The following is a 125,809-nucleotide window of genomic DNA, read 5'->3' as shown; positions in this document are numbered from 1 at the left end:
GTCCGTTCCTTCCCAGCCTTACTATCCATGGCCATACCTTTCATTAATTGTTTTTCAGTTATTTCAATCATGGCGGTTTAGCAGTCAGTGTGGGTGTTACCTAGGGCAATCTGCATGGAAATGCAGCCTTCCTAGGTTTGTCCTATTCTCCAGACCACCCATAAAAGTACTTTGATCTTTTTTATAAATCCTCCTGCATCAGAACTGAAGGCACTTGGGAGAAATATTGAGGCATAGTGTGGTGATACTGATGCCTACACATTTTTAACCTTAATGCAAGGATTGCATTAAGGTACAAAATGTTTAGGCTTTATAACCTCACAGTTCTGTAAGATGCGAGGTTGGGCTACATTGGATCAAACTTGTTTTTCCAGCACAGCCCACAGATGCTTGATTGGACTGGAGAATTGGCGAATTTGAGAACCAAGTCAATACCTCAAACTCCTCATTTTGTTACTCAAACAACTCTTGAACAATTTTTGCAGTGTGACAGGGTGTGTTAGCCTGCTCAAAGAGGCCATTGCCATCAAAGAATACTGTTTCTGGGTGCCTAGACATAACGCATCCAGTTTAGGGCTGAAGAAAATAGAGATGCTATATGGAAGTATATGTGACTTTGAAGATATGTGAAATCTGTTGTGCAATATACCATGTAATATATTGTAACGCATTAAAAAAAAAGAAAAAAAGTAAGTATGTGTTTTGTATGCCGGAAATCCAATAAAAAAAGTATCTGATTAAAAAAAGAATACTGTTTCTATGAAGGGGTTTACTTGGTCAGCAACAATGTTTAGCTAGGTGGTAAGAGTCAAAGTAACATCCACATAAATGTCAGGACCCAGGCTTCCCAGGATAATATTGCTGAAAGAGTTGCACTTTCTCCAGTGGCTTGACTTCTCTTACTGTATCCTGGTGCCATCTCTATTCCAGGTAAGTGACGCACATGCACTTGACCATCCACTTGGCTGTTGACATGGGTCAGCATTGGCTGTGGACACAGGTCAGTATGGGCACCCTAACCATTCTGTGGCTACATAGTTCAATACATAACAACTTCAAACTTACTGATTTCAACAAATAAACTTCATGGGCAGCGTGTTTACTTGCTGCCTAATATATCCCACTAACTTTCAGATGCCATTGTAATGAGATAATCAATGTTATTTACTTTACCTGGCAGTGATCTTAATGTTATGGCTGATCAGTGAATATTGCTGATCAAGCAATGAGGTGGTAAATTAAAAAAATAGAGACTTTTCATTTAGCAGAATGACTCTTGTCTTCGAAAAGTGTGAATACCTTTTGCAAACATTAACTTGCAAACTTGTTCACTTAGTAAATAAAATGAAGCTGTGTTCAATATGAAAATCAAATTATGTGCTAAGAAAAAAAAAAAAAAAAACAGGGTTTAGCTTGCCCATGATTAGGTAAAACAAGTCCTTGAACAAAAAAATTAAAACTTCCCCTTATTCATTAACTGCTTGCTGACCGTATACTTTATATATATGGCGGCAAGGCAGCTCTGCTGTGCAGAATCATATACCTGTACATGACCCTACACTTTCAGCTCCAGGGCATGCACGCATGACAATGGCAACCCGCTCCTACTGTGATTGGACACAGTGGGAGCCAATCAGTGGGTCCAGCGGACTTGATGTCTGCTGGGACCCGCCAATCAATCGGGACAGAAGCAGAATGGCGGTCTGCCTATGTAAACAAGGCAGACCGCCATTCTGTCAGTAGGGAAGGTAGTGATCCTGTGTTTTTGCAAAGCAGGAACATGCATCTCTGCCTTCCTATAGTACAAGCACCTCCACAACAGTGAGTAGGCACAGATTTAACCCTTCGATTGCCCCTGATGTTAACCCCTTCCCTGACATATTTTTAGCACTGATCACTGTATTAGTGTCACTGGTCCCCAAAAAAGTGTCAAAAGTGTCACTTAGTGTCCGATTTGTTCGCTGCAATGTCGCAGTCCTGCTATAAATCACTGATCGCCACCATTAATATTTAAAAAAATTAAAATTCCATAAATTGATCCCATAGTTTGTGAACACTATAACTTTTGAGCAAACCAATCAATATACCCTTATTGGGATTTGTTTCATTTATATTAATGTTTGTTTGGTATTGTGGGACATTATTTTATATGAATGCATATGTATTCACTGTTTTGTTCACCAATATATATTTATTGAAAAGTTATATATTGAGATATGATATGTTTTGGTTGTTTATTGCACTTTTATTGATTTATTCATATTTAAAGGTGACGTGTAACAGGTTTTATGTATAAAAACGAATTTGTTGTTTTGCAGTCAGACATTCACTGCTTCTGTATAATGTTGTAAGATTTTATTTTGGTTATTATCTAGAGCTGATTGATATTGTTTTTTTTTACACAAATTAATATTTTGTGTTTATTATCCAGTTTCCTCCTACAAAAAAATCTAAAACATAAAAAACAAGCTTGAAAACATAAAAAACTTGTTGCAAAAGTGCACCAAAAACTCATGACAAACATGTGTACAGATTTGAACCTAGCCTTAACACATATCTATACCCAAAAAGAAACATTATATACATTGTAGCTTACCAGTCCTTATAAAATGTGACTGCTTTTGTTTTCTTTTTAGGGCCCATTCACACAGCCCTGCACACCTACCACACTTTAAACCGCAGCAGCTTAGTAACCGCCAGCTGTCCGTTCCAGCTGTTCTGTTGCTGACTTTCTGTGTGATGTTAAAGGGGTTGTAAAGGTAAAAAAAAAATCCCTAAATAGCTTCCTTTACCTTAGTGCAGTCCTCCTTCACTTACCTCATCCTTCCATTTTGCTTTTAAATGTCCTTATTTCTTCTGAGAAATCTTCACTACCTGTACTTGTCTCTGTAAGTACACACAGTAATGTGAGGCTTTCTCCCTCGTGTGGAGAAAGCCTCTTGAGGGGGCAAGCAGGAGTGTCAGGACACCCACTAATGCCCCGTACACACCATCACTTTATGTGATGAAAAAAAACGACATTTTCTGTGAAGTAAAAAATGACGTTTTTGAAACTTCAATTTTCAAAGACGAAGTTGCCTACACACCATCGTTTTTCTCACAATGTTCTAGCAAAGCGAGGTTACGTTCCACCACGTTTTTCCATTGAAGCTCGCTTCATAAGTAGCTTCTGGGCATGCGCGGGTGTAAAAACGTCTTTTTAAACAACGTTTTTTGCTACACACGGTCAATTTCTGTGAAGTAAAAAACGACGTTTTGAAAAACGACACATAAAATTGAAGCATGCTTCAATTTTTTTTGGTCGTTTTTTAGAAGACATAAAACAACGTTTTCCCCCACACACGGTCAATTAAAGTGACGTTTTTAAAAACGTAATTTTTTTTCATCACATAAAGTGATAGTGTGTACGGGGCATAACACACAGCTCCTTTCTCTATCTGCAAAGTAGAGAGTGTCCTGACTTTCCTGCTCGCCCCCTCCCCCCTCAAGAGGCTTTCTCCACACCAGGGAGAAAGCCTCGCATTACTGTTTGTAGTTACAGACAGAAGAACAGGAAGTGAGGATTTCTCAGAAGAAATAAGGACATTTAAAAGCAAAATGGAAGGATGAGGTAAGTGAAGGAGGACTAAGGTAAAGGAAGCTATTTAGGGGGGAAAAAATGACCTTTACAACCACTTCATATGATAACCACATGCTGTAACATTTTACTTACATCATTATGATTTGCCTTTTTCCTTAACCACTTAATACCCGCACGCCGTCATATGACGTCCAAAACGGGGACCTGTTATCCCGGGTGGACGTCATATGACGTCCTGGGCTTTGCGGGGGGATATCTCAATGATGCCTGCACCCAGAGGCATCATTGAGATATCATTTTTTAGCGGTGGCGATCCTGCGCACCGTAAGAACAATCATAGCGGCGTTCCGCCGCTAGATCGTTCTTACAGGCGGCGGGAGGGGACATCCCCCCCTCCCGCCGCCATCCGGTGCTTCTCCGGGCTCTCCATCGGGGGCCCGGAGAGATGATCGCCGTCCGCCGGATGTTTGCCATAGAGATGACTGGTGACCAGATGGTCACCAGTCATCTCTATGACCGTCAGAGGCCCGGGCGCGATGTGATGACGTCACGCCCGGGTCCCCGTAAGTAATCAAACCGCAATTGCGGCTAGTTTGAATGAGATCTGTGATTTTTTTTTCACGATCTCATTCTTTCCAGCCTGGAGGAGAGATGTGGGGTCTTATTGACCCCGCATCTCTCCTTAAAGAGGACCTGTCACACAGATTTCCTATTACAAGGGATGTTTAGATTCCTTGTAATAGGAATAAAAGCGATTGAAAAAAAAATGTAAAAAAAAAGTTTAAAAAATAAATAAATAAGTAAAATAAAAAATAAATAATAATAATAAACAAATTAAAATTCCCCTGTCCCCGGTAGCTTGCGCTCAGAAGCGTACGCACGCGCAAGTCCCGCCCACGTATGTAAACGTCGTTCAAACCACACATGTGAGGTGTCGCCGCATGCGTTAGAGTGTGTGCAACAATTCTAGCACTAGACCTCCTCTGTAACTCTAAACTGGTAACCTGTAAAAATGTTAAAGTGTCGCCTATGGAGATTTTTAAGTAACAAAGTTTGGCGCCATTCCATGAGTGTACGCAATTTTAAAGCATGACATGTTAGGTATCTATTTACTCGCTGTTACCTCATCTTTCATATTTTACTAAAAAATTGGCCTAACGTTACTGTTTTGTTATTTTTTAATTTATGAAACCATTTTTTTACCAAAAAAAGCCGTTTGAAAAATTATTGCGCAAATACGGTGCAAGATAAAAAGTTGCAATGACTGCCATTTTATTGCCTAGGGTGTCTGCTAAAAAAACATATATAATGTTTGGGGGTTCTGAGTAATTTTCTAGCAAAAGAATGATGATTTGTACATGTAGGAAAGAAGTGCCAGAATAGGCCCGGGAAGGAGGTGGGTTTTAAAGCCCGGTATTGAAGTGGTTAAAGAGCAGGTCCAGCCTATAAATATTTTTTTTTAAAAGTCAGCAGCTACAAATACTGTAGCTGCTGACTTTTAATAATAGGACACTTACCTGTCCAGCACCCATAGCTGATTCATCAGTTGGCTTCGGGTGCAGCAGGCGCTGGAATCTGTAGTAAGGGAAACAGGAAGTGAAGCCTGTTTCCTACTGCGTAGTTGCGTTTTCTTAATGGTCCCGCCGACGTGTGTCAGAGAAGGCAGTGGAGGAGGGGGGAAGGAGGAGGGGCCCGGAAATGTTATAGATCGCCAATCAGCTCCCCCCTCTCCCCAAATGTGGCAGTGGAGGGGGGGGGGGAGGATGCAAACAAGCAAAGCTTTCCTGTAAGCCCATGCTAGACCAGCTAATATACTTTTCTATGTCACAAACTTACAAAAAAAAAAAAAAACCCACTTGTGGTATTTCCATTTTGTGTGCATTTGTTGTTGGGTATGTGTTTGCATTAGAAAATTTGTGTGCTGAGATTTTTTTTATTTTACACTTGCCTTTGTGGAGAGTGGCTTCAGTAATATCTACAATTACGGAAGGCTTTTCAATCACAGTATAGCAGTCATGTCATTGTACATTTTTAACACTAGATGGTAGTCTTGTGCAACTAATTAACAGCTTGAAATTCACTTTTAAGGTTTACACATGCCTTGTATTGTCACTCATGTAGTCAATTCATTCTCTGGATTTATTTAAAGATGGAAGTGGTAGGGAACAACATTTATACATATAAAACAAAGACATTGTACACAGATTCCTAAAAAAAGACAGAGCTATTTTTTTCTTAGACTATTTATATAACTTACCTCAGTAAACTTTTTTGGTCTTCCAATCACATGTAAATTTTAACCACTTGCTTACTGGGTACTTAAACCTCCTTCCTGCCCAGACCAATTGTCAGCTTTCAATGCTCTCAGTCTTTGAATGACAATTGTGCGGTCATACAACACTGTACCCAAATACATTTTTTAGTATTTTTTCCCCACAAATAGAGCTTTCTTTTGGTGGTATTTGATCACCTCTGGGTTTTTTATTTTTTGTTAAAATTTGTAAAAAAATGTTGTTAAAATTTTGAAAAAAACCTAAATGGTTTTATAATTTGTTATAAAATTTTACAAACAGGTAATTTTTTCTTCTTCATTGATGTATGCTGATGAGGCTGCACTGATGGGCACTAATGGGTACCGATAAGGTGGCACTAATGAGCACTGATAAGATGGCACTGATGGGCACTGAAAAGGCGGCACTGTTAGGTGGCACTGGTGGGCACTGATATGTGGTACAGATGGGTGGCACTGATGGGCGGCACTGAAGGGCATTTATAGGTGGCACTGATAGGGGCAGTAATGGGCACTGTTAGATGACACTGATAGGCTGCACTTCTAGATGGCACTGATGAGGCACTGATTGGCACCACTGGTGGGCATTGATAGGTGTCACTCTTGGGCATTGATAGGTGGCACTGATTGGTGGTACTGATTTTCACTGGTGGGCACTGATTAATGGCACTGTGGGCACTGGCAGGCGTTACTGGTTGGCACAGATGAGGTGGACCAATGTCCCTTCAACAGAAGCCGGTGATCGATTACCGAGCTTCTGTTTACATCATTTGATCAGCTGTCATTGGCTGACAGCTGATCACGTGGTAAGGGGCCGGTGATCACAGAGTGTGCCACGCACGACCTGCAGGGGGCACGCGGGGAGTGAGCAAAGGGGATGACGTCAATTGACGGCCTCCCAGCAATGTAGGTCCCCGCTGTACCCGTCATTCGGCTATAGCGTGGGCAGGAAGAGGATAAAGAAGTAAAACATTTTTTTACATGATTGGATGTTTGAAGCTAACAGAGATTTGTTGAGTTCAGTTCAAATTATTCTTGCACAGGCTTCAACCTGAATAGAGGCATTTGTGGAGCTTTGAGCAAGCTTTTTGAAACCTTTCGGCCTCATGCACACAGAACCTTTTTACAGCTGCTTCTAGGGGTGTCTGGCATTTTTTTTTTTTTGCTAATAAAGGCCCCTCTATGTTCGCCTATGTGTTCATGCACATTAACAGTGTTAGCAGTGTTAAGTGGCAGATGCTTTTAGAGGTAGGAAACATAAAAAAAAAAAAACTCTGCAGTGTGCGTTCAGGAGCAGCAGAGTTAGGGCAGAAAAAAAAAGCTTGACGCCACTGAAAGCTGTTAGAAGTTGCTAAACGCACCTAAACACTAGTGCTTGGGCATTAATTAATTAATAATATGAATTAACGCTCAAGAGCTTGACACCTGTAAAAGCTCTTAAAAGCTTGTAAAAGCTTTAGCCACTTTTATAAGTGTCAGGCATTTTTCCTGCAAAAATGCTGCTGGCTTCTAGGAGAGTTAAAACAAACGTCCTGTGTACATGAGGCTTTATGGCCCTTTTACTTAATTTTAGTCCATTAACTCATATTTGTTGATGTGGTGCGAACACACCTTAACGTGTCCAAAATAGCAGTGCGTTGCAGTCTGTTACAAAACAGTTGTGTTGCCTTGGTGTGTTGGGGTGCTATTCAAAAAGCATGGGACAGCAACACGTTACTGCCGGTAGTGGTAATGTGCATGAAGTGTGAATCTGGCCTAAAAGTACCATTCAGCTCCAGCTTGGGCATATCAAACACAGTTCTTATTGGGAGTACTGTTACTTTAACCACTTGCCGACCGTTTCAGGCATATATATGTCGGCAGAATGGCTTGGCTGGGCAACATATGTCGCTTTGAATTTCCCGCCGCAAGCGACCGTGACTGTGCCGCGGGACCCTGCCTGTCACGGAGCTGCAGAACAGGAGGATGCCTGTGTAAACAAGGCATTTCCCTGTTCTGCCTTGTGACAGGACACTGATCTATTGCTCCCTGTCATCGGGAGCAGTGATTAATGTCATGTCACAGGTAGCCCAGCCCCCACACAGTTAGAATCACTCCCTAGGACACACTTAACCACTTCCTCTCCCCCTAATGGTCAATAGTCCTAAAATAGCTTTAAACGTTTCCGATGTGTCCGCCATAATGTTGTTGTCACAATAAAAATCGCAGATTACCACCAATACTAGTAAAAAACGAATTATTAATAAAAATGCCATAAACTATCCCCTATTTTGTAGACGCTATGGGCCAGATTCTCGTAGAATTGTGGGCGTGTAACGTAACTCGTTTTCAGTGTAAGTGCCTGATCCACAAAGCACTTACCTGTAAACTTGCGGCGGTGTATCGTAAACACGTCCGGCGCAAGCCCGCCCAATTCAAATGGGGCGGGTACCATTTAAATTAGGCACGCTCCCGCGCCGGACGTACTGCGCATGCTCAGTTTTGAAATTCCTGCCGTGCTTTGCGCGATGTGACGTCATTTTTTAGAACGGCGACGTGCGTAGCGTCCATTCGTATTCCCGGACGTCTTACGCCCCCAAAAAATTGAAATTCGACCCGGGAACGACGGCCATACTTTAACATGGCTCAACTAAAGTTAAGCCATGTTAAAGCAGGTGTAAATTTGCGACGGGAAAAAATTACTAGCGACGACATAACGACGGGAAAAAAAATTGTGGATCGCCGTAAATCCTCATTTGCATACCCGACGCTGGAATACGACGCAAACTCCCCCCAGCGGCGGCCGAAGTATTACATCCTAAGATCCGACGGTGTAAGTCAATTACACCTGTCGGATCTTAGGGCTATCTATGCGGAACTGATTCTATGAATCAGCCGCATAGATACGACAGGAGATACGACGTTGTATCAGGAGATCCGCCGTCGTATCTCCTCTGTGAATCTGGCCCTATAACTTTTGCACAAACCAATCAATATACGCTTATTGCAATTTTTTTTTACCAAACATATGTAGAAGAATACATATTGGCCTAAACTGAGAAAGACATTTTTTTTTTTTAATATATATTTTTGGGGATATTTATTATAGGAAAAAGTTCATAATTGCACAACCAAATAAATTAAAATAAATAAATCCAATATAAACAGTGTTGATTTTCAAGTCCATGCAGTGTTTCAAATAAAACAGGTGATGTTTAAACATTCAGATAAGAAAGGCCGCTTACTGGATAAGGTGGATCTCAAGTTATAGAGATCAAGCTGGCTCAGCAATGGTTTGATCAACCTATGGACACTTCTCCTGGGATCCCCCTAGATACAGCGGACTGCTGTTTTAAGCTATATTCCTCATATATAGCCATGCCAAGTCCTCCTGTGTATCTTCCGTTTGGGTAATTTAACAATTAAAGAGAAGAAGAAGCTTCATGGTGCAGTATTTCAGTTTAAAAAATGTATTAAGACTTCCGAACAAAACTGACATCCAAAAGCAATGAAACAATTCAAACAGCCACAGCTCCGGCTGGTGCATGGTGACGTCAGAGACTGGTGCTCCACCCGACACGTTTTCCCGTAGAAGGCATCAACTGGGAACGGAGGCTTGATATTTATTATAGCAAAAAGTAATAATAAAAAAAAATATTTTTAATATTGTCGCTCTTTTTTTGTTTATAGCACAAAAAATAAAAACCATGATCAAACAACACCAAAAGAAAGCTCTATTTGTGGGAAAAAAGTCGTAAATTTTGTTTGGGTAACAAGTCACATGACCACGCAATTGTCAGTTAAAGCGAATCGCAAAAAATGGCCTGGTCATTCAGCAGCCAAGTCTTTCAGGGCTGAAGTGGTTAAAAAAAGCTTGTAGCCAGTTCAGTAAGATTCAGCACTTTGTGAAGTTTGTTAAAAGCCTGATGAAGTCTCTTCTAGTAGCTTGTTTACAATAACAGTTATCACTTCCATTGTGATCTGTGTTTAAAGGCTAAGTCCACTTTTTAGACCATGTTTCATGTTAAACCAATATTTAGTGTGTAAAGGCTGGTAAACACTATAAGGAAATCGTGCGAGAATTTTCCTCCAAAGAACTTTCGTACGATTTTCATACAGTGTGTACACAACTTTCTACAGCCGATTTTGACCTTCTGAGCGAAAATTCTGTCACATGTTCAGAAAAAAAACAGCCTTTAGAATACAAAGTAAAAATAATTAATTAATATCATTAAACTGTTTTAAATTGGCTTAAAAATATATATTTGAAATCAAATCTTTATTATTTTGTGGAAATAACATTGGTGGGCGGATTTCTGTCAGTCACAGGTAGGGATGCGCCCGATGTTCGAGTCGAGCATAAGTTCGTCTCGAACATCGGGTGTTCGACTGTTCGCCCAATAGCAAACAATTTGGGGTGTTCGCGGCAAATTCGATAGCCGCGCAAAACCCTTTAAAAGTCTATGGGAGAAATCAAAAGTGCTAATTTTAAAGGTTAATATGCAAGTTATTGTCATGAAAAGTGTTTGGGGACCTGGGTCCTACCCCAGGGGACATGTATCAATGCAAAAAAAGTTTTAAAAACAGCTTTTTTTGAGAGCAGTGATTTTAATAATGCTTAAAGTGAAACAATAAAAGTGAAATATTCCTTTAAATTTCGTACCTGGGTGCTGTTTATAGTATGCCTGTAAAGTGGCGCATTTTACCCTTGTTTAGAACAATCCCTACACAAAATGACATTTCTAAAGGAAAAAAAGTAGTTTAAAACTCGCTGCTGTAATGAATGGTCAGGTCCGACAAAACAGATAAAAGTAATTGAAAAAAACGTTCCCCCCTTCCCCCCCAGTCCATTACCAGGCCCTTTAAGTCTGGTATGAATATTAAGGGGAACCCCAAACCAATTTTTTTTAAAAAAAATGGGGGTCCCCCTAAATTCCATACCAGGCCCTTCAGGATCTGGTATGGATATTAAGGGGAACCCTGCGCCAATTTAAAAAAAATGGCGTAGGGGCCCCCCTCAAAATATGTGGGTGGTGGGCTTATCGGAACCTAGAAGCCCCCTTTAACAAAGGGGACCCCCAGATCCTGGCCCCCCATGTGAATTGGTAACGGGTACATTGTACCCCTACCATTTCACAAAAAAAGTGTCAAAAATTGTAAAAAACACAAGACACTTGGGACAAGTCCTTTATTAAAAAATAAAAAAATAAAATTCCAGCGATGTAATCCATTCTCGACCTGGTATACGGAAAAACACACCACCACGTTTCGATTCCACCTCCATGGGAAGCGCCCGAATGACGCTACACCTGCCGTGACAGCTCTTAAATAGCTGAGGGCAGGACCACCTGTCACGTGCGCGGGTGGCCCCACCCCCCTCTGAGGCAACGGGGGTTTCCGGCAGTTTCCCCTCTGGCGTCACAGATGACCCACCCCCCTCTGAAGCCACGAGAAACAATTTTGGACACTATTTTGTGAAATAGTAGGGGTACAATGTACCCCGTTACCAATTCACATGGAAGGGCAGGACCTGGGGGTCCCTTTTGTTAAAGGGGGCTTCAAGATTCTGATATGCCCCCCACCCGCAGACCCCCACACCCTGCCGGGCAAGGGTTGTGGGGATGAGGCCCTTGTCCCCATCAACATGGGAACAAGGTGCTTTGGGGGTCTCAGACCGCCAAAGCATCCTCCCCATGTTGAGGGCATGTGGCCTGGTACAGTTCAGGAGGGGGCACTCTCTCTTCTCCCCCTCTTTTTCTGCAGCCTGCCAGGTTGCATGCTCGGATAAGGGTTTGGTATGCATTTTTGGGGGAACCCCACGCCATTTTTTTTTAATTTTGACACGGGTTCCCCTTAAAATCGATACTAGACCTGAAGGGACCCCTACGCCATTAAAAATTTTTTTTTTCTACATTTTGTTTCGGGGTTCCCCTTAATATTCATACCAGACCCAAAGGGCCTGGTAATGGACTGGGGGGGGGGGGGACCCATGTCGTTTTTTTCAATGACTTTTATCTGTTTGCCGGGACCCAACAATTCATTATAGCAGTTTTAAATTACTTTTTTTCCTTTAGAAATGTCATTTTGCGTAGGGAATTTTCTAAACGCGGAAAAAATGTGCCACATAGTCATAGTATAAGGCATAGTATAGACACCCCCCAGGTACGAAATGTAAAGGAATATTTCACTTTTATTGTTTCACTTTAAGCATTATTAAAATCACTGCTCCCAAAAACACTTTTTATGACAATAACTTGCATATTAACCTTTAAAATTAGCACTTTGATTTTTCATGTTCATGTCCCATAGACTTTAACGGTGTCCACGTGTTCGAACAAGTTTTTTGCCTGTTCGCATGTTCTGCTGTGAACCGGCCCATGGGGGGGGTGGGTGTTCGGCTCATCCCTAGTCACAGGTTGTGTCAGGCCCCTCAAGCCTATGTTTTAGAGTGGGAGGTGAAGCAACAATGACTCTACATGTAATAACCCAGCCCCATTGTGTTTAGCTGGTTAGTGGTTTAGTATGGAGGGGGTAGGGTGTCATTTACCACTGTGTATGTGCCCACATGTGTGACTCTATAGTCACATGGGCTGCTTACATGTGATAGGGAGGAAATGCTCAGCATAGAAACTCACTGAAAACTGAGCATGTGCAGAGCTGCCAGCACAGCTGCAAAATCCCTAGCTGAATTGAGGATATGAACAGAAGGTGGAGATATAGAGCAGCAGGATTGACTATTTCTTTTGCAGAATACAGAAAACAAAGCTCATAGCAAGTATGAACAGCATGTACTGTAATACACCATTTATTGATAGTTTTTTTATGATGTGAGATTAGTGACACTTTAACTTATACTATGAGACAAGAAATATACTAAATAGTTCACAGTGGGCTCATATTATATATATAAATAACCATATAATCAGGTGTCCCCCACAAAGATTTCAGATGCTGTCAGTGAATAGGCAGCTACTTAAATTGGTTACACATACCTCATGTCCTCCGTCGCATCCTAAAGCATTGTCCCCATATTTTGATTCCACATATGGCATTGCAGCATATGAGCAATAAGCTTGCCGCAATATACTGTATATCCCCTCATTATGCAGAGGATTAACCCCTTAGGTTGTACAATGATTATAACAAGCACAGACTGATTTTACTGTTGTGGGTTTAGTAACACTTTAAGTAACACATTTCTCAATTGTAAAGTTCCAATGTAATACATGAATAAAGACATAATATAACATACCGGTGTACTGGTACTATCCTGGGTAACATGACCACTGGACTGTTTTGCTGAAAGTTGCATGATGAGGTGTAAGTTACATACGTCTTACCACTGTATGCTGGACTGTTATGTCTTTTAAAATCCTAGAAATGTCCCTGTTATGATGAAGCTTATTTGAAATGTTCATTTTTGGAGTCACATGTGCATGATCACAATCCCGTGATTAATCCTTAACTGTTGGCATGATTTAGCTATCTCCATTTTTACTATAGTGAAAGCCTTTTTTTTGTTGTTATAAAACAGCGCTAAATAGAAATTGGGGAACTAAGTTGGGACTACACTGCAGAGAAAATTACTGTTAAAATAAACATGCCAATATGTAGGGCTAAATGCACAGTAGATTATATGTTATCTCATTTCGTTTTTGAATATTTTATCATCTAAAACTGCAAAAGTGTAATAAATATAATCATTTCCAATTTTCTTTTTATTATCGTAAAATGTACTGGCTTCTGGTGATATGCAATGTTATACGACCACCACTAGATGCTACTATCATTTCACTATTAGTTTACCATTTTCCTACATTTTAAAGAAATGATATCAGGTTGAGATGGAAAGTTAGCAATTTAACAGAATATTTTGTGATTGTGGTGTCTGTTTAATAAATCACACTATTGGGGTTTATCTTTTCTGTTGTGTTGGTGTTTCATTGCTGCCCTGAGCTGTTAAATAAACAATGAAGCTCTGTGCAGAGCTGTGATAAGCAGCGGAGAGACATCACCACAATAGACAGAAAGAAATGCAGGGAAAGTTTCACCAGCTGCACAGGGGTCTTCCTTGTTGGAAAACCCATCATCCATCTTATGGGTCAGTTCACATTGGAAAATCCCTGTTTCATGTGCGTTTCCCCCACTGGGTTCAAAATGCACTGTAGTTGCAATCTGCAGCGGCTATCAATATTTTGTTAATGACATCCGAAATGCAGGTCACAAATGTGATGCGGTTTACAAAAGTAGTGCATGCACTACTTTCAATGTGTTGCGATTAGTGCTCATTCAAAATGAATAGGCTGAAATCCCTCTACACAAAAATGCATGTGAGTCGCACAGGAATGCAATTTCGCATGTGAACAAGCCCTGAAGAATCATAGGTTATTCCTCTGAATAAAGTACAGATGAATAAAATAAAAGTTAAGATTAAAAAAAGTCACGTAAAAGCACTTACACAACTTTATTTATATAACCCAGTATACTGTATATGTATATAAAAGTAATTAAAAGGTAATGAGTTGGGGCGCTCGCTAATTAAGAATAATAATTAGTAAATAAATAATCTAAAATCCCAAAATGAAAAATCCCATGCAATTTCCGTGCACTAAGTGCATGACAAAATACAACATCAAAAATGTGCAGCAATAAGGTGCATGATAGGTAATAAGTGATAATCAGGTGCATCCATACATTGAAAATAAATTCAAGCAAACGGCACTGGATGTGCAAAATAAGTCCAATGTAAACAATAAAAATAAATATCTTAATGCAATTGTGCAAAAACGCATTAAAAGTGCAAAATTCCAAAATTCCGGATCAAAATGCAAACATGCAAAAAAATGTAAAAAGTAAAGTCCACAACGTTTTCCAAGTGTGCAGTGCTCAGAATTAGCTCAGAAAGTGCTTCACTCCCCACGTACCCAGTCTCACCAGCCTCTTACCTCTAAGAGGCTTAAAGTAGACATCAGACATCAAACACAGTAATTTCTCCACTCCTGGCTGAGAGCGGAGACAACGTCACCAACAGCTCCCTTTCCTCACGCCTATCGTGGCTGTGCACTACCCTATGATTAAGTGGCATGCACAGCCACGATACGCGTGAGGAAAGTGAGCTGTTGGTGATGTTGTCTCTGCTCTCGGCCAGGAGTGGAGAAATTACTGTGTTTGATGTCTGATGTTTAAGATCCCTAACTGAAATGTGAGTGTTTACCATGTTTATATTAAAATTATGCTGACGTTTTTACACTATTGTGAGCGTTATTCCTTCCATATGTGCCTTATGGGGAGTCATTGATTTAAATGAAGAGGGGCTTGTACACTGGCTAAGCTCTGCCTTTTGTGGAGTGAAGGTGATCTGAAACGCTGCTGCTGGAAAGAGGAGCTGCCATTTGGGATTTCACATAAGGCCTACTTTAAGCCTTTTAGAGGTAAGAGGCTGGTGAGACTGGGCACGTGGGGAGTGAAGCACTTTCTGAGCTAGTTCTGAGCACTACACTACACACTTGGAAAACGTTGTGGACTTTACTTTTTACATTTTTTTGCATGTTTGAATTTTGATCCGGAATTTTGGAATTTTGCACTTTTAATGCGTTTTTGCACAATTGCATGAAGATATTTATTTTTATTGTTTACATTGGACTTATTTTGCACATCCAGTGCCGTTTGCTTGAATTTATTTTCAATGTATGGATGCACCTGATTATCACTTATTACCTATCATGCACCTTTTTGCTGCACATTTTTGATGTTGTATTTTGTCATGCACTTAGTGCACGGAAATTGCATGGGATTTTTCATTTTGGGATTTTAGATTATTTATTTACTAATTATTATTCTTAATTAGTGAGCGCCCCAACACATTACCTTTTAATTACTGTTATAAGTGTGTGAACACCCAATCGTTGTGGCTGCTGCTGTAGTCCATCCGTTATTTAGTATCCAATAGTGTGGTTTGCTCATCTAGTTACCCCCCATTTCATTTGTATATGTATATAAAAATGTTTTTTTTCTATTTTTATTAACATTCCCTGCCATACTTCATCCTAAAGGATCATTGGTTAATCCTCAGAACTGAGTTAAAATAGAATAAACAAAGAAAAACATGTGTAAGTCATACAAATATTCATATGAAAAATCTCAGTACATTTGATGATTAATGTCAAAAGTGTTATTATTATATTATTGTTATACACGATTTATATAGCGCCGACAGTTTACGCAGCGCTTTACATTGTATAGGGGGGACAGCACAATTACAGTACAGTTCAATACAGAAAGTACAGGAGGGCCCTGCTCGTAGAGCTTACATTCTATAGGGAGGGGTGATGGTCCAAAAGGTAATAGCTGCAAAGAATGATTTGATGGGGGGTGGCTCTGGGACTGTTGTTAGGTGGCTGTGGGATAGGCTTCCCTGAATAAATGAGTTAATTTTGTTTGCTTAGGCTGCTTCACATCCCATGCAGTCCAGTATGTTTTTAATCAGCATCAAAAATTCACAGTAGTCAACATGGATTCCAATGGCATAGGCCACACCAATGCAGTGCATTCCAGTGCAGTCAACAAAAGTAGAACACGTTGCATTTTTTCTGCATGGAACTGCACTGGAATGTGTGTTTTTTTTTATAAAATTTTTATTTATGACAACAAAAGAAAGACAGAATATTAACCAATGTTTCAAACATGCTGTAAGGAAGGATACAGATACAAAATCTATTTAAACAGTAATCAGTCATGAACGTCCCATTGCTATACTGACTGTCCCCTAGGCTTGTTACAGTATGGGTAGGCAAGTACATATTGCTTCCCGAAAACGGGTAATCATTCAAGCTTTCTGGGTCCACGAAAAAGCCCACTTCTGCACGTCCCCCGTGGAGAGGGTTGTTCAAAGGACCTCCATCTGACCCTCTCAGGCTGGAATCCAGGCTGGGGGCAAGAAAGAGAAAGACAACACACCATTATGCGGCCTGTCTTCCCTATGGCAAGGAGAGGAGGCAGCATGCACCATAGAAAGTGAACCCAATCTCAGTACTGTGCCTAATATCCACTAGGAAACATGGTCCAAGCACCCTCATGTGAATCCAAAACATAACAAAAACCAGATAGCGAAAATGTAAAAAGAATAGTGTGGGTAAGAGGAATAGGGGAGGTAAGGAAGGGGGGACTCTATCCCCATGGCACGCACCCATGCTCTTACTTAGAGAATATCCGTGATTGCTCCCAACCGATGATCTGCCGCTTAACCAGGACAAAGACGTCTTGGGAGTGGCGGACCTGTCAGCACTGAGGTCTCCTAGGGGATTGAACTGTGCTGACCCATGCATCCCCTAAGGGAGGGTTCAGCGAGCTCCAACAAGGCAATACACTCCACATCGGATGTGTGTTGTATCCAAGGTGCCCAAATAGTGTCAAAACGCTCCTTAGTGCCCTTGCAGGTTGCTACCCAATCTTCTGCTTCCCTGATCTCCTTCACCTTCCGGGTCCTATCCTCCCTATTGGGTACATGCGTCTGCTTCCAATAAATAGGGAGCAGGTGCTTAGCTGCATTCAAGAAGTATGGCAAGGCACTCTTCCTATATTGGCTGACCGGCATGGAAGGAATATGGAAATGGAGGTGCAAAGGATAGAAAGAAATGTCGATACCCAGTATATCTTGTATCTGGTAGACTCGGGAGAGGGCCGCTGGCACCCTGTACCAGTGTGTCAGTAGCTTGCAATGGGTTTCTTGCATTCTGGACTCTATAGAGCTAGAGGGTATTAGCTGGTACAGGTGAGAGAGCTGCGTCTCAGAGAATTCCTTCCCTAGGTCTAGTTCCTATTCTCTGATATAGACTGGCTTAGTCTCTAAGGCGGCCAATCCCAGTAGCCGGTATAATTCGGAAATCATACATGGAGTGGGCTCCTCCACAACAAAGAGAAGCTTGTATGGTGTAAGCTGAGAGGTAGTTCTGATGGGTTGACCTTGCATGACAAGGAAGTGACTGAGTTGTTTATGTCGACAGAAGTCCATGGGGAAGCTACGATGGTGGGCCCTAAGGGTCTCAAGAGTGAGTGATCTACCATTCTTAATGAATTTGCCACAACAGGCATTAGAGTCATCCAGCCACTTCTTAAAGAACGCTATTTGTTCTCCCGGCAGAAACCCCCAAGCGGGGCCAGCGGGGACACGGGGGGGGGGGCAGAAAATGTGCCGCTGATTATGTCCCAGACCCTAAGAGTCTGGGTCGTTAAGGGAGAGGTGGTATCTGATAGCCCCCTGTGCTCCGTAGCTAGCCACGGGGCATAAGCTAGTTCTCTTCCTGCCAGGCATTTTTCCAAGAAAACCTAGATCCTGGATCAGGTGTGGAAACGCCAATTAAGAATTGGCTGGAGTACGATAGCCCTTTAATACCTCCTAATATCTTATATGCCGAAACCTCTGGCCCTCTTTGAGCGCTTCAGCACTCTTAATGCTATGTGGGGTCTCTTTCCATTCCACACAAATTCAGAGAACATGTTAGTTATTGCTGAAAAACTGAGCTGGGCAAAGGCACAGGTACCATCTGCAAATAGAAAAGCACCCTTGGGAGAACATTCATTTTAAGGACATTCACTGGCCCATGTCAAGTAAAAGCAGTGTTAGTCCAATGTTTGAGGTCTCTTTTGACCGCTGCCATTAGAGCGGGGTAGTTACTTTGATAAGGAGTCTCAAGGCGGTCAGTTAGTTGAATAACCAGGTACTTTATTGGGGATTTAGCACATGTAAAGGGAAACAACGCCTGTAAGCTGTCTGTAAGGGCAAGGGAAAGCACTATCGGTAAGATCTCTGACTTACAATAATACATTTTTAAATTAGAGAGAGCCCCACCCTGATCTCATAGCTCCTTTATGAGATTTGGCAGCGAGATCAGGGGTTCCGTTACGTGGAACAGAACATCATCGGCGTAAGCCGATAGTTTGTTCTCCATATTGCGACCGTCAGCCCCCTAATGTCTGGGTTAGCCAGTATTTTGCGTAGCAGTGGTTGCAACGTGAGGGGTGAAAGGGGGCACTTCTGTCTCGTGCCATTCCTGATCGGGAATCTATATGAGAGTAGACCATTCACCTTGACCTGGGCACTGGGGTACAGTAAAAGGCCATAATCCATGTAAGCATAGAGGGTACAAGTCCCACAGTCTCCAAGACCACTCTCAGGAAAGACCAGTCAACCCGGTCAAAGGCCTTTTCTGCGTCTGTTGACAGGACAAGGTATGGTCCCTGTGCTGAGTTGGTGCGTTACCCAATGGACAAGGTAATTAGCTCTAAGGGAATTCTACAGAGCCTCACAGCCTGCAACAAAGTCTGTTTGATCCAGGTGCATGATGTGGGGAACAAGGTGTTTCAGGCGATTAGCTAGTATTTTCGCTAGGATTTTTATGTCCACGTTCAATAGCGATATTGGACAGTAACTCTAAACTAGAGTGGGATCCTTGCCATCCTTAGGGAACAGTGTGATGTGAGCTAACAAGCCTCAGAGGGGATCGGTTTACCTGTGGCTATTGAGTTAAAGTATCTGCACATTGGGCCTATCAATAGAGGAAGGAACGTACTGTAGTATGCCTTTTTGTAACCGTCGGGGCCCGGGCTCCTTAAATTGGGCAGTAACTTCACTATGGAATCAATTTCCGAGGGCACGGCAGGGAACTCCAAAGCAGTCCTTTGCTCCTCTGACAAGGAGGGAAGCCCAGATGCCACTAGGTAATCCTGAATGTCAGAATGTTTAGAGGTCGTGGTCGCAGATGACCTACCGGAAGCCAACGAATAGAGGTCTGCATATTAGTTACGGAACAGGGAGGCTTCTTAGAGAAGTGGGAGACTGCCCCACCAGAGGTGGATTGGAGTTTGTGGACATGGGTTTGAGCCCTATGTTTCCAAAGGGCTCTAGCCAGCATCCTGCTGCACTTGTTACCATGCTCATAGTATTTATGAGAAAGAAAACGAAGCTGCCGACATACTTTGCGGTCCAATAGGCAGGAGAAAAGCTCCCATAGCTCTAAAAACTTCTTTAAAGTGTCCGGGTCCCCGTCACTCTTATGGCAGAGTTCCGCCCATTGAAGTGCTGCCAGAACTTTCTTACACCTGGCCCCCTGTGAAATTAGCTTGCCCCATTTTACTGCCTTGTGTCCCTCTCAAATCATCTCTTCACTCACATCTTCTGTGGTATTCTCTTTAAAGTAATGTGTTATGGTATCAGAGACCCCCGCCACCACCGCAGAGTCATCCAAGAGGTTCTCGTTTAGCTGCCATGACCATATGCACTAGGTGCCATGTGAAACGGTAAAAGTGGTGGTCACCAGCGCGTGTTCCGAGATGGTAATGTTCTCTATAGATGCCGTCTGCAGTAGCTCGAGGGTATGCTGGTCCACAAAGAGGATATCTATATGGGTGGGTGTACACGTTGTGGACTTTTGAATAATAGCTGTAGTCCCGAGCCAAAGGGAATAGTACCCTCCAGCTATGGAACAGAAGGTGGGATTGGAGAGTTTTTTGGAACCTCTTGAGAAAAGTGTCCGAGTGAGTTGAACGCTTACGGGATCTGTCAAGGACGGGGTCTGGGCTGATATTAAAGTCTCCCCCCAAGATCAGATGTCCCTCTCTAAACCCAGCCAGCCATTCCAGAAAAGTATCTAGAAAGGTAAGCTGGCCAGAATTAGGGGCATATACGTTTTCAAAGGTTCATATTGTCTCTGCCAATTTTTCCTTCAGGAGGACATACTTACCCAAGGGTTCAGAGAAGTGTTCTATTGGGTGGAAGGGGCATGACTTGTGGATAGCTATGGCTGTCCCTTTAGCCTAAGGAACTGTGTGGAATGTGTTTTTTGTCCGCCATTTCTGATGGTTGTTAGGAACCGGCACCTGCTGGAGTCCTAACAACCAGAGACTCATCCATGAGCGATTTGTTGTTAAGAAGCAAGTATCCACCAGCTTCCTAGCAATGATGAGTGATCCCTGCTGTCGATGGTGATTACCTGCTGACTGGAGAATGTAAACAAAATAGTAGGCATTAAAAAATCCTTTTGGGTCTGGTATGGATTTTGAAGGGGACCCCATACCACATTTTCTCAGCAAAGCATCTTGTCCCCATGTTGATGAGGACAAGGTCCATTTCCCCCACAACCCTGGCTTAGTGGTTGTGGGGGTGGGGGGGGTAGCTTATCAGCATGTGTCATCACCAGATGGGACCGAGCCACCCAGTGATGTCACTGAGTGACCCCGCCCCCTCTGACATCATGGGGCAGGGCCCCAAGTGCTGTCATGGGGATGGGGTCATCCGGTGATATCACTAGGTAAGCCTGCCACAATAGGTGCATCCAGTAGGACTGACGCGTTTCGTGTATATAAAATTACACTCTTCAGGGGCAGGTGCACATGGGTCTACAACAAAACATAAATAAATATGTACCATGGTTGAAACCGAGAGAAGTATATACATATAGGGAGAGAAGTGTAAACTCATCCCTATGGATACTTAGAAGCCTGTAGAGTCTGAGTCTCTGCATCCAAACAGGGAGGGCTGCCAGAGATATCATTTCCGGGAGCTAAGGTCGGAACCCGGCATTGAAAAGACTGGGCACATACCATGATTCCAACAAAGATAAAAAGTACATAGCCAAATGGTGGTAGGCATGGGTTAAAATTCTAGAAATTAATTACAATAGGTGCATTGTAAATACATGTTATAGTGTACCACTAATGAAATATAATATAATAGAAACCCAACACGACAAATCCATATAAAGGATATGAGTGTGATATAATGAATGGGCTAGAGCAGTGGTTCTCAACCATTCTAGTGCCGTGACCCCTTGATAAAATTTCCCAAGTTGTGGGGACCCCTAACAGTAAAATTATTTGTGGGTTGTCAGCACCCAAAGCAAGATAAGTAATTTGCGACCCTAACCCACAGACATTTAGCGCTTCCCGAGTCCCTTCCACTTGTACAGTATTAAAACCCTTATGGTACATTTTAGGATGTACTACTCTTTCTCTTTGTTCTCCTTGCTTTCCCTTTTATCCCTCTTTTTGCAAATTCCTTGTTTTTTTTCCCCATCCATCTCTCTAGCCCACTTTTTTTATTATTTCTCTCCCTTTTTCTTTGGTCCTCCCCCTCTTTTCCTCACCATTGCATGTATTCTCAATTTTTTACTCCTTGGTGAGGAGGGGAATGGGTTTGAGTGGCAGTGCTGGCAGGAAGTTGGAATCAGTGGCAATGCTGGGGGGGAGTTCTGATCAGCCAACTTAGGTGCTCTTGATCAAGGTCATCTGCTGATCTAAAAAATGTAGTGGAGACTTTTAATGGTAACTATAATTACAGGTAGTGTTACTCACTGTGTCTCTGGCTTCACTGTCTCCGACTTTGTGGTGTCTCGTAGCAGTGACACCTATGCCAAAATCAGGAGATAGGGTTTCCTCTAGCCCCTCCCACTTCACATTCCTCACCAGTCAGCAGACCTCTAGTCTCTTCCCCCAGCCATGCCGTGAACCAAATGGGTGGCTGCAAGAGGCTAAGTGGGTGGCTGCAGGCTCCAGGGACAGCCTTTCTGGGCAGCTGCGAAAAGACTGGGAAAGAAGTGCAGGCTTCAGGAACAGCCCAGGATTTGGTGACCCCTGGCAAATTGTCATCCGACCCCCAGGTTGAGAACCACTGAGCTAAAGGGACTTTAGCTTCAGTAAGAAAGCATGTGGGTTAAAAAAACATCATGAAAGGAAATGGGGAAAAAAGAAAAGTGTGAAAAATACTAAATACTAAATGGGGCATAGGTAGCAAAAGGGTGAGCAGATAATTACCTGATGTAGCCCTGTGTCTTATCTTGGTACTGTTGGTTTGTTCGGATCTGCCTTTAGGATTTGTCTCCATCTTGTGGACATCCAAGGGCATTACTTGGTTTTATGATCCGACCTGCAGCATCAACGTCTGGATGTGCACTGCTAGGTGGTGCTGTCAAATGTGGAACATAATGCAGTATGCAGAGGGACACGCACCAGCAGCCATTTAAAGCCAAGGGCTGACACATGGCAGCAGACAGCTTTTTGATTTAGGCCGGGTTCACACTTGTATCACAAACGCTCCGACATTGGGAGCTCATGTCGCATGACGTGTGAAAATCAATGTTTCCCTATGAGAGCCGTCTTAACTGGTCCGACACAAGTCGGTCTGACTTTGAAAATGCTCCCTGTACTACTTTGGTCCGGCTTTGATCCTACTTTAGCCCATTGAATATCATTGAAGTTAGACCAAAGTAGGAGCCTTGTCCTTACCATCCGACTTTTGACATCCGACATGTGATTACAGCAGCAGTAAAAGGAATTTATCTCACTCTGGGATTGTTTTGATTGGTCAAAGAACAAGTCAGACTATCACAAAGTCGGATCAAAGTAGTATCCTGTTCATGAAAGTAGGTTGGATGTAGGACCAATGTAGGACAGGACAGATGTCGCAGAGCAAAGTAGGATGAAAGTCGTACTGCTGTCATGTAGTATAGTGTGAACCCAGCCTGAGATTCTAAATTTTTTGGATGAGGCAATTTATAATTCTTGTAATACTACTTTAATCTGACTTTGTGATAGTCTGGCTTGTTCTTTGACCAATCAAAACAATCCCAGAGTGAGATAAATTCCTTTTACTGCTGCTGTAATCATAAAGTCGGATGTCAAAAGTCGGATGGTAAGGACAAGGGTCCTACTTTGATCCGACTTCAATGATATTCAATGGGCTGAAGTAGGATCAAAGTCGGACCAAAGTAGTACAGGGGGCATTTTCAAAGTCGGACCGACATGTGTCAGACCAGTTAAGACGGCTCCCATAGGGAAACATTGATTTTCACACGTCATGCGTCATGAGCTCTCAATGTCGGAGCGTTTGTCAGACCAGTGTGAACCCAGCCTGAAGGTGCTTTGCGCCTTCACCAATTATAATCGCTGCTGTAACTTGGCACAGACAAGGTTGTGGTCAGATCCATGGTGGGGGTCCTTGCATTGCTTGTACATCTTTGAGTGACATAAGGAATTAGGAGCTGATCAGGATGTATTTCGGGAAGGCTGAATATTTGATAATGGGCTATGCCATGTAAGCTGGTGTTCAAGAGGGTACTTAAAGTGAATGGGCCAGATTCAGGTAGCTCGGCGTATCGTTGAGCGGGCGTAGTGCATCTCATAAGCGCTACGCCGACGTAACTCTAAAAGGGGCAAGAGCAGTATTCACAAAGCACTTGCTCCATAAGTTACGGCGGCGTAGCATTAATGGGCCGGCGTAAGCCCGCCTAATTCAAATTTGGAAGGTAGTGGGCATGTTGTATTAAAAATAAACGTAACCCCATGTAAATGAATGGCAGAACGAATGGCGCATGTGCGCGCATGCTCAGGATCACGTCGCATATACTCCCTAAGAAACGACGGCTCAATGCGTACGACGTGAACGTAACCTATGCCCAGCCCTATTCATGTACGACTTACGCAAACGACGTAAAATCCGACGGCTGTTCCGACGTCCATACCCTAACATGACTTACCCCTGCTTTATGAGGGATATCTATACTCCGGACTTACGCCTTACGTAAACGGTGTAGCTTACTGCGACGGGCGCAAGTACGTTTGTGAATCGGCATATCTAGGTCATTTACATATTCAACGCGTAAATCAATGGAAGCGCCCCTAGCGGCCAGCGTAAATATGCACCCAAGATACGACGGCGTAGGAGACTTACGTTGGTCAGATGGAGCCAGAATTCAGGCGTATCTGGTTTCAAGAATAAGGCACAGAGATACGACGGCCCATCCGTGGACTTACGTGGCGTATAAGAAGATACGTCGGCGTAAGTCCTACCTGAATCTGGCCCATAGTTTCCCACTACCAGGTTGTTTGTTGCAAAAAAAAAAAAGCAACAACAGAAGGAGTCTGTTGTGATTGATCTTTTCATGGGAGACACTGCCCAATGTTTCTTCCCATCAAGTCCTGTCTGCACCTATGTGAGCACTTTTCCACCAGAATGATCAGCTCTGTATGCTGGATTGAATCCAGTGTGTGCTGTTGTTGGTTGTCAAAGTCATCTTTGGTTGAATCTTGGTTGGTCTCGGCTGGAGCGTATGTCTTGGCCGCCCATTAATGGTGAGAACTTGTTAGACGATCCAATATTGTTTGGAAGGCAAGTAAAACTTCTGGCTATGCATCTGTCCACCATAAAGCTGATGTTTGTTTCTTTTTTTCAACACCAGAGGAGAGAAACGCGTCATTACTTCTTTGATCCTTGGCTGTTTGATGGTCAGAATCCCAGTTCTAGTGAGATGTACTATTGATAATGTAACAATTGATATTGCTCTGAACGCATGCCACACCCACCGATAGTGACGCCCGTGATGTCGGATCGACCTCCATCCATCCAGGACTCTCGGACCAGCCCCAGGGAGTGTCGCTGTCTACCCACACTGCAGAGGATGCCCTCCGGTCTCCCTGACGAGGAACACTGGGCACCCGGCTGTTCACAGTGGGGATTTATTCACTTGATGCGCATACCTACTAAATTTGGTACATTCACTATTGTGCCCATTAAAGTCCTTACTGCTACTCTTAGATTGTGCTGCTTTTCTTCTTGTCTCTACAGTGGATAGACTATGAGTCTTGACTGTCAATTAATAGTGAGAGCTTGCTAGACTATCCAATATTGTTTGGAAGGCAAATAAAACTTCTGGCTATCCATCTGTAAACCATAAAGCTGATGTTTGTTTATTTATTTTTTTAACACCAGAGTGGAAAAGCATCATTACTTGATCCTTGGCTGTTTGATGGTCAGAATCTTAGTTCTAGTGAGATGTACTATTGATACTGCAACAATTTGAACATTTCCATGACAATGATTTTGTTTTGCCAAATTCATAAGTTTAATTCTTTGGCCAGTAGTCCATGACTCCCCAGCACTCTGGTACCCTAATACTGGCACTATGCTCTGCATACGGTAGTGTAAGCAAGTGAGTTGGTTTGAGTGTCCACATGGCTTCTTGCCTGGTTTCTCTGGTTTCCCAAGTCTATTCAACATGACCAGAGTGCCTAGCCCTCTTGGTTTTGCAGCCAGGATTGGAAGTGTCCTAGAAAAAACCCATCAATACTGCACTTGTGTATGTAAAAACAATCAAATCCTAAAGTGAAACAAAAAGCTGCAACATTGAAATGTGAGATATAACACAACAAACCATTAGACAAAAAAAAAGTTGCGCTATTTGAATATAAACAGTCCAATGTGATATAAATGATCCAAAATCGATCAGCAATGGGTGATAAAATTCATAATAGATAGTATCCCGGGGACTGTCCTTGTTGAAGTTATGTTTAATATTAAAGCGGGGGTTCACCCAAAAAATTTTTTTTAACATTACATTCAGGCGAGTTGTCATAATGACATTAGGCTGTTTTTTTTTTTTTAAATCCTTGCCGTACATACCGTTTTATGTACATTTTCACCGCGGCTTCCGGGTATGTAATCTGCGGGACTGGGCGTTCCTAATTGATTGACATGCTTCCGACCGGCACATACAGCGCGTCACGAGTTGCCGAAAGAAGCCGAACGTCGGTGCGCAGACGCCGTATAGAGCCGACTCGCAGTCCGGCTTCTTTCGGCAACTCGTGACGCGCATCTATGAAACCTTAATGGAATATATATTGTGATCTAAAGGGGAGCAAGCATTACTGATGCCAAATATTTTCCAACTGACAAATGGTCAGAAATGAAGCCACAAGGGATTCAGAGGTTTGATATAATGTACGATACTGTGCAAAAGCTTTAGGCAGATGTGAAGAAATGCTGCAAAGTAAGAATGGTTTCAAATATATATATATATTTTAATTGTTTAATTTGATCAATTTACAAAATGCAAAGTGAGCAAACAGAAGAAAAATCTAAATTAATTCAATATTTGGTGTGACTACTCTTTGGCTCCAAACCAGCATCAATTCTTACACTTGCACACTTTGTACATTTGCACAAAGTCAGGGATTTTGTAGTATTAGGCCGCGTACACACGATAGGATCGCCAGAGGAGAACGGTCTGAAGGACCGTTTTTATCAGTCCAAACCGATGTAGGCCCCATAGGTTATTTAACCTTCGGTCAAAAAAATGAGAATTTGCTTTAAAATTTAAACGGATGGATGCCTAACCGATAGATCAAAACAGATCATTAGTATGCAAAAGCATCGGTTAAAAACCTGCGCATGCTCAGAAACAAGTCGACGCATGCTTCGAAGCATTGAACTTCGTTTTTTTCAGCACGCCTTTGTGTTTTACGTCACCGCGTTCTGACACAATCGTTTTTTAAACCGATGGTGTGTAGGCGCGACGGACCATCAGTCAGGTTCATCGGTTAACCTTCGGACCGTTCTCATCGGATGGACTGATTGTGTGTACGCGGCCTTAGAGTCAAGTGCATCAGTAAACCTAAATAAAAAAAAATAAAAAAAAAAACCCCTGCAAAACAAAGGAATAATGAGCTAGTATGCATAGCATACTAGCTCATTATGAATTACTTACCTCACACCGAAGCCCCTGCAGCCGTCCTTGTCTCCCCCTCTGGCCGCCGGCATGTCGCCTGTGTCTTGCTTCCAGTTATTGCAGCTCTGGCACTGTGATTGACCAGAGCCGCAATGACGTTACTCGGGACGCGGGAGCCGGCAGTTACGGCACGAAGACTGAAGCAACTGCACATAGGTGTAATTGCTTCAGTTTGCCCTAGTGCCCATGTGCCGATGAGTTCGGCACACACAGACAGGGGGATATCTCCTACATCGTGCAGGTTTAAGAGATATTCAGGCTTACCTGTAGCATAAAGTTGCTAAAAAGGGTTTACAACCCCTATAATCAATTATACCAAGCAGGTGCTAATGAACAATTTCAGGTGTACTGTAGGGTGAAACAGTCATTAGCTGGAACAGAAACAGCTTAAAACTGGGTGAGGAACAGCCAAACTCGGCTACTAAATTGAGGTTGTGGAAGACAGTTTTCATCTCACAGGTCATTAACCATGGCAAGATTGAGCACAGTAACAGGACACAAGGTAGTTATACTGCATCAGCAAGGTCTCTCCCAGGCAAAGATTTTAAAAGCAAACTGGGTTTTAAAGATGTGCTGTTCAAGCTGTTTTAAAGAAGCTACCCTTAGCTTACCTTGATCCTTAGCTGATACATTCCTTTATCATTGACACACTCCCTCCCTTTTCCTTCTTTTTTGTTCCCTCACTAGATATCACTGATCAGCATCATTACCCTGATGCCACCCGGGGACCATACGTGGTCCCCCGCTCTACACATACTTACCTTATACTTCTTTGCTGAGTTCACATGTATTTCAATTTGTGTTATACTTGTTATACATGTCGCCTGTGTCTTGCTTCCGGGTATTGCGGCTCTGGCACTGTGATTGACCAGAGCCGCAATGACGTTACTCGGGACGCGGGAGCCGCCAGTTACGGCACGAAGACTGAAGCAACGGCACATAGGTGTAATTGCTTCAGTTTGCCCTAGTGCCCATGTGCCGATGAGTTCGGCACACGCAGACAGGGGGATATCTCCTACATCGTGCAGGTTTAAGAGATATTCAGGGTAGCTACAGGTAAGCCTTAATATAGGCTTACCTGTAGCATAAAGTTGCTAAAAGGGGTTTACAACCCCTATAATCAATTATACCAAGCAGGTGCTAATGAACAATTTCAGGTGTACTGTAGGGTGAAACAGTCATTAGCTGGAACAGAAACAGCTTAAAACTGGGTGAGGAACAGCCAAACTCGGCTACTAAATTGAGGTTGTGGAAGACAGTTTTCATCTCACAGGTCATTAACCATGGCAAGATTGAGCACAGTAACAGGACACAAGGTAGTTATACTGCATCAGCAAGGTCTCTCCCAGGCAAAGATTTTAAAGCAAACTGGGGTTTAAAGATGTGCTGTTCAAGCTGTTTTAAAGAAGCTACCCTTAGCTTACCTTGATCCTTAGCCGATACATTCCTTTATCATTGACACACTCCCTCCCTTTTCCTTCTTTTTTGTTCCCTCACTAGATATCACTGGTCAGCATCATTACCCTGATGCCACCCGGGGACCATACGTGGTCCCCCGCTCTACACATACTTACCTTATACTTCTTTGCTGAGTTCACATGTATTTCAATTTGTGTTATACTTGGGCTCCTGAGCCCGGGACCCTCCTCTTTATTACCACTATTCCTGCCATCCAGATACTCTTTTATCCTTTTTTTTCCTCTTCTTTTTTTCTTCTTTTTTTCATTCTTATTATCAATTTGATCCTTTCCATTTCCCCTTTTTTCCCCTTCACTCATCCCTCTTTCCCTCCCTGCTTTCCCAGCCCTCATTCCCCCCTCCTTCCCTCCCCCCTTTTCCCGTACCTATCCCCCACATGGCCCCCCCTGCGCCCCCCTTTCCTCCTCCTCCCCTTTTCTCCCCCCCTTTCCCCTTCTCCCACCCCTCCTTTCTATGCCCCCCTGTTTCCCTTCATTGTTTTATTCACACCCCCACATTCACGTTCCCAATCCTTTTTATCACCAATATGTAGTGTTCCCGCGTGCCACACACCCCCATTGCTTTAGGACTGGCCTCCAAGATGTTAATCAATACATACTTACATTCCATGCAATAGACAAGTAGGCCCTCCTACATATGTGTCCCTCATGGCTACCATACGGGACACTGTCTGGTTGCGCCCGCTGTTTCCACCTAGCGGGATCTTTCTAGGTAAGCAGCTCAGCCCAGCGTTCCCCACTTATACCCTGCTGTATATTGTTGCTGTTTTTAACTTAATTATTAATTGACTGTTCAATTATTTTTAGATTTGCTCCTGATGAAGCGGTATACACCGTGAAACTAGTTGAGACTGTTATAACCTCCAACCCATCGTGCTGCTCCCCCCTTGGGGACCTCTATATTGGTGTTGTACTTGGTTATCACCATTTTATTTCTGTACCCCTCTTGTATTTGTGTTTGAATAAAACTTTATTTCTTGTTTTAAAATTACATTTTCATTCTTATATTTGTGTACCAGTACCGTAATAGTCCTATTGGCCCCCCTTTCTTCATTTTGGTGCTTTGGTTCGGGGACCTCAGATCCAACTATTCTATATCTCAAAGACCCATCATGGTTACTTCCCTTCAACATCAGAAGATGTCTAGTAGTGCCAACAGCACAGAACTGGCAGAAACCAGTGGGATCCAGGTCTGGAGATGTCTGCATGGAGATGTATAGCCAAAAGTGGCCTTCATAGAAGAATTGCAAGCAAAAAGCCATACTTCTGACATGGAAACAAGGCTAAGTGACCCATGCACTAAAACAGGAACTAGTGTGCAGAAATATGGCAGCAGGTGCTCTGGACTGATGAGTCAAAATTTGAAATATTTGGCTGTAGCAGGAGTCAGTTTGTTTACTGAAGGGCTGGAGAGCAGTACAATAGTGAGTGTCTGCAGTGAAGCATGGACTGCATTTCTGCAAATAGAGTTGGAGATTTGGTCAGGATCAATGGTGTCCTCAATGCCATACCATCAGGGAGGAGTGGCCCCAAATGTATGCTGAAGCAGGACAACGACCCCAAACATACAGCCAATGTCATTAAGAACTATCTTTAGAAGTAGTCCTGGAAATGATGGTTTGGCCTCCACAGAGCCCTGACCTCAACATCATCGAGTCTGTCTGGGATTACACAAAGAGACAGAAGGATTTGAGGCAGAGTACATCCACAGAAGATCTGTGGTTAGTTCTCCAAGATGTTTGGAAAAACCAACCTGCAGAGTTCCTTCAAAAATTACGTGCATGTACCTAGAAGAATTTATGGTGTTTTGAAGACAAAGGGCGTTCACACCAAATGTTGATTTGATTTGGATTTCTCTTTTGTTAATTTACTTTCCATTTTGTTAAATGATAAAAAATAAACTATTAACACTTCTATTTCTGAAAACATTCTTAATTTACAGCATTTTTTCACACTTGCCTAAAATCTTTGCACAGTAGTGTACTCTATATGTGACTTCAGTTTAATACGCTTTGTTGACCTAATCTATATGTATATTCTATAGAGTAAATAGATATTAGATGGTATATACTTCCAACAATCATTACCTCAGATAGCACACAAAAGTGAGTTTTATTCAGAATCACAGTACATAAACTATACAGTAAATAAATTTGAATAAATACACGCTAACGTTTTTGTAAGGATACAATTCATATTATAAATGTTAAAAATGTTGTGTGAGGTATGGAATTGCATTTGTACTTTACTGAGCACAGAACAAATCAAAGTAACTGCATATTCTTCAGTGAGCAAAATCACAAATATTTATTGATTCAATTAGTCTATGTTTAAGTACCTATAAGCATATGACATTTTAAATAGCTTTGTTGTATACTTCTTTGTGTGAGTAATGTTGAGGCAGAATTTTTGTTTATAAAGTAACTATTTAAATTGTACAATGATGTAACACACTAAAAGCTATTATTACAAATTTTTATTTTGTGAATGTGAATATATAACATAGCAATTAGCTGCTCCAGAATTGAGAACAAATATGATTAAGTCGCAAATTTTTTACTATTTTAATTGGGTCAAAATGATACTAGTAAGAACAAATGACACTGTTATGTTTTAAATGTAGATGTTGCAAGTAATGGAATGCAAAGTTATAGTTGTGAAAAAGCAATGGGGTTGATATACTAAAGCTGGAGAGTGCAAAATCTGGTGCAACTCTGTATAGAAACCAATCAGATTCCAGGATTTTTGCCAAAGCTTCATTGGACAAGCTAAAGTTACTGTAGAAGCTGATTGGCTACCATGCACAGCTGCACCAGCTGCATAGATCACAAATATCAACCTACTATATTTATTTATATTCGCTCACTTTATTGCTAAAATTGCTCTGAAATTCAAGATGTAGCTGGGTGTAGTAAGATGTCCACTGCCGCCTTCTTCTGACTGCAAGTGTTCTGTCAGATTAGCAAACTGGGTAGGGGTGGATGCATGCGCAGGTGATGGAACGCAACTTCCGGTACCCAATCTGATAGGTCGCCAATTCTGACGGAACACCAGTATCAATTCCAGACATCATAAGTGGTAGAATATTTTCTAGTAGACTAAAGATCTCCATTTATGTTCTTTTTTTAACAGCAATTGTTGCACTCCTCCTATTTAGGAACACTACTGGACAGAGTCAAGAACATGGCCCTTATTTTTGGGATGAAATGTTGTGCATGCAGCTCATGTACATTCTGTCACATCCTCTACTAGTCTCAGAGTTTACTGGAGACTGATACAAAGCCAAATTAATGTACTTATACTAGTTGTACTTAAATATGCATTTAATGATTTTACTAGAAGTATGCATTCTAACTTTTTTTCCCAAAGTAATAATTTAAGTTCCAATGATTTTATTATTTTAGTAAAAGATTTGCTCCTAACTCTTAAATGCCATTCTTTTTCTTACTAAAATAATCCTGTTAATAGCTTTTTGTAGTAGCGTTTTAGTATAGTTTTAGTAGCGTTTTAAGAGTGTTTAGAATTGTTTAAGAGCATTCAGAAGCGTTTAGGAGTGTTAGCATTTTATTAGCATTTTTGCAGTTCCTTAAAAAAAAAAAATGCCCAAAAAACGTTATTAGTAGCATTCAGGAGCGTTTAGCAGCATTTAGGAATGTGTCTGTTGGAAAAATGTTCCAAAGGAACGCTACAAAAATAATTTTTTTGTGCTCCTAGACGGTGTAGGTCAAGAAACGCTAGTAGCCTAAAGTAGCGTGCATGGACACATAGGATAACACTATTTTGCTTCTAGGGGCAGAAAATAAAATGCTAATAACAGCTTCTAGGAGCTTAAAAAAATGCTAGTGTGCCTAAAACGTATGGGTAAAGCAGCAGACATTCTGTACTGTATAATGGGGAATAGGCAGAACTTATACAAAGAGGAAATAACTGCGGGAAGGGCTTTAAAACATGTCATTATTGCTTTTTTTCTCCACAAAATATTTATCTAAATGCATTCCTCCATGATTACACCGTGGGTCTAGCATACGTTTTTTTCATTCTTCTTAGAAAACATGAATAGACAACTTTTCTATGTTTCATAAAATTTGTCTTAGTGTAGAATGTAAAATTAGACTCGTGAATTTTCCAGCTTGTGATTTTTGTAAAGGATAATTAGCTGGAAGTATTGTTACTATTGATGGGTATGATGAAATGTAATTTGTTTTATTATAACCACTAACAGAGCTGCAAATATTTAGCATTGTGAATCCAAAATAACTGCAGACATTTGATTAAATGAATACTGTCTGTAGTGTATAGAAATATAAAAATAAATTTTCTGTAATATATTTAGTTGGTTCCACAGCTCTTTATAGCTGAAGGCTACGTTGCTCGAGAATTGGGGTATTTTAGGGCATATCAGTAAATAGTATTAAATATTTCTTTCCATTATGCTCCATTTTCTGAGGAAAATGTTCACATTTTTCTTGCGTCCTTGAGGAACAATGGAAATAGCAGGCTGCTTTGTCTATAAGAGCACTCTTTGGACAAATAGGATACCTGTAAGCAGACAACTATAGTGACATACAAAATGTGTTTGGTTTCTTGTTAGGTGCAGTGGATATTTATCCCGAGACTATGCAGCTATAAACAGTGTACAATCAATAATAATAATAATACTATTTACAGTGTTGATCATTTTACTGCTATACCTTATAATATGATAATTGTTATAGAAAAGGACTATAACTCTTTTGCTGCCAAGGACGTGTCCTACGTGTCATAATGGCATTGAAAGCATAAGAACAAGCTCATGAATGCAAACACAATACGTTTAAAAAATAAAAAAATCTTCCGGGTGCTGGTTTACAGCAAAAGGCCAGCAATATTCTTGAACCATCTTTTATGATAATCTTGAGCTGTAAATGTTAAAAGAATTTTCCCATGGACAGTTTTAAGGCTTAATATATTTTGTGTCTACTTACTCAACACAGCCTTGTCTTTTACATTTTACATAATGAATGTTAGTATGTTTTTACTGAATAAACAGATATGTACATAACAATGTGCAAGTATGATACCTTTATTCTATGGATCCTCTGCTCAGGAAAATATATAAAGTTTTGGGGGTTTTAAACAATCTTCAGGCCAAAAATGTTCATTATAACATGCATGTGCTGTGCTACTAAGTGTGCTATAATAAACCAATATACATTGGTTTATTATAGCACACTTAGTAGTGCAGCACTGTACTGTTAAATATTGTCCCTAAGTGGAGTGAAAGCACCTTTTAGTGATAGCGGCTACTGATATATTTAAATTTCGTATTTTTTGTTCATATTTATTTACACTTTTTATTTGATTGCACTGATTGATATTTGGTTTAAAACATGCATGTACATTATGAAAAATTACTCTGGCCATCAAAAGGGTTAAAGTAGAAGTCTATGGACAGGGTATGGATAGCCAGGCTATGGACAGTCACATATTTACATATTGTTACCAAGTAGCTTTATAATAGGCTCTTGCAGACCTTCAAAGTTACAGCTACCGTGGAGCAGTTCATAATCAAAGTTTACAAGCTTCATTCAAGTTGGGTCTTAACACACTGGATAAATGCCAGTGACTGCAATTGCACATAAAAAACTGTTGTTTTCTATGTGCCTCATTCACACTGCAACATAGCCAGGAGGCATGGTGCAGTGAGTGGCAAATTGCAGTCATTGCATTTTACTGCATCACATATTTAGGCACCCAGGCAGCAGACAATACACTGCGCTACTGTGAGGAGACAAAAATTAAGTTACTTTGTGTACTTCAAATAAAGTTTAGAAAAAAAAGAAAAAAGATTAACAGCGTGTGTGATGAAACACACATCACACTGCCTCCTCACTGCAGCCAAACACCGACATCTGCCTGCTTGCTAAAACTGAGCTTTTATGTCACGTACACACGAACGGACATTCCGACAACAAAACCATGGATTTTCTTTTGACGGATGTTGGTTCAAACTTGTCTTCCATACACAAGGTCGCACAAATGTTGTCAGAAATTCCGATCACCAAGAACGCGGTCACGTACAACATGTACGACGGCACTATAAAAGGGAAGTTCAATACCAAGTGCGCCACCCTTTGGGCTCCTTCTGCTAATCTCGTGTTAGTAGAAGTTTGGTGATAGACGATTCGTGCTAATATTTCATTTGCTGCTGTTCCCGATCTCTCTGAGTCTCGGAGAAATCAGTTTGTCAGAACTCTGTGAATATCAGCAGCAAAACAACTTAATTATTCTAGCATTATAAATAAGAAGAAAATGCGCTGCATTAAAAGATTAAAAAATTTGCAGCGTGACGAATGTGCTATCTCCATTACGAACGCTAGTTTTACCAGACCAAGTGCTTCCGTCTTGTACTTGATTCAAAGCATGCATGGAATTGTGTGTGTCAGGATTGTCTACACAGGCTCAGAATTTACGAGAACGGATTTTGTTGTCGGAAAATTTCAGAACCAGTTCTCAAATTTTTGTTGTCAAAAATTCCGACAGCAAATGTCCGATGGAGCCTACAAACGATCGAAATTTCCAACAACAAGCTCCCATTGAACATTTGTTGTCATAAATTCCGATTGTGTGTACGCGGCATTAGTGTGTAGGCATTGTAAATGAGCTCTTAGAGATTAAAGGCTGGCTGCCAACTCACTGCTGGTAGGGGAAGCTGAGCTACAGAGATAAAGTGAAACTAAAAGTGAGAACTTACATCTGCAGACCTATAATTAGTTAAAGCATATCTATTTCACAGAGCCTGCCTTCCAAACGACAAAATGTGCTGAGGGGAGTTTCATTATGCAGGATCGGTACAGGAGTCAATTTAGCAGGCAGCAAGCTACTATGGAATATGTAAGCCTTAGAAATCAAAAGTAAACCACAGAGTTGTTGAAGGAGATGGCCAGTAGACAGACAGAACTAACAACATGAAAGGACATTTTTCAATAAGCTTATAATAGATTGTCAAAAAAACTTTTATTAGTATTTCTATTACAATGCTGGAGTTGTACAATGAAAGTCTTTGCTTATAGAACTCCTTTAATAACTTGACCATTGAGTTGAACTCTATGGTTGTTTGGGGCATTCAACGTGGAAAACATGGCAGCTTGGCAGCTTCCAGCTCAGTTAACAAAATATGTACATATTAAAATACACATTGTAATTTAGTTGTGCCTATAGTATCATTTGTAAATCTAATTTAAGATTGAAGAATGACAGATCCAGAAAACCATGGGCCTGATCCACAAAAGAGATACGCCGGCGTATCTACTGATACGCCGTCGTATCCCTGTTTCTATCTATGGAACTGATCCACAGAATCAGTTTCTCATAGATAGGCAGAAGATCCGACATGTGTAAGGGACTTACACTGTCGGATCTTAGGATGCAGTACCGCAGCCGCCGCTGGGGGCATTTCTCGTCGAAATCCAGCGTCGGGTATGCAAATTTGCACTTACGGAGATCCACAAAGCTTTTACGCTTCGTTTTTTCTCCGTAAGAATTAGTTTGCCGTCGCAAAATTAGGGCTGCTTTTACAAAGTGTAAAGTTAGTACACCATGTAAAAGTAGACCCTTCTTTCCCGCGACGCTGTCAAATTTCTTTTTAAAACATTTTTTTTCCCGCCGCTACTCTTTTTTTCCCGACGCAACTTTTTTTACCCGGCACGATTCACAAAACTCGGCGTAATGTAAAACCGCGCAATGCACGTCGGGAAAATCGTGTTGGGAGCATGCGCAGTACGTCCGGCACGGGAGCGCGCCTAATTTAAATGGGACTCGCCCCATTAGATTAGGAACGCCTTGCGCCGGACGGATTTAAGTTACACCACTCAAAATTTCTAGGTAAGTGCTTTGTGGATCGGGCACTTAGGTAGAGATTTTGCGGCGGTGTAACTTAAATGTCAAAAGTTAAGTTACGCAGGGTTTTTGTGGATCAGGCCCCATAATCTTAGCACAGTTAAAGCATATCTTTAATTAACAGAAATTAACAAACTAAGTAAGGTGTTCAAACAAAATTATAATTTCTGTACTGGAATCCTGACCCGAAGACTGGAGTTTTTAACTTTGATCAAATTATTGCACATGGCTTTTGCAGTTTATTTATTTTTTTACTGTCTTTAACTTGTCACTATAGAAACAACCACGTCTTAATTAGTGTGAATGACATAAACTGCTTTGACTTCCCAGTCAAATATGTTTTCAACATTTTCAAAGCTGAATCTGATAGATTTCAAAACAAAAATAATGAGACCTAAAAAAGAAACCTCTCTTATTGCCTTAAAATGTACCTTTACTTGTTTGCATCTTTTTTTTTTTTTTTTTTATTGAAACCTGTAGCTTATATGTTGAAACCAAATAGTGCCTTCAGTTACCTTAATTATAGTCCGAATTCCCTCCATGTTTCCTTATTATGCACCCTAGTCCTGGGTACACTCTAAAGAGAGGGTCTTTTTTCACTAACTAAAACAATGAGAGCATAAGTATTAGATGCTGAGATACTCTTTTTGTTTGTAGGCTCTTGGATGGGGCTTGATAGAAACATCTGAGTCAGAGAAATCAAGGCCTTCATTTATTTTACACCTAAGGCCCCGTACACACGACCAGTTTCCTCGGCAGAATTCAGCTTCCGACCGAGTTTCTGGCTGAATTCTGCCGAGGAAACTGGTCGTGTGTACACTTTCGGCCGAGGAAGCCGACGAGGAGCTCGACGAGGAAATAGAGAACATGTTCTCTATTTCCTCGTTGTTCTATGGGAGCTCTCGTCCCGCCGAGCTCCTCGGCGGCTTCAGGGCTGAACTGGCCGAGGAACTCGATGTGTTTGGCACGTCGAGTTCCTCGGCCGTGTGTACGAGGCCTAAGATTAAGGGTTTACCAACAGAAAGTTGAATTATAACAAAGGCTATCAGAGGCATTTCAGTAGCAGGGTTAGGGCAAATATATTGAAATCCCTGTCAAACTATTTGCCTTGGTATCTGGGGTATTATATATAAAAAGTGTTTCATGACAACCTGCAATCTCAATTTATGATTGGAAACCAATTGGCATGAGTTCCAGGCATGTGATATTGTACACAAACCTCTTCTGGCATTAGCTGACATTGTAATTATTTCTCTGCACACCAACTACATTCCTGTAGGCCTATGTCAATTTACTAATTATTTAGGTGAGGCAAAATATTAATACAGTCATCATTACATTGGACACAATATACTGACATTGTTAAATTTGGTCTGGGCATCTGTGCGTCAATGACCTTGGGCCATGATTGGGATAATGGCTACAAATATCTCTACTCACCCAAAGATTAGCATCTTCCTTTCATGTTTTGTCCTTCATAGGGAGCACAAAAGGAGCAGCCTCTTACTATGAAACAATTTAGCTAATAGCAACCTGCAGCTTCTTCTTTTTTTAGAGGAATAGGGATATTTGACTGCTAAAATATTTACAAGGTACTACACCAGCACCTAATTTATTAATTAGAGTGAACCTGTGGATGAAAAAAAATCTTAACGTACCAGCAGGATGGGATAACTGAAACACAGCACTACCTGGAATGTAGTGAATTTGATTTTCTTTATTCAGAAAATGGAAATATTCAAATTTGGTGCTTCAGGCAATGCTGAAGTGACAAATTTGTGAAAGCTCTACCTCTCCAAATATCTTACAACACAAATATAAAACCAAAGTGAAACATGAATACTCTGTTTCCTATGATGCCAAGTGATAATGATACCAAAGGTATCTAGATTCCAATACACAGAAAAATAAATGACAATAATAGTGATGACACCAAAATGGGAGTTAGAGGTAAAAGTATAAATGTGTCTATATAAATCATTTTATAGTGACAAACTCAAAATAGTGAAACATAAGTTCATACGCAGACTTTCAAACTGAAATAAACATATCAACTTATGTATAGTGTAAATCATATAAATACAGTTTGCATAGTGAAAATCATAACATTCATTCCAATACAAAAAAATAAATAAAATATTTTTATAAAGTCTTCTATGTTAACGTGTAAATAGTTTTGTTTATCTATTTGCAATAGTAGTGCCATAAATGTTATAGGGTTCCAGAAATAGGTGCAGATATCTTCAGTTCCAGATAATCTGCAACTTTTGCTTTTTGTATGTTATTGCTTTAGGCCGAGTACATGTACCAGCAAGCATGAGTGAAAAAAAAGAGAGTTTTTACAGTATCAGATTTTAACCACTTAAGGACCACCGCATGTACATGTACGTCCACAATATGGCACGTACAGGCACATGGGCGTATAGGTACGTCCTCGCCTATTAGCGGGTGGGGGGTCCGATCGGGACCCCCCCCCGCTACATGCGGAGGTCGGGTCCGCTCGGGGAGCGATCCGGGACCACGGCGCGGCTATTTGTTTATAGCCGCTCCGTCGCGATCGCTCCCCGGAGCTGAAGAACGAGGAGAGCCGTGTGTAAACACGGCTTCCCCGTCCTTCACTATGGCGGCGCATCGATCGCGTCATTCCCTTTATAGGGAAGACACGATCGATGACGTCATTCCTACAGCCACACCCCCAAACAGTTGTAAACACATACTAGGTGCACCCTAACTCCTACAGCGCCACCTGTGGTTAACTCCCAAACTGCAACTGTCATTTTCACAATAAAGAATGCAATTTAAATGCATTTTTTGCTGTGAAAATGACAATGGTCCCAAAAATGTGTCAAAATTGTCCGAAGTGTCCGCCATAATGTCGCAGTCACGAAAAAAATTGCTGATCGCCGCCATTAGTAGTAAAAAAAAAATAAAAAAATAAAATGCAATAAAACTATCCCCTATTTTGTAAACACTATAAATTTTGCGCAAACCAATCGATAAACGCTTATTGCGATTTTTTTTACTAAAAATAGGTAGAAGAATACGTATCGGCCTAAACTGAGGAAAAAAAATGTTTTTATATATGTTTTTGGGGGATATTTATTACAGCAAAAAGTAAAAAATATTGCTTTTTTTTCAAAATTGTCGCTCTATTTTTGTTTATAGCGCAAAAACTAAAAACCGCAGATGTGATCAAATACCACCAAAAGAAAGCTCTATTTGTGGGGAAAAAAGGACGCCAATTTTGTTTGGGAGCCACGTCGCACGACCGCGCAATTGTCTGTTAAAGCGACGCAGTCCAGAACTGTAAAAACACCTTGGGTCTTTAGGCTGCATATTGGTCCGGGGCTTAAGTGGTTAAAAAACTTAGAGGAGAAAAAAAAGTCAGATCAACTCTTAGCAAAAGTTTGAAAAATGTATTCAGTTTTATTTTAGCGGTCCAAGCACTTCAAAATCTTCTGATGTAACTTTGATTGTAGAAGAAGGAAAATGCAGTAATGACACTGTGGAAAGACTTGTGATGCGCAGTTATGTTATTTGGAGATGCTTAAATGCATTAAAACACCTACAGCATCTTCTGTGCCAGAATCTGGTGAAGCAGAATCTAGTTCTGGTTCAGTGGTTGCAGTGAAAATGTGTACACAGCACCAATTTCTAATGGTCCAGACATGTGGATCATTAACAAAAAAACAAGAGATCATATTGCACTGCATGATGGAATACAGCAAAATATTATTGTAGACTTTAGTAAATCAAAAATTATATATGGAGAAAATATTGTTAGATTGTACAGATGACCTTTGTAAAAGGAACTTGAAAAATGGAGAATTGAAAAATAGTTCTAAACTGAAAAAATGAGAGTGGGATTTTCAAGGGAACAAATATAAAGCGCAAAAATTCATAAAAATGTATAAATGGATTACAAAACATATATATAATAGAAAAACATTATCAACAATGAACAAAAAATGTCATTATAAGAACAATCCAAATGATACTGTCCATCAAAACATGCCCGTCATCAGCGAGCTGTTGGCATGCAAGACAGATAGTCCGACGCGTTTCGAATGTGTGACATTCTTCTTCAGGGTAATTTACAGTATCGGATTCTAAAGTAGAAGAATACAACAAATACTAAATAAATACATATTGAGCACTCAAAAAGCTGATCATCGCCATACCACATCCCCAAAAGTAGATGTGAATAATGACTCACTTTTTCCTTAAAAAGTATGTGTATCAATGTCTCAATGTCTCTTGAAAAATAGTTATTGGCTGGTTTATTCAACAGGTAATGGTTCTATCTATTGTGTGCCATGTTTACTTTTTGGTGATCAACTGAAAGCATTAACAAGTTCATCAGGTTTTAATGACTGGAAAAAATACTACTGGTAAATTTCAAAGTCAGGAGTCATAGATCTTCTGTTGTTGCTTTGAAAGTTAGAGGATGTGCCAATGGTAGAACTGATAGACTTATGGTTGAGCAGATGGAAGAGGAAAGGCACTAGTGGAGAAATGTTTTAAAATGTGTGCGTGTGCCACAGTGAAGACTCTTGCCCTACGTGGTTTACCATTTTATGAACACTTAGGTAGTCTAAATAATGGCAATTACCTTGGTGTATTAAAACTACTTGTACAGTTTGGCCCATTTTTATTGCAATATTTGAAAGAATGTGGAAAGGTTGGGAGTGGTCATACATCTTACCTCTCTAAAACTGTTTATGAGGAAATAATTCCAGTGACAAATTGATCACACAAATTGTCAGTGAGGCTAAGACAGCTAAGTACTTTGCAATTAGCATTGATTCCATGCCTGATATTTTCCATGTGGACCAACTGACATTTATCTTATAGTACATTAGACCTGATGTTACAGTCATCAAGCGTTTTATGGGATTGTCATGGTCAGATTTTATGACAATGCAAGTAATATCTGTGGCGCATACTCAGGTGTTCAAGCTCAGATTAAGAATATTAATCCACTAGCCCAAAATGTGCCATATGTAGCTCATTCCCACAAAACCATCTAACTATCAAAACTATGCCGACTATTTCACAAAGAAGACTCAACTGACCTATACCCAAATATGCATATTGCTTTAAGACTTTGCTAATCATCTCCTGCTACAAATCGTTCTGCAAAAAGATAAATTTCTACTTTGAGACAAGTAAAAAATTATTTATGCGGATCAATGGCTCAAGAACGATTAAATGCTCTCTCCTCCTTTTAGCTATTGAAAGAAATTGTAAAAAAATGTAAAAAAAAAAAAAGCATTTAATATAACTGGATTATTCTTATTACTCTGCGATTTTGAAGTCTACCTCTGTTAGTTAACAACTATGAATACTCATCTCCTAAAATATTCTGTTCTTGAAAGTTTTTAAGTTTTTTTTACATGTTTGCATAATATTTTGGTTAATGTTTACTAGGACACATTGGGCTCGATTACTCAAGCCTGGAAGCTCGAGATTAATAGCAACGTTTTGAGTGTTGCTAACAAAATTGGAATTTTTTTTTTTCTAGCAAGGCTGGAAGTACAACTAGAAATCTTGGGGCAGGTTCACATACAATTGGACAGGCGCAGCGTATCAGAGATACGCTACGCCGCCGTATCTTACCTGGCTTAAATTCGAATCCAGGAAGAATTTGCGCCGTAAGTTACGGCGGCGTAGTGTATTTCTGGAGGCGGAATTCAAATCGGCGGGTAGGGGGCGTGATTCATTCAAATGAAGCACGTCCCCGCGCCGATTGAACTGCGCATGCTCCGTTTCAAAATTTCCCGCCGTGCTTTGCGCGAAATGACATCGCAACGACGTAATTTTTTGAACTTGGACGTGACTTACGTCCATCCCTATTCACGGACGACTTACGCAAAAAATAAAAAAATTCAAATTTCGACACAGGAACGACGGCCATACTTTAACATGGCAAGTCTATCTATACACCACAAAATAGCAGCTTTAACTATACGCCGGAAAAAGCCGACTAGAGACGATGTAAGAGAATGCGACGACCGCGCGTATGTTCGTGGATCGTTGGAAAAAGCTCATTTGCATACCCGACGCGGAAAACAACGCGAACTCCACCCAGCGGACGCCGAAGTATTGCATCTGCGATCCGAAGGCGTACGAAGCCGTACGCCTGTCGGATCAAACCCAGATGCCGTCGTATCTTGGTGTGGTCATGTCCGCTCTGCATCAGCGGAGCGGACACATACCTGTCATCTGCCTGAGGCTCTAATTGGCTTGAACAAGGATGGGCTTGGGCGCAAAGCATTGCACCCCGAACCCACCCACTTGTGACAATAGCAAATTAATATTTACTATCGTCTTCTGGTTTCTCCTCCTGGCCAATCAGGATGGATCAGGTTGGGAGGAGAAGCTGAGGTCCCTGTGGAAAGATGAGTGCGAGGGGGGACCGTAACTGTGGATGGGTGAGTGCAGGCAGACCTCAGGGGTCATTTAATGTTACAGTCATTTAATTTTTCTTTCGGGGGGGCGCCTGTAAAGTGCCTGAAAAAAGCCTCATCTGCAATCCCAGTGTGAAAGCATGTGTGCTTTCACACTAGGGCGCTATGCTCGCAGGATGTCAAAAAAGTCCGGCAAGCAGCTTCTTTGAGGCGCTTTAAGAGCGCTCCTAAAGCGCCCCCGCCAATTGAAATCAATTAGCAGTGCCACCGAAACGCCTGCAAAGTGCCTCGGCAGTGGTGCTTTGAACCCTTTATTCGGCCGCTAGCAGGGGTTAAAAGCACCCCGCTAGCGCCCGAAAAGTGTTACAGAATCTGAAGTGACCATAAGCTTATAGGAGAGGGAGAAATTAGGTCTGTACGCTGTACTGACCTGGCCCTTCTGTACATTCGTACGACATACGGACCTGGCAGAAAAGGGGTTAAAGCATATGTGTGGTATCTGTTTACTTGATTCAGCCTCATATTTTACCACAAAATTATATATTGGATTTGTATGCACTATAAAATAGCAACTACCACCATTTCATTCTACAGGATCTCTTCTTTCAGAAAATGTATAATGTTTTGAGAGTTTTAACCTTAATCTTCATGCTTAAGATGTGCATTTTAACTGTATGCTGAAAATACAAAAACAGCTCTGGCAGAAAAATAGTTAAATACGTTTATGTGTGCAGTTAACACGAAAGTATAAACTGTTGTCTAATCCAGATGTTAGTTGTTATATTGTATCTGCAGTTCCCTGTTAACTGATGGAACGTTCACATTCATTTCATTTTTTTTTCTGTCTCTCGGGTATGTATTCACCAGACATCAAAAGAACTAGTGCTACATAATGGGGTCAATTTGTACACCCGTGGCCTTCCCCTGGGGTCTATAATTGTTTTGTTTTTCTTTTCTCTGCTCGGCATTGCTTTTTTATGATACACACACTGTCAAAAACTATTTTCTTTGCGGGTTCATGTTATTACTAATTAGCTTCTGAAGAAGCACATTCACTGTCAGCTACAGGGGCTGACTTCAAATGAAATCTGAAAGTATTTTTCCAATATTTTTTATGAGCTGCACAGTGTAATCATGCAGGATCTTGCCGGTGATCTGTTACACTCATAGCAGTAAGAACTCATGTAGCAATGCAATATTGTAAGGTGGTAGCAATCATTGGTGACTGATGAATAAATATGTCAGTGTTTTCAGAAAATTCAGTTTTTACCTCTACCTGTCATGGTTCATTGAACACAAAGTATACTGGTACATATTGTTATTTATCCACTAAATATAGCCCAGTTCTAGAATGTGATTTTATTGTTTTAGCTAAACCATGCATTCAAGAAATGAAAAGGATTAATAAAAATCCACATGGTGGTGCATCTTAAGGGATTTGAAGATTACTTGCAGCTCTACATTCTAACTTTTCTTTTAAATACAGAATGAATTTCTATGAAAATTATCTTATTTTTTACGAATAATACTTGACATTTGTATAATATCATAGCTTTGATTTTCCTTTTCTCTGATCTCCTATGTTAGCTCTTTGAAATTATTTAAAATTGTATTGTGGACACAGTAATATGATTTTCTAGTCTGACAGATCTTTACAAACACTGGTTGGGAGAATAGGATGGATATGTATCTATGCATGGTTGTTTGTACTTATTAAATACAAACAAAGCCTGTAGTAGATATAGATGTGTTTGCATGTCTGCATGTATTTTTTTTTCTTTAAAACCCAACTCCAGGATAAAACATTTTTGGACCTTCTCTCCTTCCCAGCACTCTCTAACTTATGCTAATATGCATTTTTTTCTACTTATCTTGTGAAGCCAGATATGCTCACCTAAGTTCCCTGTATAGATCCCTCACTGCCAACAGTTTCAGGTGGGGTGACAGCACTGCAATGCCCCTTTCCCCAATGATCTCTATTCCCCTGCCCTCTGATGATGTCATTCTCAGTGGAAAGTTAAAGTACCGTATATACTCGAGTATAAGCCGACCCGAATATAAGCCGAGGCACCTAATTTTACCACAAAAAAATGGGAAAACATATTGACTCGAGTATAAGCCTAGTGTGTCCATTTGCATGCCTCACTGTGCCTCACTGTGTCCATGTGCATGCCTTACTGTGCCCATGACTAGACTGACGTTTAACATGGGAGTCTATGGAAGGGGTGCCGGGTTTGAAAAATCGGTGCTCCCCAGCTGTAGGTACCCCAGTGTCATGGTCTTACCTCTCTCCTGTCTCCTTCGTTTGACATGTGCTGGCGGCCATCTTGGTTTCTGGGACTCTTGTAGCCTCCCACCCTGCGGCTCCTCCTTCCCACTGGGAGGAGCTGGATGCCTGGCTCACATATATAGGAGCTCTGTGGCTTCAGTTCCTTGCTTGGTCCTCCTGTGTTCACATGCTTCTAAGACTGCTGCTGCTTCTGGTTCCGATCCTGGCTTCGTCTGACTTCTCTGCTGGTTCCTGATCCTGGCTTCGTCTGACTACCCTGCTGGTTCCTGATCCTGGCTTCGTCCGACTACCCTTCTGGTTCCTGACCTCTGGCTTCGCAAGACTCTGTTTAACCATCCGTTTGGACTTTTGCTTTACAGCTTGATTTTCAATAAAGCCTTCTTATTTTCACTTATCTCTTGTTGTACGTCTGGTTCATGGTTCCGTGACATTAGGACCAAGCCATGAATTCTGACGGTACAGGGCCATTCTTGCTACCCACGCTGGTTGCCAGACTTGATCAGCAGGATTACCTGTTGGGTCAGTTCGCCGTGGCGTTGCAAACCCTGCTTGAACGCACGGCTCATTTCGCTCCCGTTGCCGATGGGTCGGTTGTCGCTCCTGGGCCCGCTCCTACTGCCGCTCCGGTTGTTGCGCCAGAGTCTACCCCGACACCTGTTGTTGCGCCTGCGGTGTTTCGGGGTATGACCGGTTCTGCCCCCCTTCCACAGCGATTTGGGGGAGAGCCAACTCAGTGCCGAGGTTTCCTTAACCAAGTGGGCATTTATTTCGAGTTGCTGCCACATGCCTTTCCCACTGAGAGATCAAAGGTGGGCTTCTTGATCTCGCTGCTCTCGGACAAGGCCTTGGCCTGGGCCAGCCCTTTATGGGAGAACAACAATCCGGTGGTTGCCGAGTTTTCCGGTTTTGTTGCTTCTCTTCGGAAGGTATTCGATGTGCCGGCTCGCGCCGCCTCTGCTGCGAAGTTCCTTATGTCCGTCAGACAGGGTTCACGATCCGTAGCCGAATACGCCATTGAGTTTCGTACCCTGGCAGCAGAGGTGGGCTGGAATAATGAGGCTCTGGTCGCTGCTTTCTCTCATGGTCTCTCGGATGCCTTGAAGGATGAGGTTGCAGCTAAGGACCTACCAGTGGAGCTCGAGGCTCTTATTTCTTTCCTGATTTTGATTGACACCAGACTCAGGGAGAGACCTTCCTTTAAGGAGAGCCTGCGGAGGCCTCCTAACAGTTTGGCGCCTACGTTTGCTGTCCCACCCGTGCCTCCCTCTCCTCCCACGCCTCCTGGGGTTGACTTGTCTGGGGGTGAACCCATGCAGCTGGGGTTTGCTCGCCTGTCCGAGGGGGAGAGGGTACTCCGGAGACGCGAGGGCCGATGCACGTACTGTGGTCTCGGTGGGCATTTTCGGTTGGCATGTCCGAACCGTCCGGGAAACGCTCGCACCTGAGATCCTGTCGGGGGCAGATCTTGGGTGGAGTCTCCTCGTCCCCGGTTTCCCGTGTTGATAAACCACTGATCACTGTTGTCCTCTCCTGGGTCGGGGGCTCGGTGACGACCCAGGCGTTGGTGGACTCTGGTGCTGGTGGTTTTTTCATTGATAGTGAGTTCGCTGCCGCCAATTCCATTCCTCTGCAGGCTCGAGGTTCCCCGCTGGCTCTAGAGGCGATAGACGGCAGACCCCTCCAGCCGTCACACGTGACTCATGAGACCCTTCCAGTGGGGATAGCCATTGGTGCCGTTCACAGAGAGTCAGTCTGCTTCCAGGTTATTTCATCTCCACACTACTCGGTGGTCTTGGGGTACCCCTGGCTCCAGAAGCATAATCCGACTTTTGACTGGAGATCGGCCGAGATCCTCTCATGGTCACCACAGTGTGGGGCTAGTTGCATCCATGGGCCTGTCAAGTTGCTGTGTACTTCCTCGGACTCTCTGTTGCCTCCTGAATACGAGGAGTACCGGGATGTATTCGATAAGGTGCGCGCAGTTGCCCTACCTCCGCACCGCCCATACGATTGTGCCATAGAGTTACAACCTGGTGCCGTTCCTCCTCGCGGCAGGGTCTATCCTCTGTCGGTTGCGGAGAATGAGGCCATGGAGGAGTACGTGATGGAGGCGCTGTCCCGTGGTCACATTCGCAAATCCTCGTCCCCGGCAGGGGCTGGATTTTTCTTTGTGAAAAAGAAGGGCGGTGAGTTGAGGCCTTGCATCGATTACAGGGGCCTTAATCGCATCACGATCAAGAACGCTTACCCGATACCCTTGATTTCCGAGCTGTTCGATCGCCTTAAGGGGGCCACGGTCTTTACCAAACTCGACTTGAGGGCGGCATATAACCTGGTAAGGATCAAGGCGGGCGATGAGTGGAAGACCGCGTTTAACACCAGGACCGGTCATTATGAATCCTTGGTTATGCCCTTTGGGTTGTGCAATGCGCCTGCAGTCTTTCAGGAATTCATCAACGATGTTTTCCGTGACCTGTTGCAGCAGTGTGTGGTGGTCTATTTGGATGACATCTTGGTATACTCTGAATCCATGGAGGCCCACATTCTGGATGTCAAGCGAGTGTTGCAACGGTTACGAGAGAACAAGCTGTTCGGTAAGCTTGAGAAATGCGAATTTCACCGATCCCAGGTAACCTTCTTAGGTTACATCATTTCCGCTGAGGGGTTCTCCATGGACCCTGAGAAGGTTTCGGCTGTCTTACAGTGGCCTCAGCCCAGTGGTCTTCGTTCCTTGCAGCGCTTTTTGGGCTTCGCCAATTATTATCGGAAGTTCATCAGGGACTTCTCCATGCTGGCCAAGCCTCTCACGGATCTGACCAGGAAGGGCAGTAATTCCCAGGTCTGGCCGCTCGAGGCCATCCGGGCTTTTGAGGCCCTAAAATCCGCCTTTGTGTCGGGCCCGATTCTGTCTCATCCCAACCCTGGGTTGCCCTTTGTCCTCGAGGTGGACGCATCTGAGACGGGAGTAGGCGCCCTTCTGTCTCAGCGTAGAACACCAGAGGGTCCGCTGCTTCCTTGTGGGTTTTACTCCCGGAAACTGTCACCCGCGGAGTGCAACTATCAGATTGGTGACAGGGAGTTATTGGCCATAGTGCAGGCTCTCAAGGAGTGGAGGCACTTGCTCGAGGGCTCCGTGGTTCCGGTTCTCATCCTGACGGACCACAAGAATCTGACCTACCTTTCTGAGGCCAAGAGATTGACACCACGTCAGGCCAGATGGGCTCTGTTCTTGTCACGTTTTAATTACGTGGTCTCCTACCTACCCGGTTCCAAGAACATCAGGGCGGATGCCTTATCACGGCAGTACTCCGAGCTGTCCAGGGAGGAATCTATACCGACTTCGGTCATACCTCCGAATCAGATCCTGGCCGCCATTCGCACCAGCCTGACCTCTCCCCTTGGTGAGCAGATTTTGGCGGCTCAATCTGGTGCTCCCTCTGGGAGACCCAACGGCAGATGTTTTGTGCCTGAGGAGTTGCGCACTCGGTTGTTGCGAACCTACCATAACTCCAAGACCGCGGGGCATCCTGGTAAGAATCAGCTGTCCTGGGCTGTTTCACGTCTGTTCTGGTGGCCTTCCCTACGTTCCGACATCGCCGCATATGTAGCGGCATGCTCCGTTTGTGCCCAGAGTAAGTCCCCTCGGCACCTTCCGTTGGGCCTGCTGCAACCCATAGCCACCGGGGAGCGCCCATGGTCACACCTGGGGATGGATTTCATTGTGGATCTCCCTGCATCCCGAGGCCATACGGTCATTCTCATGATTGTGGATCGGTTTTCCAAAATGTGCCACTGTGTTCCTCTCAAGAAGTTACCCTCTGCACAAGAATTGGCCACGATTTTTGCCTGGGAGGTCTTCCGGTTGCACGGTTTGCCCAAGGAGAGTCAGTTTGTGTCCAGGTTCTGGCGCGCCTTTTGCTCCCAGTTGGGGATTCATCTCTCCTTCTCCTCGGCCTACCACCCTCAGTCCAATGGGGCCGCAGAACGATCCAATCAGGCCTTGGAGCAATTCCTTCGTTGCTATGTCTCCGATCACCAGGACAATTGGGTTGACCTCCTGCCTTGGGCTGAGTTTGCCAGGAACACGGCGGTGAACTCTTCCTCTGGGACGTCTCCCTTCATGGCCAATTATGGGTTCCAACCTGCCGTGTTACCGGAGGCATTCTCTCCCCAGGATATTCCGGCTGTGGAGGATCACCTTTCCGTCCTACGCGCCTCTTGGGTACAGATCCAGAAGTCCCTTGAGGTCTCTGCGCAGCGCCAGAAACTCCAGGCTGATCGCAGACGAGCGCCTGCTCCTTCCTACCAGGTCGGAGACCGTGTATGGTTGTCCACTCGCAACCTCAACCTTCGAGTGCCCACTCCCAAGCTGGCTCCTCGCTTTGTTGGTCCCTTCCGAGTGCTTCGCAGGGTAAACCCGGTAGCCTATGCCCTTGCGCTTCCTCCTGGCATGCGGATCTCCAACGTGTTTCATGTCTCCCTGTTGAAGCCACTGGTGTGCAATCGCTTCACTTCCTCGGTTCCTCGGCCTCGTCCGGTCCAAGTGGGCAATCATGAGGAGTATGAGGTGAGCAATATCCTGGACTCACGCCTGGTCCGCGGTCGGGTACAGTTTTTGGTCCACTGGCGTGGTTACGGTCCAGAGGAGCGTTCCTGGGTTCCCTCCGCAGATGTCCATGCTCCTGCCTTGCTCCGAGCCTTCCACGCACGTTTCCCTCAGAAACCGTTTTTTGCACCGCGGAGGAGGGGCCCTTGAGGGGGAGGTACTGTCATGGTCTTACCTCTCTCCTGTCTCCTTCGTTTGACATGTGCTGGCGGCCATCTTGGTTTCTGGGACTCTTGTAGCCTCCCACCCTGCGGCTCCTCCTTCCCACTGGGAGGAGCTGGATGCCTGGCTCACATATATAGGAGCTCTGTGGCTTCAGTTCCTTGCTTGGTCCTCCTGTGTTCACATGCTTCTAAGACTGCTGCTGCTTCTGGTTCCGATCCTGGCTTCGTCTGACTTCTCTGCTGGTTCCTGATCCTGGCTTCGTCTGACTACCCTGCTGGTTCCTGATCCTGGCTTCGTCCGACTACCCTTCTGGTTCCTGACCTCTGGCTTCGCAAGACTCTGTTTAACCATCCGTTTGGACTTTTGCTTTACAGCTTGATTTTCAATAAAGCCTTCTTATTTTCACTTATCTCTTGTTGTACGTCTGGTTCATGGTTCCGTGACACCCAGACAACAAACTTTGCACACTTATAGAGGAGAAATGGGGCTACACCTGTGACAAGGTTCCCAAAGTCAGTACCAGGTTCCCAAAGTCACTGGAGAAATTACTGTTTAAAGAGGAAGTCTATGGAAGGGGGGCCCAGCTTTGAAAAATCGGTGCTCCCCAGCCGTAGGTCCCCTGGACAACAAACTTTGCACACTTGTAGAGGAAGAGTGGGGCTACATGTGTGCAAAGTTTGGCTGGTACTGGGTCCCAAAAGTCTGGGAGATCATGTGCAAAAATTTGAATCGAGTATAAGTCGAGGGGGGGCATTTTCAGCACAAAAAAATGTGCTGAAAAACTCGGCTTATACTCGAGTATATAGGTAAATCTAAAGCCAAAACCTTTTAAAAAATGTGGATAGAGTGTGGAAGTATTAAAACCCCAGACATTTTTATTCTTATTGTTGTCTATGTCCTAATTAGGGAGATTCACTGTTTCATTTTCCTCATATCTAACGGGTGGCACATTTTCTGGTGTGGTTCATCTATTGTGTAAATTAAGGGCCAGATCCACGTACATCGGCGCATACATCCGTCGGGCGTATCGTATCTCTGATACACTACGCCGCCGTAACTTATTTTATTTAAGTAAGTTACGGCGGCGTAGTGTATCTTTGGCGGTGTAAGGGCGCGCTATTCAAATGGATGTGATGGGGCGTGTTTTATGTAAATACGTCTTGACCCGACGTAAATGACGTTTTTTTTCCAACTGCGCATGCGCCGTCCGTGGGGGTATCCCAGTGCGCATGCTCGAAATTAAACCGGAACAAGCCAATGTTTACGTCGGTGACGTCATTCTACGCAAAGCCCTATTTGCGAACGACTTACGCAAACGACGTAACATTTTTAAAATTCGATGCGGGAACGACGGCCATACTTAACATAGTATACGCCTCATATAGCAGGGGTAACTATACGCCGGAAAAAGCCGAACGCAAACGACGTAAAAAAATGCGCCGGCCGGACGTACGTTCGTGGTTCGCCGTATCTAGCTAATTTGCATACTCGACGCGGAATTCGACGGAAACACTAACTAAATATACACCTACGATCCGACGGCGTACTAAGGCGTACGCCTGTCGGATCGATCCCTCATTCCGTCGTATCTTGTTTTGTGGATACAAAACAAAGATACGACGCAGGAACTTTGAAATTACGCGGCGTATCAATAGATACGCCGGCGTAATTCGTTTGTGGATCTGGCCCTAAGTCTCATTATCTAAAGTGGGAATGGCTTGAGTTTGACACCATTGCACAGTAGATGTAATTTGGGAAGGAAAGTCAACATTTGCATAGTGATAAGTTGAATAGTGAATGTTTTGGCAATTTGCTGTTAAGCTGCCCCTTGGGGAGTAAGTACCATGCATCCGTAAAGTTTTCACAGTGCTTCACTTTTTCCATATTTTGTTATTTTACAGCCTTACCTAAATGGATTCAATTCATTATTTTCCTCAAAATTCTTCAAACAATACCCCATAATGACAACATGGTAGAAGTTAAATAAAAAATTATAAAAATCACATGCACTGTGTTCCCCTGATTCCCTTCCCTGCGAGCGTTGCGACGCAGGGGGGGCAGAACCGGCTGGCAATTTCTAAAGTATAAAGCACAAACACACTGATACAATGTAATCCTATTGGATTACAATACAAAATAAAATAAATTGAAGTTAGATTGTCCCCCAGTGCTTTCTCCAGTGCCCTTGCCTGCAGTTTTACTGTACTTTGTGTCTGGAAACTGCAGAGCGATCATGGCATCAAAAAAGCGCGCCTCCACCTCAGAAGCAGTATATGACCTGCTGGAAAACAGCACAGTGATACAGAATTGCTTGCAGAGGAGTTGAGTGATAGTTACTTGGTGCTCGATTGATTGCGGTACAGAGCATGTAGCGCCCCAAAATTTCCATTTACAGGAGCACCTGGGATCAAAGTGGATGTTGAGGATGACAATCCCTTGGCATACCTCATACTCTTTTTGACTGATGAGGTTATTGCAAAAATTATTATGGAGACAAATCGCTACCAGGAGCAACAAGCTGCTACCCATCAGCGGTTTTCAATGAGCAGAAAGTGGGTACCGGTAACCAGCGAGGACATCTGGAAGTTTCTGGGCCTTATAATTCTTCAGGGAGTGGTGGGGAAACCCCTGCAGAAATGGTACTGGACAACCAACAAATTACTGGCCACTTCTTTTTTTGGCACAGTCATGTCGGAATACAAATTCTCTTTCATAATGAAATATTTGCACTTTACAAATAATGAAGACTTTGATGAGAGTTCTCATCCAGCTCCAAAACTGAAAAAAAATTGGGAGATTTGTCAAATAATTCTGAAGAATTTCCAGCAGATCTATGTGCCAGACAGAGACATCAGTATTGACGAAAGTCCACTGGCCTACAAATGAAGACTCAGCTGGATACAGTATATAGCATCAAAGAGGGCACGATTTGGCATCATTTATGCTATGTGAATCCAGCGCTGGGTACATCTGGAATTCCGTCCTATACACCGGGAAAGGGACCAAATTCAGCGAATGATTCAGCAGTTTTGAAATGGCAACCGCTTCAGTTCTTTCTTTCATTGAGCCATTGCTGAACCAGGGCTACTGTGTCACCACAGACAATTTTTATACTTCTCCAGAACTCTATGAGTTCCTTCTTCTGAACAATAAACAAATGTCATTTCAAAGATAATTTTTTGAATCTTTTTAAATCTGCAGCTTTCTTTAACCACCATGAAATCAGTTTCCATATATAAATGACAGGAACTTCAAGTCGGTAAAAAGAGCTCAGCCATAAGCTTGGTACCTTTTTATTAAGCTGGCGAATGCATGTTCATTTAGATCATGCCAGGGAAGCACAATCTGAATTAATCTAAAGCAAGTTTGAAACCACTACCATGTTATTCATACATACCTTTGCTTTAAGAAACAATATAATTTTTAGGGGTTTTAAGTAATTTTCTTGCATAAAATGCTGATTTTAACATGTGTGAAAAATTTAAATTTTGGTAATTAAATTAAAATTTAAATAAAAAAACTTCAAGAACTTAAAACACTTAATAATCTTACCTTGAAGATCTTTGTTCAGGTACTTACTGTTAAAATGTGATAGCACTCCCTGTTGCTGTCACGTGTGCTTCCAGTTGGGAATATAAGCAGCTATGCTAATGCTTATTTCACAGGTATTTCCAAAGTTGTAACCTTGAAGCCAACCTTGAACAATGAACAATGACATGCAGCCACCATTGAAGAGGCTGTAGAAGCTCATCAGTACTAAAGTTCAAAAAAAGGATGAATTAAAGGTGAAAACAATATTTTCTAAAAGGAAAAAACATGCCAGTTGTTTATGATACACAGAAACACACATTTGCAAACTAAATGTCAGTAAGGGTTTCCATTTAAACTATTTAAGTAGTAACTGTTCATCTACAATTACATTACTTTTTGTTGTGAAAAGTAAATGACAGATGACTTAATAAAAGCAGCCAGCTGGTTTATAGGCAAAACATCACAATCAATTAAGTCTACAAATTAAAAGCACATAAAATATCTGTACTCAGCTAAGGATTTTTAATAGTTTTACATCTTGGGCACAATATCATTCACAATTTCTATAATTAAATGGACATTTTGTTAATTGAAGCTTCTAATTTATTCATTTGCGGAATCAACTTTTTGAATGACTTTGTCCAATTCCCCATTTAAAGTCTTGATTCATATTACAGAAACAGAAGCTTAACAAATTTCAAATGCCATATTTAAGCAGGCATGAATATTTTTGAATTTTAATAGATATTGTGTAAAAATGTTTAAAGTGTAACTTTAGGCAACATGTTCAAATTTGTAAACAGAAAGTTTTTTTGTTTCTTGTTTTTTACCACAAAAGTGACATATTTTGTCTCTTCTACAATAAAGAATTTTTTATCTTCCTAGTCCCAAACTTTTTATACACTGTACACTGAGCTGCACATGCACAGCTCAGTGTACAATCCTGACATCTGCTCCATGCGCAGTTCAGTGTACATTTCCAGCATCTGCTGAATACCAAGATGAATTAACTCCCGTGCACATGCATGGGGATTATGCCATCTTGGCCTGGCCAGTCAAGATGATCTAAGTTCTGAGAGAGCTTGAGAATGTTGTTGGAGCAGAGCTGAGTATAGTTCTGCTTTTTTATTATTATTACAGGGTTTGTATAGTTCCAACAGTTTATGCAGCACTTTACAAAATGGAGGGAGACAATACAGTTACGGTCCAATTAAATAAAGGAGGGTGCTAAATCAATAAAATAAACCCATCAAAAGAAAATGTTTTATTCCCAAAAGCGTGTTCTCAAGTGATATTTATGAATGTATAATAAAACAATAAGAGCTCCTTTTACCCAAATACTCAGCTCATATGTGATATGTTATAGCAACCAATAAGTGCAAAAAATATAGTCTGCTGTTAGTGCAAGTACATTAATAAAGTGCTACACAGTGCCAGGTGCCATAAAAAGTGCCAAAGTATGTGCCACAATTCTTCTTAAATACAAGTGACCAGTGCTTCGTGACAACCCACTTCAATACTCCAATCGGTGCTCAGTCACCGCCATCCCCTTCTGGGACCAAACTCACCAAAAGATGTTGACCTCCTGAGTATACACTGAAGTAGGTCAATGTGCGCTGTGTGGTGTCGTTGGTTATGATGGGGTGTATTTTGGAGATGTTGAGGCTGCAAGATTTGGACAATGATTGAATGTGGTGCCAAAATGAGAGTTCAGAGCCCAGGATTACACCTAGCACCCTGGTGGGAGTGACAGTTGTGCTATTGATCTCAATTGGAGAATTCAGGGAGCTGGCATTGGGGAAGGAAATATTATGAGCTCAGTTTTAGAGCAATTGAGATTGAGTGTTGTGACATCAGTACTATTATGTCTATTAGTAAATCAGTGATGCACAAGGATACTGATGGGCTGAACGGAGGGGTAATTAGATAGATGTGGTTGTCTGCATTGAATTGGTATTGGAAGCCATGGGTAGCTATCAGCTGACCCAGCGAGGGGATGTAGATAGAGAATAGAAGAAGTCTGAAGACTGAACCTTGCGGGGGCCTGACAGAAAGAGAAATAAGAGAGGAGGAGGTAACATTTTTAAGTGCCGCTAATGCCCTGTACACACGATCGGTTTGTCTGATGAAAAGGGTCACTGATGGACCTACTTCCTCGGACGAATCGATCGTGTCTGGGTCCCATCGTTTTTTTATCCCATCGGTGAAAAACCGTAGAATTATCTGATGGTTAAAAAACCGATAGAAAAAAATGATTGTCTGTGGGCAAGTCCATCGGTTAAAAATCCATGCATGCTCAGAATCAAGTCGACGCATGCTCGGAAGCATTGAACTTCATTTTTCTCAGCACGTCGTAGTGTTTTACATCACCGCGTTCTGACACGAATGGATTTTTAACTGATGGTAGTCAGCTTCATTGGATATCTGATGAAAAAATCCATCGGTCCGTTTTCATCGGATGAACCGATCGTGTGTACGTGGTATTAGAGTACAGTTAGATAGGTAATAGGAGAACCAGCAAAGAGCTAAATCATGGAGGTCAAGGAAATAGAGTTTTTTTCAGAAGGAGGGGTGGTCAGTGGTATCAAAGCCAGCAAAGAGTTCTAAGTATAACAGCACAAAGTAGTGTCCATTGGTTTTAGCAGCCAGTAGGTTGTTAGTAAGTTTTAGAAGCACAGCTTCTATGGAGTATTGTGGGCTAAATGCAGGCTAAAAGGCGCCAAGAAGGCTGTTATAAGCAAGGTGGTAGCTCAGACATTTATAGACTAGCTATAGACTAGTCATTCAAGGATTTTGAAGGTAAATTGAAGCAAGGAAATGGGTGCTAGGTTGTTAAGATTGGTGGGGTCTAGCTAGGGCTTTTTAGTAATGAGGGTGCTCAATACATTTTTTAGATACGTTTTAGAGCAGTGGTCACCAATATTTCGGATCTCACGGACCACTAAACTCACAACTTTGAATCCTGCGGACCACTAACATGAATTTTACATGCCTTATACGCTCTCTGCCCTCCTCCCCCTGGATCATACTGCTGCCTTTAAATTCACAATGCTATGGCTCTCTGCCCCCTGCACTCTGCATCACACTGCTTATCCAGCCATGTGCTCAACCTCCATACTGCCTCCCACAGTCTGTGATCAGCGCTGCCATTGGAAGCTCCTCCTTATTTACCTCCTGCTCTCTGCACTTCTCGCGGCTCCTCCCTCTGAGTTCACAAGAGCCAAAACTACAGAGGAGGCTTTAAATATTAATGCATGCTGACAGTATTGATGTCAGCACTCATTGAGAACAACACTGGAAACAACATTGGGCAATAAACATCCCCCACAATGTTGATTTGCAGCAGAAACCCTGGAGACCATCAAAATATTCTCTTGTACCATCAGTGGTCCAGAGACCACTGGTCGGCGACCTCTGTTTTAAAGGGTTAGGGAAGATGCCATAGAGAGGGAGAGATTAAAGACGTGAATTAGAGAGTGTAGGATAGAACAATAGGGTGATCATAGTAGGGAGAAATGGGGTCCAGGGAGCAGGTGATTAGGTGGGCATTTCAAAAAGTTTAGCAACCTCCTCTATGGTACCAGGGGTAAAAGAGGAAAGTATTGAATGTGCAGGTGGACATGGAATGTTAGGTGGTGGAGATATCTCTCTTGGGAATGATCGGTGGACCTGCTGATTGGCTGCCTCTGTGGCCAATGGGCAGACCCAGTGGCTATTGCACTAAATGATGTACAGGTACATCGTTTCGTGGAGCCATGCCACCTTGCCGCAATACAACTGCGGTGGGTGGTCGGAAAGGGGTTAAAGAGGAGCTCCAGGCTCCCTCAAAAAATACTGTAGCTGCTGACTTTTAATATAAGGACATTTTCTTGTCCAGGCATCCAGCAATGTCCACACCCAAGCCAATTTTTCAATAGGCTATAGGGGCAGGTGTCAGCATCTCAAGTAAGGGGAACAGGCAGTGAAGCCTTGCAGCTTCGAAGCTGGTTTCCTACTGCGCATGTCCAAGCTGCAGTGTGCCTTGTAAAAAGGTCCTGAAGTCTTCTGGGACCTGTGATGTGTCCCAGAAGACTGTGGGTGAAGGAGGGGTGCCAAACTTCTGGCTCAGATTGCTGTGGCTCATCTGACCGGAAGTGGGAATGAGTACCTGTCAAAACCAGGTGCCCACTCCTCCCCTCCAAAAAAGTGCCAAATGGGGCAGTGGAGTTCCTTTTTATATAAAGTAAAGATGTACCCTCAACTTAACCATATGACCTATAGGTACAATAGGTCAAAAAAGCATTCACCCTCTTTTGGGGTTAATCTGAACAGAACACCTCCGGATCTGTCAACGTGTGCATCCATTCAATGGTATTCTGGTGGGTTAACAATCCACTCCACAAATGCTAGTGATCTGAAGGATAAGTTCATAGCCACAATGAGCTACTATAGTGTAATACTTTTAAACCTTCATTAATGTATTAAAAATTACACTGACATTTTTAAAAATGATTATGAATCCACAGCCTGGTCTGATACAGGACTCAAGCAAATTAGCAATCAGCTGTTCAACACATACTGTATATTGGAATGTAGTACATGCAGCAGCGCAACACACAGCATAATTTTTTTTGTGGTGGTGAACTGACACGCGAGTGTATGTAGCAGCTGCAACACATTTAAGGAAGATTATCACAGAGTTGGCAGCGCATAAGATACTTTTTATTTTTTATATTTTTTATTCTTATGCCGCGTACAAACGATCATTTTTCGGGTTCTAAAAAATGACGTTTTTCAGGCTCTAGAAAAAAAAAAGTTTTTTCAACTTGATCATTAAAACGGCCTTGCCTACACAAGATCGTGAAAAAAAATGCTCTAGCAAAGCGCGGTGACGTACAACACATACGACGGCACTATAAAGGGGAAGTTCCATTCGGATGACGCCAGCCTTGGGGCTGCTTTAGCTGATTTCGTGTTAGCAAAAGATGATTTGCGCTTTTCTGTCTATTACAGCGTGATGAATGTGCTTACTCCATTACGAACGGTAGTTTTACCAGAACGAGCGCTACCATCTCATAACTTGCTTCTGAGCATGCACGGATTTTTCACGTCGTTAAAGCCCACACATGACCATTTTTTACAACCCGAAAAACGACAACGTTAAAAACGTTGTTAAAAAATAGAGCATGTTCGATTTTTTTTTTGCCCATTTTTTAGAACCCCGAAAAATGCTCTGAAGCCCACACACAATCGTTTTTAATGGCATTAAAAAAAATGTCATTTTTTTAGAACCCGAAAAATGATCGTGTGTACGCGGCATTAGGTGTGTGAGGATCTGTGAGAATCAGTTTACCAAAATCCTGTTAAAGCCCACTAGATGAAATGTGTAGAGGGGCGGATTGCATGTGACACCACTATGGAACCAAGAAGCAGCTGAGCTGTTCTGGTTGGAAAATAGAGTGGTAGGTGTCAGAGACTGTTGATACCAGTGCAATTTAGCACCTTCATATGTGAGTGTTCTGGAATGTTATTTTAAATAAAAGCCTGACAACAGGCTTGCTTTATTTATGAAAGAACAGAACAGCTTACTTATAAAGAACCAAAGCAGGTTGATGAGGGATATTCTCCAGAACATAATAACTTAAAGCGGAGCTCCACCCTAAAGTGGAACTCCCGCTGATCGGAACCCTCCCCCCCTCCGGTGTCACATTTGACACCTTTCAGGGGGAGGAGGGGGGTGCAGATACCTGTCTAAAGACAGATATTTGCACCCACTTCCGGCCACACAGTCTGGGGTAAACTGCGGGCATGACGTCACAAATCCCGCCCCACCCCCCCCGTTGTGTTCTGGGAACACTCGGCTCCCAGAACACAGCGGGAGCCAATCGGCAGGCGTAGCGCGACTCGTGCATGCGCCGTAGGGAACCGGGCAGTGAAGCCGGAGCGCTTCACTTCCTGGTTCCCTCACCGAGGATGGTGGGGGGGCAGCAGAGTGACGAGCGATCGCTCGTCCTCTGCTGCGGACGGCGCTGGACTCCAGGACAGGTAAGTGTCCTAATATTAAAAGTCAGCAGCTGCAGTATTTGTAGCTGCTGGCTTTTAATATTTTTTTTTTTCAGCGGACATCCACTTTAAGTATGACTGAGAATTATCTGTTTGCAATGAAAAGTTTTCTTATGCAATGTGTTACTTTTTCTTCCAGATGCATACTATGAAACAGCTCATTTCATGGACTGACTAGCCGATACATTTCCACACATTCACCAATTATTATAGTTATAGTTGGTTGAGCTGTCCTATTCAAACATAGCAGCACGCATCAAATGACAGACAGACAATTATGTTATGGTTTGGGAACACGTTCTCCTTGGATCATTTATATCCTAATTCACATTTTTTAATTCAGAATAGAAACAGAAACATACAGTTTATAAAATAATCTCAATTTCTTTAACAGAAAACAAAAGTGCAGTTGCTAGAAATGGGCTTCTCACATACACAATGAAGTCATTTTGTTAAAATGGCATTTTAATAGATTACCAAAAAAGTACATAAAATGAAAGGTGTATGTTTCTGAAATGTAGTAGTATTTCATGTATATATTTTTAACCAGTAATTAATATGTTAGGACAAAATAATGTACAGAGATGGCTTATACTGTATGCACAAAATGATGCAACTATGACACTGTTAGAGATGCTTTTAACATTGCCACTATATGTGAGATAAGACCAGTGCTGTTCAAAACATTTAATAACTAACAACAATTTAATCATAGACTTAATTATTTAAAATTATTATTTAAAAAAGTCAAGGTGAAAAACTTCCTTGGATAAAAGAAAGAGGGAAAGAAAAAATAAATTTGTTTGAACTTGATATGATTTTCCGTAAAAAATTTAGCGCATAGTTCATTCATCTTAACTTTTTATATTGAACAATCTTATCCTTTACTTGTATGGTTATTGGAACTCGTTCAACCAAAATGACCTGCAGGACAGTTTTGGTATTTATCAGATTGTGTTTTCAAGGACAGTATAAACAAAATACTCATTGTACAATTTAAAACAACATTAGTGAAAACCAATGGTAAATGTACAGGCAATCAGTGTTTCTTTTTTTTAGCAACTTTCTATACTCCAACTATATTATAAATGATTTAGTATATTATCACTATATTCTATAAATGTATAACTTCATTCAAAATTTCTCCAGGATTGAGTCCGTACATTAATACATTGTTCTTTACACTGGCCCATGCCATTCTTTTGGTAGTAAATCTTGCTGTCCACTCTCCTGTTTTGCTCACCGTTATTAGGCCTCCTCTGCCATTCACCTTGTTTACCATATAGTCAAGAGCATGGTCTGCAGCATCCTGGGGAGTTTCACCTAGTTAAAGAAATATGTATATGTAAAATTATTTGCCCATATGTACTAAATACATGGGTAGAAATAACTAATGTGTTTGCTGGTTATCCATTTTTTGATCATTTGTTTCAGTTTCACTAAAGTACTGTATTTGCTGGGGTATAAGACTACCTTTTACACGTAAAAAAAATGGCCAAAAAGCAGGGGTCGTCTTATACTTCGGGTCAGCTTTGGCTACATACAGTACATACCGCTTAGCCAATCCCAGTGAGCAATGTATTCAAATGAATACAGAGCCTGCTTGGATTGGAGGAACAACCTCTGCTAATCCGAGCAAGCTACATACAGTAGCCTGCTCGGATTGGCTTTGAGAGTCAGAGAGGTGCGGGCTGATGATGTTACAGTCTCTGTCAATCCAAGGAGGCTTTGTATTCATTAACCACTTGCTTACTGGGCACATATACCCCCCTCCTGCCCAGGTGAAATTTCAGCTTTCGGCACTGCATCGCTTTAACTAACAATTGCGCGGTCGTGCGACGTGGCTCCCAAACAAAATTGACGTCCTTTTTTCCCCACAAGTAGAGCTTTCTTTTGGTGGTATTTGATCGCCTGTGCGGTTTTTATTTTTTGCGCTATAAACAAAAAAGTGAGACAATTTTGAAAAAAATACAATATTTTTTACTTCTTGCTATAATAAATATCCCAATTTAAAAAAAAAAAAACATTTTTTTTTCTCAGTTTAGGCCGATACGTATTCTTCTACATATTTTTGGTAAAAAAAAAAAAAAAATCGCAATAAGCGACTGGTTTGCGCAAAAGTTATAGCGCTTACAAAATAGGGGACAGAATTATTTTTTTTTAAATATTTTTTTTTTTACTAGAAATGGCGGCGATCTGCGTTTTTTAATGGGACTGCGACGTTATGGCGGACACATCGGACACATTTTTGGCGCCATTCACATTTATACTGCGATCAGTGCTATAAATATGCACCAATTACAGTATAAATGTGACTGGCATTGAAGGGGTTAACACTAGGGGGTGAGGAAGGGGTTAAATGTATCCCTGCTTAGTGTTCTAACTGTAGGTGGAGGGGGGTGACTGGGGGGGTGACCGATCTGTGTCTCTATGTACAAGAGACACAGATCCGTCTCCTCTCCAGAGACAGCACCGCTGTCTCTGTGTAAAACGGCAATGAGAGATGATCTCATATGTTTACATATGAGATCCTCTCTCATTGGCCGCACAGATCGCCTCGCGAACGGCCACTCTGATTGGCCGTTCGCGGCGATCTGTAATTGGCTGTGTCCGAGGGACACGGCCAACACAGATTTTCCCCGCAGCGCGCTCTGGAGCGCGCGCGGGGACCGCCCTAAGGGGCGGACGTCAATTGACGGCAGTTTGGAGATTGGGATCCGCACTGTAGCCGTCAATTGACGGCAGGCGGATCCCAAGTGGTTAATAGAATACATTGCTCGCCATGATTGGCTCCAGCTTCAGCAAGAAGGAAACAGAATATGGCTCCAGAAGGAAGAAATATGAAGCGTCGTAAGCCTCGGAAGGGGGGTCTTCTTATACGGTGAGTACAGGCAAAAAATCTAAAAAAAATGTAAAATTTGGGGGTCGTCTTATATGCCCGGTCACCTTATACACCGGCAAATACGGTATTTCCAAAATCTTATTTACAATAATAATAGGTTTAAAAATATAAGAAAGTAATTTTTTTCTAAATATTTTTAAAAGTCAGTTGTTGGGGTAGCTGTTCTTATAAGTACCACTAGAGGGAGCAAAAGGGATAAAAAGACTGACCTAGACATAAGCATTCCTCTCTTCATCTCTCTATGGTGTAGAAAAGTGCTCATACTTCACCACCAAACTGTTCTCATGTGTATAGGGAGGCTGTGATCGGACTAAAGAAGTATCACATTCCATAATGTACTATGTATGCTTTTTTGGCTCCTGACAATGAACCCTTATAATTCACCCTTTAGTTAGAGCAGGAGAGCTTTGTTTTTTTATGACTTCATGGGATTATACATGGCATGAGAAACCAATGGCACAGCCCAAGAAAGACATAACACACCTAAAATATGACTACACTTTCACCAAAACTCCAGCATTTAAACTTGTACAAGCCACCTCTGTAAAATGCACTCACCGCTCCTAAAGCGACCCTGCTCATTGAAATCAACGAGCAGCGCCGCCAAACTGCAGGCAAAGCGCCGCAGTAGTGGCACTTTGCGGATGCTATTAACCGTTTTTCAGCTGCTAACGCAGTGGTTCTCAACCTGGGGGTCGGGACCCCCTTGGGGGTCAAATGAGGATTTGCCAGGGGTCACCAAAGCCTGGGCTGGTCCTGAAGCCTGCTGCCGCCCACTCAGCCTCTTCACAGCCGCCCATTTATTTCATGGCCTAGCTGGGGGGCAGGGACTAGAGGTCAGCTTACTGGTGAGGAATGTGAAGTGGGAGGGGCTGGAGGAGACCCTATCTGCTGATTTCAGCATAGGTGTCACTGCTACGAGAAATCACAAAGTCGGAGACACAGTGAGTAACTACCTTGCCTTTAAAAGTCCCTACTACAGTTCTCAGATCAGCAGATGACCTTGATCAAGAGCACCTAAGTTGGCTGATCCCAACTCCCCGCCAGCACTGCCACTGATCCCATACTCCCCACCAGGGAGTAAGAGAAGGAATAAAAATAGAGAATACATGGAAGGGAGAGGAAAAGAGGGGGAGGAACAAAGAAAAAGGGAGAGAAAGAATAAGAGAAAGAACAATAAAGACGTCTCGAGAGGGATGGGGATAACAAACAAGAAATTAGGATAGAGAGAGAGATAAAAGGCAAAGAAAGAAGAACAAAGAGAAAGAGTTGTACATCCTAAAATGCACTATAAGGGGTTTTAATACTGTTCGAGTGGAAGGGACTCAGAGAGCGCTAAATGTCTGTGGGTTAGGGGCGCAAATTACTTGTCTTACCTTGGGTGCCAACAATCCACGATAAGAAAATAATTTTACCGTTAGGGGTCCCCACAACTTGGGAAATTTTCTCAAGGGGTCACGGCACTAGACAGCTTGAGAACCACTGTGCTAACGGGATTTAAAAGCGATCCGCTAGCTGCCGAAAAGCTCTGCAAAAACTACAGTAAAGCACCGCTAAAAATAGTGACGTTTTACCACCGACGCCCGGGCACTTTCAGTGTGAAAGCAGCCTTAAACCCTCAGCTTGTTTTAGTTTAACATATTGGACACAATAAAATAAACCTCCCCCAGTAAACTATTTGTTAAAATTCTTACCCAATCACTTCCAGTTTACAAACCTTTTAATACTGTTGTCTCCTGCGCTGTTACGCTTCATGTACATTAGCCTACACTGGCAGTTCCTAAACATGAGTTTAGGAGCTTTTGGCGCTTGTTTGCCGAAGCTCCTACACTCAACTCCATAAAAGCATATGTGTCAATGTACAGATGCTTTTAGCAGAGTTTAGGAGCTGCCACATTTAGGTGAGCTTCAACCTCCCTCTTCTGAACGTGGAAAAATCGGATTCAGGATAGGAACCTTTTGACTGTCAACTGTGGGAAAATGCAAAAACAGGGCAAAATGTATGCAAAACCGTGGCAAATACATGCTGTGATGTTCAGCGTTTTGCATTTTACCAAGCCCCGAGGTAAATGTAGGCTAGGGTACATGAAGCTTTAGTGCTAATTTGTCTGAACTTCCAGAGTTAACAGTGGACAGTGCAACATAAAGTCAGTCTGTTAGCTTGGAGAAAGGAGGAGAGAGGGAGAGGGAGAGTGCCTTGCCATCCTAGGCTGTGGGGCTATGTTTTTGTCTGGATAACACAGTGCAGAGAGACACAACTCTAGTCCCTGTATACAAAGATAACTCCATAAGATGATGCAAAAGGAGGGAGCTACCCTGAAACAGGAAACATGGCACAGAATTTTAATCATGAATATAGGCAAGGATTAAAAGATAAATATATAGAAATGCCTAAAAAACTGAAGTTTTAATATACATTTAATTATGTTATGTTTTAAGATATGATGGTGGCCACACAAATAATGGTGGCCACGCAAAATATTGACACTTTGGGCCCAATTTGGACATTTTTACTTTGGGGTGTACTCACTTTTGTTGCCAGTGGTTTAGACATTAATGGCTGTGTGTTGAGTTATTTTGAGGGGACAGCAAATTTACACTGTTATACAAGCTGTACACTCACTACTTTACATTGTAGCAAAGTGTAATTTATTCAGTGTTGTCACATGAAAAGATATAATAAAATATTTACAAAAATGTGAGGGGTGTTCTCACCTTTGTGAGATACTCTATATATAAGTGTAACTATATAAGGCTATTTCTGCTTATAACCAAACATATTTCAATTGTGTTGATTAGATCTAGTAAATATATTTAACACTAATGAGTATATGTCAGCAGCTGATAGCTCGGATTTCTAAATCAGATCTAATTAATTGACTACCTGTCTGTCTGTGTCTAATTTTTGGATGTGCTTCCTCTGTTTCAGACATAAATTAAAGTAAATACCATCCAACAAAACATTATGCTCTCAATTTAACAATTAAGGCAATATGGAAATATGTGCAAGCTGTGAAGTACATTGATTAAATAATACATAATGTATGAGTTTTGATAGTAGTATGCCTGTAGAATCACCTTGTGAGGAAATGATGTAAAAATTATTTCTATAGTTTTTATGCCTTACTAAATATATGCAATAATCATTGTATACTGAGACTAGTATTTTACCAGTTCTGGCTTGTCGGCTAACTTACAGATAAGTCATAAATCAGCATGACTATTGAGGGAGAAATAATTGACCTAGCTTTCACTTCCTTTGTGCGGAAAGACCGGGCTTCTTCTATTCCATATTCCAAACTTTGTACCTGCTAACACCCTGTCATATTAATAACCCCCCTTAAAAAAGAAAAAAAAAGAGGCTTTAGACAAATCCTGAATCAATTTCTGCATTACTTTTAGTAAGATTATTTATTTTTTCCTTTTAAAACCATCATTGGTTCTACCAAACAATGTAAAAATAATAGTAATGTGAAAATTAAAGTTCCTGGGTAACTCATGGTGAACAAAATGTGTGGTTAGAGAGCTCATTTCCATTCAACAGAGCATCTCTTCTGTTTTCTAGTAATAGGAGAAGTAATGTCCCAATACAATAATGGGTACTCATGGCATGCTGACCTTTAAGAATTTCTCAAGTCTTCTTAGAATAGCCTAAAACATTTCATAGATCAATGTCCTTTACATTCTATCAGTCTGGAAAGTTTAGAATGACGCCATGCCTTTTCAGTCACTAAAACAATATAGGTTAGTAAATTGAGAAGGTCACAGAAGAGGTAAAATAAGGTGTAAGAATGAGTACATGAGATGATCGGGAATGATCCTTCTGAATGCAGGACCCTTGAGACGCTGTAAAGCCCTGTACACACGATCAGTCCATCCAATGAGAACGAACTGAAGGACCGTTTCATCGGTTAACCGATGAAGCTGACTGATGGTCTGATGTGCCTACACACCATCAGTTAAAAAAACGATCGAGTCCAACGCGGTGACGTAAAACACAATGACGTGCTGAGAAAAATGAAGTTCAATGCTTCCAAGCATGCGTCGACTTGATTCTGAGCATGCGCGGGCTTTTAACCGATGCTTTTGCATACTAACCGTCGGTTTTGACTGATCGGTTAGGCGTACATCGGTTGAACTTTAAAGCAAGTTCTAAATTTTTCGACCAAAGGATAACTGACCGATGGGGCCCACACACTATCGGTTTGGACTGATGAAACGGACCTTCAGTCCGTTTCCATCGGTTTGGACTGACCGTGTGTACAAGGCCTAACAGATGTTCAGCATTGGGCCACGTGTCCTCTAAAGACTTTTTAGGGAGTGTGCAGATAACTGTTTTGACATATGTGAAGTTACAACCTGTAGAACACTTTATATTGTCAAAGTGGCATGAAGATTTCGTAGATGGCATCACTCTTGTTTTGATTAACAATGAGCTTGCTCCCATATGCATGGGAATTGGCCATTTCTACTGTACACTTATTGTATTTGCATTTATATCTTTTATTGAATAGGGTTGTTATTAAGACGCATCACGGGTAAGCAGGAATGCATTTTCAAAATATTATTATCCAAGCCTGTGTTAACCCTCACTGTGCCAGCCTGACACATCTATTAATCCACAGAGCCACTCAATCATTTAGGAAAGCCAGTTTCCATGTAGGAGGAGCCCAAAGCAATGAGCTTCAATATGTAGCTTAGTGTACATCAGAACAAGCCAATGGGAAAGATAAAACAAATAGGTAAACAGTCCTATATAAAAAAAAGTTACTATATTGCTATTCTTATAAAAAATAATTCACATTAGTCAGGGATATTTAGTATTGCCATGTCTTGTCAAAAACATTACCTTTCTCCATGTTAAAGAGTACAAGTCTTGCAAGTGTTACTTTCATTATGGATTCCCCATGTCCAGTTGTAGATACGGCACCAGTAAAATTGTCTGCATATGCTCCAGAACCTTAAAATAAACAGTAACGTTTTTAACTGACTTTTTCTTAAAACTCACGTGAAATAACTTTTAAAAAGTATATAAATACGTGCTGATATTAGACTGAATAAACTGAATTAATTCATAAAAACTTTGCTTTGCAGTAGGCATAAACTTTAAATCACAAAATACACAAACAAACCTGCTGTTTTATTATTTATAATTAGAAAATTAAATGTGTGTGTAGGAAAATGGGGGCAGAGAGGCTCATGTTTTTACCATACATCAGTGTACCTGTATTTATTTGAAACAACTAAACAGCACAAGAAGATACAGTATAAGTATTATTTATTTATTTATAAAATGGTCCCTGAAAAGGTTTCAAAATAAAAAAAGCAGCTTTTGCTGCAATGTCTCCACAGTTATCTTTTTTCACCACTAGATGTCCACAGTCTAGTGTCATTCAACCTGAAAGACTGAAGACATCTTGTGAGTGCAGGGTATTATGGGCGTGGGTGTCACCATCATGCCTGGCGTTCACAGTTTCACGAGGCAGAGAGGCGTGACAACATCATGCAATCTTTGCATGATTTATTACAGGCCATCCTCAGAAGAAATTTGGAAGAATAGGACCCTGCTTATCATGCAGCCAGCTTCTAAACATCTGGAAAAAAATAGGTATAAAAAATAAAAACTGAAAGGGGCTTTGGGGCAGTGATTGTCTGGCAGTGAGGATGAAAATTCCACAGTTGGGCTTTAACCACTTCCCCGCCCATGTTACGTCATATGACGTCCTGGACTTTGAGTGGGGATATCTGAATGATGCCTACAGGCATCATTTAGATATCATCTTTTAGAGCCGGCAATTCTGTGCACTGTAAGAACAATCTTAGCGGGAGTTCAGCCGCTTGATCGTTCTTACATCCCTTGTGATAGGAATAAAAGTCATCATCAATATTTTTTTTTTAAAGAGAAAGTATAAAAATAAAAAATAAAAGACAAATAATTTTTTTTTTTTAAAGCACCCATGTCTCCGCGCGCTCGTTCACAGAAGCGAATGCATACGTAATTCGCGCCCACATATTTAAATTGCATTCAAATCACACATGTGAGGTATCGCCACTTGAATTAGAGCAAGAGCAACAATTCTAGCCCAAGACCTCCTCTGTAACTCTAAACAGGTAATCTGTAAAAATGTCTAAAGTGTCACCTATGGAGATTTTTAAGTACCAAAGTTTGGTGCCATTCCATGAGTGTGCGCAATTTTAAAGCATGAAATATTAGGTATCTATTTACTTAGCATAACATTATCTTTCAAAAATGGGGGATAACTTTACTTCCTTTTTTTTTTATTAAGAAATTGTGTTTAAAAAAATCGCTGCACAAATACCGTACGAAATAAAAATGGCAATGACCGCCATTTTATTCCCTAGGGTCTCTGCTAAAAAAACATATATAATGTTTGAGAGTTCTGAGTAATTTTCTGGAAAAAAAATATGATTTTTACATGTAGCAGCGAAGTTCCACAATTGGCCCAGATGGGAAGTAATTAATATGAAAAAAAAAGCATTAACCACTTAAGGACCGCCTCCTGCACATTTACGTCAGCAGAATGGCACAGCTGGGTGCGCACCCGGGACCCGGTCCGAAGCTCCGGGACCGCGGTACCCGCGGACCCGATCGCCGCTGGAGTCCCGCGATCGGTCCCCGGAGCTGAAGAACGGGGAGAACTGTGTGTAAACACAGCTTACCCATCTTCACTGTGGCGGCTGCATCAATCGTGTGATCCCTTTTATAGGGATACACAATCGATAAAGTCACACCTACAGCCACACCCCCCTACAGTTGTAAACACAAATGAGGTCACACATAACCCCATCAGCGCCCCCTGTGGTTAACTCCCACACTGCAACTGGCATTTTCACAGTAAACAATGCATTTTAAATGCATTTTTTGCTGTGAAAATGACAATGGTCCCAAAAATGTGTCAAAACTGTCCGAAGTGTCCGCCATAATGTTGCAGTCATGAAAAAAATCGCTGATCGCCTCCATTAGTAGTACAAAAAAAAAAATTAACAAAAATGCAATAAAACTATCCCCTATTTTGTAAACGCTATAAATTTTGCGCAAACCAACCGATAAACGCTTATTGAGATTTTTTTTTTACCAAAAATAGGTAGAAGGCCTAAACTGAGGAAAAAAATGTTTTTTAATACATTTTTGGGGGATATATATTATAGCAAAAAGTAAAAAATATAGCATTTTTTTCAAAATTGTCGCTCTATTTTTGTTTATAGCACAAAAAATAAAAACCGCAGAGGTGATCAAATACCACCAAAAGAAAGCTCTATTTGTGGGAAAAAAAGGACGCCAGTTTTGTTTGGGAACCACGTCGCACGACCGCGCAATTGTCTGTTAAAGCGACGCAGTGCCGAATCGCAAAACCTGGCCGGGTCCTTTAGCTGCATTTTGGTCCGGGTCTTAAGTGGTTAATCTGACTGTTAAAAGCAAACACATGTAATGGGCAAAAATTAAATCTTTCTTGTTTAGGTAACCACTACCCAACAACTATTTTTTAAAAAAGCTTACAATCCAGAATAAGAAGACTCCAGTTTGCAAAGACAAGTATTCAGGAAAGGCTGTTGCTTGAAATTAGAATCCTTCTGACACATTCATATTGCGCATATTTGTGCTTTAGAGCATGTGTCAATGGCATGGGCCTGAGATCATTCAGTTTGACCTGCAATTGGCCTCCTAATGACCTGCTTCAAAGGAGTTTATCATTATAATAGACCTGTAATTCCCCGTACACACGATCGGAATTTCTGATGGAAAAAGTCAGACAGACTTTTTCCATCGTAAATTCTGACCGTGTGTATGCCCCATCGGAGTAATTCCATTGGAAATTCCAATTAATTTCACCGGAGTTTACATATGAGAACATGTTCTCTTTTCCTCAGATGGAATTCTGTCGGGGCATAAGTGAATGCAAATTTATTTCAAGTAAACAAAGCCCACCAACACAGGTCCTAACACATGTTCTTAATGGTTGTGCAGTTCTGAAGCTAGCAAAATATGATCCATTCTAGTGATTGGTGGGAGGAGGAGGAAGCCTATTACATAACTGACAGGTCTAATAACAGGACTTTCCTCCTGTCTGGGCATTTTATCTGTAGCATTATGCTCAGAACAAATTGATAGACACCTCTGGCTCCACACCATGCTTTGCATTACATAAATAACATGTAAAAAATGTATAAAACAGGTGGAACATTATTATTATTATACAGGATTTATATAGCGCCAACAGTTTGTGCAGCGCTTTACAACATGAGGGCAGACAGTACAGTTTAAATACAATTCAATACAGAAGGAATCAGAGGGTCCTGCTTGTAACATTGTGGAGTAAAAAGGAGTGATTTCCCACAAAGTGCAGAGTGTGCATACCACTGTACTTTTAAATAGGCCTTATAGTGCTCTTAGGATGTGGATTTAGATTCTAAATGAAACCAATCGGTTATTGGTAACCTGGCATATTAATTCACAACTCTCACTTTTTCATAGCAAACACAAAAGCAACATACGGTATTTATAAACTAGTAAATGCGACATTCAGAAACCAATCATTGCAAATTAATTAATCACATTAATTTAAAACATGTGCACTCAAATATTCAGCAGCAAATGTTTTGGTAAATGTCACATATTTTGTAAATCAACCAATTATGCCGCGTACACATGATCATAAATTCCCATATGAAAACCATGTTTTTTTTCCCCCCGACTAAATTTTGGCTCAAACTTCAAGAACGCGGTGACGTACAACACTACAACGAGCCGAGAAAAATTAAGTTCAACGATTCAGACAATGCGTCAAATTGTTTCCGAGCATGTGTGGGTTTTTTTTGCGCGTCAGGATTGCAATCAGACGATCAGAATTTCCAACAAGTACTTTTCCCATCTGGAAATTTGAGAACCAGCTCTCAAATTTTTGCTGTCGGAGATTCCGACAGAAAAAGTCAGACGGGGCCTACACACGGTAGGAATTTCCAACCAAGAGCTCACATTGATCGTTTCTTGTCGGAAATTCTGACCGTGTGTACGCCGGCATTAGACTAGGTATCGGCAAAGGGATGACCAGATGTGCCCCTGATGACCACGTGTTTGCAAAGTACTCTTGATCTGTTATGACTAATTTAACACTTTTATTTTATAGGAATGTCTGAAAGTGTCTTGAGGCTAAGGAGAGAGTTTTAACATATAATTCAACAAATTGAAATAGTAGGTTATTTGGCTTTTGCATAAATTGATTACCTTAATTCAGTACTGTATATACTAATGATTAATGACATACATATTTGAGTATTTCTCAATATCTTGTGCACATGTAACAAACAACTGTGTAAGTGATAAAAAAAAATTCCAAAGTCAAATAAATGGTGTGAAAAGATAAAATGCTGGAAAATTTATTGCAAATGACATAGAGATATACATTGGCATCTGTTGACAGAACATATTTTGAGGTAGCAGACAGCAATAATAAAAAAAAAATTACTTGCGGACATCATTTTTGTTTTGATGGTTTTCCAGAACCCTTCTATGTTTGGCAGCAGCTGAATTTAATAGTCAAAGCATTTTGGCAGTAGTCAAGTTTTTAAATATGGAGATTAAATGAAGTATTTACAAGGCACTAGTGGTCTTTGCCAAAATGCCAGAATCCAATATAAATATGCTTGTCTAGTGCAAAAACAACTAGAATGAAGTCCTTTCTACTTAGAATCTATAGTCAAAACTTTTGTGATATTGAAAATACATATTATTATTAATAATATTATCATCATTTCATCGGTAATCATGATAGTTTTATTAACAATTGCGTAGCAATAGTAGTGTTGACATTTTCTACATAATACTCATCTTGTACTGCACTGTGAAATAATCGGAAAATAACAGAGATAACAAATTATTGTGACTCAATATAATAAATATTTTTATGTCAACCATTTCTAATGGTTTTTAATATTCTCTCTTTGCAGAAATGGATACATTAAAGCAAAGAAATACAGGAATGACATAAAGCTCTTGCTTACAATGTTGTGGATATTGACTTTATTGGTGATTATGTATTTTACCATACATAACTTTCAGCATGAGTCACGCTAGCCAAGTATATAGAACAAGACACATATGAAAATTTGCAACTTCACTGTGTATTGTTTACTAGAGTGAGGGTCAGGAGAGTGTTCAGGCACAAAAACTTTGTAATTACAGTAAACTACAGTTTGTGAAGCTGACAGGACAGAACATTCCAACATGAAGAATCAGCACAGAAAAGTTTTTAATGTGGTTTCAAACCGCAAAATAAAATGTCTGGCAAGTCTTCAGCTCATGGAAAACCTCAGGCCTCGTACACACGACCAAGTTTCTCGGCAAAAACCAGCAAGAAACTTGCTGGGAGAATTTTTTTTGCCGAGGAAACCGGTCGTGTGTACATTTTCATCGAGGAAACTGTCGAGAAACTCGACGAGCCAAAAAGAGAGCATGTTCTCTATTTCCTTGACGGGAATGGAGAAAATTGGCTTGTCGAGTTCCTCGACAGCCTAACAAGGAACTCGACAAGAAAAACTGTGTGTTTCGCCCGTCGAGTTTCTCGGTCGTGTGTACGAGGCTTCAGACTCAATTCACTAATTTTCTCTTGGTATTTGCCTTGTGTTCTTAGGTTCAGTGCCCAATGCAAGCATCATGGTAAGTAACAACAACAAGAGTACGTCTCCCCTGACCTTCAGGTGCACTTGAAAATCCTACATTGGCCAGAGCTACCCCTTTAACCATCTTATATTGGACACTTTCATTCCCTTCCTGCCCAAGCCAATTTTCAGCTTTCAGTGCTGTCACACTTTGAATGACAATTGTGAGGTCATGCAACGCTGTACCCAAATAAATTTTTCTTCTTTTCTTCCCATAGATAGAGCTTTCTGTTGGTGGTATTTAATCTTTGTTTCTGTTAGAAAAGTTTGTAATTAAGTAATTTTTCTCCTTCACTGATGTGCACTGATGAGGCTGCACTGATGAGGAGGTACTGAAGGGCACTGATGAGGTGGCATTGATGAGGAGGCACTGATATGCAACACTAATGGGCATTGATATGCAGCACTGATGAACACTGATAGGCAGCACTGATGGGCACTAATAAGTGGCACTGATATGCGGCACCTATGGGCAATGATAGGTGGCACAGATAGTGGCATTGATGGGCACTGATGGGAGACACTGATGGGCACTGATGGGCAGCACTGATAGGCAGGCACTGATTAGCATCACTTATGAGCACAGATTGGCCTCACTAATGGGCAGAAATTGGCATCATTTATGGGCACAGATTGGTGTCACTGATCGGCACAGAGTGGCATCATTGATGTGCACTGTTGGGGCTGCATTGTATTCAGGGTACTGATGATCAGTGCCCTGATTACCTATACATGTATCCCCTGTGAGGAGATGCCTCTAATCAGCTCTTCACTCCTCACACACTGTCAGTGTGAGGCAAGGAGAGCCGATAAATGGCATCCCCTTGTTTATATGTGATCGGCTGATTGGACACAGCCGATCACATGAGTAAAGAGCCTTTTTTTTGCACATGGTAAAGAGCTGTGGCCGTGGCTCATTACTGACATTGGGGTGCCTGGGACACAGCACAATCACGATTTCCACATTGCATGACCTCGTGGGAGCGATCATAGCGAGAGTGGGCACCATCATATGATGGCGTCCAAGAATGAGAGGCACCCACTCCGCCGTCATTTGTCTATATGGCAGGCAGGTGGCGGTTGAAGATGTGGCAGTGCCAGTCTTCCAAACATGCCACAGTGCTGCTCTGACATATAGGGCCATTGCCCAGCAAATTAAGACAATGGGGTTGATTTACTGAAACTAGAGCGTGCAGAATCTGGTGCAGCTCTGCATGGTAGCCAATCAGCTTCTAACTTCAGCTTGTTCAATTAAAGTGGAAGTAAAGCCTCAAATATACCCAGTGACGTAAACAACAAATCCTCCTACATAAGGTGTACATGTATATCTGCTGTCTTCAGCTTGATATACTGTTTAGAAAGTACACATCCTGTTAGCATTTTTTTCTTCTTGATTCACCTGTGGGTGTGGATTCTTGCCATACACTTTGAGACAGCTGATTGGAGTAAAGGCACACCCCCCTCTACATAGGCAGAGACTTGCAGAGCTGTGCTGTGAATAGCTCCCTGCTAATCTATTTATAGCACCCTCCCTGACACAAAATTCAGGCTGGTTTTATTACAGTTGTCGGAGAGCTTATCAGAAGTTATCATGCTGAAGAACAGAGCAGGAGAACAGAGCAGGATAAATCCACGGGACTTAGGGCTTTGAAGAGAGATATGAAAACACTGCAGATTCACTGACCAGTTCAAATTCCATGAATCGGTTTTACATCCGGGTTTAAGCTTTGACAAAGAAAAACCTGGAAGCTGATTGGTTTCTACGCACAGTTGCAACAGATTTTGCACTCTCTAGCTTTAGTAAATCCACCCCAATGTTCCTCACTAAATAAGGCACAGGAAAGGTCAGTGGAAAAGTTTGCATACAAATATTTAACATACCTATGATTGGGCAGTCTCCTACACGTCCAACCATTTTATTTGTTATTCCTCCAGTTGATGTGGCACAGGCAACATTGCCTTCATTATCAATTGCCACTGCGCCAACTGTGTCATGCATTCTAAAAAGAGAAATAACCAAAAATAAAAAATAAAGTAATTGTGATTTGTTAGGTAAATTTATCTCAATGCATCTTGTGCTGGCCTTGTCAACTTTGCATTTTTGTACACCTGACTGAAAAGATAGTTGTCCAATATCCATGTTTTTTCAGGAGGCAAGGCAAGGCAAGGCAAAAATCGTTCTGCTGAAACGAATTACTTACTTGTAATTTTTAAAGGTTTTCTTAACCCCTTGCACAGCTGTGCATATGGACGTACCCGTACGTCCCCTTTAAATCTCTGAGTTACGGGCGTGCGCACCCCGCCAGCGGTCTCCGTGAGTGTGACTGCGGGTCCCAAGGACTCGATGTCCGCCAGGTGCCCGCAATCGTGTCAAGGAGCTGCAGAACAGGGGGTGCCTTAGTAAACAAGGTATTTCCCTGGTCTGCCTTGTGGCAGGACACTGATCAGTGTAGTGTCACATCTAGCCCATCCCCACAGTTAGAATCACTCCCTAGGACACACTTAACCCCTTCCTGCAAGAAAAATGAAAAAAAAAAAAAAAAACATAATTTTTGCTTGCGCATGTTTGGATGATAGAAGTCAGCAAAGCTTCCCCTCATATACCTAGCTCTGGGGCAACTGCACTTACAGAATGGAATTTCCCTTGCAAAGTGCACAGCCTAAGTGCCTTTAGTAAACCCACCCCTATATGTTGCATCTGTTTAGTGATAAATAACCCCCCTATTAGACTTTGGCGCTCTAGACCAAATGTCCATGATGAATTCTTTCCACACACCTGACACAGAAGTAATTTCATAGGAATACAATTATGTTTTAAAGAACTCTTATGAAAATGTCACTCTGTCCGGTCATTGCTAATAAATGGAAGTAAAATACTAAACTATCTTAAAACAATTTAATGAAAGATTCCTTCAATGTTAGAAATAACTATGCATGCCTCATTTTCTAGTAAAATAATCTCCTGTAGCTCCAGCATTAATTGACTTCTAAATGTTCTGTGATCAGAGGAAGATGTTTTTTATTGAGGGAACATTACTCACAAAAGTGTCATCGGTAATGAAGTTTTGACATAAGATGAATGGTACCAAATTAGCAAATAGCCAAGTAGGAAAATTCCTGGGCTATTTTTATTGTTACCCTGTAGGAAGCACCTAATTTTATTTTATCTGTTGAGGAGCTGTTCACACGTTTTCTGGCAAACTCTATCATGGTAAATTCAAGGTGACAATGAATGCATACTTTTCTAAAACTCTTTTGGCAGGTTTCCCAATGCACCTGCCGGTCTGCTTTAATCCCATTCCATATGTCTGCAATACGAATGGCATTGCAATGCAGCAATAAAGGGAAAAGGTGCCAAACTTAGTCTACAAGGTTGGTTTTCATTTGTTTTGCTCTATATCTGCTCATAAAGGGCACTGCTATTTTTTTTCTTTTTAAATTCTGCTTATGTGAGATACTTTCTCTGCAGGATAAAATGAAATGATTTTTGTTTACATTAGGTAAGATCGTTCACACTGGCCATATAACCATTAGAAAGGCAGCAAAAACAAAAATTGCCTTGTTCTATAATAGGAGTTCATTAAATGTATGCACAGTACAGATATATTCATAATATTGCCTTGTAAACTGTCTAACTGCTTTAACCACTTAAGACCCGGACCAAAATGCAGGTAAAGGACCTGGCCAGTTTTTGCGATTCGGCACTCCGTCGTTTTAACTGACAATTGCGCGGTCGTGCGACGTGGCTCCCAAACAAAATTGGAGTCCTTTTTTCCCCACAAATAGAGCTTTCTTTTGGTGGTATTTGATCACCTCTGCAGGTTTTAGTTTTTGCGCTATAAACAAAAATAGAGCGACAATTTTGAAAAAAAATGCAATATTTTTTACTTTTTGCTATAATAAATATCCCCCAAAAATATATTAAAATTTTTTTTTTCCTCCGTTTAGGCCGATACGTATTCTTCTACATATCTTTGAAAAAAAAAATTGCTAGTGTGCAAAGGTGAACACGCGCATTGGTCCTGCATGGACGCAAACAGCGATCGTCCCACACGTGAGGTATGGCAGCAGATGTCGGATTAGGGGCAGTAATTCTAGCACTAGAGCTCCTCTGTAAATCTAAAGTGGTAACCTGTAAAGGCTTTTAAAACATCATGTCGTTTGTTGCTGTTGCATGGGTGTGCTCGATTTTAAAGCATGACATGTTTGGTATTTATTTACTTGGTATAACATCGTATTCTATATTTTCCAAAAAATTGGGTTATGTATTGTGCTTTTTTGCATTAAAATTTTAAAAAGTGTATTTTTTCAAAAAATTGCATTTGAAAAACAGTTGCACAAATACCATGTAACATAAAAAAAATTGCAAAACCCACCAATTTATTCTCTAGGGCCTCTGCTTTAAATACATATAATGTTTGGGGGTTCTAGGTAATTTGAGGAAAAAAAACTGATTGTTACGGGTGAACAAAGAGTGTCAGACAAAGCCTGGTCTTTAAGGAAACCTGTTTTGAGAGAATATGGATCTTGTTATTTCAGACATCTTCATTTTTGAATGCTAGTTCCAGTCTGACATGCTATTCTAAGCTATGGCTTCTGTACTCTGTCACTGATCTGGAATAAGTATAAAAATAAGGATTTTTTTACTTCACTCTGTCTTCTCTGCATGCTTGTTTTAGGCCAACATTTCTGAAGATGCAAAAATCAGTGAAAGCCAGGCAATTCAAATCTATCTCTATATACCAAGGACCCCTTTGGTTGGTAATTTTTTGCAATTCATATGACACACGAACATAATTATTAATGGCCTAGATTCAACTTCATGACATAAAGGGGGAGGGATTTAAAATTGGCTGCAACAGTAATAGTAAAGGAGGACATAGACTGTATGATGTATTTAACTGATATTCTGGAGCTATGATTTCTTGTGAAAGTTCCGCTTCAACGCGTCACCTATGCTTTATAGAACCCGAAAAATGTTTTTGTTGCTGACAAGGCACAAAATCATCAATGGCAACCCAGATTTCCTTTATAGGCCTGCCATAAAAAGTAGAATCTAACCAGAAGTCAATTCTCTTTTGGAGACAGTTATGTAAATACATTTTGTAAGGACCATTGGCTTAAAGGGTCACTAAAGGAAAATTTTTTTTTAGCTGAAATGACTGTTTACAGGGCATAGAGACATAATAGTTAACTGATTCCTTTTAAAAATTATTAAAAATAGATAAAAAAACAATCATATAATGTGCCTGCAGTGTAGTTTCGTTTTTGCTGTTGTTTGCTGGTTCTCTGATGTACAGAGAGCCACTAGAGGGCAGTCAGCCAATAGAGAGCAGTGATACTTTGTCTAAAACTCCTCAGCACCAATCCAGTTTCGTTTTACACACAGTAATCACACCTCCTTGATTAGTGACCACCGTGAGAAATCTCCCAGTACTGTGGTTATCAGGAAAAAGGCAACCAGGAAGTGTCCAGAACAGAGAGGATTTACAGCAACATGAAAGCAAAAACGAACAATGAGCACATGAAACCAGGACTGCAGCAAGGTAAAGGAAGCTATTTAGCTAAAAAAAAAAATTCCTTTAGTGACCCTTTAAGTAACTATAGTTGTATAATATAAACTGTACTGCCCATTGGTTTGTGTTCTATTAAAGGCCATATGAGGCCTAGTACACACGAGAGGATTTATCCGCGGATACGGTCCACCGGACCGTTTCCGCGGATAAATCCTCGAGGATTTCCGAGGATTTTGATCCGATGGAGTGTACTCACCATCGGATCGAAATCCGCGCCGAAATCCCATCGCGATGACGTGTCGCGCCGTCGCCGCGATGATGACGCGGCGACGTGCGCGACGCTGTCATATAAGGAATTCCACACATGCGTCGAATCATTACGACGCATGCGGGGGATTGATTCGGACGGATTGATCCGGTGAGTCTGTACAGACCAGTGGATCAATCCGTTGGGATGGATTCAAGCGGATAGATTTTAAAGCATGTCTTAAAATTTTTATCCGCTGGAAATCCATCCCAGGGGATAAAAATCCGCGGAAACAGATCCGCTGGATTGTACACACCAGGGGATCTATCCGCTGGAGCCGGTCCGCGGATCAATTCCAGCGGATGGATCCTCTCGTGTGTACGGGGCCTAAGGCATTCTACAAGTCTGCCATGCAAAATTGTTCTCATCCAGGAGGTTGTTGTAAGTGTATCCCGCCAGAGAACACTGAAAGAAGCTTTCTGTAGCCATACTCTGTACTCCAGTTGAATAATACACTACTCATAATAGCATTATTTTGCACTAATCTTAAAATGGGAAGATGTGCCTACTGTACATTGCTTTTATGCAGAAATGCTTCCATTCCATTTATTAGCACAATGTGCTTTTTTTTCCAAGCTAGCCCTACATCCCTAATTTGGCTATATCTATACACTACATTAGTATCAACATATAAATAAAGCAGTTTTTAGTAAAGATTTCTTTAAAAAAAATGGTAGGAGTTTTTTTTATAGATTTATTGCTTAACAAAGTATTTAAATTTTTGAAATATGTGCACTTAAATTATATGCAAATCTACAGTAAGCCTTAAATTGATTTCCATTAGAGCAATCTCAGTGTGTGCTTCTGGTTATTAGGAATTAAACAGACTTCCAATGAACTATTATTTTGAACACAGTGAAAAATCACATGTTTTTTAAATTAAGTAATGGGTTGTGCTATGGAAGAACTTTGACATTTAATGACTTGGGGCATTCAAGGATTTGGAAAGATTTCTAATAGACAAAGAAATATATTGCCCTCTCACATTACCTCACATTATGTTTCGTTTTGATAAATTTGGGAGTCATACATTTATAATGCATATGATTTTAATTAAGTTAAAACAAGACAACCAATTTATCAAGAAATGGAATTGACTAATGAGTCTAGCAGCAAATGGGATCCTTATAACAATACAAGTTATGACTGCTCTTTGGTTTATCAGTCTCTGACCTCCACATTCTATGTACAGTATAGGACTTTATCAGTTCAGTTTGGGAGGTGGAGGGGGCTGAATAAATAGCAGCTTTGCTTGGTTGGTCAGACATTTGGTCAGCAAAAATCCTCTGCGATCTAGAGTGGAACTGAATTGCTAATCTGTTATTACTATGGGGCTCTACACTGTAAATAGACAGTTCTGCCTTTAGGTCTCTACTGATTTTTTGTCAAAGCCTATGGTCTTGACCAGCTTTTTAGCTCATCTGGATTCCATATCACTTATATGTAGATAATCCCAAATGTATGTTATTACAGCATGTTCCTGCTGTTCCTGGCTATCCAACAGCAGGCTTACCTTTTATATTAAATTGAATACATATTATATAGAACTGTTCAAACAAATCAGTCTGCTTGCATGTCTAAAGCAACAATTGTGTGTTGCTAACCTCCCAGTTTCCTAAATTTGTTGTTTAAAGAGGAGCTCCACCCTAAAGTGGAACTTCTGCTCATCGGATTCCTCCCCCCTCCGGTGCCACAATTGGCACCTTTCGGGGGAGTTGAGGGGGGACAGAATATGTATTTTTTCCCACTTCCGGGAGTCCGCCGCGGCCGTGACGCAGCAGTGACGTCACAGCGGGGCTCCCTACTCCTCCGCCCTTGGCCGCCGGGCTAATAAGAAAAAGGAGCCTCGCACATGCGCAGTAGGGTTCCCGGCATGAAGCCGAAATGTTACACTGCTGGGTTCCCTTACCCGCAATGGCGGCGGCAGCACCCGACAGCTGATGGAAACATCAGATGCAGTGCCGACATCGAGGGACAGCAGGACAGGTAAGTGTCCATTTATTAATAGCCAGCAGCTGCAGTATGTGTAGCTGCTGGCTTTTAATTTTTTTTTTCCCGGACCTCCGCTTTAGGGGTAATATATGGTTCTGTCCTATGACTTTAACCCCACGTCAATACAGTTCCTTCTGTCATCTTCAGTTTAAAAACATTTCCTTCATCTACTCCTTTTTAGGCTAGATTCACACTTGTGCGGGTGGTTGCGGGTGCTGGACAGTGTGTAAATTGCACCTGTTCTTACACCCACAACTACCTGCAGCCAAACTTCTGCTCTGCAGCAGATGTGTGTGGCTTCTATTCATTCTTAATGGCACCCCCACACATATGAAATCCCAGCGTGTTTTCAGTTGCAAGAAATCTCATGGTGGAAAAGCACCATGCGATTTCTCTCTAGCTGCGGTTTAAAAAAGGTGCAGGAGCTTTTTTCCTGCATGAAACACAGGCACAGCTACCCATTAAAATGAATTGTCTGCCGTGCCCAAACAAACATGGCACACAGAGCTGCTTAGGTGTGAAACTAGCTTTAAAGTGTGGCACAAAATGTTTTTAATTCATTATAACCTGGCTTGACTACTGTAATAGCCTCCGTTAAAGCCTACTAATAATTACAGATCCACATATTTCCAGCCTCCCACACCTCAAATAGTCCTCTTTTGCTAGTTCCTCCTTTGACGTTTCCTTCATTGGTTGCCATTGAAATTAAGAATTCAAGTAAAGCCTCTCTTCAACTTTAACTTCACATACATGTGTTTAATAATTCTCAGCTACTACCCCAAATGCATGTGATACATACAGGACTTGATACAGGTCTGAAATCCTCCATTGGTTACTCTCCAACACTTTAAATGCAACAATTAAACACACCTCATTGTACAAAAATCTATCCAAGGGTATAAATACAGTATAGAAAGTAGTGAATGTGACTTTCACCAAACATTTACTAGGGGTGAATTAGTCATTGTCATTTAAAACACATGCACCAAGAAGTTTCACCTGAAGTGTATTTTTGTTGAATTTCAGATTAACCGCTTTTGAACTATGCCCTTTCCATAGGGCAAGATGGCACCATAAAGATCAATATTAACAATAAAATTAATATTACATTCAGTTATCATTGTTACAGATGGAGAGACCCTGCCTCAAGCAGAAGTGTCCCTAGTTTAAATTTAATGTTGTAGCTAGGTTGTAGTAAGGCTGGTCTTTTATTGTTATGTAGCATCTCCCCCATAGGGCCGCTAGGATCTTTTCTTGTTTCAGGCCCTTGGATAGGGGAGGGAATGTGTTGAGATACTCCCAATTCAACTGATTACACTAAGGACAGCTTCTTTACTAAACTGTGGAATGCCTACTTGAGGCACTGTGCACTCTTGAGCAAGTCTTCTGTGGGAATAATGGACTGTTGCTTTTCAAGACACTAGCCAGTATCCCCTTTCTGCTGAAACCAGTAAGTGAGTGAGTGAGAAATTTGTAAAGCGCAACACATGTGAACTGAATCGCCTCTGGGCGCTGTAGTCATTTCATGGGTAAGGAAAACCCCTTGACTCAGAAGAGATGGGTTTTAATCTTTCTTCTGAAGGCCAAGTGGTCCGACTCCAGTGGGATGGTAGTTGGTAACGCATTCCACAGCCGAGGTCCTTGGACTGCAAATCTTCGGTCTCCTTTGGACTTGTATCTGGCTTTGGGTAGCTGACTTTCCTAGAACAGAGGGGGTAGCCTAAAGAACCAGGCCCCAAGATCTCTACAGTCTTTACTCACAAAGCCTCTGGACCGAATGGTTGCCTCCGTCCAATCTTCCAGCAGTACCATCCAGTGATCCCAGACAGATCTTCACAGGATTAGCTCTCCCTTAGTCAGCATTTCAGAACACTTGGGCCAGCACTTCAACTTCCAGGCCTCCGACGTGATGCCTTGACTCTCTGGTCAAGGACCTCTTCCTGTGCATTCCACTAAATATAAATACCTTTCCCAGCATGCATAGAAGCACCTATGCCTGTAATTGGCTGAGATGGCACTTATGCTCCCTGGTGCTGTCTTACACTCTGAAAAGTGTGGATTTCCAGTCTCAGCTTAAAGTGATTGTAAAGGCAGATTTTTTTATCCTAATGCATTAAGACAAAAATCCTTCTGTGTGAAGCAGCCCCCCTCAGCCCTCCTAAAACTTACCCGAGGTCCCTCTAGATGCAGATGTTGCAGGAATGTCTCGGCTCCCCTCCTCATTGGCTGAGATCAATCAAAGTCAGTCAGCCACTAAGGAGAGAAAGGAGCGGGGCCGGGCCACAGCTCCATGTCTGCATGGACACAGGGTGCTCTGACTCGGCTTGGATGCCCCCATAGCAAGCTGCTTGCTGTGGGGGCACTCAACAGGAAGGAGGGGCCAGGATCACAGAAGAGGGACCCGAGAAGAGGAGGATCCAGGCTGCTCTGTGCAAATCCACTGCACAGGGCAGGTAAGTATGACATGTTTGTTATTTTTAACTAAAAAAAAAACAAGACTTTACAATCACTTTAACCACTTACAGACCGGAAGATTTTCCTCCATAATGACCAGACCATTTTTTTGCGGTACGGCATGCAACCCTGTACCCAATCAAAATTGATGGCCTTTTTTCCCCACAAACAGAGCTTTACTTTGGTGGTATTTGATCACCTCTGAGGTTTTAATTTTTTGTGCTATAAAAAAAAAGACAATTTTGAAAAAAATAAACAATATTTTTTACTATTTGGTATAATAAATATCCCCCAAATTAAAAAAAAAATATCTTCATCAGTTTAGGCCAATGTGTATTCTTCTACATATTTTTGGTAAAAAAAATCGCAATAAGCCTATATTGATTGGTTTGCACAAAAGTTATAGCCTCTACAAAATAGGAGATAGATTTATGGCATTTTCATTATTATTTTTTTACTAGTAATGGCAACCATCTGCGATTTTTAGCAGGACTGCGACATTGCGGAGGCCAGATTGGATACTTTTTAGTGTTACATGTATTAGCAGATTTAGAGCTACTAACAAATTGAAGCCAACCTCCAGCTAACACATTATAAGCAGTTACAGCAAAAACATAAATAAAAAAAATCCTTTTGGGATAAAGATTTTACATGGATAAATAAGCTGATCATTTTAATCACCCCTGTCAGTGTTAAGTGGTTTTTATCATCCACATAAACTGATAAATTCTGCTGGAGAGGTTGTGCTGTGAAAACAGCAGACTTGCTGACTGGATCATCGGATGAAAATAGAAGAAAGAACACCTATAAAGGAAACTAATACAGCCATCACATCTAAGAATTGGTAAGCTAAAATTATAAATATTTTCTTTTAGGTTAAATACTGCTTTAACACTCTTTCCTGATTTTTGTGAGTTTTAATAACTTCTCTTAAATGCCCTTTAAGTGACTGGCACACAATTTCTTTCACCACACAAAGATTTACAAATTCCCCTCTGAGCCCACCGAGCTGCCTGGGAGTCTCTCATCTGCCCTGGGGTTACTGGGTGCTATATGGATAAGAGTTACAGCTGACATGATCAAAACCTTTACTTGGTACTTACTGCTCTGAGTTAAAAAGACAGGTGACACTTTGTTTATATTTTTGATATTGTTCCCATTCTTTTATAGCAAGCTCAGTCACCAGTTCTTCTTTTGGGACTAGCTTAATGTTCATTGTTTCCGCAAACTTATTTGCTCCAGCACCCGTCAGCATAGAGCAGGAAGCCTGCAAAATAAAATAAAAAAATGAATAAGATGACATTTTTTAAATCAGTTTTAAGAAATGAAATACCCAATTGCTCAATTTATAGATCTGGAGTGTGACTGCATAGAACCTATGGCACCTTATAGCCTATGTTAAGTGGGCAGAAGCATGTTAAAGTGTATGTCCACTTTATAATTAACTTCTCGTATTTGTTCACTTTTGGCCAGTTAAATATACGTTTGAAAGTGTTTTGGTATACCTGTTTGATTAACTAAACAAGTACTTCCAGAAATCTTGTGAGCTGATAATTTCTGTGTTCTCTGCTTGTGCTGACTTTTATTAATTACATTGTTCTTTGAGGACTACAGATACAAAAGATCACCAGAATTCCAAATAAATGCATTTCATGTTTTTATTGTGAAGACAGTATCACATAAGAGGCTAATGTTTCAGGGCCTCACCGGGTCACATAGTGATATAGTGACATAAGTTGCCTTGAGAAAGGAATCCCATGAGGCTCCAAGGTCCAAGTACTGTGAAAAGTGCAGCTTATAACTGGACTTTATACAGATTGAAAAGGGTGCGGATGTATTGTCATGCTAGGACAGTGGTGTTACTAGCAGAATCACCTGGTAAAAATATGGAAAAATAAAAGTGCCACCACCACATCCAAAGTATGGTAATCTGCAATACATTATATCTTTGTTTTGGGTTTTAAATACACTTTAACCACTTCAGCTTCGGAAGGTTTACCCCCCTTTGTGGCTAGGCCATTTTTTGCGATACGGCACTGCGTTACTTTAACTGACAATTGCACAGGCGTGTGACGATGTACCCCAAAATAAATTTAGTCCTCCTTTCTTTCCCACAAATAGAGTTTTCTTTTGGTGGTATTTGATCATCTCTGCTGTTTTTATTTCTTGTGCTATATGCAAAAAAAATAAAAAAAAATAAAAAATATATTTTACCCTGTTATAAAACATTCCCAATAAAAAAATTGAAAAAAATTGAATTTCTTCCTCAATTTAGGCTTATATGTATTCTGTTATATATTTTTGGTAAAATAAATCATAATACGTGTATATTGATGCGTAAAAGTTACAGCGTCTAAAGATATGGTATATCTTTATTTTTTTAAATTTTTTATTAGTAATGGCGGCAATCAGCCACTTATAGCGGGACTGCGATTTTGCGGCAGACAAATCTGACACTTTTGACACTTTTTGAAAACCAGTGACAATAATAGTGATCAATGCTAAAAAAAATGCACCGTTACTGTACTAATGACAGTGGCGGGGAAGGGGTTAACATCAGGGGCGATCAAAGGGCTAAATGTGTTCCCTGGAAGTGGTTGCTAACTGTGGGGGAGGTGCTTTGACAGGGGGAAGAAACGGTGGGAGGTGGGGCAAAAAACTGCCCCCCTCCCCAAACCACCTATGGGACCGTGGCAGGCAAAAAAAATAAGCTTTTAATAGGTTAAGATAAATTAATATACAGTACCTTTTTGATTGGTTAACTTTAAAGATATTATTTGAATATTAACGATAATCAGCTCGTGCTGGAGGGTATAAATTCAAGAAGACTGCATCATATAACCGACAGACGGCGCTGACTGAAGGAAGAATGTCGTCAAGTCTGGTGTTACTAGTGATTTTTTTAAATATGAATGAATTATACAAAGTCCTGACTTCGGTACCATGTAAAGGTACGTGTTCCTGCTTAGCAGGAACACAAGATCAGCACATTCCCCTCTCACAGAACGGTGATCTGCTTTGTTTACATAGACAGACCGAAATTCTGCCTTTCTCCTGAATGATTGGTGGGTCCCGGCGGACAATGCGCCCGCCAGACCCGCTGATTGGCTCCCGCTGTGTCCAATCACAGCGGTAGTGGGCCGTCAGCGGCAGGTACACATTACCCAGACCCCGAAACGATCAGATCATGTACCAGGTAAATCTACTGTGGGCGGTGGCTAAGCGGTTAAGGCACATACCTACTGCTTAATCGACAATTAGATTTGTATGAGAAATTAACTAGATTACCGTGTTTCCCCCAATAAACAAGACAAGGTTTTATATTAATATTGGCTACAAAAAACAAAGTTTCTCTCCCTGTCAGCTCAGGAGTCAGCAATGTGAAATTCTGTAATCCCAAAAATAAACCTTAGTTAAAGACCTTGTAAAATCATGTAATCCTTTACATAATGTGCAGTGTGTCTCCTTGTGTAACATTATTGTGGAAAATACCTTATTTACAGCACAGCTGGGCGCTCACATGACCCGCCAGAGCTCTTCTCGCCTGCTTCGAATACTGCAGAGGGAGAGGCCGAGATCCCCACTGATGTCAGCCCCGCTCCGAGCACTGCAGTGGGAGGGAATGCTGACATCAGCCAGGACGAGAGAAAAAGATCTTCGGTGGGTCACGCGAGCGTCCAGCGGCCCTGTAAATAAGGTATTTTTCACTGCACATTATATAATCTTCTTACAGAACAGACTATATGATTTTACAAGGACTTATTTTTGGGGTAGGGCTTATACTGCAGCCATTCTAGAAACTAATGCCGCGTACACACCATCACTTTATGTGATGAAAAAAAACAACGTTTTGAAAAACGTCAATTAAAATGACTGTGTGTGGGGGAAAATGTTGGTTTATGTCTTGTGAAAAATGACAAAAAAAAATTGAAGCATGCTTCAATTTTTTGTGTCGTTTTTCAAAACGTTTTTTTTTTGTGTCACAAAAAATCACCATGTGTAGGCTAAAACGACGTTTAAAACAAAGTTTTTAAACCCGCGCATGCTCAGAAGCAAGTTATGAAGCAAACTTCAATGGAAAAGAGTGCTGAACGTAACCACGCTTTGCTAGAGCATTTTGAAAAAACTATGGTGTGTAGGCAACATCGTTTTTGAAAATTTAAGTTTCAAAAACGTCGTTTTTTTACTTCACAAAAAATTTCGTTTTTTTTCATCACATAAAGTGATGGTGTGTACGCGGCATAACACTAGGTCTTATCTTCGGGGAAGGGCTTATTTTTAGAGAAACAGGGTATTTATTAGTAAGAGTTAAACAGGCACTCATATTCACGCTAAAGAGAGTTTGTTTTAGCCCTAAAATAACAACTGTGGGGGGACTTTATGCTGCAATACAACGTAAGGAAAATTTCATTTTTTTTGTACTTGTGCTAGCTTTGCTGAATAATGTCACATAAACTAGAGCAGCATGCTGTCTGGAATAGTCTCCTGGCACAACCTACTGATAGATTCATTTTAATGTGAAGCTTATAATACCTAGGAAAATAAACTCAAAAAACCTAATGTCTGTTGCCATAGTACTATTATTTTCTCCACTTACACAATTAGCAGCAACATAATATTTTTAACAGTAAAAAAAAAAAAAATTCTCTGGCTTTCTTAGTAATGTGTGAATAAAACAATAAAATATACAAAATACCATGCCAAGTTATTCTTCTTGTTATTCAAGTACATATACAAAAGACAATGGAATTCTATGTGTACCTACTGTATATACAAATGACACCCCTATGTTCGTTTATCCTTTTGTGGAACAGTTTTCAGTGAGTAGTTTGCACAATGTGCCTCATACCATAATGCAAATTAAAGTAGGAAATAGGAAAAGCCATTGCTTTTAAGTAAGGTTTTATTAGGTTGATTAGGATCAATGCACTTTGTGCCAACAGCAAGTAGAATAGACAGGGAAAATTCTGCACATACACACCCCTTTTGTAAAAAAAACTTCTGCATATAACTTTACTCTAGGCACAAGAATAATTTGATTTGTTTTTGTTAGTTTGTTTTGTCTAGAATATTCAGTGTTAACCATGGTTTCTGACAATTACAATGGAATTGGTCATATTTCTTAGCAGCAAAGATACCTACAGAAAATAATGATCTGCCTAGTTCCTACCATATCATGCAAGACCCAGCAGCAAAATAATTATTCTCACTAACTGCAGTTGTACAAACATAGAAACCTGGCTTTGACTCCACAGTGTACCCTTAACAAATATGCACAATGTCTACAAAAGGCTAATTCTTTGGAGAGTGGGATTTGCTAGTGAAGCTTTGTTAAATTGAGAGTGGTATCGTACTGGGCTGGATCAAAATGTTCAGTTAATTATGGCACTGGGTACACATTCAGTTTGGGGACTAGATTTTTTTCCTTAAATAACTACAGAACTGCGGCACACATTTGGCTTGGGCACTAGGACTGTAAGACTTGACCAACTACTGGAGGACTCCTCGGTGATTCCGAGGTTCGGGTCTTCAGGATTGTAATACAGATTAATGTCAGTCCTTGCTCTGTGAGAATATCTTGCTAAATTATATTACTTAGGTCCATCATGTTGGATTCCTGTTGAGGGAGGGAGAGGGTCTTATTTATTCTTTCTAATCTCAGTGTTAGGATCTTCCTGAATTATGATCTACTACCAAACTTCACTTTCCTTCCAGAATTTATTTAGATTAACATGATAAACTTGGTAGGACTTTCTTTTTGCGGGCTGCAAGACCTTAAATGTAAAATCCATTTTGTTATCTTCCTAGCCATTTTGCTAGGAATCTGCTCTCAACAGTTGATACAACACTAGAACCTGATCGCTAAGCTTAGACTCTCTAACCTTGGCAGACCAGTTGTACAACCAATTTTGAGCCTCTTGCACAGTCTTCAAATGCTCTCTGGTTATGAGTGTCATGTTTTCCATAAGGTCCTGCGTTTGCACAAAGCATTCCACAACACTTAGCATAGCCTCTTGTTCCCCTGTCTATTTAACCACATCCAGTAGTCCACAGGGGTGTCTTCCATAAACCAACTACAAGGGCCCTGTGGATGCCCGTAATACCTGCCTTATGGCAAACAATATATGAGGCAGTAAACAATCACAAAACATCATTTTGAGCCAGTACTGCAATAGTCCATTCGCGCCCCCCATTTTCTTTGGCTCTTTGGTTTGGGGACCTTAGACCCCATCTTTCTATACATCATTTTGAGCCAGTTACATTGAAGCATTCCACTAACCCATCAGTTTACAGATGGGTTACATGGAATGCACAAGTGTTTAAATTTAAACAATTTACAGAGCTCCTTTATAGCCTTAGACATAAAATGGGGTACTTTGATTGATCAGGATCCTGGATGGGAGCCCAGTTTTTATGAACATGTGAAACAACTCCCATGTGATAACCTTGAATGAGGTATTCCTGAAAGAGCTTACCTCCGGATATCTGGTGGCATAGTGAAGAATCACTAAAATGTATTGGTTACCCCTAACTGGCTTGACTAAAGGGCTTACCAAGTCCATAGGCAGTACCAGTGGACTTAAAAAATGGGACTTTGAGGTGGTTATTTAACAGGCTGGGCAGTACTCACAGAAGTCATTGATTTCCTGGTATACTGAAGGCTAATAAAACCTTTGAAAAAACAATTTCTGAGTTTTAGCCACCCTGAGATGACCCTCAAGCACAGAAGCATGGGTCAAATGTAAAATTTTGCACCTAAAAGAGGTACTACAGAATGTTCAATCACTTCATCATGCTTTTTGGTTTCTCTGTACAACAAATCATGATTCACAGCAAAATGGGGGAACTGCACATGCACCCCAAATTTTTGTGGCTCACCATTTAATACTGTGACTTGGTACAATGATTTCCAGCTTCTAGAAGGATCACACAGGTATGGTATATGCATAGGTACAATGTTCCAAGCTGGACTAATGCAATATTGTATAAAATTCCATACCAGGAACTTTTTGTCAAAGGCTAATGCCGTGTACACACAATTGGAAATTCCGACAAGAAAAGTCCGATGTGGTGGGAAATGGCGCTTGCCTGTATACAATTCCGACAGCCACTAAAACACGCATGCTCAGAATCAAGCAGAAGATGCCGAAATGCCTATTGAACTTTATTGATCTCGGCTCGTCGTACGTCTTGTACAATACAGCGTTCTTGACGGTCGTAATTTCCGACGAGATTTGTGTGACCATGTGTATGCAACACAAGTTTGAGCCAACATTCCGTCAGAAAAAATCCACGGTTTTCTTGTTAGAATGTCCGATCGTGTGTACGTGGCATTAGTCTAATTTTGAAAACAATGAGGAAACGCACACATTTTTGCAGGGAGAAACATGCATTTATTATTTTTTGCATAGGAGCATTCAAAGAATTGCACATGCAATCAGTGGATCGTAGGTGTAAAGCTAGGTATCTCCAGATTCTTCCTACAGCAACCTGTCCATACCAAAGTACGGGCTTTCAGTTGGCGAGCTGGAGGAAGCATCAATGGACTATGAGTGCAGTGATCATTCCATTGAGAACTACAAGTTTGTCTGTCATGGAAGATGGGGCTTGAAGCACAAACATTGATTCACAAACTTCTGTAAATGAGTGACAAGGCTGTGTGGGCAGACCCAAAAAATTCAAAAGAGACAGTGGAGGCAGGGGAGAAGATCGCACCAAGAATGCATGCGGTCACTGGAAGGGAGGGAGCTTTTTAAGGGGTGGAGGAGTTGTCACTATGTTATTTGCTACACCCAACTAGAGTTGTAACATGTTGCAAAAGCTGGAATTATATTTAAAGGCCACTTTACTTGTCAGCTAACACAAATTATGATTTGCCTTCAGTCTGCATTTGAGATACCATTCATTTAAATGACACCTGAAATTGTGGTGCGCGTGTGCGATTGTCGAGGGATAAAACGTCCTGCAATTGCGACAACCCATGTTGCCAAAAAAAAAGTTCAGGAACCACTTTGGGGCGACATGTATGCCGCAATCCGGGTTCCCGCCATTGGAGCACGGTTTATCACACAGCAATCGCGGCAGACCCGCACCACAATTTGAGAAGTCATTCAAATGAATGGCATCTCGAATGCGAGTCCCCCATTTTGTCATTCACACCTTGGCGCTGTAAAATTGCGGGCATATCTACGGCAAATCTGCCCACAATTCAAAATGCTGTAGTGTGAATACAGCCTTAGCGTCTGTGCAAATAAAACATGTATTAGCTTATTTTCAGTAAATAGCGCAGTCTCATTACAGAGCAATGTGTGCTTTACTTCATCTCAGATTTTTAAAGTTTATAACAGTGCTTGACAGGAGAGAGTTCAAGACATGCACAGCTTTCAGGCAGCCCAGTATACATCAGGTTTAATTTGAGATTTCATAAGGTTGCTGCAGCATTTTAATAAATTGGGTAAATAATTCAAATATAGGGCAACAAAATGTAAAATAAACTTTATATTTAAAACAGAGAGAAATAACACTGTCATCACAACAGTTAGACCCCTTTCACACTGAAGCATTTTTACAGCGTTTTAGCGTTAAAAATAGTGCTATTAAAACGCTCTCCATGCATCTCAATGGACCCTTTCACACTGACTCCTGAAAGCAGCATCTTTTGGGGCGCTGAAAAAAACGCTGCAAAAACGCCCCTCTCCATTGAAATGAATTGAAAGCGCTGTAAAAACGCCTTACCCATTCACACTGAGGCGTTGCACTGGCAGGGTGTTGAGAAGAGTCCTGCAAGCAGCATCTTTGGAGCAGCTTTTGGGCGCTGAAAAAAACGCTACAAAAACGCCCCTCTCCATTGAAATGAATTGAAAGCGCTGTAAAAACGCCTTACCCTTTCACACTGAGGCACTGCAAAAACGCCCTAAAACATTAGGGTCTTAGCGGTGCTTTACCAGCACGTTGGGATTGCAGATGAGGCTTCGCTCGAATAACGTTTGAATAACGCTTGAAAAACACTTGAATAACACTCGAATAACGCTCGAATAACACTCGAATAACGCTCGAAAAACGATTGAATAACGCTCGAAAAAAAAAAAGCCTTTTCTAGGTTTTTTTTTTCCGTTTTGTTTACATTACAAGGCTCTATACCGTTTCACAAAATTAAAAATCAATGACATTTGATTTTTCTGGACACTTCATGAATCTCTCTCTATTATGTTAGAAGATTAAAAAAAAAAAAAAACATAAAAATGTGTAATTAGTTCAAAGAAAAAAGGACATGATAGTAAATAGTTCAGTACACTGAAAAGCAGCTGTGAGCACAGCATGCCAAGAAAAAAAAGAAGCTTTACAGATGGAAAAAATAACCTGTTCCTTTTGGACACCCTACTGTACAGCTATAAAAGAGACACCAACTCTCAACAAGAAAGTGAATAAAAGTCTCAGCATTAGGAAAATGCTACAAAGCACAAACAATCAAACAATTATCAAAGGAGCAGAGCTAAGCGGAAATGAAAAAGAAACAATCTCAGCATGAAATTTTCTGCACAGTTTCTCCAGAACTCACAAATTAGAAGCCCATAAGATAAAGAAAAATAGTGACAAGCAGCATTCATTAATAGAACTCAAAGAGCACTGGAATAGATAGGAAGATCTCCTATTAGTGGAGTGTAGTACAACAGAAAATGGTATGCACCAACATAGATAAGCATATGTAAAGGAGAAATATAGCCAAAGTAATATAAATCCCACCATTGCTGATCTGCCTCTGAAAATGCTAGTTACCTGGCTGATTTAAGGTGAGTAAGTCAGTAACTTTACAAGACTGCATCAATTTCTGACATGTCCAAAAATATAGTTTATCACTAAAAAACATCACAGTGACTGACTTTACCCAGGCTGAGATGAGTCTGCTGCTTTCGTGAAGGAGAATTTCTCATCAGTCTCATCTCACCCAGTTATCAGGCTGCCAGACTGCAAAGTACAAGTTGAAAGGTGACATTAGGGGTTGATTTGTGTCATACATTTGTAAATACAGCAAAGAACTGCATAGGCACAATAATTTAGTGTACATAAACGTATCCTCTCTAGACTCTCAGTCCAGGAAGTAAATTCTGATCCTAGATCATGCCTGATCAAAATATGTTTGTCCTCTTTAACCACTTTCCCACCCAGCTTTCGTAAAAGATGGCCGCAGAAACCCGTTGTCTCTCTGGGCGACCGTCATATGACGTCCTCGGCCCTCTAGGGGGTGTGCGTGTCTGCCGCATCACTTGGCAGCCCGGCGGCACCAGCGATTGCCCGATAACAGAGCAGGACAGTGAATCTGTGTGTGTAAAACTATCAGAATAGATTTTACATTTTAGAATGGGGCGCCTCAAGACTTTCCATAATTTTGAAGGGTGCCTCAAGACTGTCTATAAAATGTATAGGGTGCCTTGATTTAAAAAAGGTTGAGAAACACTGCCCTAGGTAACACATTTAACCCCTTGATCGCCCCCTAGTGTTAACCCCTTCCCTGCCAGTGACATTTATACAGTAATCAGTGCATTTTTATAGCTCCGATTGCTGTATAAATGTTAATGGTCTCAGAATTGTGTCAAAAGTGTACGATGCAATGATAAAATTTGCAGATCGCCGCCATTACTAGTAAGAATAAATAAATAATAAGATTAAAAATGCCATAAATCTATCCCCTATTTTGTAAACGCTATAACTTTTGTGCAAACCAATCAATATACGCTTTTATGAAAAAAAGTAAAAGTAGCCCCCCTCAGCTCCCCTAAAACTTACTGTACCTGAGGTCCCTCTCTGTCCAGCAATGTCCACTGGTGTCTCAGCCATCCGAGAGTCTCCCTCCTGATTGGTTGAGACATCGGCTGCTGTCAATAAAAGTCATCTAGCCAATCAGGGGAGAGAGGGGGTGGGCCGGGTTGGGGTTCCGTGTCAGAATAGACACAGGGAACTGTGACTGGGCACGGGTGACCCCATAGCAAACTGCTTGCTGTGGGGACACTGAAAAGGAGGGAGGGGCCAGTATCACAGAAGAGGGACCCAAGAAGAGGAGGATCTAGGCTGCTTTGTGCAAATCTACTGCAACAGAGCAGGTAAGTATAACATGTTTATTATTTTTATAGGAAAAAATCAAGACTTTAAATCACTTTAACCTTTGCTGCCACAGCATTATTTAGGAGGTTACTGTATACAAAGATAAGTGAACCTCCACTCAGTTCACCCAATTCTCATTTATCTTTCAGTTTGTGGTATGATTATCCACAGGAACCTTTATATATATTTTTTGTAACAGAGTAAAATGTTATCTATAATTTTTTCAGACACATTTCATCCCTGTGTAACCCAAACACTTATTATATGTGGCAGCTCTACAGCAGCATCCTGAAATTCCAATAGCAGCAGTATCTTGACCTATCATCAAAGTAAGCCAGCAATAAAGAAAAATAACAGAAAAATACATTTTATCATAGGTTTTTCTCTGTGGTGTGTGGCAGAAAAATGTCATCAGTACTATTAAAGCTAAACTCTAGACACAAAAGCAATAATTTATATATATATTTCTTATCAGCCAAAGATTGACATAGAAATCCATTTTGTGTCCACCCCCATCCTTCAGGGGGCACAACTAAAGCAGGCGGGAGCCTCGCCTGCAGCTGCATCTCTCAGCCATGTCCTAGCAGAATACACAGTTAGATCATTACTCCCCTTGTACAAACAGTGGCCCTCTGCTCTGGTGTCAGTGTGCTCTGTATTAAAAGTTTAACGCCTGGGTGTCACGGAACTCTAATAATTGCACAGAGAGAATGGCCTTCTCTTTGTGTATTCTTCATCAATGAGATATCAGTTTGACAGCTCGGGTCCTGCTCTGCATTTATTCATAAATTAAAACTACTATTGTAGCTTTTATTGTAGCTTTTATTCTTGATTTACTAGTAGGGGCGGATTAAAAGAAAAAAAAAAATTAGGCAACATTTTAGTAAACCCTGAAGCCTCGAAAGGTGCTGGCAGAGCTTTCTTGCCGAGTAAACCGAGCGTGTGTAGGAGGCTTTCAGGTTTCTCGTCTGGAAATCTGGCCAGAATCTCGACAAGAAAAATAGAGATCCTGCTCTCTATTTTCTCGTTGAGATTCTTGTTGGCCTGTTTCCCGACGAGAAACCCGAGAGTGTGTTTACTTACCTGTCGCAGTGGAAACCCGTGCATGCTCGAAATGACTTTGACGCATGCGCAGTAGCTTCCATGGCAAAGGTAGGGTGAAGCAAGATGGCAGCGGCGGCATCGAATGTGACGAGCGCATGCTCGTCATACGGGATGACATCACTGCGTTCTTGCCTTTCAAGAGAACCACGGTTCTTTTAAAAGGTCTGTGTGTACACTCGGGCGGCAAGAGATTCTTGCCAATAATCTCGTCGGGAAAAACAAAGTTTTTTCCTGACGAGGTTCTTGCCTGTGTGTACGAGGCCTCAGGGCCAGTTCACACTATATGCAGTGACTGATGTTTTATCACATGGTAAAACATTTATCACCTCAGGGACACACAGGAAACAATTATTTCTTATGTGTTCCACCAACACTGTAATGCAGCCTAGCGCTGATCTGCAGTGTGCTGCGATAAAATGCAGACATGCTACATTTTATTGTACTAGCCTTAATCGCACTGCTATGTCAGGCATTGCAGCACAGCGCACCACCTGACATTACAGTGAAAGAAGTGTACATTTTGTACACTTTAAATAAAGCTTGTCCAAAACAAAAGGAGGTGGGTGGGGTGCACTGAATCATGCACCACACTGCCCCCTAGCCAGCCATGCAAAGTGGCTGGAGAGCTGAATCACTCTGGCTGCTCTGCGATTTTGCTACATAACTATATCACTGCTTCTCTCTGCCAATCCCTTCACAGGCTTCCCCTACCCCACCGTATAAAATTCAAAATGCTAACCACAACATACAAGGCCATCCACAACATTGCCCCCAGCTATATCGCCAACTTCATCTGCAGATATCACCCAAATCATCCCCTTCACTCTTTCCAGGACCTCCTGCTCTCTAGCTCCCTTGTTACCTCCTCCCATGCCCGCCTTCAGGACATCTCCAGAGCCTCTCCCAACCTCTGGAACTCCCTGCCCCAGTATGTACGATCAGCCCTAACCTGTCCACCTTGTCAAGCCTGTCTTGCATACACACGCTCATGAAAAAAAAAATGCTTGAGCAAAATGCAGTGACGTACAACACGTAGGACGGCACTATAAAGGGGAAGTTCCATTTTTCATGACGCCACCCTTTGGGCTTGATTAGGCAAATTTCCCTTTTCATAACTTTGCTACTGAGCATGCAGGTTTTTTTCCCCCGTCGTTAAAGCCTACACACCACCATTTTTCATGACGGGAAAAACGTCAAGAAAAAGAAGAGCATGTTTTAAATTTTTAATGCCCATTTTTCCCGTCGCGAAAAATGCTCTGGAGCCTACACACAATGGTTTTTAATGACCTATTTAAGAAATTGCATTTTTCTCATCATGAAAAACAGTCGTGTGTAAGACTGGGATGCCATTAAAGTTCACAAGCGTGTGAAGGCAGGTGTATCAACTTTTGACAATATAGTAGGTGTCTGTCATTGCTCATCAACGTATAAACTGCCCATATAAGATAATCCCTGACTAAATATTACATTATTTTAATAACTAAGATTGTACCAGGAAATCCTCTCTGGATAAACAGTGCAGGCACAAGCCAATTAACTGGACAACTGGAAAATGTGATATATCAACATGTAGTGTGAACCCTTGTACTGCAAGGATGACCTTATTAAATACAATCTAACAACTGATCTCTATTGTGGAAAAATGGTATGTAAAACTGAAATGATATAATATATGATTCAAATGAGACATGGCACCTGTTACTTTATAAATCACTATTTTTTAATTGATTGATGTCTACTTAACAGATGATTAGCATTTAAGAACCAACTTTCTAACAGATGTTTCAGGGTACAACAATGCAAAAGGGAAACAGGCAGAACTAAAAGCTAACAAAGGTCCTAACATTCCAATATTTAAAGTGATTTTAAAGTAATTTAATAAAAAATAACAAACATGATATACTTACTTGCTCTGTATTTGCACAAAACGCGCACAATCCTTCTCTTCTTAGGTCCCCAGCTGGCACTCCTGGCTCCTCCTCTTTTTGGTGTGCTACCATAGGAAGCTGCTTCCATAGACACAGACAGAATGGCTATGCCCCCGCCCACCCTTTACAGGATTTGACTGACAACAGTGGTAGACAATGGCTCTCACTGCCTCAGCAAAACCAATGAGAGTGAGGAGAGCCGCTAGAGATGGGCACAATGCTGGATTGAGTAAGGTCTCTGGTAAATGTTGAGGGGACATACAGCTACCTAATTTTTTTATCTATATTCAAGGAATGCATTCAAGTGATACTAAAGTCTTGTTTTTTTCTTTAAAAATAACAAACATATTATACATACCTGGTCCGTGAAAAGGGTTTTACACAGAGCAGCCCAGATCCTCCTTTTTTATGGTCCCTCTTTGGTTATCCTGACCCCTCCCTCCTTTCAAGTGCCCCCACCACTGAATGGCTGACAGACTTTGATTCACAGCAGTGGGAGTCAATGGCACCACTGCTGTGCCTCAGCCAGTCAGGGAAGAGAGTCCTGGGTGGCTGAGGCACTTATGCACATCACTGGATAGAGATGGGCTCAGGTAAGTATTAGGGGGCTGAGGGGGGGGGGAGGGGTACTGCACATCGAAGATGTTTTATCTTCATGCATAGAATGAATAAAAAACCTTCTTCCTTTATAACCACTTTAAGGTAGAAAAAATGTTTAGGCTTTAGAATCACTTTAAAGTTTAAGTTCACCTTTATAAAAAAGCAAAAGTTGAACTAACACTCTCCTCCCCCATTCCTGCTGCACTTACATCTGTTGCTGTTGAGCTGTCAGCGTCCATACAGCCAATGCAGTTCTTTCAGGATGGATTACAGCAATTCTGATTAGTCAGCACCAGCACAGATAATTACTTGGATCTGTCCAGTAAGCACTGCAGATAGTAGTGGGAGAAGAGATTTCAGATCACCAGATCACTGAACCAATTGCGTGGGCACTGACAGCTCATCACCCATATTCTCTACAAATCCATACACATCCAATACTAAATGGCTCTGTAATCTATTTTTCAATAAATTATTGTGCTTTTCTATATCTTTGAGCTCCTTTCCTCCTCATTTCTGTTTGTTTGAAACAAGCAATACATTATAGTTGTGGTCATGTGCACTGCTCTATGCAAACTAAAAAACTCACAGACCTTAGTTCATCTTAAGCAAGAGAGGGTGACTACATTTCTACATATAGTGGGCTGATGAAGAACAAACATACTATATCAGGAAATTGGATCACAGTAGTAAGTTAGGAATACATATTAGATTATTTTTAAAACCAGTGTTTAGTGTCACTTTACTGTAATTTTAAAAGGGGAACACTGTTTTACTCAACGCTGCTTAAATGAACCCCTTTTAACCGTGTGCTAATCTTATAACTTACAAATACCGTGGCAAGGCGGCTCTGCTGCGCAGACATGTGCATTCGTTTTCGTCCGAATACATTTTCGTCCGAATTTCAGGTATTTTCGTTATCGTTTTAACAAACGATAACGAAAGCACAGAAAACTAAAAAGATCCGACATAAACAAATGCTTTATTTTCGTTTTCGTTGCGGTCGAATGTGCCTAACCTTAACTCTATTAGTCCAAATAGAGAAAAGATTAGACATAGAGAGACATGAAGATTCGACATAGAGAGACATGAAGATTCGACATAGAGAGACATGAAGATTCGACATAGAGAGACATGAAGATTCGACATAGAAAGACATGAAGATTCGACATAGACAGACATGAAGATTCGACATAGACAGACATGAAGATTCGACATAGACAGACATGAAGATTCGACATAGAGAGACATGAAGATTCGACATAGAGAGACATGAAGATTCGACATAGAGAGACATGAAGAGTCAAATTTTTTTTAAAGATTTTATCGAATCTTCTTCTTTTTTTTTCTTCTTCTTCTTCTTCTTCTTCTTCTTAGAACATTCTACAGACACCATAAGCCTTCAATGACAGATTCGACCTTAATTGTGCCTAACCTTAACTCTATTAGTCCAATATTATTCTACATAAAGAGAAAAGATTCGACATAGAGAGAGAAGATTCGACATAGAGAGACATGAAGATTCGACATAGAGAGACATGAAGAGTCGAAAAATATATATATATATATATATATATATATTTTTTTTTTAAAGATTCTGTCGAATCTTCTGTGTTTTTTTTTCTTAGAACATTCGACAGACACCATAAGCCTTCAATAACAGATTCAACCTTAATTTGGATTTTTGGACGAATGCATTAATTTTTTTTACGAAAAACAAAATAAATAAAAACTAATTTCGGGAGTAACTAAATAAATGTATTTTTCAGACGAAAACAAAATTACGAAACAAAATATTTCAGTGTGCACATGTCTACATAGTATCAGGTACCTAGTACATGATCTGACACTTCCAGGTCTGGGTGCACGCATGCATGTATAATCACAGCAGGTACCGCAGACTTGATGTTCCTTGGTAACTGCCAATCATTAGGAAGAGAGCCAGAATAGTGATCTGCCTATGTAAACAAGGCATTTTGCCGTTCTGTCAGTAGGGAAGGCATGGATCCTGTGTTCCTGAAAAGCACTATTAAAAGCACCTCCCACACAGTACACAAACACTGGCTAGACACACATTTAACCCTTTGATCACCCCTGATGTTAGCCCCTTCCTAGCCAGTGTCATTAGTACAGTGACAGTGCAAATTTATTTAGCACTGGCCACTGTATTAGTACCATTGGTCCCCAAAAAGTGTCAAAAGTGTCATGCCACGTACACACGACCGTTTTTAATGTCATGGAAAAAACAATGTTTTTCTCGACTTGATTCTTGCATACACACGATCGTGAAACAAAAATGCTGGAGCAAAGCCCGGTGACGTACAACACGTACGACGGCACTATAAAGGGGAAGTTCCATTCGGATGGCACGACCCTTTGGGCTGCTTTTGCTAATTTTGTGTTAGTAAAAGTTTGGTGAGAGACGATTTGCGCTTTTCAGTCTTCGAGCTTTTCAGTCTGTTACAGCGTGACGAATGTGCTATCTCCATTACAAATGCTAGTTTTACCAGAACGAGTGCTCCCGTCTCATAACTTGCTTCTGAGCATGCGCATTTTTTCCCGTCGTTAAAGCCTGCACACAACCGTTTTTCACAACGTGAAAAATTAGAGCATGTTCTAAATGTTTAATGCCCATTTTTCACGTCGAGAAAAATGCTCTGGAGCCTACACACAATCATTTTTAATGACCAAGTAAAAAAATAGAATTTTTCTCTTAATGAAAAACGGTCGTGTGTACGCGGCATCAGTGTCTGATTTGTCGACTGCAATATCACAGTCCCACTATAAGGCCAGTTACACACAGAGTCCGCCTGCTCCTGCCAGCTCAGCGGGAGATCAGTCCACAGATCTCCGCTGAGCTGGCGGATGACAAGCTCCTCTCTGCTCACTCAGCGGGGAGGGGCTTGTGCAGCGCCGCTGATTCCTATGGAGTGATCTGATGAAAACAGACAGCATGTCCGTTTGTCAGATCTCACCCGATCCGCCATGGACGTATCGCCATACGTCTGATTTTGGCGGATCGCATCGGGTCGGATGTCAGCGGACATGTCTCCGCTGACATCCGACGCTCCATAGGACTGCATTGAGCGGCCGTTCAGGTCCGCTATCAAAACTGACAGGTGGACCTGAACGATCCGTCTGTGTGAAAGGGGCCTAAGTCACTAATCGCCGCCATTACTAGTAAGAAAAACAAAAAAACATAAATACATCACATAGATTGTAGACGCTATAACTTTTGCACAAAACAATCAATATATGCTCATTGGGATTTTTTTTACTAAAAATATGTAGAAGAATACATATTGGCCTAAATTGATGAAGAGATTTGATTTAAAAAAAAAAAAAATTGGATCCGTTTTATAGCAGAATGTAAAAAAAATTTTTTTCGAAATTGTCGGTCTTTTTTGTTTATAGTGGTATCAAATACCACCAAAAGAAAACACTATTTGTGGGAAAAAAGGACATACATTTTATGTGGGTACAGCATTGCACGACCGCCCAATTGTCAGTTAAAGTAACGCAGTGCCGTATCGCAAAAAATGGCCTGGTCATCAAGGGGGGGGTCTTAAAGTACACGTGTGCCCAGATTATGTAATTAAAAGTGTAGCGCCTGTGTACTTTATGGTACCGGTGCTAGTCAAATTTAAGGGTAGATCAGAGTGTAGTTATACTCTGATCCAGATTGTTAAATGCAATCTGTCTCAGCTTGGCTGTGCTGCAGGCTTATTCTGTTGTACTGGGGTGTTCTTCCAGCCTCGGTGCTGCAGGTGGCAGCAGTAGAGCCAAGGTTTGGGTGCTCTTTCCCAGCGGCCAATCGGGAGGGTTTGTCCTCGCTGTGAATGCTGGGGAGGGGTATTTATGGGACAGACGTCATTGGTTCTGGGTCTTCTTCGTCCAGTGTGGCACCCACCTTTAGGGTGGCATTATGGCCTACCTGGCCGGGGTGTGCGTGCCACGCGGTGTTCCTGGTTCTGGGACCATGTTGGCCCGGAGCATCTGAACAGCGACGGGAACCCAGTGTGTGACTGGGTTCCCACTTTGAAGATCCCAAGCTGTACTGCTGTTCAGTGGGGAGTCAGTCTGAGGAGCGCCATTGAGAGGCTAGTGGTCCAAAAGGGCCTCTACAAACCACCGGGGATCAAGGTAGCCGCACACTGAGGGATTGATCACCTATCAGTCGGTACCTGGGCGACAAGTTAAAGGAGATCCAGGCATAACTATCCAAGAGGGGATAACTACAGGAATCTAACCCAGAGAGGGCCTGTGGCAGAGGTGTCTTTCTGAGGCTCATTGAGGGGGGTCTGTGGCAGAGACTATTTCCTCAAGTTCAAGTTCACCAAGGAGAGTCTGTGGCAGAGATGTTATCCTACAATTGTTTGAGTGATACTCCGGCTGCCAGGTCAGTGAGAGTGGCCTGTCCGGGTACGCTAAACCCACTCTGGTGGGAGTGGCGCAGAGAAGTGTTACGCTTGGGAGCAGGACTGTTTCCCTATTATCACGCCTGAATCTGCTATTCTCCCTTCTCTTCAACTTTACTTTCCTCACCACAAGTTTAATGTTTTTACCCGGCTGGGTAATAAAGAGCACAGCAAAGAGCACCTGTCGTGGACATTCATTTACTTCTGTTTATGCAATATGCATCATTCACCCCTAGGAATTCGGAGGAGCCATGAGGTAATGTGCCGCCCAAAAATCCAGCAGCTCCTCTGTGGGTAATGCTACAAAAGTATTTACAGTACATATGCTGATAAGCAGTAAAAGAGCACTAAAAAGAGCCCTCACTGACTAATCAGTTAAAGATCCAAGACTATAACGTGGGATTTCAGTCAGTTTCTAACAGCTCAGAACACCTGCTGTTTGTTTACATTAAAAGTTTGGAAGGTTTCCATGTCCCTGGTGCAAGATAAACAAGATGATAGAAGCTGTGATTTCAATGCCTTTGTTAAAGTTTTTGAGAATGATTTCCTCCACAGTGCCAAAAGTTACAGAGGTCAATATTGGAGTTCGATTTTGTTATTTATTTATTTTTTTCGATCCAGCTGAGCATATCAAATTTAGTTAAGGGTCTTACTAGGAACTAGCACTTCCACTCAATTTCCTATAGGCATATTATGTCTTTTGTGTCACACCGGAGTTCCTTGATACCTAATTTAATTTGGAGACACAGGCAATCTTTATAGGTAAAGACCTAGAATATCTTTAAGGTTTGGTTATTGCCGAAGGTTTGTTACATTGGGCTCATTTATTTTTAAAGCTTAAAAAATAGATTTTTTTAGATCAAGTGTGGCTGTAACCTGTTTTGTGTACTGTAACATCAATCTATTATGTCAGTGCTGCATATGTACTAGTTATTTGAATGTAGCCCTTTGAGATCAGTGGATGTTCTGCTTCTCCTATTAACTCAGCTGTATCTGATATCAGACATGACTAATGATGTGCATAACCCTGGTGCAGATTGTCACTCCCACCTCTATTAAGCCCATGGGAGGGTGACACACTCATGGGAGTGGCATATGGGAGGACACTAGCTAAAGTCGATCTTCACATGAAGTATCACAATGGTGCGGCTTCACTCTCTTGTGTTGGATAGTCAATGAGGGCTTGTTTTCCATATTTTTTCTGTTTATTAAGAAAACATAAATGCTTCAATGTATATAGGCTGGACACAGGTACACTTTAATGTCTTTGCATCATACCTTTATGTTTTCAGCTCAAGAGAGGCTATCTATAAAATGTAGTTTAAATGTGCAGTTGTCCCGTCAGAGCAAATGCTACAATGCACATAGTTCTGTTATGAAAAAGTCAGCATTGACTGTTGTCACATACACCAATAAAAAACTTAGCCTACTGTACCTTCTCCATAACTGTTCGTGCAAACATGACAGGGTTAGCAATATTTTTGATGCAGGAAACTGCACCTACAGCAAGATTTCTGCCATCCATTATAATTGCATCAAGTTCCACATCACCCTCTGCATTCAGCACAGCACCATGACCTGTAAAAAGCAATTCAGTTTGAAAGAAAAGAAAACATTACTGCCCTAAAGCATTGGAAAGATATTAGAAAAACAATTTTAGAGGTATTTACTACAAATATCCTGGCAGCTATTAGACTTGATTACAGTGAAATATATTTGCTCTTAGTGTCACAAGCTTTTAAGTAAATATAATGCTTTTGGCAACATACTAATATCATTGCACCGTTTCAGTCATAAATGTGGTATCTTGTCTTTTACATCATAATATCTGCAGGGCACTGGATTCTTCATGTACCAGCATACATTTCCTGGCTAGTATATTTTCCACCAAATGATTTTGCAGTGAGAAGCAGGGATGACAGAACAATTCAAGCAGCATTAAAGTATTTTAAAATATGAAAGGTTCTGTTGCTAGCAGAACCATAAAAATAAGAGCAAAGCTAAATTTCAAGATGCATTCTTTATTATCTTTTCACTTTTGAGTTACTGTTATAAAACAAAATCACTGACCCAAATGCAAATATTCACTGTCCAAACCAACCAATTGGATGATGTTATACTGTATTTTATACATGTGCACACTGAAATATTTTGTTTCGGAATTTAGTTTTCGTCCGAAAAATTAATTAATTTAGTTACTCCCGAAATTCATTTTTATTTATTTTGTGTAGAGCTACCCCCTCAGGAGCCGCTGGTTGTTTTGGGATCGGCATATTAAGTTACCTCTTACCGTTGTCTAGGCGTGAAGTTGATGAGTAGATTAGTGAGCGAATGTCCAGTCAGTAAATAAAGGTTTTCTGAATGCTTTATTCTCAGGCCCAACATGACCGACATCAACATGAGTGTGAGAGAAAAGGTTGATGAAGCAATAGAGAACTTTGCAGTATCAGGCCTGGATATGAGAAGGAGCAATCCTGCTCTCAGTAGTAGTAGATACAGTTCGTCGCCACTCTAGCCAGAGTGGGTGAAGTGCCTCCGGACAGACTCTTGCCACGAGCCTGGCAGCCGAAGCGCCACTTTAAGGTTGCTGGGAGGAACAAACCTCTGCCACAGGCCTGGCTCTAAGGAATTCTGCAACAGGCCTAGTACTTGGTTGAGCTAAATGGATTGAGCGAATCCTCCCAGTAAATTAGATTAGGGTCACCGGGTGACAGTTGAAGCGTACCTGTCAATGTCCCGGTCACCAGATCCCCGATGGTTCGTTCAGGCCCCCTCAGATAACCCGCCCCTGGGTTCTCCTGGAGTCGATCCCCCACCTTTCAGCACATAGCTTGGGATCTCTTCAATAGAGCCGGGGACCCAGCAAGTCACTGGGGCCCCTTTCAGCAACATGGAGCTCTGCGTAGCATGCGACCCCGGCCTGGTAGGCCATATCGCCGGGGTTTGTTGGATGCGCACACCCTAAAGGTGGGTGCCGCACCTGGAACCCGCGAAGAACCAACGAAAATGGCGTCTGCCACAGATATACTCTCCCCCAGCATGCCCCGTGAGGGGAAAACTCCTCTCATTGGCTGCTGGGGAAAAGCGGCTCTGCCAGAACCCCTCTAGCGCCAACTGTCGCCCAGGGGTTGGATCGGCACCCCTGGAGCGCAGACTGACCCACAGGACAGCCCAGGAATGACAGCAGCCTAAATTTAGCAAATTATGAATGGGAGCAAAATAACTCTCCCATTCCCCACCAACTCCATACTGAAAGTAAGGGGGCGCTACATTTGTATCGTTAAAAAATGCATTTGTCCAAAAATCCGAATGAATTAAGGTCGAATCTGTCATTGAAGGCTTATGGTGTCCATCGCATGTTCTAAGAAGATTCGACAGAGCAGCTAAACTGTACAACGCCGCAATCATACATTTTCGGTCGAATGTTCCGCCTACAAGCTATAGAAGAATTCTAATGTTGTATAACACTAGTAATAACTGTACTTAAAAATTATTACCAGTCAACCAACATTCAAATTCTTTTATAGCCTGTGGGCCGAACATTTGACCGGAAATGTACGATTACAGCATCGTACAGTTAAGCTGCTTGTCGAATCTTCGTAGAACTTTCGACAGACACCATGGGCCAGATCCTCAGCCAGCGGTGCAAATTTAGTTTTTCCTAACTTATGTGATTTAAGTTACGTTGCCCTAAGTTGGTGTCGTAAGTGCCGTATCCACAGCGCATTTGCGTCTAAATGTGCGCCAGCGTAACTTAAATTCAGAGGCGTAAGGCGGGGTTTTTGCAAGTGGGAAGGAAGTGGGCGTGCTTCATTGTAATGAGCCGTGACCCCATGCAAATGAGGCGCCGGCCCTACTGCGCATGCGCGCACGAATCGGGACCTCACTGGGCATGTGCAGAACTTATCTCGGCGCAATCAGTGAGATAGGTAAAAGGCCAAGTGTACTTAGTTTGAGGATCGCCCTGTGTCTAAAAAGCACCACACACACACACTTCCCTTGCTAAAGTATATCCCATTGTTCCCCTTCCATGAGCAATTTGCTTCTGCTCTGTTTGTTTGTGTGTTGGTAAGTTGTGTTTGTGAGAAAAGTGTTTGAGGAGTTGGAGAGTCTAGTTGTTGTTTGTGTTTGAGAAGTGTATTTATTTAATTTGTTTGTTATTGTTTTTGCTGATTGTTTTTTGCTGATTGTTTTTTGGTGTTTGTTTTTTGGTGTTTGTTGGTGCGTGTTTCTTTTTGAATTACTATTAGCTGTGTCCTTGTGTGTTTAGATTTTCTTGATTTTTTTGTGGTATAGATTTTTGTCAGGTTTTTGGGTGTGTATTGTCGATTGTTTGTCGGGTGTGTTTGTTGTTGCTGGGTGGTGTATGAGATGCCCCCTAAACGCAGGAAGCTTAATTTCACCCTGGGAGAGAAGCAAATTCTTGCTCGGGGCATTGTGAAATATGGGCGATTTCTGCATGGCCCTGAGAGCCAGAACACCACCCCGGCCAGGAGGAGGCAGCTTCTTAAAAAGATAACGGACCAGATCAATGCGGCGGGGGGGGGGGGAGACTAGGACCCCCGCTGGCATACAGAAAAAAATAAACGATCTGAGAAGCGTCGTCCGGACTAAGATGGCAAGGATCGACGCCCATACCAGGGGCACTGGAGGAGGGGGACCCTGCCCAGTCAGACTGACGGAGGAGGAATGGGCAGTGGCCCAGTGTTTCCACCCACAGCAGGTGGTGGGCCTGCCTGGCTATACGTCAGATGTTCCTAGGAGGACAGGTATGTTTTTTGGTTTATTCTCTGTTGATTAGCATGTGTGGGGGAAGGGAAGATGTGCCAAGTGTGTGGTTCCTCAAACATGTGATTGTTTTGTGTCCTCCACAGATGGCCAGGAGGTTACACGCCAGGAGGTTCCACGCCAGGAGGTTGGAGGCCAGGAGGTTGGAGGCCAGGAGGTTGCAGGCCCATCGGGCCAGGCTGCAGCACCACCCCCAAGACAGGCAGATGATGAGTCCCAAGAAGGGCAGGATTCCCCAGGGGAGGGGATTGGCCAAACCTACACTCATGAGGAGGTTGAGGGGGAGGAGGTTGAGGTTGAGTGGGAGGAGGATGATGAGGGGGAGGAGGAGGAAAATATGCAGATTGGCCGGGAAGTCCTCCTGGCCACTGATATGATGACCTTTGAGTCTTCCCCTGAGACTACCCCTGAGGCTGGCACCAGTCAGGCCACCATCAGGGGTAGCCCCTCCCACTTCTCCCCCAACAGGCCTCCAGTCACCAGGGTCACTCTCTCCCCTCCTCCAGGCCCGCAAGACTCAGCGGCAGCCAGGGGGACAACCCAGGAGACCGTGGCTGTGGGCGAGCGTCTGTCGGCCAGTGTGGTGAAGGACAATGCCCGGCAGACCCGCATTCTTGGTAAAATTCTGGAAAAACTGACGCAGATGGAGCACAGCCATGGTGAAATGATGGAGGCACTCGGTGATGTGGCCACCAACTCAACGGCGGTCATAACATGTTTGAATGACATACAGACCGCCACAACGCGCGTGGCCCATGAGCTGAGTGCCCTGACCCAGGCTGTGCAGGACAATACAAGGTCTGGCCAGGCCAATGCGGCTGCCCTCACTGCCTGTCTCACTCGCATTGCAGGGGCCATGGAGGGCAGGCCAGCAGGGGCGGCTCCTCCTTCCCCAGCTCAACCCCCCCAGGAGGCTCCTCCTTCCCCAGCTCAACCCCCCCAGGAGGCTCCTCCTTCCCCAGCTCAACCCCCCCAGGAGGCTCCTCCTTTCCCAGCTCAACACCCCCCCAATGGACATCCTCCGCGACGGCGTGGCCGTGGCCGTGGCCGTGCCCCTGCCCGTGCTCGTGCCCCTGCCCGTGCCCCTGCCCAGCCAAGGCGTAGCAATCGCCGCCGCTAAAAAATTTGCTGGGATACTTGTTTTTTTTTGTTTATGCATATTTTTTTTTTTTTTATTTGGTCTTCTGTACTTATGATTTGGTTTATGTGTGTGAATGATGTGTGAATGTGGGGGGGTGGCATTCCTAAGAAATTAAGGTTGTCACCCTCAGTTTTGGTGGAGAAGGGATCCCCAGGACCAGGGAGAAGTGCAATCCCAGGTTCCTGAATGGTGTATGAATGCACAGTGACATAATTGGAGCCGTGGCGTGGCGTTACTGCTCCCAAGTCCCAAGGGGGGGGGGGGGGACTTGGATCTAATCCAATTCGATGTGCATGTGATGTGTCTGTGCAAGGAACCACAGTGGTGTGCATTCATGCATTATCATTGTGACTTTATTGATGTGCATTTACAGTGAAAAAATACATACTTATTGTGACATTAATCATGTGCATTTACAGTGAAAAAAAACATACTTATTGTGACATTAATCATGTACATTTACTGGGAAAAAATGCCTTCTGCAAGGCGTCTCCTAGCTGTTGTGCCCTCAGCAGACCGGGTAGAGTTGGTTGGGATAGTATTGCCTGGGTCAGGGGTCAGGTCATTACATAAGTCAATATGCAGTCCCCTTCTGAGGGCAAAGTTGTGGAGTATGCAACATGCCCCAATTATTTGGCACACAAAGTCAGGGGAATACAGCAGGGTACCCCCAGACTTATCCAGGCATCTGAAGCGGGACTTCAGAAGCCCAAAGGTCCGTTCAACCACTCCCCGGGTTCGTATGTGCGCCTGGTTGTAGCGTTGCTCTCCTGGGGTTTGGGGGTTCCTGAATGGGGTCATTAGATGAGGTCCCAAGGCATATCCAGAGTCACCTGTAAGGGAAAAGACAGGAGGATATTAGTCATGCATGTGCCCCTTGTGATGTCAGCATCATGGGGGGGACATACCTGACACACATGTCACTCACCAATCAGCCAGCTGTCTCCATACATGTTCTGGTCAAAATCTCTGGAGATCTGTGTCTGCCGGTAAATGTAACTATCATGGCAGGATCCAGGAAATTTAGCACAGACGTGCCAGATGAGGCCATGGGCATCGACGATGACTTGCACATTAATGGAATGCCAGCCTTTACGATTCCGGAACATGTGCTCAGTATCATGGGGTGGTTGTAGTGCCACATGGGTACAATCAATGGCCCCGATGGTGCGTGGAAATCTGGCAAGGTTGTAAAAGTCGGTCATTGACTTTAAACGCTGATCCTCCTGGGTGGGTTTCTGAAACTGATTTCCCATGCGCAGCAGGATTGCAGGGACCACTTGGTGCACACACCTGCTGATGGAGGATTGTGCCATCCCAGCCACGCCTCCACTTGTGCGTTGGAATGAGCCAGTGGCCAGAAAATGCAAAGTGGCCAGTACTTTGGTGAGTGGCTGCAGGGCATGGGAGCGTTGGGTTGGGCTGATAATATCATCCTGAAGTATTGATGTTAATTCCAGGATGGCCTCACGGGTAAATCTGTAGGTGCGGTAAACTTCACAAGCAGGCATGCCAAACAAATCTTGCCGTGGGCGGTAGACCCTCTCCTGTGCCCTCATCCTCCTCCTCTGTGCCCTCCTCCTTCTTTGTGTCTCTATATCAACTAATGCAGCTAGTATCATTGCTGGTCCTGGCATTTTGGCAGAGAGATTTCAGTCCTGAACGTTTGTGTGCTGAGCTCTTCCTGAATGGTGTTGCTTCAGCAGACATTCAGACGGCATGTGTAAAATTAGGGCTGCTTTTATAATGTGTAAAATCCCACCAAAAAACTAACAGGTGCGCACAGGGCGTAATCTACGGCGCACACACTTAATTCTGTGGATCGCCCTATCTCCCTCATTTGCATCTTTGCCTATCAAATAAAGCGGCGTGCCTAGCGTAATTTGCGCACGAGAATGCGCCAGCGTAATATTTTTAGGTAGGACGGAAAAGCCCGAATTTCAGGCGCTTCTCGTTTTGAGGATCGGGCGCAAAGATACACGCCGTGTAAATTTAGAAAAATCGAGTTAAGTCGGCGTATCTCTTTTGTGGATCTGGCCCCATAAGCCTTCAATGACAGACTCAACATTTGTATGTTTTTTGCTGCTTCGTCGAATCTTCATGTCAAATGGTCTACCCCAAAACTGTCTCTATAATGTCGAATCTTTTTCTCTCTATGTCGAATATTTCCTCTCTATGTAGAATAATCTTGGACTAATAGAGTTTAGGTTAGGCACATTCGACCGCAGATTCGATAGACACAGATTGCTATTGTCAGCATCATGCCGAATCTCCTATCTATATCGAACTGTTGTAACAACGAAAATGAAAAAAAAATGCATTTTTTATGTCTTTCGTTTTTGTTTGTTAAAACGATAATGAAAATACCCGAAAATCGGATGAAAATGCATTCGGATGAAAACGAATGCACGTGTCTACTGTATTTGAGAGCAAGTCAGGAAACAAAAGCCAGATACTAAAGGTAGTCTCTTTTGGCATATCTGGGCTCGACCAAAGTTGATTTGGATAGTCTGATAACTACAGGTATTAGCTGTCAGAATACTATAGCTGGCAAGGGAGATATGTTTTCCAATAGAATCACTACTTTGCATTTAGTCCAGTGCTCTAAGGGTCCTTTCACACCAGCGGACCGTTCGTCCGTTCATTACAAGTCCGTTAACGGACTTGTAATGAATCCCTATGGGAACGCGTCCGTTAGCGGATGGAGCATCCGCTAGCGTCCACGTCAGTCGGGATCCGCTTTTCCGAACGGACGAAACCCTATTTTTCTTCCGTTCGGCGGAACTGACTGGATGCAGACGGACAGACGGTCCGTCTGCATCCAGTCCCCCATAGGGGACAGCGGAGCAGAGACAGGGCGGTCCCTGCACTGTGTGGGGATCCCCGCTGAGCTTTGGCGGACACACGGAGCGGACCCAGAAACGGTCCGCTCCGTGTGAAAGAGCCCTAAGGCAGGCCATACACAATTCAATTTTCAGCTGGTTCCAGCTGAACTGGCCAAGATTCAAACTGTTTATGGGCAAGCTTAGTGTACCAAGTTGGATACAACCAGCATGCTTGGTTTTATCTGTGATTTTCACTAGCAGCTGCTATAGCCACTAGCAATAATCATTGTCTGAAGATCGGAAGCAGACAATGGCTCAGCACTGTATGTGTTGATGGGGAAATCAAGCTAATTTCTTTCCTGCAACCCACTTTCCTGCCTGCTGCCTGGACTGATCATTTGCCTGTTTGCTGATGTGTCTGCCAGTGCCTGAACAAACGATGTTCCTGCGGAACCCCAGTCACAGCCATCCAGGGCTCAAGTCCTGCGGGAATGCGTGGGAACGGAGTTCCTGCACTTTTTTTACAGCAGGAACGCAGTTCCCTTTGCAGGACTAAAGCAGCCGAGCCACCCGAGCCAATCCTTCACTGAGCAGCGATGCCCAGCTTGACTCACTTGTCAGGGGCAGGCGAACCTTATTAATCCTTTATGTTACTGGCCGCTTCCTGTATATGAATTCATCGGGTAGTGTGCGGGTATTCCGTCACTTCCTCGATGCCGCAATGTGTCCTGGGAGCTTTTGTCATTGTCCCCAGGAGACATTGCGGAGGTCTGCCACGAGTTATCGCGGGATTTAGAAAGAACTTGCTTAAAGAAAAAAAACATGCGCTTTAGTAATTATGCATATGAGCGTATCATTTTTTTTTTTGGTGGTGGAGTGGATCTTCGGTGGGAGTTCCCACACTTTTTTCCCCAGGACTTGACCCCTGCAGCCATCCCATGCAAACAACTACACTTCTGTAACCACAAGAAATATTGTGCATCCTTGATTCAGCCTTCTGTACTGTCTGTCTAGTTAAAATGGCATTCCTGGTAACACTAGACTAACCGATCAACGGCTCTTCCTGTTTACATCGTGATCAGCCGTTGTTGGACACGGCTGATCACGTGGTAAAGAGCCTCCGCCGGAGGCTCTTTACCGAGATCGGAGATGCAGGGTGTCAGACTGACACCCCGCAAGACCGATAGCCGCGCTGCAGGCGGGAAGTGGTTAATTGACAACCTTGTGTAAAAAAAAAAAAAAAAAAATATTTTGTTTCATGCATCTTCCAAAAACTTTTGGCAAAAAAAGTACATTTTTAAAAGACTCACTAATCTTTCGGAAAATACATTGGAGCGTTTGCTTTCCAAAATGGGGTCATTTTGTTGGTGCTTCCACTGTCCTGGTGCTCCAGTGCCTCAAAAAATGTAATAGGTAGTCAGGAAATTAGATGCATAACTTATGTGTAATTTATACTCCTTGAAAGCTCAAAAGTGTTCCTTGGCTTTTGGGACTCTTTGCATCTAGGCTGTGAAAAACTCCCACACACGTGGTATCCCCATACTCAGGAAGTGTAGGAGAATATGTTTTGGGGTGCAATTATAAGTATGCTCGTGTTGTGTGTGAAAAATAACTTGTCAATGACAACAAAAAAGTAAAAACCCAGTTGTGATTAAATACCACTAAAAGAAACCTTGACGGGCTCTTTCACACAGACATTTAAAATATCCAGTTGGGTTGCATTTTTAACACTTCCTATCAATCCCACTCAAAATTGTTAAAATAGGGAGCTGATGAATGTGTTCACACTGCAGCGTTAGCATTACTTTACGTTGCGGTGAGGCAAAAATAATGCTGCCTGCAGAGTTTGGCAGGTGTTGATGCGTTGCAACTGCCTTTATTCACTTCTATTGAAACACATAACAAGTAAAATGACATTTGCAGTGTATTTAAGGTACTGTTCCAATCCTCAAAAGTTATAATTTCCCATTTTAGCTTTGTACAAAAAAAATAAAAACATCTCACAGGGATTTTGAGGAGAGTTGGCTGACGCAACATGAAAGCCTGTGCAGCACATCCAAATGCACATTAACACTATAGGTGCAATAATATGTTTTAAGGCTACTTTAGAATTCAACACCTGTCTAAAAGAGCCCTATCTGTTTCAGAAAATGATAAAATGCAATTTGGGTACAGTGTTACATGCCTGAGTAATTGTCATTCAAACTGTGACAGCGCTTAAATCTGAAAATTGGTCTGGGCAGTGAGGGGAATAAAGTATCTTGAGGTTCTTAAAGTGATTATAAGTCTTTTTTTTAAATAACAATCATGTCATACTTAACTTCACTGTGCAGTTTGTTTTGCACAGAGTGGCCCCAATCATCCTCTTCTGGGGTCCCTCGGCGGCTCTCGTGGCTACTCCTCGCATCAGATAACCCCCTAGGAGAAGCCTTTTTCCAGGGGGGGGGGTTACCTTGTGGGCGCGCTCCCGAGTCCAGTATTCAGCATCATAGACACGAATTCCGGACTTGGCCCCACCCCCCTGTGACAGGGTCATTAGATTTGATTGACAGCAGTGGGAGCCACAGGCTGCACTGCTATCAATCTATCCATACAAGAGCCGGGACCCCCGTGCAATGAGGGACAACGCATCTCTGCCAAGGGAAATACGGGGCTCAGGTAAGTAAAACGGGGGGGGGGGACACGGTTGGGGGGCCGGTAACTGCCAGAAGTTTTCAGGCCACTCAGGATTTTCTAATTCAAAGTAACTAGGGTATGTCACATACTGTTTAATTTCATTCTGTCTAGTAAGTTGTATCTTTAAAAATGCAGTTGTATTTTGGGGTCTCATAATTAATTATCTGTAATCAGCTTTCAGTTGCTTGCTCTTCTTTACAGACACATCTTCCCTTGTGTTGCATATGTCTTTGCTTTCATTGCCATTCCATTACAGCAAAATAGTGCATTTTGTATTCCTCTTTATGTGCTTGAAAAATGAACTTTGAAGATCAGCATGTTGTGTAATATGTTTCATGCCTTTGAAATATTTACAACTCCTCAGTTCCTGCTGGGCTGTTTTATGCTACCAAACTCAGTTTTCAGGAGTTTGAATCTTTTTAATATATCCAATATCTAACCATAACAAATATGAGTCCCAACATAAACACATAGAATCATTATAGTGGTATATACTGTATATATATGGTATATACCAGTGTTTCTCAACTCCAGTCCTCAAGGCGCCCCAACAGGTCATGTTTTCAGGCTTTGTATTATTTTCAGTGCCTTAGTAAATACCACAGCCATTTCCCGTGAGGGAAATTCTGAAAACATGACCTGTTGGGGCGCCTAGAGGACTGGTGTTGAGATACAGTATATAGTGACAACTTGGGGGTTGCTTAACTCAAATGTAGCACTTACCAGTGAGTTCATTCCACACCAGATATGCCTTTTTAGGGGTTAAGTTGCATAACCAGTCTCTCTCATATTTGTAACAGCAACAGTCTTACCATTGCATTTGGCAGGTATTGCAATCTTCTTTTGCTTCAGGAATCATTCCTTTGCAGCACTTTCTCTGGTGTATTTGTCCATGCGGATACAGGGTAAAACAGACTCCCAGGCATCCGAGCCCTCTTTGTGGGAACACTGAGCCACTTCTCTCTTTCCATCCAGGCAAAACCTTTCCTCTTGTTGCAATGGCAGACCACACTCTCAGACCACAGAACTTTACCAGTGCTTGCCACTTGGCTGTACCAGCTCTTCTGCAACCCATCTGTCATGACTCTTGTTATGCATACCCAATAGTCCACAGACAGACCAGACTGGCCTCCTCTGTGTTGCTATGGGCAACAACACTCATCTCCCGGGTATGGACAACCACCTACTCTCCCCTCAAACTGAGTGATGGCTTGCTTTCATCTTTCATTTGATCTAATGCTGCCAGATGCCACTTACACCAGTCCACAGCAGATTTAAAAACAGGCTGACTCTCTGTCCAGGACAGGACCTCTATCTGTCCTGTCCTGGACAGCACTGTGCAGACATGCACACCTCTCTGCACCCTTGCACACCCATGGGCTCTCTGGGAGGGTGGAGCCCTGAACTCTAATCCTGACTCTCCTAAGAACCCAGCACACACCTGCAACATCAGTGTGCCTGTTCTCTACAAAATCTATCTACCTATCTATCCAAATTTTCATTACATCCTGCTGTAATCGTGCTGATCCTGATGATTACCGAACAACTCTGAGTGGGGCAGATCCTAGTGCATCCTAATATTAAAGGACTCGGAACCTTCTCAGTGGCAGATGACTTAATGGCTCAATTCATTAATTAATCATTATCAATAATGCTGGAAATTTTACTTTTATTAAGTTATACAAATTATATTTAATACAGACTCCTTTTACCTTTTGGCCATTATCTCCCTTATCAAAGATTTCCAAATTTGGGAAGACTTAGCTTAACCACTTCAATACCAGGCACTTTTATCCCCTTCCTGCCAGGCCAATTTTCAGCGATGTCGCATTTTGAATGACAATTACGTGGTCATTCAACACTGTACACATAATAATTTAGTATAATTTTTTTTTGCACACAAACTGTGCTATCTTTGGTAAAAAATAGGTTTCTTTTTATCACTTTGACCAATCACAGCTAGCAACAGAATTGTATACAATGGATGGCATGAAAGAAAGCCATCCATTGTTTAAAAATTCATGTGTTGTGATGTGATTGGTCACAGCGATTACATGGTACTGGCAGCGGGCCGGTACAGTGATCAGTCATCAGCTGAGCCTGTGTCCTCCCAGAACAACAGTGCTACCACCTGGCTGTCATTGTACTATAGGCCGGATGGGAAGGTGTTAAGTAAGCCACAGTTTTCTTTCCTTGAACCACCAACACAGGTATGCCGCGTACACATGATCGTAATGTTTAGAAATAGAACATGTTTTATTTTTTTCCGATGGGAAAAAAACGATAGGAAATTCTTATCATCTGTGTGCAACTCCGACGGAGGAAAAAAACACGCATGCTCAGAATCAAGTCGACGCATGCTCGGAAGCATTGAACTTAATTTTTCACGGCTCGTCGTAGTGTTTTACGTCACCGCGTTTTGGGCAGTCGGAATTTGGTCTGACAGTGTGTATGCAAGACAGCTTGAACGGAATTCCGATGAAAAATTCCATCAGATTTTAGGGCATCAGAAATTCCGATTGTGTGTACGGGGCATTAGTGTTTTTTGGAGAATCCCTCCTGCAGTGCTATTGTATTATGACTGTGGGAGGGGTTTCCCCACTATCAGAATACAATGATCACTGCCATCAGCAAAAAAAAAAAGACAGGCTGGTTTTACTGAAGGCAATTGATAGAGAAATTTCAGTACAACTAGCCTGCTCGTAGATCAAAAATTATCTGTTTTCTGCTGAACCAACCAAATTTTGATCTGTCTATGGCTGGCCTTGGGCTTTAAGATAAAAACCTTGTGCATGTACCTAAATATTTAGCATGATAACAAAATGTTGAGAACATCAAATTTAAAAATCTCAACAAATAAATTCACTGACAGGCTGCAATTTTCCAATTGCTTGCTGATAAATACAATAGCCATTTTAAAAATCAAAGCTAGTATTAAGCCTTGCACACACGATAGGTTAACCAGAGGACATCGGTCTGAAGGTCCTAGGTTAACCTATGAAGCTGACTGATGGTCCGTTGTGCATACACACCATCAGTTAAAAAAACGATTGTGTCAGAACGCGGTGACGTAAAACACAACGACGTGCTGAAAAAAACGAAGTTCAATGCTTCCAAGCATGCGTCGACTTGATTCTGAGCAAGCGCGGGTTTTTAACCGATGGTTGTGCATACTAACGATCGGTTTTGACCTATCGGTTAGCAATCCATCGGTTAAATTTTAAAGCAAGTTGACATTTTTTTATCCCAAGGTTAAATAACCTATGGGGCCTACACACGATCGGTTTGGACCGATGAAAACGGTCTTTCAGACCGTTGTCCTCTGGTTAACCTATCGTGTGTACGAGGCTTTAAAGACCCTTTTACACATTTTCTTATAAAACATGATAAAGAGAAAGCAACTCTCACATTTCACAGAAACATACCTGCATCAAATACTGGGTTGTTTTCCAGCATTTGCACAGCACATTCCACAGCTTGAACAGCTCCTCCGCCATTTGCTAGTACCGAAAATCCCCGCTTTGCTGCATATCTAACACCATCCTTGCTGCTCTCTGCCAGATCATCTGGTATTGCCCATGCTCCTCCATGGACTACAATAACTGGCTTGATGTCCATTTTCTGTATTTGAACTGAAGAAAAACATATTTTTCAAAAAAAGGATATATAATATATAGTATTATATATACACTCACTGGCCACTTTATTAGGTACACCTGTTCAATTGCTTGGTAAAACAGATTGGAGACATCATGGTAATCTGAGTCCGCCTTTTTTATATAATTTGTTGTTTACCGTACCTTTTTGCAGAGCTTAACCATTGCTTTTATTTTACATACTAACACCCCCCAAGTTAGGCAAATACTGTTTTACCTTGTGTTTCTACAAGCACCCTTCTCTCCCACTTCCCCATTTGACTTTCTCTATTCTCTGGTCAAATTGATTCGGGAGTGGGGATCAGTAGGTGTTCTACTGCTCTGCATGCACCCAATGCAAATTGATGATACCGAGGATCTGGTGGCTATATAACCTTTATTTCATGTTGCACAGATGAGTCTACATGTAATGCCATTGTATTGTAACGGCTAGCTTTAAACATTTTGATCATTTATCTGTCAAAGATATTTTACCCTTCTTTATAGTTTATTCTGCTATGCACCTACATTGTTAAAATGCTAAATTTAGTAAATTGAGTTAGAAAAAGGACTGATGGCTCCGGGTACAAAAACAGCTTATTTTGTCAAAACAAATCTATATTGTTCACAAAAAAAGGTCAGTTTAAACTTTGTTGGCTATAGAAATAGATTGTAATCTCTTTGAAGGACAATAGTAAAGTATTGTGACAAACTTTAAATTTGTTATCTATTATTGTTGGCAAGTTTGTTTGTTACTCTAAGGATGGACTGACTTGCTTAAAGGGGTTGTAAAGGTGCAATTTTGTTTCCTAAATGGCTTCCTTTACCTTAGTGCAGTCCTCCTTCATTTACCTCATCCTTCCATTTTGCTTTTAAATGTCCTTATTTCTTCTGAGAAATCCTCACTTCCTGTTCTTCTGTCTGTAACTCCACACAGTAATGCAAGGCTTTCTCCCTGGTGTGGAGTGTCGTGTTCGCCCCCTCCCTTGGACTACAGGAGAGTCAGGACGCTCTCTACGTTGCAGATAGAGAAAGGAGCTGTGTGTTAGTGGGCGTCCTGACTCTCCTGTAGAGATCAATACTGTTCTATAGCAACTGCAGTTTGTTTCAGGAACCCCATAAATTATTTGCTAATATCTCATGCTATGTAATATGCCTGATATAGCAGTAAAAGTAACTTACTTGCAGCTTCTTAGAATATTATTGTAGAATTCAATCAAAACATTTAGATCATTCCAACAGTTACACAATGTTGCTGTAAAGGCTAAAACATTATGCCGTGTGCATTTTTCTCAAAATCAGTCAAACCTGTTAATTATTGACTGTCAGCTTTATGTTTAACTGGCATTCCTATCTGTTTTACTTAAAGGGCTACAAGCCATATAAAACACACCATTGTAAAAACGAAAAATGAAAATCTTATTTTTTTTTTTCTGTGTAGCACAATTGCATTTACACTAAATGTAACATATCAACCATTATTCTGGGCATTGGGTATGGCAGTAGCAGCAATGCTCATTTAATAATACAGGCAGCCCCAAGGCCATCAGCTGACATTGGTTTAGTAAAGTTAGTAATGGCTTCCAGGAATACATACACACACTTTAAACGTTATACTACAGTTTTCACACAATGTTATTATAATAAGAAACATAAAATTATGTATATACTTTTTACCGCAATGTTATCTAATTTAGAAATTCCTGGATCCTCTTCCTACAGCAACCGGCTTGTTGCACACGTGTTACAACCAGCATACTAAAATAGAAATGGAATCATAAGTAGGTAATACTATAGCTAAAGTTCAAAGAGTTCAGTATGAGCGGTATACCATATCTATTCCATGCAGAATGCCCGAATGTTTTCAATTGATCACAGTAAAGCCCCGTACACACGATCGGAATTTCTGATGGAAAAAGTCAGACAGACTTTTTCCATAGGAAATTCCGACCGTGCGTATGACCCATCGGTGAAATTCCATCGGAAATTCCAATGAATTCCATCAGAGTTTAAATATAGAACATGTTCTATTTTACTCCGATGGAATTCCGTCGGAATTCCGATGTGCTTTTGGCCGGGAAAAAGCCCAATCGTGTGTACGCGGCATAAGACTGTATTAGGCTCCATTCACACCTAGGCGTATATACGCCTGAAGCGCGACGCCACAGCAGCCCCTAATACGCTGGAGGGATGATTTTACATTGTCGGCTATGGAGATGGTTCACATCTCCATGCCGAACGCCGAAACGCCTGAAGCTCAAAACAAGTCCCGGACCTTTTTTTGAGGCGGCTTTCGGCGTTCGGCCATAGCCGACAATGTTGATCACCCATTCTGTGTATGTTACCGCTGCGTATTTTACCGCGTTTTGTCGCGGCAAATCACGGGACAAAACGCCGCAATTTGTCGCGGCAAATCGCAGTAAAATACGCCGCGTTCAGGTGTGAATGCAGCCTTATAGTAAATCTATGGTAAAAAGCTTTACATTTGAACCATTAATAAGCAGACAATTAAAGGTTTGGTTTACATGATGATTTTAAATATAATTTTATTTCTAAGTATCTAATTTAGAAATTATTTTAAAAAGATTTTCTATTTCTTAAAGGAGAGTCTCCATGAATTCTAGACTCAGACTGTAAGTTGGCCTCGATCTCTGCCTAAATTCATATTATTCCCTTCCTTTTAATGCCATGGACTCCTTCCCCTGTCAATCAGCTGTTCACATGTAGATGAGGAGTTATGTATGGATTGATTTGAATACTAACACCGATATGTGCAAACACTACCATGTGCTATACTTTAGCACTGTTGTTACCTTATAAAAATTTTAGGTCAGTACAGGTGCACATTAATATACAGGGGGTAAAATAAGTATTGCACGTATTACTATATTTCAAGGTAAATATGTTTCTAAAGGTGCTCTTGACATGTAAGTTTCACCACATGTCGGTAACAACACATGCCATCCATACATACAAATATACCAAAACTTATAAGTTCAGAAATTAAGTTATGTGTAATAAAATGGAATGACACAGGGAGAAAGTATTCAACACATGAAGAAAGGGAAGTGCAAAAAGGCATGGAAAGTCAAGACACCAGCTGAAATCTATCAGTAATTAGAGAGCAATCCTGCCCCTTGTCAGTGCAAATTAATATCAGCAGGTTCAGTCTCAACTGATGGCCTATAAAAAGGTGTCTCATTACCAAGGTTTCACACAAAAATCATCTCATGATGGGTAAAAGCAAAAAGCTCTCTCAAGACCTTTGCAACCTTATTGTTGCAAAACATACTGATGGCATTGGTTACAGAAGGATCTCTAAACTTTCTAAATGTTCCAGTGAGCACTGTTGGGACCATAATTTCGAAAGTGGAAAGAACATAATTTCACCATAAACCGGCCAGGACCAGGTGTTACTCACGGGATTTCTGACAGGAGTCAAAAGAATTATGAGAAGAGTTGTCCAAGAGCCAAGGACCACTTGCAGAGAGCTTCAGAAAAGACCTGAAATTAGCAAGTTTCAAAGAAAACAATAAGTAATGCACTCATCCGCCATGGCCTGTATGCACACTCAACACACAAGCTTTAAAGCTTGGGTCCATGAGCAAGTGAAAGCTTTGAAACATGGGTTCCTAATGCCTTGTACACACGGTCGGACTTTTGCCTGTGCAAAAGTCCGCCGTGGGTCCGTCGGAAATCCGACGGAAAGAAAGAGAACAGGTTCTCTAAAGTCCGTCGGACTTCCGAAAAAAAGAGTCAGATGGAGGCTACATACGGCCAGACTTTACTAGAAAAAAAAGCCTGTCTGTCTTTTTTTCCCAGAAAATCCAGCCCTGTGTAGGAGGCATTAGTCTTTGAAACATAGAACCGTGACAGCAGAAAAAGGAACAAGTGGTCTGCAGAGTTAAACATTTTTTGAGAGGTTTAAAGCTTTGGTCCATAAGCCAACGAATAGTGAGAAACTGGATCCAGTTTATAAAGTGTATTTAAATGCTAATTTGAGGACATTTAGCTTTAAAGCATTCTGTATCATGTACAATTTCCCCTTGTTTCATAAAATACTGTCCTTACCAGTACTGCTGATCTCCTTGAGCCTCTTTGTGGAAATTACTGTCTACATGTACTTGTTCCAACATTGGCTGCACATTATTACTCTGAACTAGCTTCCTGATGGTGAAACATTGATCATGCCGTCACAGTATGTTGCTGCAGGAACTTGTATTCTTCAAAAGAGGCATGTAACAGTGTGTCAAGACAGAAGCACAAATCAGGAAAGTTGTCACCCCGTAACAGGAAGTTCCTGAACAAGCACTTTCATGTCATGATTGCCTCCGTGCATTTTAATAAAACGAAAAGCAAGGGACAGGGAAAACTGTCCAGCAGCGCATAACCCCCAAAGGAATTGTTATAAAGCCCACCATAAAGCCTGTATTAAATGTAAAGATGTTAAAACAAGCTACATAATATCTCCTCAATCCATGTCAACTGCCTTCTGAAAAGTGATCCACTGCAGAGTGCAAAGCCTGTATAAAATGTGCCAAGTGTGGTGGCGATGACCTTAGTGGTATGAATAAAAGGTACTCAGGAAAATGCATGTGTGGCAATGTTCAAATCATAAAAGATAATTGAAGAAGTTACAAAGTAAAAACTGAAAGACAAAATATAAACCATGAGGCAGGTATCCCAATTGACTATACACATTGCCACTGATTACTAGATAGAAGGTGCAGCTTGAATATGCCATGGGTGATTGCTGTGACACTGTGAAAACAAAAAAGAAAAGACAAGCACAACCTCCATATTATAGTAAACAATGTGAACAATATTTATTAATGATTAAAAACACACTTTCAAAAGAGGAGACTGGATCTGCTTTGAAATCCCCCTGCTTCGGCCGTGAGCCAGGGGGAGACGAAAACAGGCAGGATGGAGAAAAAATCAAACAAAAGAGGGTGCACCAGCCTGGTGCATTATCCCACAGCATTTATTTAAGATCAACAAGTATAATACTCACAAGCATATGAATTAAAATAATTAAAATCGCTCATCCAGCTAATCATCTATAGCCCAACGGTCCTAGACTTGGCACGCTACAGAGTGCAGGGGGACCTCTCCGGGATCCTCAATGGCTAACGCGTTTCGAAGGAAACACCTTCTTTATCAGAGCCAAACTACACAAGTTCCTTCCACCGAATTTAAACTCTTATACACGACATGAGGGCCGGAGCACCTCCCCTTGAATGGGTGGGGACAAGTCAAAAAGAGGAAGGGGAGAAAGGGACAGGCCCACTGAGAGCAAAAACAGTGCAATGGCTGAGCAAAACATCCAGCAAAAGCTGAAGCTGCTGTCAAATGGAGGAGAAAAAAAACACATACAAATACATATACTGTATACATATGCACACTTACACACACATTGATCCAATACTACACTTATATACTCTGAATGAACAGAAGTACCCTGATGGAATACAGCAGCTAGCAGAACACTTTTCAATTTGCTGACACGTGAACTTTAGTGACACAATTGCCTATGTGCACATACCTATTGTATGTTCCACACAGGCCCCTGTATTCTGTGTCTGTAGGAATGGTGCTTCAAGTGTTTTTAGGACCAGCATATAGGTAGGTAGATAGAGATTCCCGAAGGGAATCCAGAATGGCATTCCAGGAATGTCTGGAACGCACACCAGTGAAACAATCAGGAAGTTCTGGCTGGAAATGCAGTCCAAGCCTCACTTCCAGTTGGCAGTGATATTACTTCAGGTCTGGTGATGTCTTCCATGTTGTGGGGGTTGAATACTAGAGGCAGAGGGAGGACACGGATTGCCATAGTACTGATTATGCTATATCTATATACAACTCAGAAATCTAGCCTAGATGTACAAGCAAAGAAAAATAGAAATAAATATCTGACAGCCTCCTAGCAGTAATAGTCGTTGCAGGGTCCCACAGTGCTACCTGTGCTAAATTTCATACCATTCAGATATATAGCATTATAGACCTAGCTGCCCAAAATCTCTGCATCAACCTAAATAATGTACAATATAACTGCATAGTCTATTCCATGGTGTATGATGCATAGGGGCTCAGTAGTAGAATTATAAGGCTCAATGGTACTTTGCGATACTAGCTACCATTAAAGCCTATAAGAGCTACTAACATATGTATAATAAGAAAATAAATAAATAATCATAATTAAAATTTTAAAAAATACACATTTAAATAAACATATAAGGAGAGAATTCTGGGTGCTCATTGCACTCATGTCGTGCTTACATAGAGCTTTTGGCAATACCCATACAGTAGAAGTAATCCATAGGAACTGTATTATAAATAAATATAAAATCCTAGTATGCCAAGCCAGTACTATAAACCACAGGCTCCTAATGTACCTATCAAAATAGGTTGGTAATCTATCAATGATAAAAATGAAATCATGAATAAAAGTAGATCATGTCATTTGCAGAATGCATTTGAAATGCATGCAAAATTAATAAAAATGCATTAGAATGCAATTTTATGCATCTGGCTTTCTATGAACTTTTATTGATGCTTGCAGTGGACGGCTTTCGTTTTTTTTTTTTTTTTAATACCTGTCAGGCCCCGTACACACGGCCGAGGAACTCGACGTGCCAAACACGTCGAGTTCCTCGGTGAGTTCAGGGATGAAGCCGCCGAGGAGCTCGGCGGGCCGCCTTCTCCCATAGAACAACGAGAAAATAGAGAACATGTTCTCTATTTTCTCGACGAGTTCCTCGGCGGCTCCATCGGGCCAAAAGTGTACAGACGACAGAGTTTCTCGGCAGAATCCGGGTTTGACCGAGTTTCTCGGTGAATTCTGCCGAGAAACTCTGTCGTGTGTACGAGGCCTCACACTTTTTTGCAAAATCAATATTTTGAAAAGTTTGTTTTAACAAATCTTGAAGATATTTACAGCTTGACCTTCATAAACCAGTCTAGAACTACAAAACACACATATATGAAAACAATTTTTTTGATTAACCCCTTCCCACTCAGGATATTGCTGATGTTCTATTCCCCCCACCAAATAGAGAATACATGGAAGGAAGAGGAGAAGAGGGGGAGGAACAAAGAAAAAGGGAGAGAAAGATTAAGAGAAAGAACAAGAAAGACGACTAGAGAGAGGGATGGGGGACAAGAAATTAGGATAGAGGAGTAGGAGTGGAAGGGACTCAGGGAGCGCTAAATATCTATGGGTTAAGGGTGCAAATTTCTTGTCTTGCCTTGGGTGCTGACAACCCACGCTACAAAAATAATTTTACTGTTAGGGCTCCCCACAACTTGAGAAATGTTATCAAGGGGTCACGTGGAATGGTGACAAATTTTGACCATTAAAAATCTCAATAGGCGACATTTAAAAATTTGTTGCCAGTTTTGAGTTACAGAGGAGGTCTAGTGCTACAATTATTGCTCTCACTCTACTCTTGATCGTGGCAATACCTAACATGTGTGGTTTGAACACTGTCGCGGGCGCGACTTACTTATGCATGTTCTTCTGCATGTGAGCTCGGCGGGATGGGGAGCTTTCAATTTTTATGTCTTATTTATCTTACTTTTAATTTGTTATTTTTACACTGTCTTTAAAAAAAAACATGGGTCACTTTTATTCCCGGAATCTGGACCCAGTCACCATCTGTAAAATAAAATCTCCAGAAAACTTTTGTCTGTTTTGTGACTGCTTTTCATAGTAGTAAATTATTACAAGGTTGTGATTATCCACTTAAGCTCTGAAAGGTTTTACCCCCTACATGACCAGGGCATTTTTTGCTAATCGGTACTGTGCTACTTTAATTGTGTGGTCATGCAATACTGTATGCAAATTACACTTTTATCACTTTTTTGTTTTCAATTTCTTTTTATTATTATTTTTTTTTTAATTATACAATTACATATACATAGTTACATAGTTAGTCGTGTTG

The 125,809-nt window shown here is 41.8% G+C and overlaps 1 protein-coding gene across 6 annotated transcripts; it reads right to left on the bottom strand.

Moving 5' to 3' along the window:
• Positions 1-60,083: 60,083 nt before the first annotated feature.
• Positions 60,084-123,505, bottom strand: LOC120937006 (isoaspartyl peptidase/L-asparaginase-like). 6 transcript variants are annotated; one of them, XM_040349899.1, is made up of 8 exons: positions 123,412-123,505; positions 119,537-119,624; positions 117,657-117,863; positions 104,237-104,379; positions 84,755-84,918; positions 75,264-75,382; positions 67,555-67,665; positions 60,084-61,126 (listed from the first exon to the last, which is right to left on the bottom strand). In XM_040349899.1, the coding sequence occupies exons 3-8, from the start codon at positions 117,847-117,849 to the stop codon at positions 60,918-60,920; spliced, it is 939 nt and encodes a 312-aa protein (XP_040205833.1). In that variant the 5' UTR covers positions 117,850-117,863; positions 119,537-119,624; positions 123,412-123,505; the 3' UTR covers positions 60,084-60,917. The 6 variants fall into 6 exon arrangements, with proteins under 6 accessions (XP_040205833.1, XP_040205832.1, XP_040205834.1 ...); XM_040349898.1 differs by having other exon boundaries at positions 119,544-119,624; XM_040349900.1 differs by lacking the exon at positions 123,412-123,505 and adding an exon at positions 121,288-121,303 and having other exon boundaries at positions 119,544-119,624.
• Between the last annotated feature and the right edge of the window lie 2,304 nt (positions 123,506-125,809).

This window comes from Rana temporaria, chromosome 4 (assembly GCF_905171775.1).
Source record: "Rana temporaria chromosome 4, aRanTem1.1, whole genome shotgun sequence".
In the NCBI taxonomy this organism is placed as follows: domain Eukaryota; kingdom Metazoa; phylum Chordata; class Amphibia; order Anura; family Ranidae; genus Rana; species Rana temporaria.
The sequence above is the reverse complement of the archived record's forward strand: the minus strand, read 5'-3'. Positions and strand labels throughout refer to the sequence as shown.

Bases quoted from the DNA above. Each gene is read 5' to 3' on its own strand.
- LOC120937006 (XM_040349896.1), bottom strand. From the start codon at position 123,487: ATGCTGGTCCTAAAAACACTTGAAGCACCATTCCTACAGACACAGAAT. The intron at 84,919-104,236 runs GTACAGTAGGCT...TTTATTTTGCAG, and splicing joins CACGAACAGTTATGGAGAAG to GCTTCCTGCTCTATGCTGAC. The intron at 67,666-75,263 runs GTATGTTAAATA...GTTTATTTTAAG, and splicing joins AGGAGACTGCCCAATCATAG to GTTCTGGAGCATATGCAGAC.